Here is a 121,896-nt window from a genome sequence, read left to right on the forward strand (position 1 = left end):
ATTTAGAAGTTTGTTATTTTGTAAATGTGCTTGAATAACACTTATGTTTATATACTCTATCCTCTTGACTGAATTATAAAGAAACTTAGAATCCAAACCTGAGCGCTGTTCCTTTTGAAACTCTTGCCTCCCCTCACCCTCCCAGTGCCTGGCATTGTGTTCTGCATAAGAGGATCACTCAATAAGTGCCAGGGACGGGATGGGCAAGGGTTAGCCTACACGGGCGAAAAGTGGACATGAGAAATGCTGTGCAGGCAGGTCATTGAAATAGGTTCCTGGCTTTGCATCGGGGTGAGGCTGATTCTAGGGCTTGGGTCAGAGAAACAAGGTACCTGGTATTTATTGTCTTAATTTCATTAGGCTCCATTCCAAGAGGCATTTTTCCCAACTCAGTCAATTATGTTTAATGGCCCCATGTTAAGTGTAAGACATCTTCAAATCAAGAAGCAGAGAAGAAAATTAAGTATCCCTAAGGTCCTTTTAAATTTATTGAAAACTTTCTGCCCCGACCAGTGTGGCTCAGTGGGTTGGAGCATTGTCCTGTAAACCAAAATTTCGCAGGCTTGATTGATTCCTGGTCAAGGGTACGTGTCTGGGTTGTGGGTTCAGTCTCCCAGTTGGGGTACATATGAGAGGCAACCGATCAAAGCTTCTCACACTGATATTTCTCTCCTTCTCTCTCTCCCTCCTTTGCCCTCATAAGCATGTCCTTGGGTGAGGATAATGAATAAATAGATAGATAAATAAATAAATAACTAGCAAACTTGCGATTTCTAAGGTAAACTGCATTTCTTTAGTAGAAATTAGTTAATGTTTAGCTCTAATTTATCTTCACTTTTTTTTTCCTTACAACCTCCCTTCCATCTCCCATCGGAATCAATCAGTAGTTAAAACAAAACCAAACAAACACAAAAACCTTGGTTTTTTAATTTCAGGTGATCAGAACTCTAAAAGACCCATCGGCATGAATGAAAGCAGGTCCGTGTGTGAGTTTATTCTGAGTGTGTCCCTGGCCATTGTGTGGCAGGTGGTGTGCACCCAGGGACTCTTCCCTGGGCTGTTCTGTGACTCCGGTGCGCTGTGGAATGAGTATCTTGGGTGAGGGGGACACGGCCGGTCGGGAGGGCAGCCTCACGGCAGTGATTCTTTCATGCACTTGACCCACATTCATGTGATTTTTGTATAGTGAGCTGTCTTAAGGTGGAAGTTCCGGAAGAAGAAACACTCCAGTAATTAAGAACAATGCAAAGCTATCCCACTGCTTAAAACAATGCAGTGTGTGAAATGAGGCATGTTCCTAAACGCAACATGAGGGGAAAGTACTCTAATTCTTAGTTCTTACGCCTCACCTACGTAAAAATGTTAGGATGTTACATAGTAAGTGAAGGAAAATTCACTCCTAAAATCGCTGAAATTAAATTTTAAACACTAAAATCATGAAAGCTGTCACAGACCTTAGAGCTACAAGCAGACAGGATTTGGCTTTCTTTGACTACATGAGCTTGACTAAGGAACTACGGAGTGAGCACTTTTATTGGAATACTTTAGAGGTCACTGCATTTAGATCCCGACACACGTGGGCATGTGAAGATACCATGTGCTCGTATTTTGGGTTCCACAGCTGACCAACAATAAAAGCACCTGTAGCACACACATGGAGGCACAGTTTCCGAGCTACAGCAGGCACACTCTGTGTCTGCCGTGTGACCGCTGACACAGGGCGAGGGCAGTTTCTAACGGTCAGCTCGGGCCGTCTGCACAAACGCCGGAGACTGGGAGGCTTTAACAACAGACATTTATGTTCTCACTGCTTTGGAGGTTGAAAAGCTAACAACAGGGTGTTGGCCGATTTGGTTTCTGGTGAGAGCTCTCTTCTTGTCCTGGCAGAAAACTACTTTCTTGCTGTGTCCTCATGTGGCAGGGAGGGAGGAAGGGCAATGGGAGAGAGAAAGAGGGAGGTGGGGTTGGGAGGGGAAGAGAGAAAGAGGGAGAGAGAGAGAGAGAGAGAGAGACAAGAGAACAGGTGCTTGCTCCCTGGTGTCTCATCAGAGCACTGACCCCATCAGGCCGGGGCCCAGCTTCACGACCTCCCATAACCCTGACGATCTCCCCACAGTCCTGTCTCTGGGCCCCGTCACCCTGGGACTTAAGGCTTCAACACATGGGTTTGGGAGAGGGGCACAAACATTCAGACCCATAACAATAATTTAAAGTTTGCCTTTTTCTCTTAAAGCACTTCTGGCTCTTGGGAGTTGCCATGGTGCCCATTTCTAGAATGCATCCTTTTTTTTTTTTTTTTTTTTTTTTTGGCATTCTGCTGGTTTTTCTTTCCCAAATTTTAGCCATTTGCTTTGACCTTCGTGTTGTGATCTACTGAGAAGAATTCCTAGGAAGCACTTGTTTTCTTCTTCTGCTTGGGGAGCTAGACGGGATATTTTCCCTGACTTGCCTTGTGCAGTGATTATATTGTATTCTCGCTTTAGAGCCTGACGTTTTTTCTTTGTTAAAAGTCCGTGACGTCACAGAGGTCCCTTGCATGCGGAGTGTCCTTTCCACGACTCATTCCAGAATGAGCGATCAATGCTTCCAGTAGCACAACTGTGCGGACGCTACTAAAACAAAACAAGGGGGCCTTATGCTTGAAAAAGCTCTGACGTGCCTGTGAACTGGACAACCGAGAAGACCGTCCAGCTCTTTGAGAGAGAAAATGGTGTTCTTGTATTCAGTGACTACTCTGGTGTCAAGTTACTTCCTGCAGTGACTTTTTCCTAAAATCCGCTTGAGTCTCTATTAATTCTCGCTTTGCAAAAGCATATCCTGTGTGGTTAACAAGTGGGTAGAGTGAACACACACCAAAGATCAAAGGTGAACGTTTAGGAGAGACCAATTATGACTTCAATCAAATATGATTGGGGAAAGATTTTAAAGCCCCGGTCCTAAAACCATGGCATGTTAACACTTAAAAGCAAATTAAGGACTCTAATTACTGTCTAGTTTACTGGACAGTTTAAAAATTATCACGTGTGGCGAGAGGACTGTGCAGCTCTGCCATCAGTAAAGCTTAGTGGGCTATTAGGGGACCGTGTGTCTGGACTTGAAGGAAAATTGGACCCATCTCCCCTTCATGTGGCACTAATGCCACATAAGCCTTGTCACCACAGCATGTTTGTGGAGTTCTTGAGGGGCTTGACGTTAAAGTTTAACTTTTAAACTCTAACGATTCAGGTCAGAGCCATGGAAAAAATAACCCGTGTGCGTAACTGAAGGCAAATCGAAGTTTTCTTTCCTTCAGCTGATCTTATCTATCACAATCATTTCTACTTGTCATAGAACTCAAACTAAAAATATAATCCACATTTCTGTGTTGTGACACTTGTCCCAAACTTTATTGCTTGCTAGTTATTTCTGTGATGGCTGTGAATTATGGTTTTAAATGGTAAAAATTTAGAAAGAATTTTATGAAGACTTTATTTATGAGCAAAATATTTATTCAGAAATAGACGTCTCATCATTTCTGACATAATTACCATGTCTTTGGTGAGTCGGTTTAGTTCGGGAGGCAGTGCTGCCCAATGGTAAAGACGAAGACTCTGCAGCTCAGCTGCCCACGTTTGAGGCTCGGCTCTGCGGCCTCCTAGCTGTGAGATCTGGGGCAAAGGACTGCGCCTCCTTGTGCCTCCATCTGCTCATCTGTAAAGTGGGATGATGGTCGGAGTACCTACCTCACCGAGGTATTGCAAAGATTACATGAGTTGATCACTCAGGATGAATTGCTACCTAGAAAATTCCAAATAAACATTCGCTCTTAGGCGTAGCAGACAGGAGTGTTGGCTCTAGGAACAGACCCTCTGAGTTTAAATCCAGGCTCCACCAGCTGCTGAGTGACCTTGGACAAGTGACTTAATATTCTTGTGCCTTCATTTCTTCATCTGAAAATGGGGATAATGACAGACACAAGAGGCAAAATGCTTAGAAGAATGCCTGGCACACAGTAAGTAGGGAGTAAATACTAGCAATGGATATTCTAACCACATTAGAGACACTAAAGTGTATTCATGTCTCTTAAACATTGAAATGTGAATGGAAAATGTTATATCCTGTTTCACGAGCTTTAAGAATCACTTAAGGCCCATATTTTTAATAATATTATGGCTCCAAACACCCATCCTGCATATTTATTATAGGAATATCTTTCCTTCTCTGGTCCCCCCCCACACCCATGTCATGGTCAAGTCCAGGGACCCAGGGGCTGTTACTCAGTCTCAGGGGTCTGTTCTGATGCCTGTGCTCTGCTTTGTAAAGGCCATTGCCATTTCTGCCATTCACCCTCACGGACCCAGGTCAGGGAGGTGCTGGTACCAGCCCCCCCTTTCTAATTGGCTCAAACGACAGAGTCCTCTTCCTCACCTCCCTAAAGCACAGCTAGGGCAGACCCCAGGATCCAAGCAAGGCAGTCACAATAACAAACAGTACAATTCCTAAGGTCCTAGTTATTTAAGTTTAAATAACAGTATGATAGCAAACAGTGTAATAACAATCAATGATAACTAAAAATTCCTCCAATGCTTGGAAATTAGGCAACCAGCTTGTAAATAACCTGCAGGCCAAAGTAGAAATAGCAACAGAGATTACAAAGTATTTTGAGTTGAATAATGATAATGATATGGCATATGAAAACTCATAGGATGTAACTAAAGTGGCATTTAGATGGTCATTTAAAACATATTTTAGGGGAAAATTGCTGAAGTTCATCATCTAATATTTCATCTCATGAAGTTAGAACAGAATATCAAACTCCCAGTTGAAAGAAGAAAATAATAAAAACCAGAATCAATAACGTAGCACACAAAAAATAGAGAAAATCACAAGGTCCAAAGCTGGTAATTTGTAACAGTTAGTTAAACTGATAAAACCTAGTAAGAAAGAAAGAGAAAATACCAGTTTCAGGAATGAGTAAAGTTCCTGCCATCATTAAAAAGAGAATAAAAGTTAATTATAAATGTCTCTATGCAAATACATTTGAAACTTAGATGAAGGTGACAAATTTCTTGTGAAACACATTATTAAAACTGATTGTAGAGCCCTGGCTGGTGTGGATCAGTGGATTGAGCACAGGCCTGTGAAGCAAAGGGTCACTGGCTGGATTCCCAGTCAGGGCACATGCCTGGGTTGCAGGCCAGGTCCCCAGTGGGGGATGCATGAGAGTCAACCACACACTGATGTTTCTCTTCTTCTCTTTCTCCCTCCCTTCCCTTCTCTCTAAAAAATAAATAATAAAATCTTTTTAAAAAACTGATTTTAGAAGAAATAGAAAATTTAAATAGTTCTGTATTTATCTTAAAATTGAGTCTACTATTAAAAAGTCTTCTCTTCTTCTACCCCCCAAGGAAAAACAGGCCCAGATGGCTTCCCTGGTGAATTATTTTAATATTTAGAGATGATATAACACTTAAAATAATTATTTCAGAGAATAATAAAAGAAGGATACTTCCCAACTTGATTTGTAAAGCCAGCTTAATGTTTTTTAAAGGTTTTATTTATTTCTAGACAGAGGATGAAGGGAGGGAGAGAGGGAGAGAAACATTGATCCATCACCTCTCACACACCCCTTGCTGGGGACCTGGCCTGTAACCCAGGTATGCGCCCTGACCAGGATTCAAACCAGAATCTTTCCTTTTTTCAGACCTGCAATCAATCCACTGAGTCATACCAGCCGGGGCAAGCCAGCTTAACCAAATCCTAACAGGCATTTTTAGAAAAGGAATGTAAGAAGGCAATTTTGCTCATGTATATAGATGAAAAAAAATCCTGAATATTAATACAGTATTAGCAACTACATTTAGTGATAGATAAAAATAAAATAGCAGAACCAAGTTGGGTTTATTCCAGGAATGCAAGGTCGGTTTAGAATTTAATAATCAATATAATTCAGCACATGAACAGAATAACATATAGTATGTATAGTCGAAAAGTCACATAAACATTTCAATAGGTGCTTAAAAATCAGGACCAATTCCAACATGCATTCATAATTTTTTAAAATCTCTTATCAAATCAGGAGTACAGGGGTGGGCAAAAGTAGGTTTACATTTGTTCACATGAAAAATATGACACAAGAATACATAATAATACAAGAATAAACTCTGTGTTTCACATACACACGATTGTCAACTTACTTTTGCCTACCCCTGTATAAAGGAATCCCCTAATTTGATGTAAAGTAAATATACACAATGTACAACAAACATTATATTTAATGGTGAAAGGTTGAAGCGTTTTCCTCTGAGATCTAGAACAAGATGAAGATGTCTACAACTGTGCTGGCTGGGTAGCTCAGTGCGTTAGAGCATCGTCCCGCTGTGCCAGGGCTGAGGGTCTGATCCCTGGTCAGGCACATACAAGAAGCAACCAACGAATGCATCAGTGAGTGGGAAGACCAATCAACATTCTCTCTTCCTCTCTCCCTCCTTTCTTCTCCCGTTCTCTAAAAAGAAAAAAAAATAAACTAAAAAAAAAGATGTCTGTTATCATCATTTCTACTCAATAGTATATTAAATGTCCTAATCAGTACAAGTTGAGAAGAAAAAGAGCTAAAAGGTATTAAAAAGGAGAAGAAGAAACAAAGCGGCCACTGTGCACAGATATCGCGATTTTGTAGATGGAAAATCAGAAAGAATTTACAAACTATTGGAAATCAGCAAACTTAGCAAGGTTGTTAGAAGTAGAGATGTTACATGTAGGGAGAAGGAAGGGGTTCTGATTGCCAAGGGGTGGGATGGGGCTTTTGGGTCAGGGTAACATTCTATTTCTGGACTTGGTGGGTGATTACACAAATGTGTGCACTTTGTGATACAAACTATCGCACTACATGCCCTTGGAACTTGTGCGTTTTTTCCTGTATGCAAACGGTACTTCAGGAAAGGGTGTCTATTAGGCAAAAGCATCTTATGGGACAGGAGAGGGAATTCTGATAAATTAAAAAGTCATGTTCGGAGCCCTGGCTGGTGTAGCTCAGTGGATTGAGCACAGGCTTGTGAACCAAAGCATCACCGGTTTGGTTCCCAGTCAGGGCACATGCCTGGGTTGCAGGCCATATCCCCAGTATGGGGTGTGCGAGAGGCAACCTTACATTGATGTTTCACTCCCTCTCTTTCCCCCTCTCTTCCCCATCTCTCTAAAATAAATAAATAAAATCTTTAACAATTTTTGGTTGTTACAGTAAACAGCATTTGGGTGGGAGGGTAACGTAATTCAGCATTAATTGAAATGCATTAGATATAAACAGGAGATGCAGGCCCTTGAGTTCTGTGCTGGGACCATACCAATTTCAGCCAGAAAAAACTTTTTAAAGCTGGTATAGTAACAGCCTCCTGAAGAGTCTTGTTCAAGGGCTGTGAACTTCTCATTTTGAACAATATAATTTCCAGGCACATCTTCAAAAACAAAAAAAGAAAAGGAAACACAGTAACAACACAAAACCTGTTGCAATTTATATCTAATCAATTGAATGAGATCATGAATCTATTAGGCAATTACATGTTAGGAGAAAACTACCAATAGTAATAATTTTCATTTTGTTTAGAAAGAATTAACCCTCCCCGGCTTGTTTTAGAGTTCATTTAAAAAAAAAACCTGAAGTATAATTGATCTATACCATTAGTTTCAGGTATACATCATAATATGATATTTGTAGCTGTCACCACACATAGTTAAAAACCTTTCCTCTTGTGATGAGAACTTCTTAGCAACTTTCAAGTATGCCACACAGTATTATTAACTACAATCACTAAGCTGTTACCTGCACCCTTCCTAACAATATTTAACCATTCAGGGTCAAAACCTCAGGGCATTCTGAGTTTCCACAGTAAAGCCCTGTACCTATATGTAAACGATTACCTCTCTCCCTGACTGCAGTGGGGTGCAGCCCACATCTGCTTAGTAGAACAGCACAGTTCTTGAGATGTGCAGTGTTCTGTCCTTTCCATGGGACTGTTTTCGGTCAGGGAGGGATTGAGCTTTAACTCCTTGCTTTGGGAAATATTTTCTTTTTTATCGTCTTTGTAATAAAGTTCCAGTTTAAATTGTATGAATTACTGTATGTGTCGTTTCCTCTCCCTTTTTAAACTAGTACGCCATGGTCAAGGTGGCTGAAGTTGGGTGTGTAGGGCTGGGTGGGAAGGAAGGACTTGACCTCATGCAAGAGGAACCCTGTCTTTCTTTACCTGAGCAAGGCCACTAAAGATATCTTATCTTGTTATGCTTGGCCTTGTACCAAGGACCTAGGTGGATTCTATAAACCTCACACAAAGAATCATGTGTAGTTAGTGTCACTTGGAAGACAGGTATTATAATTCTTCTCCAGTATCACATTAATTTTCACCTAATTACAAATTCCCATTTGATAACCCAAAAACCTGGGAAGCTGGAGGTAGCTCTTCCTTTGCCCTCTTCTCCACAGTGGCCTTTATACAACATCAGAAAAGGAAACAGCACTGGACAGGGTGCCGGGAGGGTAGGCTTTCACCTTGACCTTGCTGCTTGCAAGGTCACAGGGATATAACTTCATCTCTTTGAGTCTTAGTTTTCTCAACATTACATACTCGATATCCCCTGCTTCAGAGCTATTACAGTCTGAAAAGTGTGAAACAGAATTAAGTAAGGCTGACATCATTATATCATTAGTACTCGAGGCTATCTTTAGTTTGCATTCTAAATATAAAAGATAAAGGATATAGCACAGTGGTGCTTAGGCCTGGGAAGAATACGGGGAAATGAGGTCAGAAAGACTAAGGAACGGAAAAATAAACACATGGGTATTTCTTGAAGAATGAAAAAATAGGTAAAAGTTGCAACCTTAAAAGCCCAATGCAACCTTTGAAATAATTTTTTTTCTAATTATATCACACATCTCACTCTTGATATAGTAGACATCTGTTGTCTTTTGTCTGCCTTATACCCTGCCCTCCTTGGAGCAGTGCTTTCCCCAAATCCCATGGTTTTCTGGTGGGCTGCTTCATCACACTATGAACGGCGTGTTCAGAAGTGGGATGCCCAGGGCTTTGCCAATGACCCAAACCAGGGAAATCAGCATCCTTCCTTGAAATTGTTCATCTATTTCCTGATGGGGGAAATCTGGTTTCTTTGGAGTTCTAAGTGGGATTTTTTTTTTAAAATGTGGGAGCTCTTTTGTCTGTGCCATCCACAGCTACCTACCTTCACTCTACCTTTCTATCTTTCCAGCCGTGGTTGGGCACCAAGACCGTCTTCTGAGGCATTGAATCTGTTTCTCCTCCACCTTCACACCTTTCTTCTAAGCACCGGAGGATGGAGTTTCCCAGCAGTTAAGTGCAAGTACGAGAGGGCTCTGGAATTAGCAACCCGATGCAAAAGAAAATCCCACACACTTTCACTCAAAAAAAAAAAAAAGCTCATCGAGTCTATGCAGTCAACAGCGGCATCTCCAGGTAATTAAAATACTTATTTTGTTACTGCCCGATATCTAATTAATGTTCAAATTTCCCTCATTGTCCTAGGATTTTTGTTCTAACCTTTGGTTTGTTTAAATTCTGAAACAATGGAGCAAAGTTGCGTTTTTCTTTGTAACAATTAAGCATACTGGCTAGTTACATTTTACTTCTCTTCAAAATAGGTATCTCCTTGTTGCTGTAACTCATCCCCACAAATGACAGAATTCAGAAACGAATTTAAAAAATTTTAATGTACTTTCCAAATACCAGATGAGGTTCTGGCAGTAAAATGATGGTAGGGAAGCAGGAGCAATGTTTGAAGATACCCTTGGACAAAACCCAAAAGAGCGATGACGGGCAAACACGTGTTGGTTTTGCAGCATGTGGGGTCTCCTTGCCTTTTTGGTAGCAAAAGTCCCTACTATGTGCCAATATCTAGTAAAATACTGAAAAATTATAAGGCAATGCATTCATATATTTATTTTAAATGTCTGTAGCTTCATTTTCAACAAGCTTCGTATCTTTGTCTTGTAGGCCCTCATTCATTTTTGGGACAATCAAAGACCAAATATCACCTCCTCTAGGTATAAATGAATATATTTATTTTCCTTCCACTCAAGCATGAAAGGATGAAAACATTGCTACCGACAGCCCTATAACTTTCTTCTCCCAAAGAGGAGGCGCCAAGGGGTGAAGAGTTAAAGACTTTCAGCCACGCACATCTCCACCCATCTCATGAAATAAACGAACAGTGTAAGTGACCCCCTCACTGGCTGAGCAAACTCAGCGTTTTAACAAACCCTCCGGATCCCTCTCCTCCCCAGTCGGACCATTCGCCTTCAAGTCTTCCGGAGTTAACACTGACCCCAAGCGTAGAAACCACGCATTACAGATTTCAATATTTTAGATCCGCACCATCCGTCTGTAAACAGGGGAGTTACTGGGGCCCAAACCAGGTGTGGTTCCCCACCGCCCCACCCAGTCCAGCCCCGTGTGATCATTATTCTCATTTTACTGTTAAGATCTTGAAATGGTGTGTGTTTTTAAATCTGTCACAGGAGAATCCAGTAGGTGCATCCACCAAGCTCGGGGACTGTAAAGGTTTAAAACCGCCGCCCGGGGGCTGGCGGCGGCACCCTGCCCTCGCTGTCTTTGCTGAAGATATCAGCCCCGGCCAAGTGCCCGGGTTCTGATCGCGGACAGAACGCATGATCTTTTGGCTCAGGTTCTGTGAACTGAGTCATTCTGGCACGGAAAACATTCCGTGACTCAGCAGGCCCAAAAAGGAGGATGTCAGATCCAGATAATTTCGAGTCTTTTAAAGGCAAGCTGGAGAACATAAACAACACAGTGGAAGAATTTCGCAGTGGGTGCATGCCCAGGGGAAAAATGTCATTCCATTCCCAGCCTTCCCACTTCCTTCCCTGCCCCTGCTGGACGGCTGGTTACACTTTAGTTTAGGTGCAGGGAACCTCTCCACACAACTCATTTTGATGCTGCAGCCAGGCCCTGTACTCCCCGGGGACCCGGCCAGCCCCCTGGACACCCCGGGCCCTCTCCCAGCAAAGGGCTGCAGCGGACCCCGCGCAGCAGGGGGCGTTCTGGCGGCGGCCCGCCGGGGCCAGGAGCCTGCGGGCCGCCCCCACTGTCGGGTCCCTCCAGTGTCGGCCTCCGGGCGCGGCCCCGCCGGACGCGAGGACGGACACCTGGCGGGCGGAGATCCGCGCTTCTGCGGCCCGGAAGGCCGACCCCGAGCGACTTCGCTGACGCGGCGCCGCCCTTTTAAGGCCACTTCCACAGCCCTTCCCCCAGCCTGGAGTCCTCCGGGCACCCGGGGTCGGGGACCCCAGTGCGCGGCCAGCGCGCGGAGCAAGCACCCCGCAGCCGCCCGGCCCTCCCAGCATGCACCGCCCCGCCGCCCCGCCCCTTCCCTCCAGGCCCCGCCCCCCGCTGCCCCCACCCCCGCGCCCCTCCCGGCCCCGCCCCTCCAGCCGCGCGCCGCGGGCCCGAGCGCGAGATGCTACCGCCCCCGCCGCCGCCGCGAGTCGCCCGGGCGGACGCGCAGCCCACGGCGCGCGGAGGGCGGGGGAGCAGCGACGGGGCCCGCGGGCGCTGCGGAGAAAAGGCCGGGGTTGGGCTTGTTCCTCCGCCAGACCCCACCCCACCCCGCCGACCCCACCCCCTGCTCCTTCCTCCCGGGGGCGCGCGCGCGGGCTCGCGCTCGGAAGTCAGGGGTCGGCGCGGAGTGCGAACAGTGTCCCGGGTGGGTGAGGGCGGCGCGGAGGCGGAGCGCCGGGCAGCGGTCCGCGAGCCGCACGGTCCTCCGCAGCGGCGCCCACCGGCCCCTCTCTTCCGCGCGATCCGCCGCCACCGCCCGCCCCGCGAGCCCAGCCCCTGGGCCCCGGAGCTCAGCCCTCAGAGCGGCCTCCGGGGGACGCCGCCGGGCGAGAGGAACGCGCCCTTGCCTCTGCCGTGGCCCAGCGCACGGGCGGCCGGATGAGGGGCAGCGAGCGGGCCGCGCGGACGCTGCGGCCCCGGGGGCGGCTCTGGCCGGTGCTGGCCGTGCTGGCCGCGGCGGCCGGCTGCGCCCGGGCAGCCATGGACGAGTGCGTGGACGAGGGCGGGCGACCGCAGCGCTGCATGCCCGAGTTCGTCAACGCCGCCTTCAACGTGACCGTGGTGGCCACCAACACGTGCGGAACTCCGCCCGAGGAGTACTGTGTGCAGACCGGGGTGACCGGAGTCACCAAGTCCTGTCACCTGTGCGACGCCGGGCAGCCCCACCTGCAGCACGGGGCAGCCTTCCTGACCGACTACAACAACCAGGCCGACACCACCTGGTGGCAAAGCCAGACCATGCTGGCCGGGGTGCAGTACCCCAACTCCATCAACCTCACGCTGCACCTGGGTAAGCGGTGACAGCCCTGTCCCCTGCTACTTCTCGCCGACAGCCCAGCGCCCGGGCCACCTTCAGCCCTGGCCTAGCCTGTGGGGCCCGCACAGCCGCGTGCTGGCTCTGCTCCCCGGGGTGGGCCACACGGAGACTCCCTTCTCCAACTTCTAGATCTAGCAGTTAATACCCCGCTACGGCCAAGATGCTTCCCGCCAGCATCTCTGGGTGCGCTTTTTTCCATTTTTTTCTAACTCAACCGGATTCTCGTTCCTTTGATTATTCATCATTTCGGCTTGTTTGGCCCCCCTTTTTGAAGCATGAATCAGAAACCACCCCCCCCCTTGCCTTTTTCTCTCTTGGATCAGACAGGAAGGTCCACCTTAGGCACTTTTGCTTGGTTGAAATGTCTCTCCAGGCTGGCGGGTGATTGCTGCTTGCTCTGCTGAATAAGCTAGAATCGAAAGGGTCTGAGATTAGGGAACTGGAGAGGAGCAAATGCCTGTACAGACGATACTGCTATGCGTAATTAGAGTAAATACTCACTTTTAAAGTTATTTTCTTTACAGTTCTCCAGCTGTGAAGCTCTTTAAGACCACAAAGCTATTTCACTGCTAATCCTAGTTCAGGGGAAAGAAAAGGAAGCGTCTGCACGCTCTGTAATAGCTGGGCCCGGTTTTGTCCCTGTGTAAAAAGGCTCTTCTTACTGTCTAACCTTTTGCTTTGATGCAAAGCAAGTGTCAGAACATGTATGAGTGACCTTTTAGAAGTCAGGAAAGGGATGTATAGAAAACTCATTGCTGGGAGAGGTGTATGAGAATGGACATGTTTTTCTTAAAAGTATCAAACGGCACTGCACGTCTTGATTGTTACCAGTAGCTGGTAGTGATGCAGTTCCAGGGAGGATGGAGCACAGGCCATTCCTCTGTCAAAGCAGGATAACCCTGTAGAGCAAATGACATGATTTGGGGGCCTTCGAAAGCAACTTTTTGTGGGCAGTTGGTTCTTTTGGTCCCGGTTCTTTTTCTTTCCACTGCTCTCTGGCACACTGAACTTAATGCAGGTGTCAAGATCCCAGGGAAGGACTGTGACTTACAAAAAGTGCTTTGAAAAGTGCATTGAAATGACTGTGTACGGAGTTTTAGAAAAGCAGTATTTAGCACCTTTGGTGTAATAAATACCATTTTATTTGTAGTGCAGGCAGTAGGAAGATGCAACCTTCTGAAAGTAAGTTCAGAAGGTGAAACTCTGAGACACCTGTTTCTCGGAGATGGAAGAAGGGAGCCCCGTCCCTGAGCCCCATTTTTTCAGAGGCGCTGGACACTCGTAGAGATAGCAGTGTCCTGGAACCACGTGTCTTTCTGAAGACACTGAGGGACCCCCGAGACTCCGAGATGGCTTGCTCTCCAGCTGTTTTCTCCTCAGTGTTGTATCTTTAAACGTGGCCAAGATTACTTGAGAAATTTATATCCACCTATTTTTTGTTTAAATTTTGACTTGTCAGAGTTTCTGTGTTGAATTTTTGAAGGCCCCCCAAATCCTTTTTTATCTATTCAAATGTTAAAAATGTAAAGTAAAGATACTGCCTTGATGTCTCACAGTGCCTGAGGGTCAACTGAAAATTTCTGAACAAGAGTCTCTTATCGAGGTGAAGGTGGGACTGTCCATCTTGGCCTGAGTTTTCCGCTGTGGGTGCTGTGTAGCAAAGGGTCATTTCAGGTGACTATAGACGTGGGTAGATTACTCAGTGATTACTTCTCTCTTACAAAGACAACATGGTAGGTAAGACAGTATCAGTCCAGTTGCTACTACTGAGAGGTAAGGGTATGAACTCTGGGCCTTGGTGATTAAAAGGTCAAAGGAGATTTTAGAGTTCACCTTAATTAGGACTCAAACGTGGCTTTTCACTCTAAAAATAGTATATGTTTGGACTTGTTTTTACTGCATTTTTTTTTAGTTTTTGATAATATTCTTGGAAAATGCAATTCATAAACTATGGGTTTAAAACTCCCAAGTTAAAATAAAAAGAAAAACAACAGTTACTTAAAATAGTTTCCATATGAGTATTGTGATTAACTGTGAAGACATTTACTTTAAACTTTTCAGACAGACAGTCTCTAAAAAGTTGACTGGAACTTACTGTACTTGTTCTCGGGTCAGAAATGATGTCCTGGAGGAAATTGTGAATGGTGGGAAGGGGAGGGAGGCTTGTACCTAGTAAGGTTGACATCTCAATCAGTATCTTCCCCCTTCCCCTCTGTCTCTCCCCACTTCTCTCTCCCCTTCCTCTCCCTCCCCCCTTTGTAAATGACAGGATATATGTATGCATGCGTGTTAATGATCTATAATTTATGGCAAACAGGTGAGGCTTTATGATGTTCAGCGCACGCACACTCCCAGACTCCAGTTACTCTATGGGCTCTAGCTAACTAATTATTCCCACGAATGCAAGTACCGTGACTGTTTGTGCATCTGTTAACCCTCCCCTCCAGTTCAAGTTTCACATACCCTTAAACAAGTGATGCATATTGCGTGCTGCTCCTCCAGAGCCTGTGAAACGCGAGGCGAGCAGTGTGAATGAGCTAGTTCTGGCCACCACTTTTCTAGGCTTCCTTTTAATGTTCAACTTCAAACGCAGTGAACTTTAAAATGAGCAGAGGCAGATTGCACTGAAGTTGTCACAAGAAACGTAGGTGCTTTGGCACAGACCCCTCAGTCATTTTTTAATGTAAAAGCAACAGGACATGGTGAATGAAAACAGTGAGTATAATGGCGAGTGAGTGTCTTCATCTCCAGTTGCTTGGTTGCTGTGGAGACCACCCTGCGTGATTTCTCATGTAGCCTTCCAGAAACTTCACGCACACCTGTGTGTGTGTAAAATCACAGGGCCGTTTGAGCTGGTAACTTTTCCGGGGGGAGGCGCGCTTTAACAGATGCGAGTACAAATTAGATCATTGTACAATTATCATCACTTGTACAAAAGCCAGGAAAATCAGCGTGGACTGCAAAAGCAGCCGTGTCTTGAGCAGAATGGACAGTGTTCCAGGGTGCAGGGCAGTGCGCGCGTATAAAATGAGTTCCAGTTGCTGGGGGAACCGGAACTGTGGAGAGAAATCCCAACCAGCACCCTTTTCTAAAAAGAAGTCTTTTCTTTTTATATGTATATTTTGCCTTTAACTCCTGGATCTTCTCTTCTAACTTCTGTATGGATTATTCAATGAAGGTTTGTTTGGCTTTTGTGTTTTATGATAAGTCATAATAGGTTTCATCAGTATCAGGGGGGTAGTTGATAGTAAGACTTTAGCTGAGGATCTGCCTTTTATTAAACCGCCTTTTTAATTAACTTGATAGTCCCTGTAGAGGGACACTTGGCAGGCTGGGTCTTTATCTTGGGGGAAGGTAGCTTTCTCTCTTTCTAAAAACAGTTAGATTAAGGGAGTGCTTATAAAACCAACTCAATCAAAGTTTATGGAACTCCTAAAATTTACACCCAGACCAGATTTATTTCCAAGCTCCTCATAAGGGGTAGGAGCAAATAGTGATTAAATGATCCTCTTTTAGCTCTATCTAAATATCTTTTTTTGTGTGTGTCTAACTTAGAGCACTTGATACATAAGGATATTAAAAATTTATTCTGTGTGGTCCTCTGAGTGTATATTTCGCATGAAACAAATAGCAATTTTCTTTCCCCAGGAAAATCTTTGCATGGTAGGCTCTGACTGTGTGAGGGAAAATAGTTCACTCTGGTGACTTCACTGTGGTATTTGTGCACCCCGGGGGGACACTGTTTTCGTTTGTCTCACAAAGGCCTGATTTACACTTTGCAGGTTTCAACTTGAGAGGCTGAACAGCTCTTCTTAATGGCCAGGGGTTGTTGAACACAGTTTTATAAAGCTGTTGTTTTCCGGTTCTGCCATTCACTGCTGTTTCTGTAAATGCCTTCTCTGTGTTTCTAAAATATTCAGCCAAACAATGTACCCGTTAGGGGAGAAGTTGGATCTCCAGTGTAAGGCGCCCCCTCCCTCCCAGTAATTTTGTCATTGGCCACATTTGTGGGAGGGATAGTGCTTGACTATTTCAACTCTAAATCCTTTTAGGAAGTAGGATATGCCTGCTGCTGTGCGCTCCTTCGCCCTGTGCACACATTCTCATGTTACTGCCAAAGATTCTGCAAACATTTTTTTAAATACCCACTAAGTACACAGCACAGCACCCACAGGAGGGTGTAGAAGATCGAAGCCCTCGCCTTAAGAAGTTTATACTCTGTTAGATGGAATCTTTATATCCAGTTGTAATGCCATTACAATAATAAATCAGGGGTGCCTCTGTAATACTTCAGTTTACAAAAACCTCCGGAGTCTCACTGATTAGATTTTTGCAACTCAGTGCAGGCACGGATGAGGCCCCTGAGGTAGCGATTTGCCAAAAGTCTCCTTAGAGAGGTGGATTTCAACTCCCTGCTGGGTTGTCTAACCCGTGGCCCTCAGGCCACATGTGGCCCAGGGTGGCTAGGAATTCTGCCCAACACAAAATTGGAAATGTACTTCAAAACCTTTGTTTTCCTTGCTCATCAGTTTTTGTTTGTGTTGGTATATTAATGTGTGGCCCAAGACAACTCTTCTTCTTCCAGTGTGGCCCAGAGATGCCGGAAGGTTGGACACCGCTGGAAAAGGGACTAGCCCCTGAAACTCTTAGCTTCTCTAACAAATCTCTCAAAAGAATAAGTTTATTCCAGGGCAACTTGAACATACAAGTTCATGTGCACACTGATTAGATACCAGGCTGCCTTGGTTTTCCTCCTAGTACCTCTCTGGTCCTTTTCACTTGTTTCTGGAAGCCTCGGCCCCCCCCCCCGCCCCGCCCCTCCATGCCGCTCACCATCCCTGTTCATCCCAGGGCTTCATGTATCATTTGCAAATCGGTAAATTCTAAATTTGTATCTCCAGGCCAGCCATCTCTTTCTCTCAACCTAAGGATGTGCTGGACACAGTCAGTTTGGGATGTCCAGACACCATGTCCACAACTATATTCATCCTTCATCCTCTTTTGAGTCTTAGCCAACTCAAAGCAGCATCTTAATGAACAAGCACTAATGTTTACCTGTGAGGGTCATGATGAATCTTCTGCCAAGTCTATGAAAGATAACCATGCTTGACAGGCTCTCATCGGTAAAGATTACTGTGTTCGGTGACCAGATAGGCTTCTCTGGTGGGAGGTGGGTCCGTTCTGGCCACCTGTATCTCCACCCTACCTTTCCCACCCAGCCTTGCTCCCATCTGCCCAAGACTCCACTCTGGCCTCCCGTATCCAGCCACTGTAGCTCTCGAGTGCTTCTCTTAGTCTCCGCCTGACTGTAGCACCCCATCAAATTTCGCCTGGATTACTGCTGCAGATTCCGGATTAACTGCCTCCAGGTTTGTCCTGGTATTCGGACAGCAGCTACACTTCAGACTGAGAGATGGTCCCGAAATGCAAGTCTGATGGTACGACTTCCCAGCTGAAAATTGTGTAATGGTTCTTCAAGCCTGGAGGATAAAGTCTAGACTCCTTGGAGTGGCATCCAAGGCACTTTAGGACCTTCTTAATCACTAGGCTTAAGTTTTGAACTTTTGATGCTCAAAAGGCTGCTTCTTTGGTTTGCAACACTTCTTCCTGGTGCCGCCACCTTCAGGAATCCTTCCCCAGTTTCTTTCTCTCTCTCGCCCCTTTCCATTCTGTGCTCTGGGCCTGGATGCGGCCTTCCACTCGGTCTCTCTGTCTCCATGAGGTCTTTGAAGGCAGGATCAGAGCTAAGTCCTCTTTTCACTTCAGTGCAGCATAATTAACATTAATTGATTAATTGCTGGCTAGGAATAAGGGATTAACCTGCTCCTTATCTCAAATGATCAGTTTTAAAGGGTCAAGTTTCAGGTTGCCCCTCTGGTGCCCTGCCTGCCTGAGCTGCCTGTGCTAAGACTCATAAAGGGACCCGCTGGGGTTTGAGAGGGACCCCCTTTCCTGGGAATTGATCAAGTTAGACGTTTGCTCGTGCGGGCTTACATTGACAGCCCACTAAACGGGGTCACCAGAAGACTCGTTTATAGCAACGTCCCTGAGGTTTTAGAGAGTACTGTGCCAGACTGTGGTGACACTAATTAAGTATGTCTGCTTTTCTTTCCATGGGTCCTTCCCAGGGGCCCAGCCTAAAATAACTGGGCCCAGTCAGCCTGGTGCCCTGGGCAGCTACATATTCATGAAATAGAATAAAGCAGACTTATCTCTTCCCAAGACAATGGCCCTCTCAGATCTCTGGTGGGAGGAGAACCTTGCGGCCCGGCTGGGAGATGAATTAGGGGATTTACACGACTCCTTTCAAACTCCAGGAGTTACAGTCCCCCGGCTTCCTTCTTTCCTCTGTGTTTCCAGCTGTGTGGCCGCTTCCTGTGGGAGTGAAGGCACCATTGGATTTTTGTTACATCCTCTTCCTCGGATTAAATCTTCTTTGGATTATGTAATTCTTTGTTATTTCATCTTCCTTATGTTTTTATTTATTTGTTCTTTTATTATAGAATGAAAATTGTCTGCATTTACCCCCACCACCACTCCCCCCTCCCCCACCCTCCCTGCTCGCACACCCTCTTGGTTTTGTCCGTGTGCACCTTCTTTATGTTTGGAAAGTTCCTGGAAACACTAATCCAGAATCAGCCTCCCGCACTTTACAAATGGTCTTGTACAGACTTCGCTGCAGGAAGATAAGTCACAGTGTGTGTGGAGGTGTCTGCCTGCCAGTCAGAACGATTGCCCACGGCAGTGACCAGAGAGGCACCCGCTGCTGGCGTTGTCAGAGTCACCGTTCAAGGCCAGTGTCTCCTCCTCTCTAGTTCTAACCGCGTGTTCTCTCTCTGCACTTGGGCGGAGGCTGCACGGCCATACGATTATGTGCAGATTCAGAACGATGCGGTGCTTTTAACGTGTGCGCACTTTATCGCATGCAAATGAATCTGCAGAATAAAAACTGAAGAAAGCAACCGTAATACAAAGTAGGTGATGTCATTTTTTTATGTATGTGTGTGGTTTTGGCGTAAAATAGGAGGGCCCAGAACCTGAGGTTTAATCATCTGAGATGTGGTTTTTTTTACTGTCTTTCTACTTGCTATCAGCAGTGGCTGGCATTCCTAGGTGTTAACTAACATTTGTTGAGTGAATGGGCAAATAAAGTGAACCAGCTGTTTTCAGTTGAGATGCCGGCTGGTTTTGATGCGAGTACTCGCAGAGCGCTTTCAGAAGAGCAGGCAGGCAAAGTCAGGGAGTGGAGTGTAGGAAGAGCTCTTTTCTCACCTACCTTTAAGCAGGTAATGGTTTTGTTTGATGCTTTGTGGTTTACAACGATAAGATGGTTAAGTCTGTGGTTTTTTCCTGCCGGTAGAGAATTCTCAGAGAATGTCGTCTGTGGGTGGTGTGTGCTTGGTACACAGTGCCTGCTTTTTGTACGACTTGTTTTAATTTCTATGGTGAAAACTAAAATTACTTGTAACTAATGCGAAGACCTCATTTTCTTGCCTTTGACGTATTCTACGGACATGGTGGCCTTTTCTCATGGAGCTAGTAAGTCTGAAGCTTGAATTGTGTGGCTTTCTGAGAGAAGTTTTGTGAAATTTTGTGAAGTATTTACGACTAAGTGAAAAGAACTGCCCACTCAGAATGGGATGAGCTCAATGGAGTAGGATTCTGACTGGTTAGTGGACAATGGTCTTATGTAAATAAGGCAGCTGGTGAGAAAAATTTTCATTGATGCCCATTGTGATATGGAATGCAGGGGTAACAATAGATGTTGAAACATTATATCCTCCAGTAATTTGTAATGTGTTTGAGGAGATGAGACAAACACATTCATGTACAGGAAATCAATGGGACAAGATAAGCACAGCAAAAACAATTCAGCTGAAACTTTCGGGCGTGCAGAGGGAATGCAAAGCGCTTTGAATGGAGCGTGTGGATTGAAGTTAGCCAGGAAAAGCCTCTTGGGTCTTGAAGAAAAGACCCCAGTGGACACAAATGGAGGACTTTCCAGGAAAGGCAAGTTGTTGGAATAAAGACGTACAAGTAACCAGATAATGGCGAAGGCGTGATTTGTTTTCCACCGAGTGGTGGAGACTGGTGGGATGGGTTCTGGGGAGATGGGGGATTTTAAGTAGGTGACAGAAGAAAGTAAATTACCCTCCACTGAGTGTCTCCCGGTTACCTCTCTGAGTCCTTCACAGCGATCTTCATAGCTGCTGATGTGTTCCCTATGGAATAATGTAAGCTGATCGTGACCTCTCTGAGGTCAGACAGGCTGAGTTTAGGTTGGAATCCAGACCCGGCGTGGAGAGATTTTGCTCCTGCTACTCTGCTGTGTCAGAACAGACCTCGTAGGTGATAGGGAGCTATAGGAGGACCTTTAACTGGGGACTGAAATGAACTTCAAAGCAAGGAGCTGTGCCTGGTTTCTCTGGCAGAGCTCTCTCTGCTTGAGGAGATCTGGATTGAGGCTGCTGCTTTTAAAAAGGGCTTCGCACTTTGTTGGCAATGGAAGAATTTTAGGTTTGGGGGACTAATACTAATATTGTACTATCTAGCTGTTAATGCATGTAGGATTTTCTAAGGAATTTATTGAATTTCAGAATGAGATCCTGGAGTTTGTCAGTGTCTTCTGACAGGAAAGTGAATTGCTGACCCCATTTCCTGAAGGGTGATCGGGGGAGTGCCGCCTTATCTCCCCCCCGCCCGCACCCAGGACCCCTTCCGCCTGTGGAGGATTGCTGAATTGCGCTCAGCCGCTTACCTTATCTGACACCCAGGAAGATAAAGCAGCCAGGTCCATCTCCCAGTGCTGTTTTGTTTCCCCTATGCTCCAAGAAAATTCTGACTCTCACATGGTTGCTTTTTTTCTTGTTTGCGTTTGCTGACTGAATAGGTCTAATAAGCTTTTGATTATTGATTGGCCAGTAACTACTGTTGTGCTAGGAGGTTTCTTTGTCCCTGTTGGAAGTGACTCCCTTTGCTTTGATTACTGTATAAGTTACTTTGTAAACTTCTAACTCTATCTAATCTAATCTATCTATTTGTTATTTAATGTAGACCTCCTTAGTCTCCCTGAGTATCACTGAGAGAAGGTTCAATCAGAGGACTCTCAGATACATTTAAAAAAGTGTGTTTGTTTGTGTGTGTTTCTTTGTATCTGAAGAACAGGATCATGTTCCCACTTAGATTTTGTGCTTTGGGCTGCCTCCCTACTATAGACCATCTGCATTTTATAAATGCAAGTTGACTGATTAAATTTTAGGTGTGTCTGAATCACAGTTCTGCTTTCTTCATAGTCTTGCGTAGTACACATTGCATTCCTGTGATTTCATCACATCCTAGCAAGCAGTGATCTTCAAATGTGCACGCTCAGTCTCCTTTCTGATGGGGAGATCGGGTGGGGCGGCACCCATTGCTGCATTTGAGGGATGAGTGTTCGTTTTAAAAGTGCCCCCCTTTTTTATTGCCAGTGGTAAAATATAGATAGAAGCATAAGTATTTTCTTGGGGCTTTTTCATCAGCTCTCTTCAAAAAGAATATAAAAGTGCTAACTATAGAGCTTTAAACCACATGGGTTTGAACCGTGTGGGTCCACTCACGTGTGGACTTTTTGTCAACATACAGTTGACCCTTCGTATCTGCAGTTGTACATCCTTGGACTCAACCAACCACAGATCAAAAATGGTATTTTTGACTCATGGTTGGGAATCCAGGGATGGGAACCTGTAGAGGCTGAGGGCCAGCTGTGTGCATTGGTCTAGGCCACTGCATATGGGGGACTTGAACGTACAAGTATTTAGGTATCTGTGGAGGGATCCTGGAACCAATCCCCCTGTGCCCACCAGATACTGAGGGATGGTTGTCGTTTGGTTTTGGGGGAAGCAAAAGTCATACACAGGTTTTCAACCATGCAGGGGTTCGCACCCTAACCCCCCTATTGTTCAAGGGTCAACTGTATTTCCAAGAGAGAAGCTCCCCGTGTTTGAAAAGGGGCAGTGACGGCTTGACGGAAAAGAGTGGAGCAGTTTGTCTTTGAGCCTCCCACTCACGGGCAGGGGGGAGAGGCAGCTGCCTTGGCTCCTGCCTTTCCTACACCTGAGCCAGGCGCTGCTGTCCTCCCCCGTGGTTTCTGCTGGTCGTGAGCCCTGCTCTGTCTGGACTGAAGACCTCTCCCGTTCTGGTGTCACTGAGTTTTCCGGTAGAGACGAACACCCTGGAATTTCCATTGGCACCGTGTGTTGTTTTGGGAGGTGGGAAGAAACAAGGGGCTGAGGGTGAAGATTATGAGGGGAGGGGGCAGTTGGAGGCCTCTGAACAGAGCAGTTGTTACTTTATTGCCTTGGCCACGTGACTGCCTGACTCTTCGTGGGAAGAGTCGTGTTCTGTGGGGTTGAGTGTCTCGGGTGAACTTTTAGAGTGGCCCTGTATATTGTTTTGCATTCGTAGTATTTTAGATAAATTCATGGAATAGAGAGTCTGTTGAAGACTGAATTTCTAGAACTGCACTGCAGATTACGAAAGTTTGCAGGAACATCTGTAATGCAGCTGTGATAGAATTTGTTTACTTTACGGGGATTGCTTCAGAGGCTCAAACTGGCTTCTTTGCAGCAGTTTTCAGCGTGTTTGCCGCACGCGGAGAAGTCAGTCAGCATCGACTCCTGGTGGAGTTCGAGTCATTCAGTTTTGTGGTCATTCTGAGATTTTGGTTTTAAACTAATGCCCACTTGAAAGCTTTCACATCCTGGCACAAGTCACGGACGGTGGAAGCAGGATATCGGAACCAGGATATCAGAAGTCAGGCTCATTCTGGAAATTAATGTATTTTCCAGCTGTTCGGAGGCTTGTTTTCTGTGCTACTTTTCGTGTGTCCTCGTGTGTGTATCTCTGTGTTTTTATAGGAACGCCCCTTGGGAAGGGAGGATCTGCTTTTTGGATTGGGAAACCAAATAGGTGTTATTTATTTATTTTTGCAGAGACTTTTGAGCTGGTATTGCCATTTCTGTGACAGATCCATGGGGGGGCTGCTGGGAAGGGCGGTGTTGGGGGAAACTCCGTGGCAGTCACTAAAAACAGACGCGTTCACATCTCCGGTGATTTTCAATAATGAAACAGGCTGCTCAGGCTCTGAATCAGCAGCCTTTTAACCATGGCTGACTGCGTGGACCTTGCTTTTGAAATTCACAGCAGTGCCTCCGTCCCTGCTGTCTCTTGTCCATCCTGCTAACACACAGCTGTTTTGTTCATGCATCACTTTGTGTCCAGCTGCCCGGCTGCTTCCTTGGGTCCCTTTTATGGTGAATAATGGACACATGGGAGCTTGAACACCCAAGTGTGTGGTTATTCAAACAGGAAGTCTCAAGGAAGCACAGTAACCTCCTCCCAGGGACAAAAGATGGCACGGGAAAGGCCGGGAGTGATTCGAGGCCTGGTCCCTCTGCAGGGAAGCGGCTGACAGTTCCCGAGATTCAGACATCCTGCAGTTTCAAAATGGGATCGTGTCTTGGGGATGTGTTTCATTTTTTAAAAAGTGTGTGGAGTCCTCCACCCTAATCCATAAAGTAGAAATGGAGGTGAAAAAAGTCACGGGGAAGCCCTACCTGTGCCTGGATTATAGGAAAGGTGCAAACTCTTGTTTACTCCGGTAGCAGTGAGGCTGTGCCCAGGAGCGAGAAAGGGGTGGGGCTCTGCAGGGGCCTCCTAGAGCTGGTGGGGTGGGGTCGAAGGGTTGTCGAGCACCCGAGGAGTATAAGATGAGGGAGAAAGTGGGTTCCACTGAACAGAAAGAGCATGCATTCTGGTGGGAGAGCAAGAATGTGTTTACCCACAAAATGTGAAGCACCGGAGAGAAGGATGAAAACCCCATGTGATCGCAAAGCAGATCTGATCGCAGCTGATCAAGATAGATGGCTTCTCAGAAAACTTTATCTGGCGACTTTGTAGATTCCTACCAACTTTGAGATTCTTTGATTATGTGATAGAGGACTTGTTAGAACGAGTCACATAAACCTTGATTTTAGATTTAAAAGTGAAAAATTAAACCTGTAGGTAAAAGGTAAAGCTCCGGGTTAACAGCAAACAGTTCATGTTATGCAGGAAGGGCCAGTGATTTTCAACCTTTTTCCTCTCGTGGCGCACAGAAACCTACTGCTTAAATTCTGTGACACACCAAAAAAATGCATTCTATTTTTTGCCAATCTGACAAAAAATAGGTATAATTTTTATTCATTCACACCCAACAGGTACTGTGTTGGCTTTTTGTAATTTTTTAACAGGACAATCTCAGGGAAGAGAGGTCAGTGCCCCGACTAAAGAGTCAGGTATCCCATGGACTAAGTACTCTTGCTGCACACCAGTTGAACTTACCGAAGCAAGGTGACGCAAATACTAAAGAAAAGAATTCAGTCTGGGCTTAGTTAATGGGAGCAACAGTGTTCAAACGAAAGGGGCGCCGGTGATGTTCACCGTGTGCTTGAAGCCCGGCCCCCAGTCCCAGCGCCAGTAAACGCGCTCACCCCCCCATGGGGGCTGCGTCTGCTCTTGATTCTTTCTCTTTTCTCTTTGTTCGTTTGGTGGCCTCCTCCTCGTCCGTCAGAGCCCATGGCGAACTTCAGCTCCAGGAAGATTTTGGTGGTTGCTCATCCCTCCTGGCCCTCCACAGCACCTGCCATGATGTTGCTCGATATTCGTGAATTCATTCATTTCTGAAAGTCCGCACAGCAAACATAGTGCATTATGCATACTGTGATGTAAGTGGTGCTAGATTGTATCGTTTTCTCTGTTTCTGCTGTAAGACTGAGTTCATTGAGAACAGATTGAATGGATTGATTCATCTAACAAATATTTATTGAGTACCTGTTATGTAAAAGGCACCACAAATGGCCAGAGACCAGGGTAGGAGACCTAAAGCTTAACTTCGGAGTGAAAAACATACAGTTCTGAGGGCCTGACCGTGGGAGGGTTTTCTTTGCTTTCTTATTTCTGTTGGCTTTAGTATCCCTAGTGTACAGCATGATACCTTTTACATAGATGCTCAAAAGTTTGTTGAGTGAATTAATCCTATTTCTGTGGGGCTATGGCCACAGAATGCAGATGGAGGTGAGAAAGGGCCCATGTGTTTAGATGTTCCCCAGGTGGGGTTTGCCATTTCATAGGGTCATCGAAATTAGGCAGGTGGGATGGGCTGGCTCGTGAATGGCGTGGCATCCTCCTGCCACCCTTAGGTAGAGATCGGCCACAGCAGCAAAGAGCCCCAACGATGAAGCAGTTAGAAAAGCAGCCATGTTTGTTGCTCTTCTGTGGGGTGGTGCCCAGGTGGGTGGGCAGGTGGGTAGCTCCACCCACACAGATGTTCTGGGACCAGACTCCTCTCGTCTTCACGCTCTGCCACCCCTGAGGCTGCAGTTCTTCCCTGGGCGGTGGAAGCTGGGCGACAGGCACCTCTGAGTTCCAAATGGGAAGATACCGATAAGGAGTGTGTGCTCTATTCTTAGGACTGAGACCCGAAAGTGGCGTATCATTGCATCATCGGCCCCTGGAGAGCACTTGGTCACCGGCCGCTCATGTACGCAGTGGAGGCTGTGCCCAGCCACAAGTGCGTTGTGGTGGCAGAGGAGGAGAATGATTTCGGCGGGTGGCTGTGGCGTGCCAGTGCTCCCGCTCTGGTGACGTACTTGCCAGTTTCGTGATACAGAATCCTGCCTCTCCCCAGGTCTGGTCTTCCTGGAGCACCTTCTTCCACAGGCTCCCATCCTGCTGTTCACAGTTTTAGCGATTGGATGTAGAAAAAACGAGCAGAGTCTGTGGACGCTCCCACCCTAGGTCTCCGGGAGAAGAGGCTGTGAAAAGAAGGGGTGCATGCTTACCCTGCTTTCCTCGGCGCCCAGCCTCTGCTCTCCGCCCTCGCAGATTCATTTGTTCCGAGACTTGACCGGGTTTCGTTCCCCCATCCCCTCTTGGCACCGAGACCGCGTACTTCACACTCGCTGCTCCATGCCAGGTCCGGTTCGGAGGAGCCCCTCCCAGGTGGGATCCTGACGGAGTTGATGGTCCCGGTCCTGTTTGCATTCCGCTGGGGTGGATGAGTCAGAGCTGTGGTGAAGGCCAGATGTGTTCTAGATGGAGAATCCCAAGTGCGAGAAAACAGTGCCTGTTGCTTGCACCACTTACTGGTCACTCGAACGGACAGTCTTGTTCTGGAATCATTTTTAATGTGTATTTACCTTTGCCTTGGATGTGAGTTCATGGAGGGCAGGAACTGTGTTTAAACGAAGTGGGTCAGCAACTGAGAGCTAGGTACTTGGCCTCGGGAACCATGGCAAATTTGGTAAAATAGGTGTGCGTGCAGAACGCCGCAGTAGCAGTGGTGCCCCACGGCGCACGCTTCCCTATTCCTGCAGCGAGGCGTGTCCCCACTTCAGGCTGATTAAAGGTCACTAGTGCCTCACTCTGGTTTACATTGTGCTTTGTCGTCAAGTGTCAGGAGAACCCTCTGCTGTTGAAAACCTTCTGAATTTTGATACACAGATCGAGGGTCGTGGGCTTGTCGTACTTACGTAAGTTATAGCACCTCTTCAGTTAGCGATTTTAGAGCGACTAAAGACTGTCTCAACTTTGGGTACCCAGTAGGCATTCGACAGCTTGGTTACTATCTAATGAGATGAATAAAGCCCCATGAATAGGAACTTTTATTTCATCAAGAGGATGCATGTTAATAGATATAGTTTAAGAATTTCAGTGGATGGGTTGTTAAATTATGGTAAGAATATTCAGAAGTGCAAGTAGAGTACTGTGTAAATGTTTAAGAGGAGCAGGTAGTGGCTGGATTCTAACAAAAATACCTATTCTAAGGAAAAAAAAGCATTTCTTTGCCTCATTTTTTTGTTTTCATTTGATTGTTTCTTGTAAAAATGTAATTTCATCGCCAATATCAGTGCGTGCTTTTGTTGGGAACCGGACTGCGCTGCAGCCATTCGTCCGAGATAACTTGAATGGGAAGTTGATTCGGGTATTCTCGGCCTCGGAAGCAGGTCACGTCAGTGGTGTCTGGGGCCTTACTCCGTCCTCACTTTATACGTCTCCCTGCCTGCCTGTCTCAGCTTCGATTTTCTTTCTGTCCAGTTATTTCACATTAGTGACCAGTGTCTGGAGGAATCTTTTTGAAAAAAATCATGCAGGTTGAGATGAGTGTATAAATGGTTATTTTAATAAATGATTGCGTTTGCCTGCAGAGTTCTCTGAGCTTGATTTTTGCTTTCTAAAAGATTGTCGTCTCCTTGGATTACTGTTATTTTTTCTCAATCAAACTCATTGTTTTTATTTGCTCAGAGTCCTTTGCCATCACTCTTTGCCTAACATATGTCATATGCTCTAGGCTTTATCCCTCCAGGTTTTTTTTTTGGGGGGGGGGGAGGAATTTGCCCTCTCTGTAAATCCTTTTCAACAGTCTGGGAGCACAGCTACAACGGGGCTTATCGTACCACTCATTGGCCACTTGAGAGCACGCTGTCTTGTTCTGGAATCTTTTCCATGTGCATTCACTCATACGAGTTCACTGAGGACAGGAAGTATAATTTAAACCACTGGGTCAGCAACTTGGAGCTCGGTGCCTGACTTGGGAAATTATAGGCATTAGAATATTCTTGGGTTGCCTGGATGAATCAGAAAACTCAATTCTAAACTGATAGGGAAGCACAGGGCTAAATTTAACAATTAAATGTGTCCCGAAGGTGGCTTTGGAAGAATGTTTGAAGAGGTGTGTTCACTAACCTCTGGAGAAAGGCCACAGTGCTGTTTTTTCAAAGTTTAAGCCATCACCCTCACTGTGGACAGCGATACTGGAAGACCTGCCTGTTTGTTCTGACGGATTTTCTTTTAGGAACAGGAAAAGAGCTGAAACCAACTGTAACATTGTTTCTTTTTAAGAAGCCTCCTCTTCCTTCCCAGGATCCACAAGGCCAAGTTAAATACCTTTCTTTTTTTAGGAGAGCAGACTTTCTCAGACCCAGACATGGAGAGTTTCTGTTTCACTAAGTACAAAGCCCTGTAAAGTAGGTGTTTAAATTCCTCCTTCTTGTCGTTTGCAAGTTGTCACAATGTCACACTTTCCTTATAAATCCTTAACACTGACGGCCTGCAAACCCAGGGATGATTCCTGTGGAAGGAAGTCTGTTGTCTCCTGGGCTGATGGGTCGCCCCTGCTCACCAGTGACACACGACTCATCTCTGGAGGTTGTTTTGGTGTGTGTTTTTTGAAATACGGTATGTGGATTACTGTGAAATGTTGCTCTGTATTTACAGGTAAATACAAGATAAAAGAGGTAATTGTATTGTATGTGCAACAGGTTGTCAGTCTCCGTGCGCAGAAACCGGAGTAGAAGTGGAAACTTCTCTCTGAAGTGGACGAGTAACTGTGGGGCCCTCCTTCCACCCTCATATCCCCCACCCCAGGTTTTGTGTCTTCTCCCCTCGCGTGAGAAAGAAGATCGTTTTCTCATCCCTGGCGGGTATGTTGCTTGTCTTTGAATTTGTAAAGGTGGTTTGCAACTTGCTCTTGTCACTCGGTACATTTCTAACAAGTAGTTGTAATTCATCCATTTGCATCCCGTGTAGGGTTCTGTTAAGTGATTATAGCACAGGTAATTTACTGGTTGTCGTGCTGATAGACTTTATGTTGTTGTTAGTACAATAATGTTTGTGAGCATTCTCACATGTCTCCTGATGCTTGTGTGTGAGAGTCTTTAACTGGGTTGCTGGGTCATAATAAGTATTTTCCGTCTTATGAGATTATGCAAATGTCTTCCAGAGAGGATGTACCTGCTGAATGCTCACCAGCAGTGTGGACAGCCATCGATCCCCATGTGGTGGTGTTCGAATTCTTAAATTTTGGCCACTTGATGGTGTGAAATGATATCTCAGCGGTTTAAGTTTCTTTTCACGTGTTTATTGGTCTTTCATGTTTTTTTTCCTGTAAATTGTCTCATGTTTTTTCTCTTAGTAAGTCTTAGTATTCTTTATGTATTTTGTATACTAATCCTCTGTCAGTGACATGTTGTCTGTATCTTCTACCAGTGTGTGATTTATCCTTTTTATATTCTTTATCGCATTTTTGCGGCAGAATGTCTTAATTTTGACATGATCAAATGTATCAGTATTTTCTCTGGCACTTAGCCTTTTTGTGTGTCTCATATATTTTCTTCCAAGGGTCTTCTAAAGGTTTAAGATTTGCCTTTCACAGTCGATTGTGTGTTGTCTTCCTCTCCTCGGGAAATCCCTTTCTAAACCCTCCTGGTCTGCTGATTTCCTGGCCGTCTCTGCGTCTCAGCTCTTCCCTGTGGATTTTAGAATCTGGTCATCAAGCTGTTCAGTAACATCTGTTTGGATCTTGGTGGAAATTACAGCGGCGCTGTATGTCCATTTGTGTTGAAGCAACATCTTCACAATATTGAGTCTTTCTATCCATGAACATGGATAGAAAGTGTAATTTGAGGCCTTCTTTAATCAATTCCAGTAATGTTTTATAATTCCCTCCTTATAAGCTTTGGCCTTTTCCTGTGTCCAAGAACACATTTTATTTTTTGCTATTTTGTGCAATTTTTTTCCTAAAATTACATTTTTCTATCTCTTGGTTGCTGGCACATAAAAATGTAACTGGTTTTTGTGTTTTGCTTTATAATCACTTGCTTTAGTTCTCTTATTAATTCTGATTATTCGTGTTTAGAATCTCTTGGGTTTTAGATAGTCATCTGTAGATAATTACAGTTTTGTTTCTTCTTACCAGTCCTTAACTCTTTTTATTTATTTTTTCTTTTCTTTGTTGATTAGAACAATATACAAAATTTCTGTTCAAACATTCTCCTTAAATACTGTGAATTCACAAAGCTTTGCTAATTTGAGAGAGGAGAGATGTTTTTATTTTAGGTTGCATTTCTTTTGTCATTGTTGAGGCTACTTTCTTATCCTGTGGCGTAATATTTATTTCTGTAAGCTACCTCACTTCCTTTTTTTGTAGAGATGTGATAGCAATACAAGAAATATTTTTTAGCATAGTTCCCAACTTTTTGGCTATTAAACCACCTTAAGGAATGTTTTAGGCGCAGGTTTCAATGGATTGAAGTAGCTCTAAAATAGTAACCTTAGTAAATACACGGTATTCACCTCCCTGGTAAAATTAGTGACCAGATTCATTTGCTGTCCATTTGACATGGTAAGTGGTAATCTAGAAAATGAAAACATTGCTACTTACAAACTTCACTGAGGACTTGATTAATACATTTGTTTCCCTAAAACACAAAGCCGACTGTCCCAGTCACTGGTACACGGGCCTGGGCTGTATTTTGACTTCATTACTGAACCACTCGTGATCGCAGAGTTTGATGAATGAGCTGTTTCAGGGCCACCTTCTTGGTTTCCTATCATGAACGTGGGTCATAGACTTTAAACTCTTCCTTCCTCTTCTCTTTAAAACTTAATACACTCTGAAGCCTTTATTCATATCTGAGAAGTGGATTGAACTTAAAGGCCTCAGAGCAAAGAATGGTGTATCTGTGTGACTCTTTAGAAAGATTGTCTTCTACAAGGTAAAATTTGATACATGTGAAGAGTTTTAGGTTCTTGGGATAGATAAACCCCACAGAAGTGGTTCTCAAAGGAGTGTGCTAATGTCCTCTTAGGGACGTTTGTGGGGGGGTTGTCACGGGGAGGGGAGAGGAAGCAGTGCCACACAACAAATCGCCCTGATCCCGCCCATCTCCGGGATTTCTCGGGGGACATCTGTGCTATTAAAAACCCAATGATAAATATCTGAGCCTAGAATATAACTGTGTCTTCATACATAAACACAGAGGTTTTATAACATAATTTTATTAGACATAATTTCTCATGAGTACGAGTAGCATGTCCGTAAATATTTTTGAGCTGAGCAAGAGCTCAGACTACGAAAATCACTGCACCCCCATCCCGAGTTGCCCCCCCCCCCCGTGGTGCTCCAGGGGCCCGTCCAGCACACACACAGCTCACTCCGCCTCTCTGGCGCTCACACTCAGAGCGACTCTGTGCGTGCATTGCACATCTTAGCCTCTTTTCTGAAACGCCATGCGTAAAAGCAAAGAGTTGCTGGCGTTCCATCGAAATTTTGAAATTTGCCTTCACAGCCTTCCCTACACAGGAATGGTGGTAGCGTGTCTACCCTGCCAACATTTATTTTTTCTTATGGAGCAATCACATCACGAAACTGAAGTGCATGTTTTGCCAGGAAGCGGGCTGGTGCAGTTGGCAGAGGTGGAGCATTCTTCCTCCCGGTCTCCGCTGCGAGGGTCTGCACTCTGCCCCGACGTGTTACAGCTCCCGGTGGAGGCAGTGCTGCCTTCACCCGACAGCGCACGGCTGCTCCGCCCTGCCGTCCCTCCCGACACCAACCTGCGCGGCGGTGCTCACCTGTGTGTCTGCCCTTCTGCGAGTCTTGTGCAGAACGGCATCTAATCCTTTTCTCGAAATTCAGACCTACTCGTTAGAATTAGGTAGGTACAGGTTTCCTACGGGTTTGTTATCTTCTACTGTAGTGACCCCCAAGCCTTTATCGATTGTTTTCTTTTAATTCTGCTTTATACCGTAGTTAGGGCTACACATACACACACACATGCACCCACACTTGGAAGTTATATGTATTTTAGATTACATAACTTAGGGATTTTGTTTGGGGACAGTAAAGTGGAGGGATTACAAAATATTTATTAGGAAAAGGGGCAGGAGTCTGGTGGGTTTGAGCCTCATTCTGCAGCGACTCACCCTCCCCTAGGTGGTCTGCTGCTCCCTGCCTGGGGTCCTCCCCCCACCATCCCCACCCCTGTCCGTTGTCATGGAAGCCAAGGCCGTCTTTCTAAAATGTCAGGTGTCACTTCCCCAAGTGCTACCTTGTATTAACTTTCTGGTTAACATTTGTTCGTGTGGAAAGTAATCCAATGATTAATTAATAACAGAAGAATAAACTCTGTGTCTCAAACTGTACACCTACTTCTGCCCCGCCTGGTACAGTGTCTCACCAACTGGACGCCTGGCCAGCAGGGGCTGGGTCTTAAATTTCTTTGTATCTCCACCATTAACATCTTTCTTTACAACTCGAGTCTGCTCCGGAAGGATTTGCTGGTACCGCTACCTGCCTTTCTCCTGTTATAGTGGAAAGTTGGAGAACGTTCTCCACATTTCCTTGCAGCTCTCCCTGGGCACCGCTGCTTTTTGAGTGAGTGTCTGTGGGGAGCAGCACCTAGTGTTTCCGTGGTGGCCGCCGCGCTCCCCGCCCTGGATGGAGAGAAGACGCCCAGAAATGGAGGGGGCTTGACCCCAGGCTGATTGTAGTTGTGGTGTTAGGGGAAGATGTGGCAAAGGCATTTAAAAATGCTTTACTTTTCAAAAATGTGTTTAACTGTAATAAAGAAGTCTTGGCTTCAACTTTATATAAAAAGGCTATGTGACCATTATATTGTTGACTTTTGTTTCGATGGCTGTTTTCTCCGAGGTGGAGTTTGATTCATTGTGTGAATTTTTCTGTTAATTTCCTGGCATATTTTTGGTTTTGTTTTCTGGTGAGGGAAATCGTTTCTTTTGTCTCTAAACGTGCCCTTCCATTCTTCCCAAGTTATTGAAAAGTCGTTCTGGACCCTCTGTCTTCTGTGTGAGCCGTGTCAGTGACCCAGCCCGGGTGCGATGGGACGAGGTTGGGCAGTATCTCCAGTCAGTGTCGCGGGCGGCACCTTACGCGTGTTTCTGCGTGTCTTCCACATTCAGTGTCCTTGCCTGTGGACTCAGCATCCCAGTACTGGGAGTACAGTTCCCAGTCAAGGTGGCGGTGTCTGCGAGCTGATCTTTACCCATCAAACTTCAAAGTTGCTATTGATCAGACCAGAGCGGAGGGTTTTATCACCTGTTCACTCTCCTCATGGACTTTATAGTACATTGTTTAATCTTCTCTTAAAAGAGGTTTTTGTTTACATGCATAGATTTTCCCCACCCCTTGTTAGAAATGCAGATTATGACTGCCTTGTGATATTGTAAACAGAGCTGTGATGTATTTATTTGCCTAATTCAATGTGTCTCACTGGCGTTGAGTTCAAACACATGAGTGTTTGGAAGGCCTAGGTGTTCCGGCCTCAAACTCTGAGGAGCAGAGTCGGAGTATACCTGTTGTTCTGGAATTTCGGCTGTTCTCTGCTCCTCTTAATGCGAGGTCGTCAAATGAATTTTTCCTCACCAGAGTTTTTAAACGTCCAGTATTCAGTAATCGGCAAATCTCGGCTGCCTAGGGTACAGCGCCGGTTTGGCTGTTACAGTGGGTACAGACGGCCACCAGTGCTCTGACTCTCTGCCCTTGGCCGGGGACCGCTGTGACCCGCACGGGTAGCAGATGGGATGACAGGCCGGGTCCAGGCTTCTGCCTTGGTCTCCCGGAGCGTCACGTAGAAGTCCGACTGCCCTGCGGCCACCAAGCCTGAGAGGACGTGGGCAGGCTCTCTGGTGGGTATTCCCACTGTGTCCAGCCTCCCACCCATCCCCACCAGGGCGCCACGTGTGACCACCCAGCTGCCAGATAAATACCACCAAGTGACTTCAGTCGACAGCGTGCGGAGCGCAACAGTCACCCACCTGAGCTTGTCCCAAATTCCTGACTCTCAAAATCATGACACATAAAAAGGGTTGTTGCCTTAAGCCTCTGGGCCCTGAAGTCGCCCGCCAGGCATCAGGAGACAGAGGGAGCAGTTGCCCAGTCTCTGGGGAGTTGCTGGGTCGAAGGGCCTAAGCTTTCCTTCCTCAGGGAGATCAGCCTTTCCTCCTCCTCCTCGGAACAGGGCTGGAAAAGAACCTGTGGACGCCCTCGCACAGAGATTGCACTTCTTGGCTCCAGCTGGAGCGCAGCGGGAAGGGAGCCAGGGCTTTCCCGAGGCTGTGCATTTTTGCGTGAGAACGAAGCTCAGCTGAAGCTTCAGACCGAGTTGCCGCCACTGGGGTCTCAGTCTGAGAACAGGCTCTTCCCTGGTCAGCATCTCTCTGTGTCTGCCCAGTGGGAGGCCAGCGCAGGGACCCGCCTTCGAGCCGGTCTCCAGGAGAGCGTCCATGTGGGTAGCAGCAACAAAACAAGCTGCGTTGGGAATCTTGGTGTCCGTAGCTTCCTGCCATTCCCCCGACCAATAAGCTTCCCTCTCATGGCCTGCTAAGGAAAACATATTGCCCCAGGGTGCCATTCAGGGCCCTCCGGTCTGCGGGGCCCAGCACCGAACCTTTCGCCTCGTCTCCCACCGTGTCCCCGCAGGAGTCCCCCCTAGCTACCTGCCCAGCTTTGTGTGGCACTCATGGCCTTTTCTGGATGTTCTCCTGCTTCAGAGGCACCCCACTGTCCCCCTCATCCCGTCTCTCCCAGACGCTGCTGGTGGGCACTCTGTTCATACTCAAAGGCAGATTCCAGAGGCTTTCACTTCTTTATTCTTCCTGCTCGTGTCCCACCCTCTCCCTCAGCCTGAGCACAGTCCTCGCGGCTTCTGTGGGTGCTGGCCACCTGCCCCTTGGTAAGTTATAAACAGTATGAGGACAGAGAAGACTCATTTATAATACAGCAGAGTGTGCATTGGGTTATTTGCAGTAGGTGACAAACCTTTTCTCTGTTTGCATTTTCCTCTCTTACTCCAAGAAACCATTTGCGAGTTCTCTAGAGGTCAGTGGCTGGAACGTTCGGAGTTGTTGTCTTGAGAGCACGTGGGTTTCCTTACGGAACCACGAGCGAGTGAGGCAGGAGGCTTGCGCCGGGTTTGCTCCCTTCCTCCGAGCGTTGGCTGCTCTGCAACTGTTTCCTGCTCAGGGAAGGACACTTTGGGATGTACGTTTGGGTTTACGGTACAGGAATCTGCGAGTCAGATTGCTTGTTGGGCTTTAGAGTGCGTTAAATGTAAAAGCTGGACACATTTGCCTTAAAAATTGACTTCCTCGTCCCTGTTTGGTGGTCAGATCAGTCTCCCCAGGTATCTTCGATGGTAGCCTGTTAAGCGAAATACATTTTCCATTCCTGCCTCGTTCGCACATATAACTGAAACAGGTTTCTCAAAACCTTTCACACCATTATTTCATCTATTGTACTGAGATATTTTCTATTCTAAGGGTATTGTTTTTTTGTTTTTAAGTTAAAAATGCTTCCTTTATTACAGAAAGCCAGTAAAGCTTCTTTTTTTAAATTTTTTAGTTATTTTTCAAGTACAGTTTTCTGTTTCTTTCTCCCAGCCCACCCCTCCCCCATGCACCCCACCTCCCTCCCACTTCCACCCCCCTTAGTTATTGTCCCTGTGTCCTTCACACTTGTTCCTCTAAATCCCTCTCATTTTCCCCTTAAATTCCCTCCCCTCTCCCCTCTGGTCACTGTCCCCCTGTTCTCTATTTCAGTGTATTTGTTTTTATTTTGCTTGCTTGTCTGTTTTATTGTTTAGCTTCCTGTTAAAGGTGAGATCATATGGTATTCATCTTTCAGCACCTGGCCTATTTCACTCAGCATAATGCTTTCCAGTTCCATCCATGTTGTTGCAAAGGGTAGTAGTTCCTTCTTTCTCTCTGCAGCATAGAATTCTATTGTGTATATGTACCACAATTTTTTGATCCATTCATTTACTGACGGGCACCTAGATTACTTCTATCTCTTGGCTATTGTAAATTGTGCTGCTATGAACATTGTGGTGCATAGGTTCTTTGATATTGATGTTTTAGGATTCTTAGGATATAATCCCAGCAGTGGAATTGCTGGATCAAAAGGCAGGTCGATTTTTATTTTTCCGAGAAAATTCCATACTGTTTTCCATAATGGTTGTACCGGTCTGCAGTATTGTTTTTAATGCTGGTCTTGACCTAACTTTTGTTTTTTTCATTTCAAACTAGTGTATTGTTTGTTTTTAAAATGCTGAGATAATCAATGCTTGAATAGTAAGGGTCTGATACTGAGGCTCATCAGCTTCCCTGAGGAAGTGAATGTTTTTAAAGATCCCGCTGTGATGGATCCTATCATAAAGAACTCGTAGAATTCAAAACCCGCCTCACACGAGCACCCGCCCTCACTGAGCCTGGTGACTGTGGTGTTCAGCGGACAGGCATCCCGTCTTTCAAGCCTGATTTGTGCTGTCTTTATTTTTGGGATGTCTTCACTGCCCATCCCCCCCGCCCAGCTCATCGGTCTTGCCCTCCCTCCTGGACTCGTTAGTGCCACTTTTAAAGGCGCCTCACAGACCTCAGAAGTCGTGGCACGGGCACACCCACTTTACAGAAGAAGAAACTGAGATCCAGGAAAGTAGTGATTGCCTAAGATCAGGTTTCCCGCTTCTAGGCTATCCTCTCTCCGCTACTCTGTGCGCCATCTCAGTTTCCCAGCTGCTTTTAAAAACAACCAAAAAGCCAGGGTAGGAGGGTATGTACGTAGACCTGTGCCTCCTGGGACAGAGGCCCGCCTCCAGGTGTGCATCCTGCTCCCAGTCTGTGCACCTGTTTTATTTAGTTGGTAGGTACAATATTCAAGTCATTCTGTCTCATTTAAAATTGCACCATAAGCATGAATAAGGATACATTATGAAGCACCTGCTGTGTGCAAAGCTTTGAGGCCTGTGAGCTTTGTAAGACACTCTGTACCTTTGGAGAGCTCACAGCCTGCTGGGCTGTTAGGAAGCTGTGAGGATGAAGAGGATTCTGAAGCAGGCCTGAATATTCTTGAACTTGCTAAGTTGTTTTTTCACAAGACAGAGAGAGAGACACAGGCCAGTGCTCACTGAGTTCTCTCCGCTTCCCCAGGAGAAGGTGTTTGGTGGTGGCAGGTGTGGGTCAGAGCCCCCGTGGCTTCCACTGCATAGCTCTCAGGGCACTGCCAGGCACTCGATGTGGTCAGTGCGCATTTCTTACCCCTCGTTAGCTGCCTTGGACGGGTGAGCGCGCTTCAGGATACAGGCCGATACCCAGTTTGACTAGGTTGCCCATCTCCCTGGAAACTTCCTGGATCATCCCAAACCATATAGAAATTTATTTAAATATTTTTAACAGCTTTTCAACTGTTCCCTAAGCTGGCGGGGTTGAGAAGTTGAAAACATATGTATATATCACCCTCATTTAGTCTGTGTTTAAGTTTTTCTTTGTTTCTTCTGCATAGAGAGTCCTACCTCAGTGTTACATACTGATATTTTTATATGCATTTGGACACCTAAAAAGTAACTAGGTCATAATTGAAAGTCACCTTTAGGGTTTGCTCTAGTTTAGCAAATATTAGCAGACTTCATCTCCTTCCAAATAAAAACCATCAGTTTATGTCATCGAGTATATTTGACCATCCTAAAAAGAGGTGTTCTGTCATTCTGACACGGGAGGGCATTTATTTATTTTTGTCTCCGATGTAGCTTTCCAAAACTTCGTCACTGTTGGCAGCTTCAGCTATCCTAAATTTAGTCAGTTCTTGGAAATATACTTAGAGACACAATTTAAAGGTGTTGTCTCAAGCTTGCTGATTGTGTGGTTGAGTGAATGCGAGTTTATGTCCATTGTATTTTATACCGACATCATAGGGGTATTGGGGGTAACTGAATTTTACAATGCTCTGCAGTTTTTTACATCTTTTATGTCTTTCTTGAAATGAGGACAGTACTCTTTCCTGTGGTGAACAGTCCTCTGGTTATTTTAGTTTGCTTGGCTGATGTAAATTTAAGTCTGGTCTTGTCTCTTCTCTGCATTTATTATAATAGATATAATAGATAACAGTGAGCTATATTGTGGGTTTTTTGTTCCCAGAAAACACTCATTGAAAAAAAAGAAGGATGGATTTGGTGATTTGAGAGTTTGGTGTGTAAATGAATCATTGGAAAACACATCTTAAAGAGTTTGGGGTGAAGTTTTGCAGTTCTTACATATCTTTTCCATTTTCCTGTAACATTTTCTTATGTCTCAATATGTCAGTATTTTCTTTTTATTTATATTAAGGTTTCTTGTTAACCAAATTATCACCTAAGACTGTTTATATAGACTTGAAGTGCTTTTTTTTTTTTAATGTCTCGGGTGTGGGTGTTCTAAGTACCTCCCAGAAAACCTCCAGGAATTTTTGCCCACCTACTTGGTTTCCCTGGAGGGTGAAAGGAGGTGATTAATGAAGGAGAAAAAAAAAACCCTCACAAAAAAGCTACTAACAAAGAAAAGACTTACATGTTTATTAAAGATAAAACCCATCAGCTCCAATCTCAGCAGCCAAGGGCTCGTCAAGTAACGTAGTAGCTATAAATGGTTCTGTTTTTATAACACATAACATTTTCTTTCCTTGGAATTAGGTCTCAAAAGATTTTCTCGAGAGATAGGTGCAGCGGGACAGGATCTGTTTTGTTCTGTGTCTCCATTGAGGGGAAGTTTAAGGTAGGTGATTGCCCCCGTCACGTTCCCTGCAGCTTATTGCCCACCTGCGACTTTTCTTGGCATCGCCCGGTAGTTAAGTGACCTCTACAAGGTCAGGCCTCTACAAGCAAAGCCTCCTGCCTGGGGAAGGAAGGCAGTTTTAGAATAAGAAACTTGTCCACAGGTGCGCGGGGGATGATTTTGTTAACTCGGGCTTGGCTTTCTGGTTTGAGAGATGCTCTGCTTAAATAAAGGTTGATGGATGGACTACTCGTAAGATCTGTCACAGTGGACCCTGGCATCCCAGTCTCAGCCCAGTGGCCCTGTTACACACCAGCATGTGTGGTTCATATCAACCCCACGTGTGCAGTAGGAGACAGTGAAGTGATCTGAGGGACCACCTGGTCTGATTCTTCCTTTTTAGGCAAGGAAAGGAGCCAGGGCGAATGACCCGCCCAGGGTCAGTCAGCAACAAGTGTGTGGCAGCCCTGGGCAGAGGACCCAGGCCCTGCAGCAGTCGGCAGGGTGGTGAACAGAGGACACGTAGGTGTGAAATGGAGAGAGGAGAGGCGGGTGCATGCAGTTCAGGGTTGCGTTCCGTGTGGCAGAGAGGATGCAGACCACGGACTCCTGGGTTAGGTTTGAATGGCATCAACCGCTGATAAGCTGTGTGATACTTGGGCAAGAAACTTGAGTGTTCTGGTTCTGAGCTCCTTTCTCTTAGAGGTGTTGTAGGGAGTCAATAAGATGGTGGTACAAGGAGTCCGGGGCAGTGCATGGGACAGCAGTGTCCCAGGGTGGCCACTAGTGTTCCGGGAGTTCAGGCACAAGGAGAGAAGTGTGAGCGGTGCGGTAGTGGGGGGAGTTACATACATGAACGAAGAGCTTTGTTAGGAGAAATGGGCTCACGTGATTATGGAGGCTGAGCACTCCTAAGACCTGCTACCTGCTGGGATTCCGGTCTGATCCAGAGGCCTCAGACCCCGGAGCCAGTGCTGTTAACCCCAGTCTAGGGGCAGGAGGAGACACGTCGCAGCTCACGCAGACAGACAGGAAGGAACAAGCGGTGAGTCCTTCCTTCCTCTGCCTTTTGCTCCGCAGGCCTCAGTGGATCAGATGATGCCCACCCGTCCTGGGGGGCACTTCTGTCAGTACGTTAGTGAGTCCACCAGTTCAGATGGTGGCGTCATCTGGAAACACCCTCACAGACGCTCTCAGGAGTAGCATTTACCCTGAGCCCCAATTGGTCCAGACAAGCAGACACAAAGTCACCCACCCCGAGGAGGCTCTATTGATGTGGAAGGCAGTGGTTTTGGAGCAGGCCCTTAAAAACCTCACATCTGATCATCTCCCTGTCGAAAACTCATCCTTGGCTCCTCATCTCGTGTCTAGAAGTTCAAGTCTATGTGAATGTGCTTTCTAGCTCTGCCTCTTGTACTTTGTCATGCCGACTCTCTGGCAGCCCCTGAAACATGGTGTGCACTGTCATTGTTTTTAAGTGGTTGTCCCTTTGTCCTGGCCCGCCACTCCCCGTTAGTCATCCTTCAAGACTTCATTCACATTCCGTTTCTCGAACCCAGGTTTCCTCATCTCTCCTACCTTCCTTTATGGTGAGTCACTACTTCCATTGCTTTTCCATAGTAGCCTGTACACAGTGTTACAGCAGTGACTAAACTGTGTCCTAATGATATGCGTCCATGTCTGACTCACTAAATAATCATTACGTTCCCTGAGGTCAAGGACCAGGCTTAGTCATCTTTGTATCCATGGCAGCAGATCGGTGCCAGACCTATAGTAGATTCTCATTAGATGCTTGCGTGAATGAATGAAAACGTAAACTACCATAATTAGCGGTTATCCTCAGTTGATAGAATAGCCTGAGCAAAAATGAGGATGGAAAACTAGCATTATTTTGATGGGAAGCATGAGACAGTTTAATTGGAAAGAAGGATTTGTGTTGAGAAGAGGGCTCGTGGAAACGAAAAGATACAGTCACTTCATTTGGAAGATTTTAACACGAGGCAGAAGAATTGAGATGTCTGACGGAAGGGGGCCGTTTTAGGGTTTTCGTCAGAGGAGTGTGGCTGCACAGTAGAATTACGGGAAAATTCTTCCAGGGGCGGGATGGTTTGGAATGAGGAGAAGTTTGGATCCTGGAATACTAGTTGAATTATTGTAGCAAATGTGAGTTAACGAGGGCTGGGAAAGGCAAGAGGAGAGACTTGGTAAACAACGAACCTCAAAACCCTGGCAGACTGGTTCACTTTTAGATTTCTCACATTTTGGTTTGCCAAGGTGTTATTTTTTTCTTTCCCTCTTCCCTTCAAAAGGAAAGTCCTTTCTATTTGGGTCTTTGGCATTAGCGACTAAAAACTCCACCTAAATCTGAAACTCTACATTCTTGAGTTTTCAGAGGAACCAATGTTTTTTTCTGTAATAACTCTTGTCTTTAGGCTTTAAAAATTTTTTTTTAAATTTGTATTTATTTCAGTCTAGGCTCATCTCTGCTGGGCTGTAGGCCCAGAAGGAAGCTCGGGAAATAATTTGTCTGTTCCTTCATCATCTACAAGATGTTCCTATAGTCTTCTTATTACAGCACGGCTTCTGGACACTTTGTCATCACTGTTGTTGACAGTAACAGCTGGAAAACAGCGCCTGAACCTTTCTTTCTTTTTTTAAAGTGTTGGTGTCTTTTAAGTTTTATGTTTGAAATATTTCTGTAAGGTCTTTTTTTAGGGGATTATGAAAAATGCCAACAGGAATTCTAATCAGAAGTCAGTTTTGTTCTGTGAACTTGTACACTGAAAAAGAAATGATCTAACTGATAAACTTCTGTCTCCCCACTTCATTTGCTGTTGAGGCAGACACACCCAGGCCTTAAGGAAGAAGGGCAGGCGAGCGAGCGTGGGTGCCTGCCCCGCCCCAGCCCGGGGCTTCACAGACTGTGCTGAATGCTCCCAAGACCTGGTAGAGTAAATGTCGCTAATGCAGTTTACTAAGGAAATTCGGCTTTGGGCAGTTAAATGCGGTCACCGTGCATGACTGGGAAGTGGTAGAGAAGGAAGGCCCATCTTTTTTAATATGCCCAGCTGACCCTGAACACGGGCAAACTTTCTTAGTAATAGGACCCTTTATCCAATGAGATCGAATCCTGACACCAGAGGGTGGACGAGGAAAGTGTTGTCATTTACCGCGATTTGAATTAGGAAACTAAATTTTATGTTGAGAGTTATGTTTCCGTCTTTAGTCTGTTTCATCTTTAACTTATTCTGATATGTATTTAGTTTGCAAAGTAAGCATTCGAAGTCACATGGATAATTAATTCTAATAGCTTTTTTTGCTGCATCAATATTATTATTGTTTTTTTTTTGTCAGAAAGTGTTAAGAATTACTATGTGGACCTTTATTTTATTTTTGAAGATTTTATTTATTTATCTTTAGAGGAGAGGGAAGAGAGGAAGAGAGGGAGAGAAACATCAGTGTGCTGCTGCTTCTCATGCGCCCCAAAACCCAGGCATGGGCCCCAACCTGGAATCGAACCAGCAACCCATTGGTGCACAGGCCAGTGCTCAGTCCACTGAGCCACACCAGCCAGGGCAGTCCGTGGATCTTTAAACTGATAGCTTCTTCAGTAGTGTGCCTGGCAGTGTCAGAAAACTTGAAGGAGAAATAGTGGGCATTTTGTTTTCAAGTTGAGTCACCAATGGTATCTAGTGATGTTCACATTACTTATCAGTTCAGTTCTCTGCAGGGAGGGCCCGGGGTGTTGGTGACGCCTCCATACCCAGTCTCGTTGCTCACTGCCTGGTGGAAAGTGGCTTTCCAATAGACCTTGTAACACTCTGAGATGTTCGCGGGCACTTCAAGCCTGTCAGCTCCAAGCCTGTCAGCTTTTCACTCACAGTTTCAGAGTAGTCACATTGATTTTGCTTTGCTCGTGGAGTGCAAACTAACTCTTACCTGCAGTCAGTCCTTAGCGTAGTGAGATTGATGCTTGTTCGGCAGGCTGGCAAGTTGTTTAACGCAGACACATTTCATTTCAGAGAGAGTTAATTCATGGAATTTATCAGCCGAAAAGGGATTTTTACAGGTCTCATTAGAAATGCCCAAATCAGCACACTCTGTGGAGCAAATGGCAAGCTGAACTATGGAGAAAAGTTGGAATTGCTGGGGGTGAGTTTAGACGCCCCAGAAAAGGAGCATTTCCCCGGTGGCGTGGTGAGACCGGCAGCTCCGGTGGCTGGCGGTGGCTGTTGGGAGGACGCCGGCGTCTGGTGCTTACTGATGACCACTCGGACCGGGCTTAGCGTTTGCTTTCCAGGGGGCCCTGCTCCTCCGAGGTCTCTTCTGTCACCGCTTTAAACTGGGCAGTGTGATGACCTGTCCACCTTCCTTATATTTTTTCTGTGGAAATGTGTTACAAAACCAAGCAAGACAGAGACAACGTCTATCTCATAAAATTCAGTTGTTATAAAGAGTTTAGCCGATTTCAGCCATGGAATAAACTTGTCATAGGCAGAGGATGTTCATGCTTGGAATCTCCCCTGGGTGGGATTCTAAAATAATGCTGTTGATTTTATTTCCGTCATGGCATGGTCATCCATCAAACTGGATGCTGAATTTTTTTCTTACTCCTCCTCCTCCCTCTTTGTCTTCTATTTTTGGATAATGTTCGCCTCTCGCATAGCTCATTTCTGTCATACGGTAATGTACTTGGAATGATAAAGTTCTTAAGTTTTTATTGTCAAGTCGTAACTGTAAAAGACAGTGAGATTTAAAGAAGTAAAATAAGAAAAGAGGAAGAACCTGAAACTTTATATCAGTTTGAAGTATTATGAAACAAAGTGGATAAACATCTTTATTATTGTACAGCCGACTCTCCCGCTGTGGCAGGTGCAGGGGCCCCGGGTAGGCAGGCGACTTCGGGCTTCCCTGGGTTCTGAGTGTGGCGCACAGGGCAGTGACCGTGCGCCCTAAAAATCCTACAGCAGCGGACAAGCCCGAAAAGGAATTCCTGTGAAGGCAGAGCAGAACTATAACCAGCCTAATTAAAGGCACACGTGTAAAACTTCAAATGCACCACGGAGGCGGAGGAGAGTTTTTTCAGTGTTTGCTCGAAAACAAATTGACTTGTCTGCACGCGTGAGTGCATTTGGTGGTTAAAATTATGTATGTAATACATCTCAGTGCACGTATAAGGCAGAGTTCTCCAGAGAGACAGAACCAGCTGGAGGTAGATACACATGCACATACACAAACATGTCAATCACATGTGTGTGCATAAATCAATTTATAGTAAGTACATATATACATAAATATCTCCCCCCCATATGTATTCTTATTTTAGGGAGTTGACTTACATGTTTGCGGGGACTGGCAAGCTTGAACAAATCTATAGGGCAGGCTAGCAGGCTGGAAATCCAGTTAAGAGTTTGTGTTACAGTCTTGAATCCAAAAGCTAGAAACTCAGCCAGAATTTATATGATGTAGTTTGGAGGCAAAATTCCTACTTCTTTAGGGAGCTGGAGTCTTTGTTCTTAAGGCCTTCAACTGATGGAGGAGGCCCTTCCTTGTTAAGGAGGGTAACCTGCGTTACAGTCTACTGATATAAATATTAGTTGCATCTAAAAATTCCCTCCACAGCAACACCGGGGTGGTGCTTGACCAGCCAGCTGGATACCATAGACTAGCCGGATGACACGTGAAATGAACCATCCCCGTGTGTATCTTCTTCTTTTTTTTTTTTTAAGATTGTATTTCTTTACTTTTAGAGAGAGGGGGAGGGAGGGAGAAAAGGAGGGAGAGAAATATCGATGTGCAAGAGAAACATCGATCATTGCCTCTCATCTGTGCCCTGATGGGGGCAGACCCGCAACCCAGGCATGTGCCCTGACCAAGAACCAAACGTGCGAGTGACCCTCCACTTTACAGGGTGACACCCAGCCCACTGAGCCACACTGGCCAGGGCCACAGGGTGTATCTTTAATAGTAAGCTTTAAAACGTTGTAAATGTGTTAAAGTTTAAGTCTTGTTCACTGTGAGTACTTCTTTGGAAGCCCGCACTCTGACAAGGTTTGGAAGCACTTGACTCTGAGCGGCAGCATGGTGAGAGCTAGGGGTCAGAGCTGGGCAGCCTGGGTTCAAATCCCAGTTCTGCCATTTATTATTTGTGTGACATGGTCAAGTTTCTTAAACTTGAGTTTTGGTTTTCTCAGGTATAAAATAAGGTGTTACTTCATCAGACAACTTTGATAATTAGAGGAGAGAATGCTCATAAAACTCCCAGTATAGTGATGGGCATACAGTCCATGATAACTTATTGTTATTATTGTGATGATCACTACAGACTCACATTTGCATTGCATTTTAAAGTTTTAAATTTCCCTTTATATCCTGTACACGGTAGCCTTATACCCAAGTGTCCTGTTGAGTGTACTGTTGGTATCACTTTTGAGGAAAATGGAATAAAAATCTGGTATCTTTTAATTTTATCATTCTCTTTTTTTAAAAAATAAAGAATATTATAATTGAACAAACAAAAAGAGAGAGTGACCTATAAAAGATTTCCCATAATTACATCTGCTGCTTCTCAAAAGAAACCTTATAGGCAAGAAGGGGTTGGACAGAAGTAGTCAAAGTCATGAAAGGCAAGGACCTACGTCCAAGATTGCTCTATCCAGCAAAGCTTTTATTTAGAATGAAAGGGCAGATAAAGTGCTTCCAGGATAAGGTCAAGTTAAAGGAGTTCACCATCACCGAGCCCTTATTACAGAAAATGTTAAAGGGACTTATCTAAGAAAAAGATCAAAACTACAAACAGTAAAATGACAACAAACTCACAACTATCAACAACTGAACCTAAGAAAGCAAAAACAAACTAAACAACTAGAACATGGAAGGTTCTCAGTAGGGAGGGGGAGGGGAGAGAATGGGGGAAAAGGCAGAGAATAAGTAGCATAAATGGAAGGTACAAAAGAGGAGGAGGTTAAGAATAGTATAGGAAATGGAGAAGCCAAAGAACTTATATGTACCACCCATGGACATGAACTAAGTGGGGAGGGAATGGTGGTGGGAGGGGGCTACAGGGTGGAGGGGAGAAAGGGGAGGAATAAACATGGGACCATGTAATAAGATAATTAATAAAATATACTTAAGAAAGATAAGTGACACGGTGATCTTAACGTGTCGTATGTTGATTATCTGAGGCATTCTTAGGATGTGCTACAGAGCGTGGGACAGTAAGTTTTGTTTATTGCATCTTTTAGTTATATAATTTTTCTGAAGTCATAGGTTACATTTAAGTAAATTCTAGGAGTGCATCTGAAACTTAATTTTTTGTTTTGATAACTAGTGTTCATTGCCTAGAAAATCTTTAAAGCAGGTACTCTTAGAGATTTCACACTGAAGACCTTGTTTAACTATTGCTGACTTACTGAACAGTTCTGGGATTTTCCTCAGAATTCAGAATTAGTCTTTTGATCTATAAAGTTTTTTATTTTGCTTGGAATGCTTTTTTTGGTAAGTGCATTTTTTGAGTCGTGAAAGCATGCTCCTTCCGATTTTGACAGAACAATCGGGGTGCTTCCTCCTAAAGGTGGCCGCAGGGTCCCAAAATGTGTTCTGTCAACTTCCTGTTGCTGGTGTCCCATGCCGAGTGCTCCGTGGCTCATCCACATTGACCCTGGTGTTAATGGTGCAGGGAGTATCGTGACAGCAGAGAGGACTTTGGAAGGATCTGTTATTGGGGTTTCACATGGGTGATAAAATGAATGGGAAAGAGAAACAACTATTTATTGTGACTTATTGAACTTGAGACTACATGAATCTTTACACCACCTTGTTGGTTAGGTGGTACCATCATCATCTCTAAAGTTCAGAGCAGTGGAATGTTGTATCCAAGGTCAGACAGCATTTAAATGGGAAACCCTGGAGGTGAAGCCCGGTTATCCAGTGCTGGTGTCTGCATTCCCCCTGGACAGGCCTCAGACAAACCCTCACTATTTGCAGATGCAAAGGCAGGAGGGAGCTGTTGGAACAACAGTTGTTCAGTCTTGGGGAGAGGTGCAAGAGAGGAAGAGGTCGGGCCCTGCTGGTGCTGTGGTTAGGACAGACAGTGTGTCCCTGAGCACAGTATTTGCATGAAGCATGCTGTTGGACACCTTCCCCACCAGCATAAGCAAGAGGTAGCCCCAGACACCTCAGCAACCAGGGGGAGGCTCATGACTTTGACCTGGTCTTGGTCCCCTTCTCCGTGGAGCTCGGCCTGTGCCAAGAGGAGAAACAGGGGAGTAGAGAAGAAAATGCATGAGACTAGAAAGGGCCGTCACCTGTCTCCAAGAGCTTATGATTAGGAGGACCCTTGAAGTCACCAAGTGCAGTCTCCCAGTGGGTGCAGGAACCCCCTGCGGCACGCCCACAAGGGTCGCTGCAGCTTTGCTCAGACAGATCCAGGGCCGGGAAGGCGTGAGTGCGATTCACCAGGAGCACCCCCCACTTTTACATTATGCTTTTGTCTCAGCACATCCACAAAACAGATTCCCAAAGGGAGACCGTGATCAAAAGCAATGTCCATTTTACATTCTGACAACTACTACCAATTGTGCACCTGTGTGCAAAGCACGCAGCAGCACTGCAGACTTATGCAAAAATAAGCGCGTGGCTCAAATAAGGGAAGGGCTTTCTTGTAGTTAAAAACATCCCGCAGCAGATCGGACTGCCCGAGTCCACAGGAGCATGTAAGCGTTCCAGAACAGCCTGGACAGTCAGGATGCTGGTGACGGCTCCACAGCATCGGGTAGGGGCCAGAGGATCTGAGGTCTGAGGGACATCCCCAGTGTCAGGGCCTCCACACGGGGGCTCATCTGGCCTGAGCCCTTCCTTCCGCGGGCAGTGTGTCCCCCATCAGCCCAGGGGAGCAGCCCGGGAGCCTCAGGCCCCGCCTCCGAGAGTCTCTGCGAAACCTTATCCCTAGGCTCTGCCTGGCCTCTGCCTCCAGCACAGCTGTGCCCATCCTGTCACAAGCTGGCACGCCAAGGGTACTGCCGTGAGCCTCCACTGGTGGTCTCAGGAAGAACACCAGGTCTCCCCAGGGTGCAAACAGTTCTGCATCAGGGGGCATAACTATGGATAAAAGAGGGTCCGTGACCAGCTTCAAGGGGAGCTGTTCTCACCCAAGACCATAGACTGACAACTTTACAAACTTAAATGGGAGCAACCTGGTCAACTTCAAGTTCCTTTCTGACTTGAGTCCCCTTCCCTGGATGTGGCCATCATGTTTGGCGCTGACCACACAGCTGACAGTCAGTGGTGCCGGCGGCATGACATCAGATGTTGTGAGGTCAGGGCTGGTGTACGCGATGCCCACAGGGACCACTTGCACACTGCTGTGCACATCGGTCACTTTTGCTGATCTGGATGAAGTCGCTCTCAAACAGGCATGCTCTTGAACAGGGTGATCTCGCCCTTTCACGGATGTCACTGTGGCATCCCTGTGGGGCCACGTGGCTGCTCTGGGCGCTGCCCCGACACGGAGTCTCATTGCTGCCTGTGTTCCTTGTTCATTAAGACCACTGCGAGTCCCCCCCCTGAACCTCTGCCTCAGGCTGAACCACGGCCCCCCACGGGGGCTACCTTTAGGCTTTTGCTGGCCATCGTGACCTGCAGTCAGCTGTCACACGTAGCACTGTGCCCTCAGCCCCACAGCTGCCCCCACAGGAAGGGACAGCGTTGTGCTGCACACAGCCACCCCACGAGGGCGCAGAGAGGACCAGATTCTCCTGTGTGTGCCGTGCGAAACACAGGTGCGTGTCCTCAAGGTCCTGGTTTCCACAGGCAGCAACCAGCAGTCATGGGAAAATGATCTTTTATTAATCTAGGAAGGTGATTCTAGTAGGTGGCAAACCCTTAAGACTTTATAAGAACTGAATGTAGTTTTGAGCTTTTGCTTGTTTTCTTTTATCGTTATCCCAGGGTATCTGTGAAACATGACCTTCAGTCACCAGGTTGGAAGTTAAGGATGTGGGTGTATTTTTGACAAGGAAGACTTTTCTGAGAATCTCCTCATCCTTCGTCCTCAAACCCGCTGAGTTCTAGGTGTCTGTCAACTGCTTTCTCCGGAGTTTACTTACTGGGCTGCTTCATTTTCTCCCCCCTGGAAATACTGAGTTTGCTATTGGTTGCCTACCAGAGAACAAATAACTAAACTGCATTGAGTGTGTGGAGTTAGATTGAAATTAATACGTTTTGCAAGATCATTTCTTCTTTTACGTTTCAATAAAATGCTTGTATCTCAGAAAAAGAAGTCTCAGTGAATACGTTTGCTCAGTTTCTTGTTAGGATGTTTTTCAAGACTATTTCAGCATTTCGGGTATTGACCTGTGGTGAGAAGTGGCACCCAAGCGCACAGAGACAGAGGGTAGGTTAAGGTGGGCAGGAGGTGGGGAGAAGGGAGTGGGGAGGAGCCGCCAGTGGGTCTGGGTTTCTTTTTGGGGCGATGAAGGCTTTGGAATTGGACACTGGTGATGGTTGCACAGCCTTGTGAATGTACTAAAACTCACCGAATTATATACTAAAAATGGGTGAATTTTGCAGTGTGTAAATTATGTATCAATGAAAAGAAGACTAGTGTTCTCGGAGAGCACACCAGATCTATTGTACTTGGCACGCTAACCTAAATCTCTCAGTCTTTGTACATTTTTCAGTTTTTACAGTAAGTGTTGAGTTAATTCCGTTACGGTGTCCAGGGGATGGAGAAGGAGAAGGTGGAGAGGGCCTGCCGGGCAGACGGAGGCGTGCGGGCAAAGGCACCGCGTCTGTCAAGAGAATGACCCACTCGAGTAGCTTTAAGTACTTTGGGATGTCCCGTTGCCCGGCACGGAGTAGACTGCTCATAAGCAACTACTCAGAACGATCGAGTGTGTGGACGGATGGGCGACTGTGCAGGATCGCGGGGTGTGTGCAGAAGCAGGGAAGGGACAGGTGGGCTTGGCCGTGGAAATCTTTGTGCCCCGTGTTCAGGAGCTTTTTTAAGTCCACAGTGCACTGGGAAATGATCGGAAGATCTGAACAAAGGGATGAAATGACCAGATTCATGTTTTATGAAATGTGGGTGATTTTATTGCCTAATAAATCGTCCTTCCATAGCCTTCCCACGAGGCACATGCAGAGTCACGCTATTCCATCCATGATTCAGCCCTTGTATTAGCAGATCGTCTGATCCCTGGGCCTGTGTCCTCACCTGCGAAGGAGGCAGTTGGACTTGGGAACGCTTCATTCCTTCTACCTGAGGCCCTCTGTGATTTTAGGTAAAGGGACAGTGACCAGGGCTTCTGTGGGGCTTCACAGTGGGGCTCCTCCTGCTGGGCTCTTGGGCCTGGCTCTCAGCATCACTCCGGCCTGCGGTAGAGTTCAGGGGACCAAGATGCTCCGTGGATGCTCAGGTGTTTGGGGGGTGCTTCCAGTTTGGGGGTGACGGTAACGTGTGTGTTCTTTCTCTGCCATCTGGGTCATGATCTTATGTGTGTGCCACCATTTGTATTTATTAGGACATTTCAATCTTTGGGGTAGTGAGGCAAAAGCCCCTATTAGATTTTTCTAAGTAGAATAAATGCTCTAATTAGTAATTAGTAAGTAGGGAACCCTTACTCTTTGGAGGCGGTTAGGGGACAGGAGTTTATCAATTACTGTAGATATTAGTATTGCATTTTTTGATTTGGGACGTAAGGAGAACATATGCTTCTCGTTTAGAGAATTTGGAATTACTAGTATTATTTATGAATTGGGAGTTTTTCTTGGACTTATTCAGTGGATTCTTTCTGGTTGTGATGTGTCCCCCTTGGCGAGTGTCTTCAGTTAACATGGGAAGAACCCCGTGGAAAGAATCGCCGGGCAGGCGAAAGGGCAGCTGGGAGGTGGGCCGGGTGGGCGAGGGGAGGGAGGTGCCCCCCAGATGGCGGCGGGTTGGGGGATGGAGATGTGGCCTTGTGTGTGGACGAATTCCCTGCGGTGGTCTGTGAGTGTGCGTGGGTGACATCTGTCTCACTTCCTGTCTCAGCACACCCTGCCACCTGCCGTGTCGCTATACAAAGTAACAGTGCTGTTCGATGTCGCTCCTTAGGAAATCGTGCTTTACACGTCAGGAAGCCGGTGTTTTGTTGTTGTGCCACCCAAGGCTGATGCAGGAAGTGTCTCTGGAGGCTCTAAATTTGAAAGTTGACGCGCCTGTGTGCATAGCTGTTGTCACATTAGGGAGCTGGTGATGGATGGCAGAGGGGACTTGTGCGGGTAGAGATGTTGTGTCTACACGTGGGTGGAGGAACGCGCTTTCCCTTGTGTTCTGTAGCTGTGATCCTGTGGGGTTCCTCTCTTCAGAGTTGACATTGTATCCAGATATGGCTGTAATTGAAAATAATAGTAGGGGTAGCACAGTTGGTATTTTTTTTCTAGACTCTGGGAAGACAGAGACTACACCTGCCCTGCTGTTTTGCTACACGTGTAGACTCTGTGTGGTCCGTCCTCACTATTCACAGGTTTGGTGTTTGCAGAGTTGCCTGCTCACTATGGCATCCATGGCATCTTTGCAGTTATTTGGGGACGTGTGCAGAGTGAAAAACATGAGTGTCCTGATACACACGTCAGCTGAGGTTGCAGGGGACTCTGTCTTCTTTGTTCAGTTCCCGTCCTACAAATGTGTCCTTTCTGTGGTCTGTGGAGTGTCGTCGTTTGCACATCTTTGCGCTTTTTGTTGATTTTGCTGCCTAACATGGCCCTCAAGTATCTGATGTCCTGAAGCATAAGAAGGCTTTAATGTGGGAGAAAATACACGTGCTAGATTAGCTTTGTTCAGGCATGAGTTTATAGCAATGTTGGACATGAGTTTAGTGTTAATCGACAATATATATTAAATGAGGTATCCTAGAACAGAAACACATGTAAGACAAGGTTATGTATGTATTGATCTATTGACAAAATGTGACCAGAAGCTTGCAAGAATCTAATTGTGTATTTCCCCTACGAGTAATGCTTTTGTATTTAATTCAGTGTTTGTAGCAACTTTAGGGAACGTAACCACCTAGAGTAGTGAGAATTGACTATATTTAGAGTATAAGCTTATTGTTTACTCGTGGTTCAGATATCTGAGTGAACATGGGGTACTTTTATGCTTTTTAAAAGATAAAAACTATCTTAAAAATTAAAGTGAACTGTTTAACCTGGAGCTAAGAACAAATAACACACAGGTAAAGTTTGACTTCCTGAGTCTGTTATTCGGGGGCACCATCTGTGATATTGTGAACATGGGGAGCTTCTGAATGTAGATGAAATATTGCTACAACGCATTCCAAAGGCTGTGCATGAAGTCTTGGGACAGTTAATTCATGGGGTCCTTGCAGGGTCCCCAGACAACTCTGTGCCTACCTTGGACTCCAAAGCGAACTGTGTTTTATCTCTGCTTCACCAGAGGTCCCGGGTGGAAAGCCAGGGAGCCCCTCTTTTCAGCGGTTTTCAAACACCACATTCCTTTTACAGAGACCAGGGATAAGCCCAACTTGGACACAGTGCAGTATCTTTTTTACATGTTACCAAAGAGGAGCTGCTTTTGCCTCGATAGTTCTCAGCTAGGGTTTTGGGGGTTTTTTTAGCATTGTTTTTCTGAAGGGCAAAAACATCTCAGTGCTAACAAAATAGGTAAGAATTTCTGTGTATAAATTGAAGAAAAGGCAGGAATGACAGCAATAAGCCTGGAGGGCATTTTCCCATCTGAAAGAATTAGCTGCAAATCAAAGATTTTGGCAGCCTTGCAAGGAAAAGGGGGACAGTCAAAGTTTAGGACCTATCAGAGGTAGGCAGTCTGATGACCCTCCCACACTTTGCAGCTGGTTCCCTGAAAGACTGTCATCTTCTGGGCAAAGGGACACAGAAATATACTGTTCCATGAAAAGACTTGAGTCACCTGGGCAATCCACAGGCATTCAAGCCTTGAACTTGGGTTATGGTTGAGCCCGTTTGGTGTCACTCCTAGGTGTCTGGCATAAGCAGTTGAACATCCTTTTGTAGGAAGATACTAGGTCTCAGATTAGTCGTGTGTGTGCGTGTACCTACATATTTGTGTGTATCTGTGTATTTTTAAACACAATGTCTAACACATAGTCAAAGATAACTAGGCACGTAAGAAAATAGGAGATAATGAAAAAACCAGCAAAATAACAGGCAAGAGCAGACTCCTAAATGGTTAGACACAGTCTATAAAATAACGTCTACTCAGATAAAGGACAAGTTTGAAGGTTTCTTCTGGGCATGGAAACCAACAAAGAAAATGACGTAGGTTACAAAACAGCCACACAATTTTAGAACTGAACGAATGCATTGTTGGCTTGAATTTGCTGGATGTTCTGTGTCTGTTTAAAAGTGACAGCGGCCTGTCATTTTTCTTACTCGTCCTGACCCCGTATGAATTAGTATCAAAATTATACTAGTTTTATAAGATGAGTCGAGAAGTACTCCTATTTTCTAAAAGTTTTCTAAAGAAGATTCAACTAAACTAATTATGAAATTATTTAAATCAGATGCATAGTAACATTAGGCACGTGTCTTTTATAGACTTCCAGGTTATTGCCATGAAGAATGCTCAACTCTCTCTTGTTTACGTAGTGTTTTAATGAAGGAAAACAATTCATTTCATCGTGCTCCTTATGCTCTTACTCTCTTAAGCTGTGTGAATCTGCAAGTAAGAAAAGACTGAGTATTCAGAGTCCGGGAGTGACATTTGCACGTAGGACACTCTGGCTGCTGCCTAAAAAGTGCACCCCTTCAAGTTTACCGCCCAGTGTGTGGCTCACTCTTCGGTCACGCCGACGGGGCAGACGAGTGTGAGGCCATGTGAGTAGGGCATTCCTTCAGTCTTCTCAGGGTCCGGGTTCAAAGCCAGCACTGTCGGTTGGGAAAGGCTCCCATCCACAGGGACCCCGAGGAGAGAGGGCATTTTCGGTGTGGATGTGGTTCTGCAACGATGTGCACCCCGAGAAACGATGTTCACCCTGCGCCACATGTTCTGTCAGTGAAGAGGAGGCGCAGCACTTACCCACGGAAGAGCTGAACGTTTGACTTCTCTTCCATCCTCTCCATTGTGCAGGGTTTGGACACTTTTTATTAGGAAAAGTTCTCTTTCACATTCTGATCTCACTTTATATTTTAACTCACAGTCATATTGGAGTCTGTAAGCAAAAGAATTTTGGAAATTATCTGTTCAGTGCTACAAGAGTGAAAGATGAAACTTGACTTAAATATCAGGCGGCTGAATAGAAGTAATGATAATGAAAACCTCTTCCATTAATCTACCTTTGGATATACAGATTGCACTTGATCTCATTCAGTTTTTAAAAAAACTTTATTTCCTCTAAATTTCAAACACAATATTAATCCTACTGAAGTCTGAAAGAATTTTACTGAAATAAGTTTTGTCTGCTGCTTCTGTTTTTCTTGTCTCATGGAAAGTATTCTCCAAAACAGGTTGCTAAAATTACAAGTACATTTGAGCGAGAGTGAAGGGAATTTAAAACGAAGACGTGGGCTCTCAGATTATCTCAGAGTCCCTCCACAAGCGTGGGCTTTAGGGGCTCTCTGGCCCCAGGGTCTCTAAACTCTTTGGACTAGTAGTAAAATATTTCTTGGCATAGACTCATAATACATGTATATCAGTTTATTTATAAGCGATACACATATACACCGTTGTAATATATGCATTACAGGCATGACAAATGGCAAATTTAGGAGGCTAAGACTAAGTATAAACAGAGTTTCTAATTTTTTTCCCCACACGTCCCAATGGACCATCTTGGCTTCTTGGACAGCAGTGAGCTGGCCGCCCCGTCTTCCCCAGAGACAGGGAATTTACAGCCTCTGGAGTTGGCCTATTTCAGGTACGGCAGTGATTTGTATAGTACAGCGATTGGAATGAGTAGCTGCAAGGATCTGGCAGAGAGAGTTCTCCTATCCTTGGAGAGTTTTGAATTTTTTAAAAGATTTTATTAAATATTTTATTTATTTTTAGACAGAGGGCAAGGGAGGAAGAAAGGGGAGGAGAGAAACATCAGCGTGTGGTTGCCTCTCCTGGGCCCCCACCTGAAGGCCTGGCCCACAACCCAGGCATGTGCCCTGACTGGGAATCTAACCCACGACCCCAGCGACCCTTTGGTTCGCAGGCCAGCACTCAGTCCACTGAGCCAAACCAGCCCAGGCTCCTTGGAGAGTTTTTAATATTACATTTCCTTTAAAACAAATCCTCAGATTCTGAAATGTTTGGCGTGTGGCTCCCAGCTGCCTCCTGTGGGACAGGAAAGGGAAGAGGCAGGATGGTAACAGTTTCGCTTGGCGCACCGGCTCCTGTGAAACCAGCGCGTTGAGCATCCTGCTGTCTGGCCAGCCCCTGCGAGTGTTTCTGCAGCTGTCATAAGCAGTGTATCACAAAACCTCTCTCTGCCATTATACCAGGCCTTACAGCTATTACAAAGAGAACTTGCTTTCCTCGGCCAGTCCTTTCCAGCAGCAAGTCTATAAATAGGTCTCTGCAGTGGTAAGAAGGATGGAAACGAGGACGCCATTCACCCGATAAAAGGCCACGTGCTTGTCAGGCGCTCTTCCCGCTGATGCCTTCTGCTCCCTCACATTCACCTTTATCCCAAGTAAGGAAGAAGGATGTCTCGTCGAACCGAGCTTTGCCTTTTTTCTTTTGTAGCAGTAAGGAGCAAAAGAATGCTGTCGTGGGACTTTTGATGAAAAATGAGAAACACGAGAAAAAACACCTCAGTTATATTGCATTGCACCCCCGTGTCCCCCGACTCCATTCATTTGTTCATCGTGCTTTGCCACCTTGTCCGTCAGTCTAGGGGCGGTGGAGCCAAGCTGGGAGCTGGGGCGGGAAGGCCGAGGGGTTAACCTCCCTTCCCTCCTCCCTTGATCTGGGGTGGCCGAGTCCCCGCCTTCACACATCAGCCGGTCCTTTGCCCACCTCCAGGATGAGACAGGGCACCTGGGCCAGACGTCATCGGTCCCACCTCAGAGCGAGGTCCGTCTCCACTCGTTTTTCTTCGTTTTCCGCCATCTCAGTTGTGAACTGATCATGTGGACGTACGCGATCACTGGTTATTACAGCTTTGATAGAAATTTTCCCAGAAAAATCACCTGGCATTCACAACATGTGTGTGCGTGTGAGAAATCACAAAGCTTTCCTGTTAGAGACCCCAGTATGTTCCTCCCTGATGCCTGTTCTAAATAAAGAAAAATATTTTAACCACATACCCAATGAGTTAACAAAGGGCTGATTTTAGTTGTTACCTAGTGACTTGACTTTTTCACTGTAGCCTCTCGAAGTAGCCTAAAAGGCCGAGACTGGGCTTTTCATGAATTCATTTCAGTAACTGGTGTAATTAAGAGGCACTTGTGGGTTTGCTTTTTCCCTAATTTAGAGAGAACAGAAGAAAGGACCTAACAATGCGAACAGACTTAAACCCAGCTTGCCCCTCCGTTCATTTCTTCCTTCCTTCCTTCCTTCCTTCCTTCCTTCCTTCCTTCCTTCCTTCCTTCCTTCTACCACCCCCTCTTCTTTCTTTTGAAAAGCTGGTACCATTGCTAAAGTTTGGGGGAAGTGGGAATTCCTTTGAAGTACCTGGCCGAATAATTCTATAGCTTTTTTTTTTTTTTCTTCACATAGTGATCCCAGAGATAATCCGGTTGGGTCACTTTGAACCCTGCTCGCTGGTGGCTGGTGGCTGTGGACCGCCGACTCTGAGCAGGAATGCGGTCCCCTGGGTCGGCTCCTCTCCTGCCACCTCTGCTCCCAGCACTGGTGCTTGTGCGGACTCGCTCCGGCCAGTTTGCTCCCTGAGCCCTTCCCAGGTTAACTTGTTTGGGCCGTAAAATTCTCCCTTAGGTTCAACTCCAGTGTTGTGGGTTTTTTTTTCTTCACCTTTAAAAGTTGCTTCACTTTTTTGATCATTTGCTTATGTCTTTTTATGTACATTTTCCTTGATATTTTCGACATAGATTAAAATTGTGAAAGATACTGGTTCAGAAAGATGGTTCTTTTCAGGAGCTTTATCACATTTTCTTTTTTACTAGCGATGGATCCTATGAATTTTTGCATATGGAGACAAGGCATTAAGTGGGAAAATAGGTATCACATCTGAATGTTAATTGTGTTTTTAAGTATTTTTTCGTCAAAAAGCTCCAGCAATGAGATAAGATCCTCAAAGGGCCAACTCTGGAGTCCGGGTGAGAGAACTAAACCTTTAATAAATGGAGTCATTTTAGCTCATTTTTATGACACAGGTAAAGGCAACGTGGTGAGATTAAGGGGATCGTGACTTGTAATTAATGTAAGAAATCGTAATAACAAGCTTTGGTGAAGTGTAAGGGCTGCTGTAAAAAGAGAAATGAAGAGCAAACATTTTAACCGGTGTCCCATTCTCTGGGAGAGAGAGCGCTCTGATTTGGGGGCAGCTAGTCTGGCTGCCTGTACCGAGAACCGCCTCTGGACTAGAGCTGTAACCTGACAGAACTGCGGCCCGGGAACGGTCTGCTCCCGGTTGCCCCGGTTCCCTGCTTACCCAGCAACCCCTGCCGTCTGATCCGGTCGTCTGTGAGGACACGCCCTGTGCAGGATGTCTGCTCCTGCTGTTTTGACCGAATAGCTTTCATCAAAAACGAGCATGTGGTTGTTTATGGAATATAAGTCCCTTTGGCTGCACTTGGTTATTAGCACAAGTCAGTTCCCAGGAGTCTAATCAGCATTTGATGGACTGATAAATGTTATATTTCTGTGTTTGAAAAGCTGCAGATCAGATGATTTTTCTTGAAAAACTAACCAGTGTCACCCATCTTTAGGATAGATTCTGTGGAGTTCTGCCAAATAGAAACATAAATATTTTTATTACCGTTGTCCTCTTACAGTGGAGGAATATCTTACTGAGTAATGGCAGCGCCATGAACATGCAAAACCAAAAAAAGTTTTCATTGTATTGGCTGTTTTTTCCCACAGGCGATATTTAAGGGACCAAGATCATTCCCATAGTTTCTAGGTCGTAGCCTTCGTCTTCGCTTACCCATCTCCAGAGAGCACTGCAGTGAGTCGTGATAAAACGTACCCGGGCGAAGCGTGGAGTTTCTAGAGGATCCGCCCCGCCTCCCGCCATCCCAGTGTCCGGCCCTGGCCCTCCCCACGAAAGCTAAGGTCTTCCTGTTCCCTCCTTCCTTCGACCGTAGCCTTGGCACCCAGGAGCCTGGAGAAGGCTCCTGACCGTACTAGGAGTCATGGGTTAATAAGTGAGATTTTCTGGGGATCAGAGATTTTATTTCTCCCTGTTTTGTTTTTTTTCCAAATTCAGTTGCTAGTATGTTAAATCTCAACCATTAAAGTTTGATGCTGGTGTTTTTCATACTGCAATTTAAGTAGAGAAATTTATGTTGCTCACTGGTGTAATTTTATTAGCGTTATTTATGTTGTTAGATGGGCAGAATTTTATTTTTTAACACAGTTTTTGCCTTGGCTCACTTGGTCTTCAGCCGGCCTCTGGACAACTTTTTGACAGTACAAATGGTCTACGATTTTAATACTTTTGGATGCAAACTGCTTTTGAAAGGATATGGCAATGTTTATTTGGCTTCTAAAATAAGACTTTTAAGTGAAATTTAGTAATGCTATTTTTTTTTAATTAATGGACTTTATTTTTAGAGCCGTTTTAGGTTAGCAGCAAAATGAGCGGAAAGTAAAGTGCAGAGATTTTTCCATGTATTCCTCACCCCACCCCCACCAGCCCGAGCACACACGGCCTCGCCCACTGTCAGCGTTCTGGGCCAAGCGGTGCGTTCGTCGTGGTCGATGGAACAGCATCGGCACATCCATGCCCATCAGAGTTTCTGCACAGTCTGCACTAGGGCCCATCCACTCTTGGCGTTGTGCATTCTGTGGGGTTGCTCAGTGTTTAATGCCATCTGAGCGCCATGACACTATCACGCAGGACAGTTTTCCTGCTCTAAACGGCCTCTGAATAAACGGCCCCATTTATTCAGCCCTCCCTTCTCCCAAATTCTTGGCAGCTATTGACCTTTTGACCGTCATTGTGGTTTCTTCCAGAATGTCGTATAGTTGGAGTCGTACGATCTGTAGCCTTTTCACATGGGCTTATCTCACTTAGTAGTAGGCATGTAAGGTTTCGCCGTGTCCTTCGGTGGTCTGATAGCTCATTTCTTTTTATTATCGAACGGTGTTTCATTGTCTGGATGTACCGCAGTTTGTTTATTAATTTACCTGTTGAAGGACATCTTAGTTACTTCCAAGTTTTGGCAATTATGAATAAAGCTGCTACAAATATCCATGTGCAGGTGTTTGTGTGGAAATGAGTTTCACTTCATTTAGTGTTGAACACTGAGGAGTGTGATTACTGGGTCACATGATAAGAGTGGGTTCAATTTCATAAGAAACTACCACACTGTCTTTCAAGTGACTGTGCTCCCGCTAACAGTGAATGAGCGTAGTAATGCTTTTTAATCCTAAAGAGATTGGTATGCTGAATGTAGCTGTGATGACTGCCTTGTGAGGATGTCACTTGGCAAACGACTGTGCCGTTTGAAGGGTGGGGGTGGGTAACGTGTGCACGAACATGCCGGTGCCTAAGAAGGGGAGGGGAAGGACAAGGACTTCACATCATCTTCAGCTTTACAAATTACCGCTGGCCCTCCAGAGACTTCGGGTTACATTTCGGAATCGCTGCTGGAACTACAGTCGTGTGCTAATGTGATTACAGTACCGTTGCCTCCGTTCCACTAGTGTGGGTGAACGAATCTGGCATTTTCGGCGTGTGCCTGGACCTCTAAAGATGGCATCTTTCGGGGGTCTATTAGGGTCAGGGCCAAATGAATTCTGGTGCTGGGAGTTGGAGGAGAACTGTGACCTTGGACAGGGCTCTTTAGAGTCAGGGTAGTTTCCTGGTGGTTTCCCCAGCTGGAGCCTTGATGGGGGACAGTGTCATCATTTGTCCTGTTGGTGACATGTGGAGCAAGGGCTCTCTGGCCTTGGATGGCACAGCTCATGCACAGTCAGATGCTCAAATGCCCGCATGCCAGCTGTCCAGGCTATCAATTCTTCCAACGTTTTCGGCTTTCACAGTGACCCATGTGGGTGGGAGGACTTCAGAGGAGGCCAAGAAAGGTGACCACTTTTGGATGGGTGCACAGCAAGTGAGAGGAAGCCAAGATTTTTTCCCTCTCTGTGTTGTTCTGCTACCATTAAAGGCACCTTCCATACTACGTTTTCTCCTGAGCTCTGTGCTGGTGTTCTTTCATTGTTGGTGACGATTGATCTGGTGTTCTTTCATTGTGTCAGTGTAGGTGACGATTGATCTGCCTCTAAAGCTGGCTCTTCTTTTAAAGTCAGGATAAACTGGGAGGGGACAGAAGAGTCCGAAGCAGGGGATCCTTCCACTCAGGTGACTTGTGGCTTCTGTGTGGGAACACGCAGGGATAGTACCAGGACCAGTGGCTGGCCTGCCACCCACGTGCTACCAGACCTGTGTCGGGTGGTCAGGGATGGACACTGGTGTGGGTGCCGTCGTGTCCCTCAGTGAAGAGTTCTCGCAGAGACTCCCCCAGGGGGCTGCCACCTTGTTCCTTTTGTGTTACAATAACATGTTTACTGAGTGTGTTAAAGGCAACCGCGAAGATTAAGCTACTTCTTATTTTCCCATTTAGAAGATTTTTAAAAACAGGTTTTTGCCAACTTGATGATGTAAAAACTTTAGGGATCTAGGCAAAATAATCAGAGGTCTGTTTAAAATAATTAATTTTATGTGTTTCAATAAAATAAAACATCAGGGTTGTGTTCCACATTCTTACATCTTATGGCACCATCTTATCCTGATTCTGTACCTACGTCTGTGACATTGGTGATGGTTCCAGTCACTTTGAAGCCATCGGCAGTTTTTCACATCATATTACGGTCACTCATTTCCATGAATAAATTGTTTACTTTTAAAATGTGTATGAGATGACTATCAGGGAAATTTGAACTTAAGCCATGACACCGATTCATGTAACATCAGTATATACCTTTTCCGTTGTTTTCTGTTCGGGACCATCACAATATAGCCACCAACTCTGCTGTCCTGTAAAGCGTCCTTGAAAAGGCTTATTATTTATAGTGTTCAGCACTTTTACTTTCAAAGCCATATGGTTAGTTTCTTTGCCTCTTGAAAAACAAAAAAAAAACCCCTTCTATCCCGAATTCTTTATAAACTTCCAAAACTTGCATTGTTTGAGGTCATTTCAAGCTAATTTGATTTCCCCACAGTAATCTCTGGTCTAAAATAAGGTAATTGGGAGACGTACAAAGAACTGGAATACAAAGCAATCCTCCCTTTTGTGAGAGGAGAATTTAGGGGAGAATTCTTTTATTTTTTCCCAGGCCTGTGTGGCGTTAGAATCAGTCTCTGCCCAGTACATTCATTTAAGTTCTCTGTGGCTTCCTTTTTAAAATCCCATCGTTGGGAGTGACCAGCCAGGCATTTTACTCAGGGTGATATTCTTAAAATTCATACACTGAAATCTCTGGAAAGGCACTGAAAGAAAATGCAGGGGAGGGTGTATATTATATTGATTGGTCTATGGTGCCCCAAACGCCCACTGTGTTTTATCAGTTACTCAGAAGAAGAAATCTCAATGTATGCATAAGTGCTTTGTAAAAGTTCAGGAAGCCATCTGTGTGGGATCCGCCCGCCCCGTTTTTGCCTTTGCCAAACCTGAGCCCGTCCTCCTCTGCATGGCGCTTTGATTTGGGTTTCCACTGGACCGGGAGCTTTTGGAAGGCAGAGAACACACCCTTACATGTTCTGTTCTGGCGGACATTCAGAACATGCTTGGAAAGTAATTCAGACAGTTGGTGCCACTACGAAATGTTTATAAACTTGCTTTATCAGTTCTAGAGATACGGAAAACCAATGAAAATTGATTTACGCTCATACTCTCCTTTAGTCCTTGTTTTCTCCCACTTTTTCCCATTCTCACACGCCCTTCATTTTTCACACTAATATTTTTCTTCTTCAGTTTTGACTGGACACTTAAGAACTTGAAATGTTTTGACCCTTAGCATGTGCCCACTTAGTCTGGCCTTTTAAAAGAGTTCTAAAAAGATTTGGAAACATTACTAAGCATAAGCAGGCAGGTTAAAAAAATGTAATGCCCATATCTATTTTAAAATACAGACAGGCCCTGGCTGGTGGCTCAGTTGGCTGGAGCATCATCCCGTACGCCAAAATGGGTGGCAGGTTCCGTCCCCAGTCCGCCAGGATGCATATTGGAGGCAACTGATGGGTCAGTGTTTCACTTTCTCCCCCTTCCTCTCTCTTTGAAATCAATAAAAACATACCCTTAGGTGAGGATTTAATTTTTTTAATTAAAGTGCAAAGACAGGCCTGTTTCATGGTAAACAACGCATTCATATGATGTGGTGGTCTTGCCATTTTATTGGTATGGAAAGAAGGAAAGTGGGGAGAAATCTAGGGAAGGCTCCTTGACTATGGGGGGTGGGGGGCAATCGCCGTGAGCACAATCACCATAAGCTGTGTGCTCCAGCGCTGCGTGGCAATTCTAATCCGCCTACGAGCGGAGGTCAATGGGGCCTTTGTTCCAAGCTCCAGGAAGAATGTGGGAGCCAAGCAGTGGTGGGAACGCAGTTTAGTTCCACGGCTGTGTGGACTGGGCTGGTTTTCAAAGGGCTCCAGACATTTACTTTTACTGGTGAGAGACAAAAGAGTAGAAAATCCATTTATTTTCTTGCTGCTGAAGAACTTACTGGAACACATCGCGTGCTGTTGGTTCCTGTGGCTGGATGCAGACAGAGATGTTCGGTTACTTGTTTAGAGCCTAGAGGTCAAACAGCTTCATCTTTGGTGCAGATAGAAACCAAAAGGCATCTTTTCCTCATCCAAAGATGAAGCAACCATTTGAGAACCTTGAGATCAGTCATTAGAAAAGTTTTACCCTTAAAAATGGAACTTTTAATTTCTGCTGTACTTTCTGGATTACTCAGTGTAAGCTCACTGGCAGCTGGCAATGTCGGACTTGACCCGGCACAAAATATTGGAAGAGCGTTGTGTGGGTTCAGAAAATTGCTTAAGTCCTGATAGAACTGAAGGTAATTAGAGACCAGCTGATATTTTGTGCCTCTGATGTCATTTGTCTTTGCGAAGTCAGGTCCTATGCCATTTCTCTGGAATGTACTTACAAGAAAAAGGGTTTCGGATCTAGGGAGGGAGGCATCCTTACAAATGTCACTGACACATCAGACTGCAGAGTCAAGCTTCTTGGAATTGGATTTTAAAGCTCATTTTGTCAGAACTGCTTTATGGACGAGAACATCAATACACAATCGCTCCTCACTCCCTCGTTTAGCTCTGCTCTCACTTTGTGTTTTAATCAGTTGCGTCTTCCGTAATAGATCAGATGGAATGATTTTAGGACGAGGGTTGACCAGTTTTATTTGTGTATCTTCAATGCTTAACCTGACGGACATGCAGTACATTTTAGCCTATTGCTGCAAAACGAATCAGTCAGTGAATGAACACACCAGAGTTACCTCGGTCCCTATCTTTGTCCTATATGGTTGCTGCTCATCTTTAAAAGGCACCAACAAAAATGTACCTCAAAGAAAAGGGACAGCAGGAGACAATTACTTTACTTTGCTCATTACTGTCTCTCATATGAATGTGTGGGGGGTGGTGGTGGGAGGGTATAAACAAAAGATGTAAACAATGAGTGAGATAATTCCAGGTACCGATAATTCAGTTAAAAAAGTGCCCTGAGCATGAGGCACGGAGCGTTGAGTTTCTCAGTAAATACCTAGATGTCTTCTCTTTAGTAGAAGCCTTACCCTGCCCCCAGCTCCGGGCATCAGTCCATCCTTGCTGCTGCCCTGAATGCATGGCAGGCTCCTGGTTGAAGGGCTTTGGAACCAGAACTGCTAAACAGAACTTCTTTGGAAGGATGAGGTCAGGCAGGGTTGGTAGCTCCTGGCCCTCCCAGGGATGCCATTCTGATGAATGGGATTTTTGCCTTTTAGCTTTTGGAAGGGTTTTTTTTTCTTTGATCTTGTTGAAGGCTGCCACTTACAAAGGCTCCTTTTTCAATTGCTCTGTTTTTAAAATAATTAGAAGAAGATCTTAAAAGCTATCACCTTAAACTCTGTCAGTTTCCAGAAAACACTGTTTTGTCGTAGAATTCTGACTGTGGTATGTAGCAGGCTATTCACCCTACGGTAAACAAACGTTTACTGGTCACCTGTGTGGTGTCCAGAGCCAGTGCTGGAGAGACTGCAGGACAGTGCTTTCTGACTGTGGGTCAACAACTGCCTAGTCATAAAAGCCTTGTAGCGAGCTCTGACTAATAATTCTAACAACTGAAAGGGGCACTAGAGTAGAAGATCAGATTGGGTCATGCTGTTGCGTTGTTTTATCAAACCTGAGTTCCAGTTGTGTGTGTGTGTGTGTGTGTGTGTGTGCACGCGCACACATGTGTGTTTGGGGTTACAAGGTAAAGTTTCTTTCTTACTGTGTGTCATGCTCGGAAAAGCTTGAAAAATACTATTTTAGAGAATATCCGAAAAATGCAGATAGGTTTCTTGCTTTTGGATAAGTTAAACTCTTGTAGGGGAAAAGAAACTTGCACAAAGCAGTAAAAACTCAAATGTGGAATTCGGGTAGTATGCGCTGTGCGTGCAGAAGAGTTCAGAGGACGACACCAGGGACTGTGGCACCTCAACTAAACCTGGACGGCTGGGCGGGGCTTGGGAGGAGTGAAGGCTAGAGAACGGCTTGGAAGTGAGACGTGGGATGTGGCTAAAAAGATGGCGAGACTGGAGCAGAGGTTCAGGTTATGTCGAGTGTTCTGGGATCTGGTCTGGAGGTGGGACGTGGAGCATGGTATTTCAGAGTGTGAACACCCCACAATCCCACGCCCGGGGGGGTTTGCACAAATCGGGTGGCCTGCACAGGTTTGTACACTGGGGCGTGTGGGCGTGTGGGCTCAGAGACTATTTTCCAACTCCTTCCTGACTCCTCTTCAGTTGTAGAGCTCCTATGGGAGTTTCTTCTAGGTGGGTGTTGGATGCCGAGTCTCTGGCATCAGATCAGACAGAGCTAGGAAGGACTTTGGCTGCTGTCCAGAATGTAAATAGAAAGGTAGAGCGAGTCCCATTGTGGTGCCTTGGAAGCCCTCCCGCGGGCAAGAGCTGCCTCCCTGTCTGTTTGAAATATGGAGAAGGATGGACTCAGAGAATGTTCCTTCTGATATCACCGCTAAATGTTTGCTCTCAGTGGAGAAGGAAAAAGCAGATAAGAGAGGCCCCTGGTTTTGAAGTGCTGGGAACCTGACCGACCTGCTTGAAAGATGCCATACAAATAATTTGTCATGATCTTCTCTTTGCCCTCAATATCCCCTCACTGGATGGGGTATGTATATAAGTTATAAAACAGTTTTGGGAGCGATCACGAAACTTGCTCCTCTCTGAAAAGGGACGTTGAAACTTTTTGCTATTTTCCTTTTTTGAAAAATAAAAACCTCCTTTACTAATTTAAAACAACCAAGTTTCTGAAGCTTAATGTACATTAAAGGGAAAGTGACTTAACTAAAGAAAAGGTGGCTTTAAACATGACTAATTAGAAAAAGTGTATGTAAACACAACTATTTTATCTGTAACAATAAATACATTGATCCTTTCGATTGACTAATGGCTGGAAGTTTTGATTGTTGTAGTGGTGATCAGATGTTCTAAACTGAGGCTGTACTAGAGGGTATTCAGTGTTTAATGAGAGTCCTTAGGAGGAAGACCACGCAGCCCCTTTCCTCTGGGCGTGCAGGATGGCTTACAGATAACGGGGAGATCACAGACCTCTCAGCTCTTTGGCGGGGGCATGATTTAATCAGCACTGGGCCAGCAAGTGCAGGCGCAGCCCGCGAGAGGCGGAGGCATGCAGAGGGCACAGACTCTGGCTTCTAAAACATACTGTGGTAGCGTGAGCACTTCTGTCCCTCTGCACAGAGGGTGGATGAATGAAAAATGCCAAAGAGGCTGTGTTCGTTTATACTTATCTCATGACATAAGGCATCTGCTCACAATCAGTCGCTTGTGGACAGAGTGACAGTTGGCAACGTAGTCTTGATGCAAAACGTCCCTCCGCCGAGAAGAGCAGGAGCACAAGGCGGCCTGTGTGGGGGACTGAATGCCTTCTGGCCCCGGGGACAAGGGAGGGAGGTTCTCTCTCTCGAGGAGATCTGAGTGCCGTCTTGCATTTTCCACTTTGTGGGTGGTGTTCAGCATGTCATTCTTCCTGCTACCCCAGTTTCCAAGCGCTGTTTGAATTGATTCATCGGGCTCCTTCCTTTCACTGCTGTTACTGGTTAATGGGCAGGGTGAGAGGCGCACCACTGGAAAAACAGTGTGACTTGATTCAAGTGTCATTTTCCTTGTCTTTCTGCTTGCCGGCTTCATTTTTGTGGGCCGTATAAGAGCTAAAAGTTAAGATGACAGATTTGATTTTGGAAATGAATTGAATCTCCATCCATTCACCTTTTAACTGCTAATCTTTCTGCCTCTTCACTTACTTCTCTTCTGCAGGGCATACAATTTTAAAATTTGGGCCGAGAAAACCAGAAAATTTCCTCCACTGTTACAAAAGAATGTGGAAAAAGGAAGCATGCTCAGGAATTTTGCAAGATTTATAACAATTCAAATATGCTCGGTACCTAGAATTACCTATTATTTCATAGGTGCAGTTCGTCAGCCTTAGATTCAAAACCGTCAACGGTGTGTCCAAAGGCTCGAATCCGGAAGGAGACACACCCAGGGACCTCAAAGGATTTCTAACACGAAAAATAAAAGGCCACCCTATAGGTCCGGTGTGAAAGTTGTGAGAGAAGTTAAAACCCAGACTATCAAGTCCGGCCTTTTATTCTTCTGATTTTTTAATCAATGTCAGTCTTCCCTCCTCTTTTCCCTCCCCCGGCTCTCACCCTCGGCTTCTGCCTCGCCCGCTCTCTAATATCAGTATGAACGTCTGGTACTTTGCTCTTAAGCCTGTATGTATATATTTCTAAAATGCATACCTGGAATTTCTTTTCTAAAAAGTAAATATTTCTACATCGGTCTTTAACCCGCAGCCCGTAGCGCCCTCCCAGAAAATGCCAACGCTCCCGACACAGACGGATTAAGCAAGTCTCGGCTTCCAGACAAAGGAGAAAAAGTGCTTTCTTATCTTTTTGAGAGTGCCGAAGCAGAAGTTAACTCTTTGCTCCCAGATTAGCCCCTTGCCATTGAGAATTGCTGTTTGTCTGGTGTCGTTTTATTAAATACCAGTCATCGTTGGGAGGAGGTAGGAAGGACAGGAGCCAGAAGGGACCGAGAATCATGACCATTGGCAGCTTGAAAAGAGTGGTAGCACCATGAACATCTCCAGCAGCAGGCGCGTTTTCCCAAGATCAAACATATATTTCTACTTGTGTGGGAAATAGAGCCTCGAGGATTCAAGTTGAATGACAGACGAAACTGGCATGGAGAAGATTGGTGGAGAGTTTGGGTTCAGTTGGCGCAGTCACCCCGAGCCTTCTTGGGTATGGTGCGATGTGGAGTTTAACATCTGTATGTGTCTTAAAGAAGATGAACTGCTGTTATCCAGGGTCACTGCTCTGGCCCGTGCAGTTAACACTTGCAATAAATTTTACCTTGAGCTCCACGGCATGTGACAGTCAAAGTCGCCATCCGTGAGTGCCTCGGTTCCTTCTGCAGTGAAAGCGGCACCAGCCTCAGAAGCCTTTTCCTACTCGAATCTTCAAAGGGCGAGAAGCAGTGTGGAGAGTTTACAGTAGGGCAGTATTTCTCAAATGCACACAAAAATCACCTGGAGTGCTTTTTGAAACACAGATTTGGGGAGCTCCTTCAGACACTTCTGGGGGATCAGGCGCAGCCGTTTGCATTTCTTTCCGAAGCCCTCCACGTGGTCCTAATAGCCATGCTGTATGTAACCTTACCTTGGGCAGCATTATGAGAACCAGGGTAGCAGGGAAGCCCTGACCTGGGCTGGTCTACTGGACAGGTGCCCTGCAGTGCCTGCGGGTTTTGAGCTGTTTTGGTACCAGATAACTATTCAATCCAGATACTTAAGTAATCCTGTTAATTCCTTTATTTTTGTTAATTCTGTTATTACTTTTTTTTTTTGAAGGAGGTCTTTGGGAAGGCTCTCTAAAAGAACTTCATCCTGGACCAGAGTGGGTCTCTTGTACCCCCTGTAATCCATCCACGCTGCCAGAGAAGACGCCCGCTGTCCGGTGCTGCACTGAATCTCCCTGCCAGTGAAACACGTGCTCTCTTCCCACCTTTAGAAGCTGTTTCTCCTTGAACTCCCTCTTCTCCCCTCCATCCACCATCTCATTTCTTTGTAGCAAAATTACTAGCAAAGATGATTTTGTTAGCAGTCTCCAATCTCTGCCTTCATCCCCGCAAAGCCCTCCCAAACATTCTCTGGCTTTGACCCCTGTCATTCTACCCAGCCAGTTGTCAGGTAACCTCCAGGCTGTTAAATGCAGCGGCCAGTGCTCACTCCTCATCTTTGTCAACCTTTTGGGAGACTTTGACTCAGTCGATCATTCTCTCCTAGAAAAAAATCTTAACACTTGGCTTCTAGAATTCAACTCTGTTGACTCTCTTTCTGCTTTAGTGGCTGCTCCTCTTGAGTCTCCTTTGCCGAGTATTCCTCTCTTGCCCCCTCCCAATCTCTAAAAGTTGGCATGTCTCAAGACCCAGCTCGGGACCCCTCCCTCACTGGCGTCCCTCCCCTAGGTGTTTTCATCTAGCCCCGCAGCCTTTGGTTCTGTCTGAATGCTGATGGCTTCCAGACTTCCTTCTCCTCCTTGGACCTCTCCCTGAAATGCAGACTTCATCGCCTACTCCACATCCCCACTTGGAAGTTTCATGAGCATCTCAAACGGAAAATGTCCAGAGTTGAATTCCCAGTTTGCGCTCGCTCCATCCCCACTCCCATTCCTCCTGTGTTCTTCACTATCTCAGCAAACGGCAGCTGCTTCTTTCTAGTTGCTTACGGAACAGCTTACACCTTACATCCATCCATCAGTAACAGTGGTTTTCTTTACCCTCAAAATATGGCTGGAATCTGATCACCGCTCCCGGCTTCTGCCCTGGACCAAGCTACCTTTATCTCGTGTCTGGATGGTTGCAAAAGACCCCTGACCAGCCTTCTTGTCTCTAGGCTCCTGTGTCATCTTTTATGAATAAAGCAACCAGAGCAATCCTTTAAAAATACGAGTCAGATCATGTTACTGCCTTGTACAGAATCCTCTAGTGGGTGTTCATCTCATTCAGAGTAGAAGCCAGTCTTACAGGGGCCCGTAAGGCCTATGGGATGGGCAGGCCCTGCTCCCCTCAGCTGCTCTGACCTTATCCTAGTACATTCTGCGCCCTCTCCCCCTCCCCGCCCTGTCACCTTCCCTGGAACTTGCCCGCAGGCTCCTGCCTCGTGGTGTTTGCATTTGTCCTTGCTGGAATGCTCTTCTTCCAGATGTGTTTCACTTCTTCCTGGTTTTTCTCAGATGTCCTTGTCTACCCCAGGCCATCCCTGGGGACACTGTATTGAATGGCATTCCTGCCCCTTGGTTTCCATCCCCACTTTGCTCTTCACCAGGTCATTTCTCATGTGACACAAAATTTTTGGTTTTGATTTTGCTTTCTATCCATCCCTTCCCCTCCTCCATTCCCCCTGTACCCTAAGCCCTACGACGTTGGGACCTTGCTTGTGTGATTCTCTACTGTAGCCCCGGTGCCTAGAACAGTGCCATAGTAGGTGTTCAATAAATATTTGTTGAATGAATGAAAAAAATTGGACTCGGAACTATCAAGACTAGTTATGGCTGTTAACCTTGCTTGACTTAATGGGTGGCTGTGGTAAGAAATTAAGCAGTTGTGAAAGCTGAGAAAGACATTTTGGTATTTAAGATATTTTATGGTATTTGTAGTGAGAAGATCTAGGGAAGTAAGGGGCCAGGTCTATTAGGAATGAAAGAAACTGGAGAGTAAAAGGCATCCTAAGCAAAGTGAAGACTAGTCTAAATAGCATGTCATGGCGAACTTTGGCTTAAATGTACTTAACACATAAATAAAAGCACACTATCGTTCAGCTCTCTGGGACTGTGCGTGTGTGTGGATGGGAAGGTTTTTTAGAATTCACCTTAATCTGTTATTGCACCATTATATATAAGAATGTCTTTTTTCCCAGTAAGATTTTCTCACTATTTTACGTTGTCTACTTTTCTACGGTGGATGAAGATCCACACACAGCCAGTTCTCGATCGTATATGGATGTTGCAAAAGACATAGCTTCCCATAAAATTGTAGTGTCTCTTCTTACAGCCAAACAGTTTTCCATTTTTTAAAGTATGTGTTATAATTTTGCAGCTTATATTCGATTGCCTCTTTCTTTCTATAGTGTATTGCCTTGGAGTTGTAATTGACTTCTTTGCTTCATTCAGGGGACTCCACTGTACCCCGCCTGTCAGTCAGTTCCCTGTTCTGCAGAGCGGGTTTCGTGCCTCAGCTCGGCCGAGTGGGGGTGCTGGCTTCATTCCTTTCACTCCGCTCACGGACCTCAGGCAGGCTCGTGACCCACTGGCCCGAATCAGGGCTGCTAGTGAGTCTTGGACACATGAGGTCTGGGCTGAGAAGGTGTGTGCCCTGTCCTGAGCGTGGCATTTCATTTGGAAATCTTGTCTCTTCTGGTGAAGGATTCAGGTAAAATGACAGAGGTCTACAAATGAGGATAAACTTATTGTATGTTTTGATAGTGGACAGTATCTGTAGCCTCCAACAGTAATATCCACCTATTTGAAATCACTCTGCGGGAGTGTTCGATGTTCTGGCATGTAGTTAAGAATTCACTCTGTTCCATGAGCTGTCTGATGATCTTATATTGAAGTAGTGTGTTAACCCAAATCAATTTTGACCCTTCGGTTTGCTGAAGAGTAGGTGGCATTTCTGGATGCTGCATGTGGGCGATAAAAGCAGAGAGATTTTATGTTTTGAGATTTGTATCACGCTGCCCTGGGCTACCGCCATGTCCTTCCCCAGCGATAGCACCAACTGGGAGTTTTGAGAAATGAGGGTCGAACTGTCTTCTTGGGCTTAACTTTAAATTTGGTGCTTTACGGAAACATCCAGTTTCCCTAAGAGGTTATGGGTTTGTCCTCCCGACATCATGCCAATGTACTGCCCTTACATCCTTTGTCATTGCCATGCTGTTATCTTCATAGTCTGTGGTTTAAACAGCATTCCAATGGTTCTCTTCACCGTGCTTTCTCTACCTGCTCTGTTATAGCTCAGGGGGCGGCTTGGGATTGAAATGCTCCATTTGCCAACACTGGAGCATCTTAGCGTGTCTTTCTGTCACAACAGTGACAGGTGTGACAGGAAGTGCTTACTGTATGTGTTCAGGAAGTGCGAGCCATTGAATCCTTTTGTTTATTCATTGTGGGTGCTTTCTCAAATTGTAAATTCCATTGTATTTGTTTTAAAAAAATTCATTTAAAAATGACTATTTTGTACCAAACTATAAAGGCTACTTATCCTCATTCGTAAGTTGTGCCGATTTAGACATATTTCCTATGGGATTGTGCCCTCGTACTGTTGGCATTTCACTGATTGGGAGAGAGGCCATGATAAAGGGGATGGACAAGGGAAGGGACCGGGAGACGAACTTTTCAAAAACAAGCGATTTTGAAGATGAGTTTTAGGCAGCAGTCACCAGCCTTTTAACAGGCAACTAGGACTGAGTTTTCCGGCCGTTGGGATGACCCCCTGTGTCCAGATTGCTGCGTGCGCTTGGCCGTTCCCTCCCTGCCCGCCCATCTGTGTCTACTTAAGGATCCCACACTCCGCATGAACTTGGCCCTTGGTCATCTTCATTGGCGAGGCTGTGTTTGGACGATCTGCCTGCCGGGGTGAAGCGACAACAGCTGGAACACAGCTGTGCACGTCGTCCTGGGAACTCTTCCTCAGCCAGCAGCTACGCTCAGAGTGGAAAACGGTTCCGAGTGGTTGCTGTGGGTGACTACTGTGTGTGTTAGTTGTTTGGAGGATCCCATTCCGCAGGCTAGACATCTGTCGTCTCCAGTGGACTCTGCGTACTACGACCTTATTAAGGTTGTTATATTCCGAAGATCACATCTGACTGCAAGGAAAACGGTCATCTTTCGATTCTAGGGAGTTTGCCCTTAGGAGCGACAGGGATTCAGCGACGCCTCGTTTCAGACTTCAGAATGAAATCACTTTCTTTGTCTAATTCAGGCCCCTGAAGGGCATTTTGAAGTTTTGTGAAATTCTGGATGGCCACTGTCGTTCATTACTTCATTGTGAAGAGGGCGATTTTACAAGAAACTCATGGAATTCTCCTGAGCTACACACAACAGAGAACCATTTATGTTCCCCAGAAGTCAGTCCTTGAATGCAGTTCTAAGACAGGAAGGGTTTCTTCCCGACTCAGCAATTAGAAATACTTCACCACGTGGGAGGCTTAAGCGGAATTCTTTGGCTTGGCCCCGTGTGAACAAAGGCTGATTCTCGTTGTTCTGGCGGCCCCTTCCCCTTCTCTCATTCCCTCACCAGCATGAATTCAGAGCAGGAAGTATTAGTTAATTTTGTGTGCTTCCTTCTAAACATCTGCACTTGAGGCTTTTTGTTTATGGGAGGAATGTGGCGGGGGTGGGGGAAGGCAGTAGAACGTTCGGAAGCTAAACATTTTCTTGAGGGTGTGGGTGTCCGGGGTCAGTCTCCATGCACGTGGGTGCGAGGGGAGGGGGTACAAGAGGTCCTGGCTGTGCCGTTGCTGGAATTCCTTCCAGACGCGCACTTACTGATTTTCTTCACTGTTTGCGTGGCCTCTCTACCTGTCTGCTGTGACACATCTCAGTGTGAAGGTAGTAAGGTGGCTGCCAGTGACGGGGTATCAGGAGACCGGGCCCTGTTTCCTACCCATCTGCCATTTAACGAGGTCTTCGTGCTTTGTCCGCTGTGAAATGAGGACGGACAAGGAGCCAGGAAGGGCAGTGTGGCAAGAGAGCACAGCTGGATCTGTTGAATGGGGTAAAAAGCAGCCCCTAGCTTTCCAGTTCTTTGTTATCTGTGGTCGCAGGTAATTCTGGGTAGCACAGAGAACTAAGCCTTGACTCTTCTGCCTTATTTTCTCTATTTGCTTCCATATTTATTCAGAATCGGTTCCAAATTTCCTGAAGTAACTTTAGTCCCCTTATTTTGTCCCTCCGTGGTACCCGTAAAGGGGGTACCACGTGCAGCTATAGGTAATCACGCCCGCACAAAGGTGTCCATGTGAAGTCATAACCTCCCTCCCTCTTCTGTGGTCTTGTCTGCCCAGCAAGCCTTCTTCGTCTCTAGTCGGCTTTCTTTGCGAGTCTGTCCAGTGGCTTCTAGGAACTTTCTACACTCTCTTCAAATATCCCCTGCCAAACATGCCCCAGCCCCTGAGCAGACGCCCTTGATTTTCAATGCCTGGAAATAAAAGATCATCGGTTAGGATCCTTTCAACTCCCATCCCGTAAAACCCGCAAGGTTGCTTGCGTTGGCACCCGGGTGGGAAACAAGGGCGAGAGTTCCCTCCTGCCTGCAGGCGGTCTGGTCTGTGCAGGGCACTCAGGCCTGCTCCTGCGTCCCTGCCCCGACTCAGTCCGTCTTCCCCTCTCTGCAGACTCAGTACAGCAGCAGGCAATGCAGTCTCTTATCTCCCATCTGAACGTCCCTGAAAGAAAGAGAAACATCTTCTCTTGAGCCTACACCTCTGTCAGCTGTCATCCTGTCCTTGTTCTCCTTCCCCTTCCCTTTAGCCGGATGTCATCGCAGGTTGACCACACTCACTGTGTCCCTTTTCCCCCTATTTTCTACCGTTCATGCTCCATGTCACCCATCTTGTCCCTGCCCATGGGACCCCTTCCACCAAGTGCAGCAGTGACCTTTGAGGCCTGAAGACAGTGGACGCTTCTCAGTCACCTTGCTTGACTCTCTGAGCAGATGGTGGCCCATTATGTCCTTAAAAGTGTCCTCTTGGCGTCTGTGACATTTACACTCTTTCACTTGTCCTTCTCCCTCTAGTTTCACAGTTTCCTCTGTGTCTCGCCTTCCACCTGTGCTTCACATGGTGATGCTCCTCTGTGTAACCTCGAAAGTCTTCTCGCTTAACACACTGGCCTCCGTGGTCTCGACCAGCCCGAGTCTTCATTATCTGTCTACGTACGAATGAATTCCACACCTATTCATGTAACTCAGACATCTCTCTTGAACCTCCAGACCACGCACATCCAACTCCCTGCTAGATGTCTCCTCTTGTCTGGGGGACCCGCAGACCCCTCAAAACCAGTGTGTCCAAAATTGAACTCATCCCCCCATGCTGCCCTCCGCCCCTGCCTCCAGTCCTGCTTCACCTCCTCTGTTCTCTGTTTCAGTGGGCGTTACTGCTTTTCACCGAGTTGGTTTTAAATTAGAAAACTAAGTGCTATTTTTAATCCTCCCACCTTATGCAATGAGTAAAAGAAGATTTGACCGTGCCACAGAATGTCAACAGGGTCAAAGCAGAGGAGGCTTTCAGAAGGGCGCCAGCTCCCCGTCACCCCCCATCAGTTGCCAAGTTGCTGTTGATGTCTGCTGCTTACATCTCACTCACATCCATTCCCGCCGTCCCTACTCCTAGTTCAATCAGTGTCATCTCTCCAGGATCACTGCCACCTCTTAGTGACTGTTCCCCCGACCCTTAGTCCTGTCCCCTCCATCCTAGGCCCCACACAGTGGCCAGAGTGATCTTTCTAAAAGTCAAACCAGGTCATGTATTTCCTGACACAAATCCCCCAGTGGCTTGCCATTGTCCGTAAACCGAAGCTGCTCTTTAGCACGGGTTCTGGCCTGGCCTGTTCTTCCTGCTTAGCTCACCTCCAGCTGCTCCCTCCAGTTCTGGCCATACTCCCCCACTGCGATTCCTGCGGTGACCACTCCTCTGCCCTCTGGGTTTTCACACACGCCCTTGCGTCTGCCTGGACAATTGATCCCCGTTGGCTTAACTGGCTCCTCTGCATTCCTCGGGTCTTGGATTTAGATGTCATATCCTTTAAAAAAAAAAACAACAAAAAACCACTGCTTGACCTCACAAATCTGGATTGTGACTTTCCTCCATGCCCCCAAAACATGATGCACTGCCCCTGTCATAGCACCCATCACATGGAGTCACAGTGGTCTGGCCACCACTGGCCTGCTCGCGACTCAGCGGGCAGTGCACGTGGCTACCTCGTGGTGAGTGCACTGATTGCCACAGTGGCTTTTCCTCCTCCAACTGTGGCCACAGGTTGGGATGAGAAAGGCAGCTCTGAAGAAGAGGCTTGGGGAGGGAAGGCCAGCACCAGCAAGCTGGGCTGCATCCAAGTTCAGTGCTAGCCAAGTTGCTTCGCCAGAGGTGCCAGCAGTGAGAGTGACCACTGCTGTCCATTTCTTTCAGGGTGTGGCTTTGTGCTGCAGCTGTTGGTCTGGAACCCAGGACACCTTGTTGCATTTTACCTTCTCTCCTTTGACCCAAGTTCCTGCAGGTTGGGTTGCTAAACAGATGTCAGAAATGCAGACAGAGGAAGTAGAAAAGTGAGAACGATCTGTAATCTAGAGATGGGTGAACGCGCCCTTGGACGTCCCAAGCCACCTGCTCCTGAGAAATGCTGAGTTGTTTTGCCATTTTAGAATGTCTTAGATAAGTCTCTGGAATGTCCTAGGTACTGTATTATAACCTCGCTCTCATTCAAAGGTGACTTGACATTTTTTGCATAGTAAAGAGACAGGTTAAATTTGCGTTCTTTTAACAGGAGTGTTGTAAACTGTGTTTCCATGGCCTGTGTCCGGGCGAAATGTTGTACCTCCTCCCAGGTAGAAGATCGAGGCTGGACTAACGCCCTCTGACACTGTACCTGACAGTCCCTGGAACGGCCAGGCCCTGTGGGTGCACATGTCCAGGATCCTAGGTCAGGGGTTTTCTTCTAAACTCTATTGTGTTAATGCCTTGTATCTGTGTAGAGTTTTACAATTAACCAAATACATACAAGGTCTTTGTCTGACCTCATAACTACTCTTTGAAGCAGGTGGCTCAGGGAATAGCGTCCTCATTTTTACAGAGGGGAACAGGGAAGCAGAAACCACACAGCTGGTCAAACCACACAGCTGGTCACTGAGTGGGGGCAGGACCCGAACTTGGGTCTCACAGTACCCAGTGCTGTGTTCTTCCCACCACGCCGCATGCCTTTGTGTGTTTCATGTATGTGAGGGACAGGTAATTAAGGCTCTCTTTTAGGATCAGGACCAGTTGACAAACAGTCAGATATGGCTCATCGCAGCAGTTTTATTGTAAGTAGTTGGATCGAAGAACAGATCCTAGACACCCAGCTTGCACGGACTTCCTGCTCTTACCCGGTGCCTCCTCTTCCCCCTCCACCTCCTTGCCCCCCCTGAACTCACCCACTAAGTCTCAGATCCGTACTGGGACAGCAGCAGGCCTTCCCCGCATGGAGGCAGAGGTGCCGTCTCGCATTGAGGAGCGCAGGAGGGAAGACGGACTCTGATAGGCAGCTGGAGAGAGAGCTGAGCAGTTTCCAGGCTGTCCGTGAGCGTCACCCCCCCCCCCCCCCCCGGGAATGAGTGGGTACAAGGAAGTGAGAGACGGGCAGGAGTCCGTCCTTAGCACTTCAGGGTGCAGGAGCTCCTCTCCTGGGGGCTGCGTAGGGGAGGATTCGGGTGGGTCTTCTCTTGCAGTTAATTCACTCGGACAGTACAAGGACCCTTGATGTCTAACACATCCTGTCCCTGAAAGTGTGTAGCAGGGGACTGAGCGTGTCGTCATTGTGCCCAACAAATACTTGTTGGCCAAATTGTGAGCTTCACTCTAGCACAGAGGTAGCAGAGTACAGACAATGTCTGAGGTAGAAAGACCCAGCGTATGGATGAATGGTGATGGAAACTAGTTGCACATGACCTCTTTTACCCACCTGAAGGCACGCTGGCTGGCTGGCTGGCAGGCAGCCACAGCGCCCTGGCTGTCAGACCTTGCTCTGGCAGCCGCCGCGAGCTGCTGACCTGGTGCCGGGTGACTCTTCTCCCCGAGGGTTGGCAGGCCCCTGACTCCTCCCTTTGTCGCCCTTCGCGATCGGAGCTCACCGCTCACGTATCGTCTTTTGAACATGTTGAAACACAGCTTCTGGAAGCCACTGTTCCCCGTTTTTCTTTCTGTTTCCCTGTCTTTGTTCAGCCACTGGGAGAACCTTTTCCATCTTTTCTGCTCTGCTCCTCACCCCATGTCTCAGTCACTGTCCTTCTCCCTGTCCCAGATTTCTCTTTCTCAGCCTGGTAGAACCGTAGCATCATAGTGGTCATGATATTCTTCCTGCATCAAGAAGCAGTGTTGCAGTTAATAAGGAATACGTTTTAAAATTTTTTGAAAGTACCCAGAATACCCATTTAGAAAGTCAAAAAACGTTTTCTATCTTTTAATAAGCTTTTGCTGAGGCACCAACATTAAGAATAAATGTGCTTTTTTAAATTCAGTTTTATTTTTAATCGTGTAAATACAGTATTAATATATGCAACAGTTTTCATGGCAAACAACCTACGTCAAAAGTAGGCTTTTATTGGCTAACTTAGAACTGAACTCATCATTTCTGTGCACGCCTCCAGGTGTAGAATAGCCGATGGGGCACAGCCAGTGTGTCGTGTGTTCTGGAACCTTCTTAGCCTAATGTGCACGGGGTGGTTTGTACACTCTTTCTCTGTCGAGAACCAAACCACACTAGGAAGAGAAGGAATTTCTTGGCTTCACACCTGACGTGAGAACTTTGATGTGCTTGTCCCACAGGAAAAGCTTTTGATATCACGTATGTGCGCCTCAAGTTCCACACCAGCCGGCCGGAGAGCTTCGCCATCTACAAGCGCACGCGGGGGGACGGGCCCTGGACCCCCTACCAGTACTACAGTGGCTCCTGCCAGAACACCTACTTCAAGGCCAACCGCGGCTTCATCAGGACGGGGGAGGACGAGCAGCAGGCCTTGTGCACAGACGAGTTCAGCGACATTTCGCCTCTCACCGGGGGCAACGTGGCCTTCTCCACCCTGGAAGGGAGACCCAGCGCCTACAACTTTGACAACAGCCCCGTGCTGCAGGTAGGCGTCCAGAGGTTGGCTTTGGAGCCGGCTGGCTCTTCAGGTACGGGAAGAGGAAGACTGTGATAATGGGGACCTTGTGGTCCCACCTCTAAGGTCGGGGGTACAGGTGGAGTCTACCCCAGCAAGACAGATGGCTGGACTCTATTTTGCCTTCCCGTGCACCCTCACTACTCGAAGGAAAGCAGTTTTGTTCCCGTTCCGAAGTTCGTGTCTGTTCTTATCTTCTCATCCACTTGCAGATATGTCCTGGGCTATATATACACTTTAAAAAGTTGGACAGTTTTAACTTTTTTGTGTTTGTACTTAAAGTGGAAACAGTTTGCTTCTGACCTTCTGAAAAGGGTATTTGAACGAATCTACCCAGTTTTTTTGCATCCTTTCTTATCTCTTCTTTGATTGGACAAAATAAAAAAGCTTTGGGTTGGCCCAAAAGTCATATGGGTTTTTTCCATAAAATAAAAGACACATATTTCATTTTCACCAATAACTTTAGTGTTTTGGATATTTTGAGTATGTTAGCTCTCTCCCCACAGTATAATATTGATTGTTCTCAATTAATGTCTCGATTTGATCGCTGTCAACCTCAGCTGGTCTACCCGTCTGTGGAGAGCATTGTCCAGTGAGAAATCTCCAGCAAACCACTTCTGACATGTTTGATCAGTCACAGCATCTTCTCCATACACTGTACAAATCTTTTTTTTTTTTTTTGCATTTCAGTTACATTTTTCTCTTTCTTAAAATAATAAGCATAATATGCCAAAAACGTTGCGTATATTCTTCCCTCTTCACTATTAAAATGGCTGTACAAAAATTCGCCAGTCTTGGAAGTTCTTTTTAAATGCATGCTGATATGACAGCTGTCACAATGCAGTCTAACAGAATTGTTTCGAACAAAGTTAAAGACAGCTAAGGGCTACTAGAGCGTCTCCATTTTATAGAAATAACCAAATGAACTTTTTGGCCACCCCCATATTTTATTAGCAAGAGGGAACAATGGAAACAGGACAGTTAAGAATGCCACCCCCTTTATTATTGTGCAAGGGAATTCTGACCAGGTTTTTCTGGCACTGTCATCAATCACGAAAACTCATCTCCTGAAGGCACTGGAGTTTGTGACAAGATAAAAATTTGGGTACCCCGGTCTAGTGCTCAAGCCTTATCATAGAAACTGTTCCCTATTTAGCAATATGAGGAGTCTTTCTGTATTGCTTAGATTTCTGTTAATTTTTTTATATCATGGAGAGACTGGTGAGCCTCACACTGTACTCAGTACATTAAGCCAGAATTGGAGACACTTCTGTCATGTGGCGTAAAGTAACCCCCAAACGGGGGCGTCCTGTATTCATCGACTGAAACAAGAAATACTGGATGTGGGTTTGCAAACGCCATGTGCATTTTATGAAAAGCTGTTGTGATTTCGCAGTAGGGAATGCCCCACTTGGGGGAGGGGCTTCACGCTTTTGTCTCTTCTCATTCTTTCTCTCTGGGACTTAGGATGTTCAAGACTCTTTTTCTGGTTTGGTTGTATTGTCTTGGACGGTGGCCAGAGATGAGCATATATTTCTCTGTGAGTCCCGTTCTTCTCTCCCATTGTATTTCTGTAAGCTGCTGTCTGGGAGATTATAAATCTTGATTCTGGTGAGCTCTGAGGTTACAGTGAGCAATGAATACGTTTGCAGTGGTCTTTCAGGAAAGTGTTCCTTGTGTCGGCAATAAGAGGCGTTCAAAGTAAAGGGTAGGAAGAAGAGCCGACTTTGGTAGGTGCAAGATCAGGGGTCTGCGTGCCTGGGAGAGAAGGGATCTGCACAGACTCTTTAAGTTGGTCCCGCAAACATTGGCTTCGCTTCTTCCCGCACAGACTACTGTTTTACTCCCCTGGAGAGGCAGCCGCATAGGCAGTGGGAAAAAGCGGTGGCGTTACTCTGTGACTGGTTTGCCGGCAGCTCTGCTAACTCTGTGCCTTGTTGGCCTGTCTCGAAGCTGTTTCCCCAGCGCTGGGGATTCTGGTGTTTGCTGCTCTTGTTCCACAGGAGCTCACGAGGCTCACTCAACGCAGCAAAAGTGCTGTGCACACCTGCCGCGGGTTTGTTCGGTGGGTGGTGTTAGGCAGAAACGTTAATTGCGTGGCTCTGGATGGCAGAGCTCTGGCTCCGAGATCCAGTTGCCAGTGGGGTTGAGCCGATTTGCCTTTCAGCTGATCTGACAGTGAGGAGAGAGAAGCCAAGTGTCCTTCCCTCCTCTGTCCCTGTGCTGCCCGCTGGAAGCTGTGGTCTTCTGTCTGGGAGAGGAGACCCCTCCTCGTTTCACTCTGTATGAGTATTACTGAGCATGCACTGATTTAGAATGGTACTGTGATCAGCAGTTACTACAGCACTTAACCGTAATGTGCCACAATGCTACAAGCAGTGTTCTAAGCCCCTTAGATATATTAGGGTTCTTTTAAAGAATTTATTTATTTTTAGAGAGAGTGGAAGGGAGGGAGAAAGGGAGGGAAACATCGATAGGTTGCTTCTCGAATGTACCCCAACTGGGGACCGAACCCACAATCTAGGCATGTACCTGGATCAGGAATCAAACTGATGAACTTTCGCTTTGCAGGATGAAGCCCACCCCACTGAACCACACCAGTCCAGGCAATGTATTAGATAAATTAACTCAATTAACTCTCACGACAACTCTGTAAGGTGGACGCTTTTATTATCTCCATTTCACAGATGAGCAATCAGAGAACCCAGAAAGGATAAAATCACCTGCCCCAAACCAAACAGCTGTAAGTGGCCAAACTGGGGTTCAGAACTAGAAAGTCTGCTCTCTGGAAGGACCCCACTGTGAAGGAACAGACAGACAGCTTAGACTCAGCCCTGAGAAGCTGTCACTCGGGAGCGCTGCGATAAAGGGGGAGGCTGTAGGAGGCACAGTAAGCGTGAAATGCAGAGACAGGTTTCGCTATTTACATCACAGACGCAAAGGTTCCCAACCTTGTGGCCACGAGTGGGAGTTGTTATTGGAGTTCCAAGTTTGGGTGGACTCATCATCTCTTCTCCTCTAATTCTACTTGGAGGCCTCGTGGGGAAGAGCCTTTCTGAGCGCCCTGTGTTGCCCTGTCTGCCAGGTGTTTGGCGCGGTTTGAGCGCTGGCTCCTAGTCGGGTGTGCCTCCCGTTGCACGGGAGCCTTCCCGGAGCACAGACGCCCCGGCTCTGCACTAGCTGGATACGCCTGCAGAGGGGATTCCCAGATGGGTTCCCAGGAGGGGCCGGAAGTGGAAGTGGTGTCTTTGGGTGGGTGTACGTCACCCACTACTCCAAACGGAAGCCTTTTAAACAGCCACAAGCTGTTATTCCTTGCTCATTCTGTGCAGCCCTGGGCTTGCTCCTGGCAGGTGAGCTCGGAGCTGGGTTTCTCAATCCCTGTCCCTTACATCCTCTAGGAGGCCCGACGAGGCTTCTGCACGGGACGGTGGGATGATTCCAAGAGGACAGGTCCCAATATCAAGCCTCTGCTGGTGTCACATTTGCTAACGTCCCCTCAGCTAACGCAGATCACACGCCCAGGCCCGGCCTCCGCGTGGAACAGGGCTACGCAGGGTGTGGGCGCTGGCAATCACGATTGCTTGGCGTTGGTATCATAACAGCCTACCACAGATGTAAACATCTGACTAACATGTCCTCAGTGAAAGGGCATTTATTATAAGGGCTTCAATCTCCTAAAATCTTGGGAAAACTGTAGCCTCCCTCCTTACCCTTGGCCATCATGGTGCATCTACCACGTGGCTCAGTTGTGGTTTCTTCAGATTCGTTCATTTGCTCAGCAGATGTTATTTGAGCACCTCCTACGCCAGAGAAGCTGCAGTGAGCAGAACAAAAGCTTCCTGCTTGCGTGGGGCTTACAGTTTGCTGGTGATGGCAGCAGAAGCAGACGATAGAGATAAGTAGGGGAGGGAAATAGGGAGCAGTTCTAAATACGGTAGCCAGGGGAGGCCTCACGGAAAAGTGGCACTGCGGGGGAGATCCAGACAAGGCCAACCCTGATTGGTCTGGGCCACTGTGATGTCTCTTCCAGATCTGTCATAGTGGATCGGGTGTGGAGGGGGGGAGAGATGGTACCCAATGGGCAGGAGGAGACAATGACCAGCGTGTCTTGCACGAGTGTGGCATCACGTGGGCTGTGTGCTCCCATCTCTTACTGGGTCTGGGGTGCGGATACAGGCTGGGGAGAAGGGCACGTGTATCGAGGGCCTGGTGCATGCCAGGCATTGAGAAGTATGTTTCATTTAAGCCTCACAACAGCCTGTGAAGAGACTGGTTTTATTCCTGCTTGGGGGACTCTGAGCAGTAAAGTAACAACAAAGATCAAAAAAAGGAAGAGTCAAGAAAGAAAAAATTGTTAAGAAATCAAAGGAACCCTTGAGGATTACAACAGATGCCATGCTGGAAGAGGGCATGAGTCAAACGCCACATGAACTATTTAGAAAACATTGTCGCGTTCATGCCTCTTATCTTCAGCCCCTGATTTTTCTGATTTGTGTTTGTTTCTTGACAGGAATGGGTAACAGCCACTGACATCAGAGTGACTCTCAATCGCCTGAACACCTTTGGAGATGAAGTGTTCAACGACCCCAAAGTTCTCAAGTCCTATTATTATGCAATCTCTGATTTCGCCGTAGGTGGTAGGTAAGTACGCTGTTAAGAACTTTGAAAGTGATTGGGGCTTTGGTTGAGAAGTGAATGCAGCAACTGTTTACAGTTATATTAATAATGTTGATAGAACTCATTATCATGGAAACAAAGTACATAATTAGGTACTCTAAAACCTTTCTCAAATCAACAGTGAATTCTCACTGACAATTTAAATACAAAGTTCTTTAATAGGCACTGTGAAGCTGTCAGGGAAGTGCAAGACTGACATGCACCTATCCGAGAAGAACTTGACCTTCCAGGATCCTACAAATGACTGGGCAGGCAGTGTATGAACATGGGAAAAATTAAACACTGGCCTAGTCCCATGTGTTAGATGACAAGAGGCCATATGCCTGAGGACACCACAGAACTGGCAGGCTAGAGGAGCAGGTGGACTGTCAGTTGGGTCTGGAGGGACAGGTGGGATTTGGGTGAGTGGGGAGGACATCTGGGTTGAGTACAGGAGGGTGGGCATGTTGTGGACAGAAGTTTAGAGTTGGGAGAGTGTAAACCTACTTGACTTAAGGAAAAGCTCTTACATGAACTTGTAGAGCTATGAACCAGAGAGGGAATTTGGTAGCCAGAGACCTCCCACAGCAGGAGAGAATCTTGGACTTGCATCCCCTGTATTAAACTATGAGGCCTCAGGGGTGGAAACATCATTTTTGTACGTGGCGTTCCTGGTGTGGATGGATGCTCAAAGTGGATGGAAGATGCTACCATGAGAAGTGATGTCGTTTTTTGCAGATGGGCTTGATATCAAAACAGTGGATTAGAAAGGTTACTGTGGGCATGTATGTAAGAGCAGAGTGTGCGTGATATTCTGGCTCCAATGCTGTGTGAGCGAGGAGGTGGGGGACATCAGGGTGGTAACCTTAGAATGGAGAGGGACATTTAGATGCATTGTGTTGTGAAGGAGGAATCACCAGGATGTAGTCAAAGGTGACCAACCGTAAGGGTTAGTGAGCAGGATAACGGTGTTTCTGTTACCAAAATAGATGAAGAAGATGAGCCGATTCGGGGAGGTCATGAGTTTGGTTGTAAACATGTGAAATTTAGACATAAACATCTAACTCTGTACAGCAGTTCAGGAGTGTGGAAGAGGCATGAGAGCTGGAGATGTCTATCTGTGACTCATCCCTGTCGTGCTGTCAACATTTCGGAAGTGTTTGGGTGTATTTTTAAGTGGTAGTTGGAGCTCTGGAACCAATTGCTGTCCTCAAGGAAGCAAGTGAGGGAAACTTCAGTGTGCCAGAGCACACGCTAGTGCACTCACCGGGCTTACTCATGGGGATGTCCACGAGACCTCCGTTGGTGGTTTCACCTGCAGCCAGGGGCTCCCTCAGGGGTCCTTACCCCAGACCACTCGTGGGGATAGCCGGCTGCCAGAGACCCATCTGGTAGCAGGGAATCCAGTGGTTCTTGGCTACCTTCAGATCAGAATACTTTAAAAATCATTATGGCAGATAATTGCTGACCTAATTATTTACCCGTTATGTGCCCACACAACGCTGGGCACATAAATTAAGCAAATTCTTGATCCTTGCAGTAACCTTATGAAATAAACATCATCATCGTCCATGTTTTACAGCTAAGTCGCAGGGCAGGGCTCGAAAACCAGGCTGCCTGGCTTCCGAATCCAGGTTCTTTTTAACCAGTACGCTTGGCTGCTTTTTGACACACACACACACTTGACCTCAGGAAGCGATTCTGCAGACGTCCTCAGATACTGTCAGGGCTCTCTTCTCATGCCTGGTTTATGCCCCGTCCCCTGTGAAGTAGACCTGCCTTTGTTGTTCCCTGTTTAATTTTTCCTCACACCCGAAAGCGCAGGCAGCCCTTACTTGATCTTGCTCAGTCCCTCGGTTTCCAGTTGCGAATCTCGAGCACTCGCTGAGGTTGTTGTGAGTTCCCTGTGTGCGTCCTTCTCCTGCATCCATTTCTAGGACTTTGGAGCAGTTTCCTATTTCTGAGCGTGTCTTCCCTCTGCAGGTGCAAATGTAACGGCCACGCCAGCGAGTGTGTGAAGAATGAGTTTGACAAGCTGGTGTGCAGTTGCAAGCATAACACGTACGGAGTGGACTGCGAGAAGTGCCTCCCTTTCTTCAACGACCGGCCGTGGAGGCGGGCGACCGCCGAGAGCGCCAGCGAGTGCCTGCGTGAGTGCCCGCGGCGTGGGCCCGCCCGGTTACCCTAAGAACTTCCAGAGGTGGAAGAGGGCACGGGTGACTTCCTCCTCTGTCCCCTTGAAAGGAAAACTCTGAAAGGCAGTGCTCTCCCCGTGATTTGAGGACATAGGGCAGTCAGCCGCATGCCAGAGGCACGTCATAGAGGAGGGCGGTTGGCCATAAACATGAACTGTGCTGGTCGCATACTTCCTTCCTGAACACACAGCAGGATGGGCGCTAATCTGCAAGGCCTGGCGCTTTGCTCAGGTCCAGATACTGGGCCACTGTAGCCTGCTCTCACGTAACGGTTTTTCTAGTTTTTTTCCTTGTTGCCTTTTAAAATATTCATCTTTTTATAATGCTCATTGACTCTAGAGCCAAGGTTGTTGATTCACATGTGTCCACCGCAGTGAGTTCTAGACCGAGACTACCCTTCAGAAGCTTATTTGTCAAAATTATTTTTCCTGAATCTCACTAAAGGGCACAATGGGGAGAATTTTTTTACTCCTCTCATGCAGAGATGGGTGGCTTTGGGAAGAAAAGTAGAAACTCGTGTTCCGAGGACAGGGTGAGCTGGAAAAGATAACACACTGTTTATTCCTTCAGTGTCTTTGTTTATTCCAAACAGATAGAGGAAGGAATCTCAGGAGAAAGAAACTACGAAAACATGTGATTTTGACTTGCCAAGGTCTTAAGAAATTTTAAAACAGCTGTTAATTTTTTTATGTCTGTAATATGATAAATATTCCTTATCATATTCTCTTGGGAATAAAGGGAATTAGAAAGAAGACACTCTGAACTGCTCTTAAGAAATTTTAAAACAGCTGTAATTTTTTATGTCTGTAATATGATAAATATTCCTTATCATATTCTCTTGGTAATAAAGGGAATTAGAAAGAAGACACTCTGAACTTGCAGGAATTGCTGGCAGAAACCTTGAGAAAGAATTGATATCTTGACTTACGATTATTTCCATTAGCTGCCCTGAGCAGATTTTCTTATTCATCTTTTCTTTCCTTTAACTAATCCCAGACTTGCAGATGGATTTTATAGCCTCCTCCAGCATTCCTAAGCAGTTGCTCGAGCCGCTTTAATTCTTTCACTGACCCTTAACATCCAGTATTGGAAGCTACATAGCAGAGGCTGGCAAAAGAAAGAAGGAAATACTCCTAAGATGTGCCATCTAAATAAATGTACACATGTGTTTGCAAAGCATTCTCTTTAACGATGCGGTCATATTTAGAGGCTGTCCAGGAACATTATGGAAACACCAAAGGCACTCTGTCCCCACTTACCACTAGCAAATGAGCTGACTATGCTAGCTGACAGACTGATGAGGAGCGGAGTCAGTTTGCTTTCCTCTCTGTCCCTTCGGCACTGTGACCCCTCAGAGAATGAAGTTTCTGGAGGTTGTGACGGGACTCCAGTATTTTCCAGGTTCTCAAGCTGCAGAAGAGAAAATGACAGCTGCCTTCTCTCCTACCAGCTGCCGCTGAGGGAGCCGCAGCTTGTGCTGTAGCTATGGGTTGGAACAATGGGGACCAGGAATGTTCTGGCTCATGGTCTCCAAGCACCAGACTCTTTCAGTGGGTGGGTGGTTGGGTGATGGTGGGATAATTTGGGGAGAATTGAGGGGAAAGAAGTAGCAACCAAAGAAGGGAAAGGAAGGTATAGAAGTTACTTAACAGCTCTAAGTTTATTGCCAATGATTCAAGTTTACACAAAATTTTAAGGGTAATACCATAAAAGAACTGATTGTGAATGATGGAAGAAAAGAAAAAGAAAATACGTGTATTCAGATATTTTAAAACAACAACTTCCTGATCTCTCAGAAATCAAGTAAAGCTTTACTTTTAGTGCTCAAGATACCACCTGTACTTTGGACAGAGTCAGTCATTCTGAGAATATCATCTGACTATAAATAGGATAAAGTGTTTCTGTGACTACAGATACTTGGTCTTCAAATATGGTTGTGCCCTGTAGGGGCACCGTTGGTTACATCACAGATGACGCAGTTGGCACTGTGGCTGGCTCCCCAGTGGATGGACAGACCTGCTGGGTCCCCGTTAATTCTGCTCACATCTGCACAGGCACTTGATTTTAATGCACGTGTCTCAGGTTAGCCCAGTCTGGACGTGCACATAATCTCTCATTTGAAAGTTAGTATCTTACCGTATTTGAATCATCTGTGGCCTGAAATGTTAAGGTGGATTGAAGCCTGCCTACACACTGGCACCTTGTTCTTGGAGTTGGGATAAGGATGAAGGATAAAGATTCAGAAAAACTGTGATTCGACTTGGCTTTTACTTGAGTACAAACAGTGGCTGGGAGATGCCTTGTATGGTAGTGCTGTCTTCGGTAAGGATGAGCATTTCCTAGCATGCTGATAACCTGGCTCTCTAAGGCTCATATTGACATATTGTTTTTCTTTTCTTTCTCTTTTTAATGAACAGCGCATCTGGTAGCCAACATAGAGAGACGGGGGGAAGGGAGGGAGAAAGAGAGGAAGACAAATACCAGTCGGTTGCTTCTCATAAATGCCCCAACAGGGAACTGAACCCACAGCCTTACCCATGTGCTCCCTGACCAGGCATTGAACCGGCAACCTTTTGCTTTGCGGGATGAGGCCTGACCAACCCAGCTACACCGGTCAGGGCTCTGGTGTTCTTCTTCTTCCAACACCACCCGTCACAGAGATGTGGGAAATTACGATTTGGGGTGTTTTGTTTTGTTTTGTTTTGTGTCTTGTAAAAACACTATTTGCATAGGGACACGAGTGTCAGTTAACTCATGTTTGCCCGACAGCCTGTAACTGCAATGGCCGAGCGCAGGAATGCTACTTTGACCCTGAACTCTACCGTTCCACCGGCCACGGTGGCCACTGCACCAACTGCCAGGATAACACCGACGGCCCCAACTGTGAGCGGTGCCGGGAGAATTTCTTCCGCCTTGGGAGCACGGAGGCCTGCGCCCCGTGCTACTGCAGTCCAGTGGGTAAGTGACGGGCAGGGTCTGCTTCGGCCTGACGGGGTGAAAGGTGGCAGGGGGTGGGGGAGCATCCCCTTCATTATCTCTGGATAATAGAGCGGCCTCCTAGGCAATTGCACAGGCTCAGTATGGAAGTGTGGACATTACCATGATATGTAAATGATTCAGGATCTGCCTGCACCCCCACCTCCACTCTCTTGAATCCCATTGTCGGACTTTCAGATGGTTTTCTGGTGTGTATAAAACTGGGGTTGGCCTGAGTAATGGTTTGGAAAGAATTAGCAGCCAGACCTTAGAGAACTATTTGAACTCGACTGTAAAATGTTAGCTGCTCCGTGAGTTCTTCCTTGTTAATGACTTTGTTTAGTCTGAAATCCTTAGTGTGCTGAACTTTTTTCATGTTATTGTATATTCATAGCTGTCACGTGCTCTTAGGCCATTCTGTTCCTTCAGGAGTTTGACCTTTGTATTTGGTGTTCGTGCTGGCACAGACTTCAATTCTGGGCATGACCCTCAAGGAGCTGTGCTTTCTCACGGGGAAGGAACAGGCTCTACATGTCTAGTTTACCACTGGGTGTGGGGTGACCTGTTAGTGTTTTCAGCCTTGACCAGTAGGGTGTGCGTCTGGAAAGGTGAAGTGGGGTGGCGTAAGGAGGTCTGATTTTGAGAGAATTCTGATTAAAAATGTGATCTTTGTTCTCAGTTACCATCTGGAGATCACATGTTGGTTTTCCGGCATTGTCTTTAGTTACCGATTGTCTTTCTTTGACATATTAATGTTGCTTCCCCATCCAGTGGCTGAGATGCCTTTTAAATTGCAGGTTCCCTCAGCACGCAGTGTGACAGCTACGGCCGATGCAGCTGTAAGCCAGGAGTGATGGGCGACAAGTGTGACCGCTGCCAGCCTGGATTCCATTCTCTCACTGAGGCAGGATGCAGGTGAGACTTTTTCAGAACCGAAACGAGGGGGCAGAATCTAAAGGTAGCCCCCTTCATAATAAAAGGTCCTGTGGCTTATCTGCAGCAATGTAAACATTTTCTCCCAAAATAATTGTCGGCCAGATTCAAGACTCCTGGCTATAATCATGATCCAGGGTTCTTTGTACAGACATGAAGCAGAGTTTGAATATGTAAATGTGATGGGCATCCTTGATTGAAACCGGGTCTAAATCCAAAAATGACACTAATACTCGTTTGGCTGGATTATGTTTTTCCTTTAAAAAGAAAAGTATTAACATGTAAAGCCAGAGGTTGACTGTAAGCGTGCCGTGTCTTCCCTCCTGTCCCTCCCTCTCACGTCGCCCCGTCCGTTTTCCATGCATCAGGCCGTGCGCGTGCGACCCTTCCGGCAGCACGGACGAGTGTAACATCGAAACAGGAAGGTGTGTGTGCAAAGACAACGTGGAAGGCTTCAACTGTGAGAGGTAGCTCGTTCTTTCTCGCCCTGGATTGTGTCTTCACTGTTACCCTGTTTCAGGGTACCAAAAAAATAACACCTGGTGGGACCTTAATCTTTTTCAGATGCAAACCTGGATTTTTTAACCTGGAATCATCAAATCCCAGGGGGTGCACACCCTGCTTTTGCTTCGGGCATTCTTCTGTCTGCACAAACGCCGTCGGCTACAGCGTCTACTCTATAAGCTCTACCTTTCAGATTGGTAACGTGGACCTTCCACCCCCTAGGAGTGTGTGACTAGACTTAGGCCATTAAAAAAAAAAATCGGTAACTCTCTGAGGATTTTTTGAGGGTGGCAACACTTCTCTAATGAACGTCATTTTTCTTATTTGGCTTTTTTGGTTTGTTTTTAATCATCCTGTGTAATTTTTTTTTTGTGGTTAGTCATTGTTTTTTAAGTTTTTAATGTTTCAATTACAGTTGGCAGACAATATCCTATTTGTTTTGGGTGTGTAGCACAGTGATTGGACCTTAATGAATCTGGTGCCTCTCTGTCACCACCCATGGTTATTACAGTGTTATTGACTGTATTTCCTGTGCTGCACTTTATGAAGACATACGTGTGGTTTTTTTTAATTTACCATAGTCAAATGTTACCTAAAGTAAAGCCAAAGGTAAATGGAAAGGTACAGCGTGTACAGGTGCTGTTGTGGGATTCGCGTATTCAGAAGCTTTCACTGATGCCCTTCTCTGCACTCTCTGTACTTCCGTGGCACTCAGAGGAGGTGAGTCCAGGGTCTTTCCCACGTAACGGTGCTTGCGTTCCCTTCCTCTGCTTGCAGACGAGGATGGGTGGCGTGCAGAGCAGAGGGACGGCTCCGAAGCGTCACTGGACTGGTCCTCCGAGAGGCAAGACATCGCCGTCATCTCAGACAGCTACTTTCCTAGGTACTTCATCGCCCCTGGTAAGTGAGGCTGGTGAATAGTCTTGCAGGGGAAGGGGGGGGGGCGTGCTCCTCCGGAGTCTCATCCTCACGTTCCTGCCCCATGTGTCTGCGTTCCAGCCAAGTTCTTGGGCAAGCAGGTGTTCAGTTACGGGCAGAACCTCTCCTTCTCCTTCCGGGTGGACAGACGAGACACGCGCCTCTCTGCAGAAGACTTGGTGCTCGAGGGGGCTGGCCTGAGAGTGTCCGTGCCCTTGATTGCGCAGGGCAACTCCTACCCAAGCGAGACCACTGTGAAATACGTCTTCCGGTAAGACCTCGTCACTGTACAGTCTGACTTGGCCAGAATTACAGAAGTGGTTTCTTTACCCGAGCTTATCAGGCCTCAAAGTGGATGCTGAAAAAAAACTTCAGGGTTCTGAGGGGGTCTTTGTAAAAGGGAGCCTTCCCCCTGTTCTCCTACACCCTTGCCGACTGCACTGTCAAACCAACAAGACTGGTGTCTGACTCACTCAAACTGTCGGAGTGTTGTGTTGTTGGTGGCCTAAATGAGTAAGAAGTGCTTTCTTGGACCCCAGATTTGTCCTTACAGAAGTGAATGTGGCCTCCCCTTTCTTTCCAGGCTCCATGAAGCAACAGATTACCCTTGGAGGCCTACTCTTACTGCCTTTGAATTTCAGAAGCTCCTTAACAACTTGACCTCTATCAAGATCCGTGGGACATATAGTGAAAGGAGTAAGTTACGATATGAGTGAGGAGAGCTGATTAACAAGATGATTGGGTAGAAGGAGTTGTATTAAGCAAAAGGGTATCTCTAAAGTCCTAATTCTATAACACCGATGCTAAAGAAGTGGTATAAACCACCGCATTGTACATGAATTATGTATAAAAAATGTACTTTTTTAACAACTCCTAAGAACCTGGAGAAAACTTGTTCAGATTAGGAAATACTATTGTTTTATCATGGATAAGCCTATTGTGGTTGATTATATGTAAATAGATTGTTCTATTTCAGAAATTAAATTCAGAAAATTTCTGAATATAATTTTACTGACTCACAGGTCTTCACCTTTATTTATTTTTATTTATTGCTCTGTAATCATCAGGCCTCTTAACCACCAGCTAAATTATGAAAAAGGGTAAGTTACTGAATGAACATTTACTATAATTTTAGATAAACAAAGCTGTTTTAAGTATGCTTTTACATTTTCTTCCTGTCAATTTTTTATTATAATGAAGCCCTTTCTGGGGAGAGGCAGACCTGGGGCGGTGGGGTCAGAGCGGCCTTGGGAGCGGCATCGGCAGCTGGGAGGTGTTGGTTTCTTTTTTAATTGAGGTGTGATGGACAGACACCACTATATGAGTTTCGGGTGTACAACATAATGACTTGATATTTGTATATATTGTGAAATAATGGCCACAATAAGTATAGGTAACCTCCATCACCGTACGTAGCTGCATAATTTTTCCCCTTGTGATAAGAACTTTCCTTCCCCTTGTGATGAGAACAGTTACTCTCAGCAACTTCCAAATAGGCGGTATTAACCGTAGTTGCCACATTGTGCTGCACATCCCCACGATTGATTTATTTTATACCTGGAAGTTTGTAAACCACCAATCTCTGTTCTCCATAGCTATGAGTTAAGTGTTTTTTTGCTTTATTTTTAAAGATTCCATGTATACGTGAGATCTTAGGGGTTCTGCTTGCTCTGTCTGACTTACTTCACTTAGCATCATGCCCGCAAGGCCTTGGACGTGCCGGTTTCTCAGATGCCTGCGTTGACTACCCAGATGAAAACGTCTTATAGGCACAGTAGTTAGAAATACGGATCTGAAGCTTAGGACTGGAGATCTAGAATTAAAAGATTGTCAATATATGGGCAGTAGTTTTTAAACTTGGAAACTTGGAAGAGAGAAGAGAACATGCAATTCTGGAAACAGTTATTTAAGGACCATGCCCTGAGCCACCAGAGAGAAAAAGAATTTTAAGGAGGAGAAACAATTAACAAGTTTAAGGAGATAACCCCACTGGGTTTTGGATTGGGTGACTAAGGAGCCGCTGGCTGGGGTGGGGATGGGGGTTGTTTGTTTAGGAAGTGTTGAAACTACAGTGCTTTGATAAGTGATTTGAAGGCCGAGAAGTAAGGACTGTTCTTTCAAGAAGTTTGGCTACAAGGGAAGGGAAAGAGATGGATTATTTAGGGACAAGATAGAAGGAGGAATACTTTTAGGATGGAGAGACTTAAGAATGTGTAGCATTGGAAGAATATTAGCCCATGGAAATGTCTCTCATGATCTAATTGTTGGGAAAACCCACAAACATATTAAAAGTTAACTAAGTTCAAGGCAGTAGTAGGAGAGATGTCCTTCAACCTCAGGTTATCAGGTTCTAAGAATATATAAGCAGCAAATGATACGTGATAACATAGGGAAGTACACTTGAACGATAGGCCGCCAGAGACAGGAGTGGGGTGGAAGTGAACGGGAAATGTCACGGAATAGGAGTGATCCAGGCCTGCCACCTACATGGTGCGCTCCTGCTGTGGGGTTGGAAGAACCATTGGTCTAAGGCAGCATAAGGCTGCTTCTATGTTTTATTTTTTCTGGAGATTGGAAAGTGTGGGGGTGACTTTTCGTGCAAGTCCCCCCGACCACCATGGATGAAAGTAAACACTACCAAGACATGATCTGCTTGGGGAGGAGAGGTGGCCAATCCCTGAAAAGGGAAGGGCCTCGAGCCCCTTCCTCCAGGGATTTTTATTGGGTTGTAATACACAGGAATACGGGCGGCAAGGAACAAACAGTAGATAACATTTCAAAGAAATCTGAGGGCTTAGTCTGAGTCAGTCAGTCAGGAAGGGAGTTTACAGAAACTTTAGGGTTCCTGCTTGGACCCTTATCATATGAATGAAAGCATTCTTAGCAGAGCAGGTTTCACAAGTTTTTTAGGAATTCTTTGTGATCCCAGATTTTTCCCTGGGATCCCCTCTAGCAAGGCAAGGAGCTGCATCTCTTTCCATCAGGTTTTCAGGCTTAAGTGGATTAGAGCCAGGAAGTGCTTCTCCCTGAGGACGCGGAGACTCGGGCTGTGTCACATAGCCAGGAGGCAAGGGTCCATTGCTCCCTCTTTGTTGCAGCCTTCCCCTCCCCAGTCCTTCCATGAAGGACTCCCAAGTGGCTTAGGTTTATTCTTGCTGTGAGGAGTCTTACCCATCATCAACACTGACCATGCTTTGGGGGCAGGGCGAGTAAGTTGAGGCAGCGTTTGCTACCAAAGACAAGCTTTTGTCTCTTGTGACTTGCATTCCTGAGGTCGCTCACTCATCCTTAGCCATGGGAGGTAGTTACAATTCCTGAAACCAGGCAGGGTGGTCCACAACAGGAAAGCACTGTGATACATGATGATTATAATTGCTTTGGAAGAACTGCATACTCTCTGAAGTAGCCCTGAGTATTAGAGCTCGTTTGCTTATTGTTGCTGTTCAGTGCAGGGCAAAAAAATATAATTGAGTGGTACTTGTTGACAGGTGCTTTGCCTGCTTTCTTATCCTTGAACTCTGTGATGAGTGTCTGCTTTTGTCACAAAAGAACAAAAACACTGCTTTGTGACTACAGACTGAAACTCTTCTTGTCCTCTGTGTTCTTGCTCTTACATCTCATCTCGCCCCAGATTATGGTCCAATTGATGCTTTTCATTGCTAATATTGGTGATTGGGAAAACTGTAAAATCCACCAATCCTGGGGGAATGTGTGTGTGTGTGTGAAAACCTAAGTTTGCTATACTGTCATTCATACATATCGCCAGCCACCACATGATTGCTCTGAAGGCTATTTTCCGCTTATCTTCTCCAATAAATGAATGTACTAGTGGTTGATTATCTCTGAAATTTGGGGTCTGGTTGCTCTTTAATGGTACTGACTTTTCGCGAGCCTTTGGAAAACAGAAGCAGTTTCAGGGATTCTCTTTCCCACACGACACACAGGTGCTGGATATTTGGATGATGTCACCCTGGCAAGTGCTCGCCCTGGACCTGGGGTCCCCGCAACCTGGGTGGAGACCTGCACCTGCCCCGTGGGGTACGGAGGGCAGTTTTGTGAGTCGTGCCTCCCGGGTTACCGAAGAGAAACTCCGAGTCTCGGGCCGTACAGTCCGTGTGTGCTTTGTACCTGCAACGGACACAGTGAGACCTGTGACCCCGAGATGGGTAAGTGATAAGTGGGGGCTTCTCCTTGGGGGCCGCTAGGCCTGAGTGCTCTGTAGCAGGTGGGGAGGCAATGCTCATTGTCCTATCGGCCTGTCATCTCACGCCCGCTCTCCACGTAGGTGTTTGTCACTGCAGAGACAATACAGCGGGCCCCCACTGTGAGAAGTGCAGTGATGGCTACTACGGAGACTCGACGGCGGGCACCTCCTCCGACTGCCAGCCCTGTCCGTGTCCTGGGGGCTCCAGCTGTGCCGTCGTCCCTAAGACTCAGGAGGTGGTGTGCACCAACTGCCCCACTGGCACCACTGGTGAGTCTGCCCCTCCCATCGGCTCGCAGGGTTCTGTCCTCCAAAGACATCTTGGGAGAACGGCTTTGGGGGCATCCAAATTTTTGTTTGTTTGTTTGTTTGGCTTAATCATTGCAATTTTCCTTGTAGGCCAAGTATTACAGAACACAGGTTTATTATAGATTTACCAAATGCATATCAGGTTCTTTTAATAGCTAACATATTTATGACCAGGTACTTCCCTGCTTCATGAGTCCTCACGACCCTGGGAGGTGGGTTCTGCTGCCCCCACTTTCCAGCTAAGAAAACTGAGGCACAGAGGTGGGCAGTTACGTGGCCAAGCCCACGTGCGGGCCAGTCGTGGGAGTAGCCAGCGTTTGAACCCAGGCACGACAGTCCCCAGGCCACCACAGTGCACTCTCCCTCACGGGGTGAGAGCTCAGACTTGGCTTGTACTTTTGTGGGGCTGTTATCCTGGGCGTCTCGATGTAAGGTGGTAATGAAAAAATGTGTTTACATTCTTTCTCAGAATAGTTTTTCCAGAGTATCAGAGCCCATCACGTGCAGTTGGGAAAATGCATTATTGTGTCTGTGTGTGTGTGTGTGTGTGTGTGTGTGTGTGTGTGTGTGTGTGTTAGGCCAGTGTTTCCATTCTCTGAGTTTCTTTCTTTTTGATAAGAACACAGAATTAGATCTTTCCCAGCTACTCAAGGAGCTGCCCCCCGGCCGCCCGGGGCTGGCCGACCCAGGAGACAGAGGTTCACTGGTGCAGTCTGACTTTTTCCATCGACTTCAGCTTTCACTCCCGGGGAGATTCTGGCTGGGCTTCTGATACAGCCCTTGACTACATCACAAACCTTTTGTTCCAGCGATGTTGCTACAGAGTGTAAAAATAAGTGAAAAAAACACAAAACACCAAGCTAGTAATCTCTATCTCTTGTGTTCCACCCAAACATTCTTTGTTCATTGGGCAGCATCCAAACACGCCATTGTCCTTCCACCGACCCCTCCCGAGCATGGGGCATTGCAACACAGAGACTGGGTCATTTGCTTAAGGCAGTTGCGAAAATAAGGAGAGGACATTAGTCTAGAATTTCATATTTCCGACTCTTTTTGGCCCTTTTTTCATTTTAAACAAGCCCGACAGTCTTGCACAGAGACTGCTCTGGCCCCGTCCCCACCCCTCCCACCCCCACCCCACCCCCGGCTCACATGCACAGCTCCACCCGTCCTGGGCTTCTTGTCCTCCCGCCACCGAGCCACTGACCGACGGCCAGCCTCTGTGGCCTGCCCTGTACCGTTCTCTTTCAGAGTGCCTTCCCCACTCTCTCCATCCACACCTCCCTTTCCTTGGCCAACTCCTGCTTCTTCTGTGGGGTTGGGTTGAAACATCACTTTCCCAAGAAGGCTTTCTCATGGACCCTCCCTACGCTCCTACCCAGGTTCTTAGGGCCCTTCAAGTGGCTGCCACAGCAGCTAGTGAGTGTCCCACTTACAGCAGCTATTCTCGGAAGGGCTTCATGCGACGTTTGTGGTAGGTCCCCTTACTCACTTTGTTATTTCACTAGACAGATGGCGATTGCAGGATGAAACAGTTAAGCACAGTGGGGCCATTCTCACATCTATACAAAATAATACCAATGGTAGATTGAGACTCTTTTGGAGGGATGCTTCATGGAGAGATGGCGTATAATGTAGGAGGCCTTGGGAAATGTTATAAACCTGTTGGTCACGAATCAGATGTTTCTTACACAAAGCCTGTGAAATATATTTGGTTTATTAGTTACCACCTGGCTTGAAGAGAATGGTCTATAGCAGTTCTTGAGGATGTGAATTAGGGCGTAGATATCCATAAAAACAGCATGCTGTAAAATACACTCTTATTGTTCCCTTGTCATGCTTTATGTCTTGCATAGCAGTCTTTAACCATTTGATATTTTTATATGTGTTTGTTTATTGTCTGTCTTCCCCTCCTACTCTTCCACCCCCACTTAAGTTCTCTGAAAGCAGAAACCTGTAACTGTTTTACACACTTTTGATTCCCTAACGCTCAGAATAGTGTTCGGCATACGCGTTTGTTTCATGAATACGAATACTTATTGACTAAAGGAATAGAGATTGCAGAGACAAGGTGAGATTTCTCCATTTAGAAAACTTCAAGAATGTAAATAACTTGATAGTCACTGAGATCTAAAACATGGTTTTTTACATTTAATGTTAAAAACTTTGAGGTAAGTTAATAACAATCTTTTTTCAACCACTTTTTGAGCGCATGGTGTTGGGAATATAAAAACGACTAAGGGATGGTCCCGACTTTTCAGGGGCTCAGAGAGTGTGGAGGGAAGCAGGGATGATCGAGTACAGTGTGGTTAGTTCACACAGAGGGGTGCACACAGCATGCGAAAGGGGGTGAGAGGGCAAGGAGAACGAAGGCCCAAAGGCGTTATAACCCGTGCAGGGCTGTACAAGCTGTACAGCCAGGGCCTTAGCCCACGTCCTAGACGCGAAGGCAAGAGGGTGCACAAGCTCTAGCTGCCAGGAGATAGTTTGGAGTGAGAGCCTTTCATACCCTCCCATGTAGCTGTGTTTTAGGTTTTTTAACCAGATTTTTAAAATTAAGTATTATTCAGAACAGGTTTCGGGACATTTTAAATGGGGGTACTATCTAGAATAGCTAAATTATCTGACAAAAAAGCAGAACTAAAATGCTGTCCTCATGCTGATCTGGACAGGGATCTTGGGTGAGGGTCTGGTGACTGTTTACAGCAGAGACGAGCAGGCCCCTGCTTCCTCTCCCCTCGCAGCATCTTACTTCCCCACTGCCACCCCCGTGCCGCCCCAGCCACATTTTCTGGTTGCCGGTGGCCGACTGCAGTGGTCAGTTCCAGCCCTCATCTGACCCAGCCTCTGCAACACTGGCCACTACGGACTGCTTGACTTGCTCCAGACCTTTTCTTCTCTCACCTTTTTCGACACTTCCCTCCCCTGGGTTTCCTCCTACCTCTCCTTTTGCGTCTCCTGTCACATCTGATTCTCAACCTAAGGCTTTCACGTCGACTTGATGATGCTTCCCCATAGCCGAGCAGACCCCATCTTCAGGCCTCGAAGCCTCTCTGTGCTGCAAGCTGCCAAATCTGCCCCTCAGCCCCGACTTCCCCCTCCTGAGCGCCGGCCGCCCACTCGCCAGCTCCACGTGGGTGGTGGGCTGGAAGCCTTCTGCGCACCCCTCCTGTCCACTCGTCATCTGTGCCCACTCCGACGAGACCTGCACACACTGAATCAGCCGGCAGCCTCCCTGGCGAGGGCAGAGAGTTCATTCCAGGCTCCCTCTCTGCAGGGTCCTCGTGGTTTGGTGACCTTAACCCAGGCTCTCAGCTCCTGGCAGACGGCCTTCTCCAAACAGTCCTTTCCAGTCCAGTTAGACACTGTTGGGTACCGGTCCTGGTGCCCTCCCCCCACCAGCCCTGTGGCTACTGTCGCAAATGCTCCACCCTCCTGCCCTCCCCTGCGATCTGTGGATAGTATCTCTACTAAACGCTCCTCAAGTCTTGCTAATCTGAATGCGCCGATTCTTTTCTGCCGTGATCTTGATTCAGGTGGTAAAGGAATCTCAGGTTTCAGCAAATTCAAGCTTAAATCTTTGATTTGCTCTTTTTCCTCTGTCAGCCCTGTTCCATCCCCAGTCTCGTTCATCTCAGTAAAAACACTACCACCCACCTAGCTGTTCAAGCCCAAACCCTAGGCATCGCCTTCTTCTTTCATTTCCCAGAAGTGACCAGCCAGCAACTGCGACTGGTCCCACTTCAAGTCTGACCACTTTTCGCTCCTTCCACTGCCACCGCCGGGTCCGCACCCAACTCTGCTTCACTGAGTACTGAGCGTAGTACCGTGCAGAGGGCCCTGGACTCTGGCTCTGTCCCCCTCACTGTCTGTCAGCTGTCGGGTTGTGGGCAAGTTCCTTAACCTCTGTCCCCATAGCTGTGACAGAGCGGGCGGCAAACGACCGTCTCCAGGTCCCCTGGTAGAATGCTCAGAGCCTGCTAGTTGACGCTGCTCCAGCAGGATTAACATAAGCCTTCCAGTTTTTAAAAGACTCATCCTCTGTACCCTGCTGTATGGGACGGCCATCATAGCAAGACTCACTTTTCATCTTTCTTGACATCAACACAAATGAACATGTGTGAACGTGCCGTCCGTTGGGCCGGAGCCCGGCTCACTCACACAGAACTTCCAGCGTGTGGCTTCAGGTGACCCTCACAACCGTTGGCGTGAAGTGGGCCAACCAGGCGCCACTTTCCAATAAGGAAACAGAGCCGTGCCCCGGGTCACGCTGGGGTTTGGCACCGCGCCAGGACTCTCCTAGGCTGGTGTCCTGTGCGCTGGGCCACGTGGCCTCCCAGCTGATGGTCACACTAGGCTGCTTGCCTGTCACCATGGTCATCCGTGAGCAGACTTCCTGGTAACCAGCAGCACCAGAAGTCCCCAAGGCCTCCCTTTCCCAACACCAGGTTGTCCCATTCCCAGGTAAAAGGTGCGAGCTCTGTGACGACGGCTACTTCGGAGACCCGCTGGGGAGACACGGCCCCGTGCGGCTCTGCCGCCTGTGCCAGTGCAACGACAACATCGACCCCAACGCGGTCGGGAACTGCAACCGCCTGACGGGGGAGTGCCTGAAGTGCATCTACAACACCGCCGGCTTCTACTGCGACCGCTGCAAGGACGGCTTCTTCGGGAACCCGCGGGCTCCCAACCCAGCGGACAAGTGCAAAGGTGACCTGCCGCCCGCCAGGGTCTGTCACAGCCGCGCTCTCTCTCTGAGAACGTGCCGTGTGGTCTCTTTAAATACTTACAGTCCTTTGGTCTGTAACAGCCCTGCCCAGTGAAACAGGTGCGCAGGACTTAGGTCACTTGAATTTTTCTAGTAGAGACATGGAAATGAAGAGAACCAGGTGAAATTAATTTTAATGATCTATCGTATTTAACCTCCTATGTCTGACATCGTCATTTCAACAAGCAGCCAGGAATACGTTATTGAGGTGCATGTCTCCCCGCCCTGCCCCCCACCAAGTCTTCAGGGTCCAGCATGTGTTTCCCTCCTCAGCGCCGCTCAGGGCAGCCGCACTTCAAGTGCTCAGTAGCGACAGGCGACCGATGGCTGCTGCATCGGACAACACAAGTCCAAAGAGCCTGTTTGAGTGGTTTGCATTTCAGTATTTCTCCCAGGTGATTCGCCTCCTTCTCTGTCTTGTCTCCCGCCTTAGCCTGCAGCTGCAACCCCTATGGGACCACACGGCAGCAGGGCACCTGCAACCCCATAACTGGGCAGTGCGAGTGTCTGCCTCACGTCACCGGCCGGGACTGCGGTGCATGCGAGCCCGGGTTCTACCACCTGCACAGCGGGAAAGGCTGTGAGAGGTGAGACAGCGGGCGCCCTTGGTAGAAGCAGCCTGTCCTTTCCTTATCGGAAGAGGTGCATTTTTCCAAGTTATACCATTGGCTTGGCTTTGTCCGGGAATCACTGGAGTGCCTTGTAGAGAAGCTAGGCGCCCACGGAGGCAATGCCTAGCAGTTGGGATTAAGCTAATGGGAGGAAAGAGTGAAATATAGTGGCCCCAGCTATGTTAGAATCATCTGAGCAACATTTTTTAAAAAATGCACAGCCCTGGCTGGTGTGGCTCAGTGGATTGAGCACTGGCCTGCGAAGCAAGGGGTTGCTGGTTCGATTCCCAGTCAGGGCACATGCCTGTGTTGCAGGCCAGGTCCCCCACTTGGGGGCGTATAAAGGGCAACCACACACTGATGTTTTTCTCCATCTCTTTCTCCCTCTCATTCTCTAAAATTAGATAAAATACTTTTGAAAACGAAAAAAAAAATACGCAAATTATAAGGTCCTTTCAGAGATGCTTAGAATCAGACCTCCCAGAGTGGCGCGTGGGGAATTCTGGTTTGCACAGTGCCTGGCCGGTGCCTCTGCGGTGCCAGCTTGGAGAGCCACAGGTGGTGGGTTACACAGACAGTGCTGTTTAAACACTGTAAAAAGTGTTTGTGTGTAAAGTTAGGAAAAGAGGAACTTCTGAGTAGAACTCCTGGAGATCACCTGAACCCAGGGGGGCCAGCAGCCCATAACATTGTTTTCTATCACCAGTTATGTCAGTCCTGTGCTGAAAGGGGGGAGAAAAGTTTGCTTAAAATCCGTTTTTCTTACCTGTCATGTTCATTCCAGGTGTGACTGCCATGCTCTGGGCTCCACCAACGGACAGTGTGACGTCCACACTGGCCAGTGTGAGTGCCAGCCCGGCATCACCGGCCAGCACTGCGAGCGCTGCGAGGTCAACCACTTCGGCTTCGGACCCGAAGGCTGCAAACGTAAGGGCCGGTGCTGGCGCGGAGCCCCAGGCTCCCGTGACTGCAGACGGAGCCACAGATAGGTCCCGAAGGGACGCAGACAGCCTCAGGCCACAGGGCTGGCAGCCGGGCTGTCCCGAAATCATCGCTGATGCTGGATTTGCTGAGTAGTACCCTTTTCTACAACTCTGGGAGCTGAGAGCTGCCGCCATTTCTTTGCAGCCTCCTTATTTACGTCGTCTTTTATAGTGTTTCTGGTTCTTCCTTCTGTCAGCTTTTTATTTTCCCAAAGAAAAGCCTGCCTTTGATTGCCTAGCTTTTCTACTGCGCTTGGTAAAACTTTTTATTGATCGCATTCTTAGTGCAGATAATGAAACAGGGAGAGACTCTGCTCAGGACATGTTTGTCGACTCGCTGGCTGCAGTTGCTGGCTGCTTCCCACCCTCGGGGCTCTTTTGGGGCGGTTACATGTAAACAGCTGCTGCTCCCTGGCACACACACGTGCCTGGAATTAGGCCTCAGAACAGCTCCGGGCTTTGCTCTCTGAATTCCTTCACTTCTCCCGTGGAACATAGCATAAGTCATTGACTCAGTTCAGAGAACAAAGTAAGTAGGCAAACTATAAACTAATATAAAATAAGCATTAGCGTTTGGGCTTTCTAGTTCCTTAGTAAGAGAAATAATGTTAAACAGCAGAAGGATGGATTCCTGAAGTGCGCAAAAGGCACTGACTTGTTTCATAGACTGATGTCTGTGATTATTAGTAACGTGAAATGTAACCCTCCCTCCAAAGGATGCACATTTTATTTTAAAATTTACTTTTGCTGCAAAAATTTTTGTATTCTTAGCTAAGCAGATTTAACCACTAAAATTCTTGTAAATCACCCTTTTTTTTTTTTAAAGTCTGCTTACACAGATCGTTCAGTGAGCTTACTGGTGGCCTGAGTTAAAAGAAAACGTTCTCTTCCTCCTTTCCCGAATTACGTCCTCTTTTCCCTTCCTCCTGCAGCCTGTGACTGTCACCCTGAGGGCTCCCTGTCACTTCAGTGCAAAGACAACGGCCGCTGTGAATGCCGAGAGGGCTTTGTGGGAAGTCGCTGTGACCAGTGCGAAGAGAACTATTTCTACAACCGGTCTTGGCCCGGCTGCCAGGAATGTCCAGCGTGTTACCGGCTGGTAAAGGATAAGGTGAGCTGTCGACAGTGCGGACATTCATTCGTTTAATAGTGCAGACATTGAATGGCCTGTCCCTGTGTCCCAAGTTCTGTAGAAATCACGGTGGACGAGGTAGACACAGTCCCTGTTCTCGGGGATGCGTGTGCAGATGCCTGTCAGAGAGCCGGGTGGAGGTATCAGGACAGTAATCTGAAATGCAAGGGAGAGGTCAGAACTGGAGGGTCATCGCACGTAGTGTTCAAAGTCAAAGGAATGAAGCAGAGCATCGGGAATATAGTCAGTACGGCAGTAACTATGCACAGTGCCTGCTGGGTACGGAAATATTGGGGGGACCACTTTGTAAAGTACGTGACTGTCTAAGCACTCTGCCGTGCACCTGAAACTCATACAAAATAATACTGAATGTAAACTCTCATTGAAAAATGAAATTAAAAAATAGAGATGAAAATGAAGTCCATGGAATGGGCTCGACAGTTTTTTCTTCGAAGCCAGAGGAGTCAAGACCAACTACCGTGCCGTCTGTGTGCACATGGGCATGCGTGGAGTGTCCACACCGCATTTTGTCGAGCGCCTCTGAGTGTCCTTCCTGCAGGAAGTGCCACTGAGTTCCTCAGGGACACTCGTGTGGCCCACCTTTTCCTTTTCTCCCTTCCTTATGTTTAGGTTGCAGACCACCGGGTCAAACTGCAGGAATTAGAGGATCTCGTCGCGAACCTCGGAGCTGGGGGTGAGGTGGTGACGGACAAAGCCTTTGAGGACCGACTGAAGGAAGCAGAGAGGGAGGTGACGGCGCTCCTTCGCGAGGCCCAGGAAGCCAAAGGTACACAGGACCCGGCCGTGGGCGGCTTCCTGGAGGCAAGCCAGGCATTAGAGGTCGCTCCTAACTCAGGGTGGATTAGTGTGGTTCTAGAAACTTCTTTCTCGGTTTTTCAACTACACTTACAGGCTATGAGCTATTTTTTAAACAGTATGTGAAAATACAAGAAGTCATCCACTTAATGTTTTAAGAAACAGTAAACAAAAAATTCTCCCATAAAAATAGAATTAGATGGTAAAATTCCAACTGTTTCATAAATTGTCTTAAAGTGTTCCAAGTAGTTTTTTAAAATCATTGAAGGTGTGTATCATTTTAAGGAGAAAATTTGAACATCGATTTTCTGTTGGTCTAGTGAGTAAGAATTCCCATTAGGCTCTGCTCTGTTCTTTAGAAAGGACTCTCATAAGAAAATTGTGGTCTTCCTGTATTGACAGAACAGCTAACTAAATGTGTGACACTTAGTGTTTGCAAAAGTAAAGATTAGAAAGTAGCGCCTGCTTGTGAAATTTTCTGTTTACTATAGAGCAAACACATGTGCTAGTGTATACAGAAGTATGTATTTTTATATACTGCATGCGCATGTAATATCATTTGTGATTTGGTACAATCTCTGTGCCTCTGTACATTACCCAGTGAGACTGACGACAGGCAGAAGAGGGGTTGACTTAAGATTTAGAAAAGAGTTTATTTTAAAATACTTCATTGACTTTAAAAGAAACAGTTCTGAAACTTCGAAAGTAAAGAAAGGTTAAACAATGTACTTGCTTTTTAAGTCCCTTTAGACTTTGATTTTTATTTCTTATTCTCCGACTTAAGCTTTTCCCTATATTTGGAGAGGTCCTTTCCCACATTTATGGAGTGCCTGTCGTGTGCCAGGCACTGCTAAAAAATCAGTGGTCAAAAGATGAGTGAGACATTGTTGCTTCTGTCAAGGTGCTCACTCACCGTGCGGCTGAGGTCACTTTGATTTGGGGCATTCCATCGCTGAGACACAGTGTCCCCAGGCACTCAGGGTAAATGCACTAACATTAGCTCACAGTTGGACCATGTGGTGGACTCCCCTGCTGAGTGTACGAATTTGTGTCCACTTGGGATTGGAGAAGTTTTCCTGTTAAAATACAGGTCAACAAAAACGAAACACATTGCTGATTTCTTGTTGTAAACATCTCTAATATCTAGAGTTTTGATTTATAAAATTATTAACACAGAGAAGTCATTGGGAATGTCTCCTTTTGGCCAGCTTAATTTTATGTGAGAATCCAGAATGTGTCCTATGAGGTAAATCTTTAAAAACTGAAGTATAAAAGAAGAAGGCAATAGCTCATGTCCACTGTAGGTGTTTGTCTTGTTTTGATTGTAACATTTGGAGTATTAAGCATACATTAAGAGGAATTAAATGTTTCCTGTTCTTTATAAACAAAAGCGGTTTTAGGATATCCATTCCCCAGCAACAGTGGGTGACACATGTTTTACCCTTAATGCATTGTTTTGTAACAACAACTTCCCCTCTGTCCTGCCATATGTGTTAAAGGATTGAATGTAGGGTTATTGTTCTGAAGTGCCAATCAATCCGCCTGGGAGGTGGGGTTTGCACACAGCTCTGGCGGCAGCAGCACCAACACATGCGAGTGATGGGGGGGCGGGCAAGAAAGGGGGGCCACCCAGCACTGCCCCTCATCTAAGGTCCTGTCTCAGTGCAGCCCCAGCTGTGTCTAGCTCCCTTAGGCCGCAGTGCCCACCTCCCTCTTCTGCCAAGCCAATGTCTCTGTTGGACACGGGCTCTGGTAGGACATGGCCATCATATTCCTCTTGAGCCACCTGAAAAGTGGGGGACGAAATGAGTAGCTGCCTCTGAGAGCTCTGGGAGTATCATAGCAAGGCTGGGGTTAAAATCCACTCCCACTTAGGCCTTATTCCTGGAGTTCCTGGCTGACCTTCCTGCTTGGATCCAAACGAGCCAAAAATAAAAATACCTCTGCAGCGATTTATGTTTTCAGACTGTCCCTAGGTAGTCATTTGTAGTTTCCACATTGTGTTCATTCTGCAGCTTTAAGAGGCGATTATATGGTGCCGTTGGGTCCTATAGTGAGCGATGTGGAATTGGAAGGCTTTTGAAGTGATTCTACCGGTTGGGTTATCTGTTCTCTCATCAGAGTCTTTGTTGCTCTGAAGAACTGTGCACAGAGACTGATTCTGTTACATTCTTGAAGATCTAGCAGGGGTGTCTGGCCTTTTGGCGTCTCTGGGCCACATGGGAAGAACAGGAGCTGCCGTGGGCAACACATTAAATACATTGAGACACGTAATCACAAAAAAAAAAAAATCCCACCACGTTTTAAGTAAATTTGTGATTTTGTGTCGGGCCACATTCCTAGCCATCCTGAGCGTACGCAGCCTGAGGGCTGCAGATTGGTACCCTGGGGGGAAGGGGCTTCCATAACTTCGCTGGCTGCTTGCGCCTCCTAAATTAAATGATTTCCCGTGGCTTCAGCTTGTTTTTATCTCTTGTATTTTCTTTAAAATCCTTAGCTTAGGCAAGACTTGTTTAAGTAAGACTCTAAAGCAGGGCCACTGGGGTGGAGTTACGTAAAAGGTGTGCAGTAGACCAACTCTGCACATGGATTTTGTCGGCCCTGCTTACAAGTTGCTGTCCTCCAAACCTGTAATTTGTCTTTATTGATCTTAACTTTGACCTCTCCTCTTTTATACATTCCTTGGAACATTTAGATGCCAACACTGAGCCTCATGCTGGCAATATGAGCTGGTCAGTTTTGAATAGGACTTACCTATTGGTTCCTGAATATGAATAGAGCTTCAAGAATGTAACAGAATCAATCTCTGTGCACAGTTCTTTAGAGCAACAAAGACTCTGATGAGAGAACAGATAACCCAACCGGTAGAATCATTTCAAAAGCCTTCCAATTCCACATCGCTCACTACAGGACCCAACGGCACCATATAATCGCCTCTCATGATGTGAGAATTTTAAAAATGACAGAATTATATCTGCAGGGGCTTATATTTATCTTTTGACTTACCAGGACCTGGGTATGAGGCTTCAGTTGAATGGGCTGAATTAATCAAGCACAATTTGAAGAACTATTCAAAAGCAGAAATCGGTTTTTTACACAAATATGCCAGCAGTAGGCAGTGACAGCAGGAGTCTGTTTAGTTTAAAACAAAAAAACAAAAAATGAATTTAACTTGCCACAATTCACCATCCGAATCTACTTGTTTCTTAGTTTAAAAAAAAGTCCGACTCCCAGGCCCAGGGGTGCTTTTAACAGTGTTTCTATGATGAACTCTGACATGTGCTAGGCTATGAAAACCTTCTCTTCATCAGACACCTCTTAGGAGTCTTCTCTTTGCCAGTTACTGTGTGAAACTGGGGCTATTACAGTGATGAGCATGAAAGACGAGCTTACCCTGGCTGGTGTAGCTCAGTGGATTGAGCGCAGGCCTGCGAACCAAAGGATCGAGGTTCAATTCCCAGTCGGGGCACATGCCTGGGTTGCAGGCCAGTTCTCAGCAGGGGATGCACGAGAGGCAACCATACATTGATGTTTCTCTCCCTATCTCCATTCCTTCCCCATTAAAGATAAATAAATAAAATCTTTTTTAAAAAAAGAAAGACGAGCTCATGGTCAAGTGTGAGACAGCAGACAGCATGATGAATGTAACTGGACACTGTGTGACCGGTCGTCCCACTCTACTGACAGGCTTAGGGGAGACTTGTCAGAAAGGGTGGAGTGTTTGCTCGGATTCCCTGGGAGGTGATGTGCCCCGCTCGCCCTGCAGGTAATCTGTGCCCCTTCTTCTGCTTTGCCATTGCAGATGTGGACCAGAACTTGTTGGATCGCCTCCAGCGAGTGAATAACACCTTATCCAGCCAAATTAGCCGTTTACAGAATATCCGGAATACCATCGAAGAGACTGGAAACTTGGCTGAACAAGCACGTGCCCGGGTAGAAAGCACAGAGCAGTTGATTGAAATCGCGTCTAGGGAACTTGAGAAAGCCAAGGTTGCCGTTGCCAATGTGGTGAGTGATCGTGAGGCTCCAAGGTGGGGGTGAGGGCGGGGACAGGGGCAACCCTTGGTAATTGGCAGGAGGCATGGTGGGGTGCTCCTTCAGCTAAATTGACTCCTTGTGTCCTTTTGTTTGTTTCTAAGCTTGGAACGAGAAAGCCACATTGCTCATAGCAGTCATGCAGTTGTTATTGGGAACTGGATGAAAACCAGAGGGTCCTTTCTCTAGCTCTCTTCTTTCTATAGCACTATGCAATTTTAGCTTCTTTTACCCCTTACTGAAGATAGAAGTCATAAACTGCAGTCAGGGATGCTGAGGTTGAAGATCTCTGAAATCAAGAAGAGGCGTTCTTTTTGCTAAATGATACTATAAAAATTTAGTTTTGAGAACTTGCTTGATTGACGTTAAATAATCCAGTGCTTTAAAACCAGTGCTTTGTTTATTCCCTCTTCAGTCAATCACTCAGCCAGAGTCTACGGGAGACCCAAACAACATGACCCTTTTGGCAGAAGAGGCTCGAAAGCTGGCCGAGCGGTAATCTCCGGATCCCTGTTTAACGGCTTTTCCTGCGCTGGGGCGGTGCCCTCCCACCCTGGGCCCACGAGGCAGACCCTTTCCCATAACCTACTCCTGCAAAGCTTGCTCTCTACTATGAGATGCCGTCAGCTATGCTTTTTCTTCCCTTTAATTTGAAATTAGGATATTTACCTTGAACATTCGAGTTTGATGACTTGAAGGGAAATTATATTTGCACATCTGAAAAAAACACATAACATTTTTAGATGTTTAATTTTAAAACCTTAAAGTTAATAGGTAATTAAGAAGCTCAATAGAATTTAGTTATTTAAAAATTTTTTCAACTTTTAATAAAAATGTTTGATTTTCAATAGAAAAGATTTACTAAGCCATAGCACATGTGCAAATCAGCCAAAGAAAACAGACTATTTCACTCTTGATTTTTAAAAAAAGTTAAGTGCCATGTAATTTCTTAACATTTTAAATTATAGAGGGCATCAAGTTAAATTTTTTTCTAATGAAATTGCTAGAATGTAAGCTTCATGAGGCATTTCTGTGCTTTATTCATTGCCAAAGTCCTAAATGCCCGAAACAGTGCCTGGCACACGGTAAGCACTCGGCGAGTGTGCGCTGACTGCGTTGCGGAGCAGCCTGGCGGCCTCATGGGTGTGCAGGGAGGGCGTGAAGAAGCCTGATGTGGGACTCTCAGCCTCCGTGTCGGGAGCAGTTACATTGGCATCTTGCTTAAACCTGAGCTCTCTTTCTGTGATGTGTGACTGTGTGAGCTGTGCGGTGCAGTTCACGGGACACTCGTGGCTTCACGGCTGGGTTTTCCGATTACAAGGAGACAGCTGAGAATGGGATGGAAGGCTCCCAAGCGAGTTAGGCTCTTGGAGATGAGTTCATTTCAGGGCAGTTCGTACATGGATCTGGAGGGAAAGTCTGTCATCCCCGAAGGGGGGCTACTTAGTGCAGTGTGGAAATGTAATATGAAATTTTACAGCTAAAAAACCTCAGTGGTTATGCAGCTAAAATGCATAATTTGCCTGGAGTGCCTGTTGATATGTTTTTGCCGTTTGGGGTTGAGTTGCTTTTCCGGGCCAGTGATTGGGTTGCCTGTGAGAAACCCGAATAGTCAAAGCTGTTTCAAGACTCTGTAGTAACGGAACCAGAGTCGTGACTAAACAGGCTCAGTCTGGGATTTGTGTTTATGAGTAGTCACGGGAATTGTTGCTATCATACATGGTTTCATATATATGAATTACCCCTAAACAATTATAAGTGAATTTTTGAAGAGATGTAAGCACTTGCTCCTTTAAATTTTATACCATTAATTTCCTGGGAAAATACTATGTTTCTCAAATTACAGAGTGCTATTTACACACTCAGGCCCCCTGAAGTGATTACAGAATTCCAAGTTTATAAGATTTTCTGGTACCTGTAGTTATATATATGCATTAGTATACGGACATGTAACAATAAGGTTACCGTTACCTAAGTTCTGCTTCTTTCCCTATCAGATGGTTCTGTTTCACAGGCCATTTTCCCTTCTGTGTTATTCAGCCATAAGCAGGAAGCTGATGACATCGTACGAGTGGCAAACACAGCCAGTGACACATCCACTGAGGCATACAATCTGCTTTTGAGGACGCTGGCGGGAGAAAATCAGACAGCGCTGGAGATCGAGGAGCTTAATAGAAAGTGAGTGAAATTGAAAAGTGGCCGAGAGGCACTCGGTTGTTCTTGTAAAGTAACACCGGTTCGGTGAGAAATTCATGGCTGGCGCGTTCAGGGCATGTGTTCTTGAAGCAAGAGTTCTTTTGTTAATCATGCGTTTCAGATGGTTTCATAATTAGAGCAGGGGATGGAGAGCGATGAAGATTTTATTTGATCCAGTTACTTGGACTGCAGAAAATGGTAACAAGACTAGTCACGATTACTTAAAATTGTACATAAATGGAAATAGAAGAGAAAAAGAATCATGACAGAGAAAATTTACTTGAGCGGTAAATATTGAAAGTGTGTCCAAAATGTGAGAAGCATAAGGTAAATCCTGGGTTATGAATAGAAGAGATGAGATGAAATACTAATTTCAGCTACGTCAGTATTAGGCAGTAGCATTTTAATGTGGCATTTCCTTTGAGCTTTTGGAAATACTGTCACAGTGATTTCAACTAAAATGAATCCAGTTAATACTGAGATGCCAACAACAACCGAGTTTTTCACCAAACCCCATCTCGAACTGCTCAGGTACGAACAGGCGAAGAACATCTCGCAGGATCTAGAGAAGCAAGCCTCCCGGGTGCACGAGGAAGCCAAGAGGGCAGGGGACAAAGCGGTGGAGATCTACGCCAGCGTGTCCCAGCTGACGCCCGTGGACTCGGAGGCCCTGGAGGTATGGGCTTGGCACCCTGCTTGCACAGGGCTTTGGTTGTCGCTGCTGTCAACCCCTGCAGTCCCCCTCCCCGAGCCCCCCCAACACACACACACAGTCGGGGTTAGAGCTGTTCTGCCTGCCCTGCACCGGCCCCAGGGACCTGCCACTGCAGCCCACCCACTGACGGTCAAGTGCTGTTTCAGATACACAATAGAACTGATGGGAGTAGAGAGTCCTGTGCTTATAAGCATTAAAAAGCAAAGACTACTGTAGTGATATGAGTGGTCCCTGCTGAGTTTTTTATCTATGTCCAGATTATAATACATTTGCATTCATTAAAGTAGAGTATACCTGGACCATTAACTTCTAGGCACCATCTGGTGAGAATGAGAGAGAAATAAAAGAGAATGGTTTAAATGGGAAAAAAATATATATATGTATGTATGTATGTATGTATGTATGTATGTATGTATCAGCATGCTCTGGGCCAGGTAAAACATTGTGTGATTAGTAAAATATACCATCAAATATTTTATTTCACCTGTACTCCAATCATGAATCCTCTTACCAGGCTCTGGATAAATGGTGTATTTCAACACTAAACTTGAGACTTACTATAAGTCTCACCTCTTACATCCAAGGCGTTGACTTGATTTTTGCCATAAAGGTTTAGGCCTCTTTCGATATTTACATATGTATGATTTGACCAACACACGGTAGGCAGAGCTCATTAGTGAGGATAAAAACCAGACCAGTGAGCTGCATTATGGGAAAGGTAGGTGTGGAAATTGACTGGAAAGAGATACAAGGGAATTTCCTGGGGTGGAAATATTCTGTATCTTGATTGGGGTGTTGGTGACAGGTGAATGTATTTGTCTAGATTCATCAGACTAGGTGTTGTGCTTGTCGCCGTGTGTAAAGTGTACGTCACTTTTTACAATGAGGTGCATATCTTGACCAATGCTGTTCTTTTAAAAATACCTATTGAGGAATGAGTATTGTTGAGTTACTAAGCCTGCCTTCTCATCCATCTGTTTTATCTTAAATGTAATGATCTTCTTTGCTTTTCACAGAACGAGGCAAATAAAATAAAGAAGGAAGCTGAGGACCTGGACCGTCTGATTGACCAGAAATTGAAAGATTATGAGGACCTCAGAGACGACATGAGGGAGAAGGAATATGAAGTGAAGAAACTTCTGGAGAGCGGAAAGGTCGAACAGCAGGTTGGTTTGATTGGCAGGGTGCTCCATTGCTTGGGGCAAAATTGGAAACCGTCACGTGTTAGCTGTGTCCAGAATGCTACCCGAGTTGCAGAGGCGGCAAACCACGAGGCATTTAGAGGGGGCCTTATGCGGGACGCCCAGGCCAGTCTCAGGCTGGTGGCCTGGTGGCGTGATCAGTCAGGAGAGAGGTGGTTAGCCCTGGCCAGGCTGTCCTCTGATCTGCCCCATCTTCGCAGACTGCCGACCAACTGCTTGCTCGAGCTGACGCTGCCAAGGCTCTTGCGGAAGAAGCTGCCAAAAGGGGAAGAAACACATTACAAGAAGCCAATGACATTCTCAACAACCTGAAAGGTATGAGAGGGTCAAATAAAGGGCCCCTTTGTATACTTCCTCCACAAGGGCAAGTTCCTTTTTTTTTTCTTCGCTTTCTTTTTTTACAAAAAATGTTACTGTATTTTTTCCATTACCATTTAGTCCCCTTTAGTCTCTGATCATACACAATATGAAAGGTTATATAGCCATTGCCCATTATTGGCAGGAGAATACATTCCAGGACTCCTAGTGGATGCTTAAAGCCATGGATAGTATCCATACCTATGATAAACTTTATAAATCAGGCACAGTAGTAGATTAACAGCAATGACTAATCATGAAATAGAACAATGTGTGATAATAAGAGGAATGCAATCTCTCTCAAAATCTTATTGAAGCATATATATACTATATGGGTACAGCACACTATCTTAAAAGTGATGAATTGTTTCCGGAATTCCCTATTTAACATTTGTGGACTGTGGTTGACCACGGATAACTGAAACTGTGGAAGGCAAAACCACAGATGGGGGGACCATTGGTGGTGGACATAATACATCCCATGTATCTGTCATCCACATTCAACAGTTAGGATTTTTACTGCGCTTGCTTCATCCCCCAACACCCAGCTCACGTTGTCGGTGAAGTATTTCAGAGAAGAATCCCCGAGCTCATGCCATCTCACCCCTGCGTACCTCGTAAGGAGAAAAGAAATTCTCTTGTGGGATAACACGCATAACCCAGCTGTGCCTATTGGCTGACCTCTTCTGGTGAATTTGCCTTCAGTTTTCTCTGCCAATTACATTTCAGTCTTTGTGTCTTCTTTTATCGCCCAGGTAAAAAGGAAATGTTATGAACTCACCATGTAGCCCTGGACTTGTCTCTGATAAAGTAGCCACAGGATCTGTAAATGTGGGTGAATGTAGGGTCCTGGGCTCAGTGGGCTAGAGTTGGAATCCCCGTCCCTGTCTTCCTGGGACTCCTTGGGGAAATTATCTGCCTCTTCGATCCTCAGTTTTCTCATGTGTAAAAATGATACAGTGCCTGCATCATAGGCTGACAGAGCTCTTCACTCAGCACCGAACACATAGTGAACACAGGTAAACTGCAGTTTCTAACATTGGTTCAAGGGTAGTGACGGCGTGGTCAGACCCTGCATGAAAGTAAACTTTCAGGTAGGAACTTGCTTTCCAGGATCAGGTGTTCATTCCTGTGACTCTGCCATGTAGAACTGTGTGCTCTGTTCTTCGGAGACCTCAGTCCCTGCTCTTTCTCATTTTTCTCCCCTGACTATCATGGTTTGTAACATAAAATCCAGTGGCAGCTCCCCGAAAGGACCCCTTTGAGCTTGTCGAGAACTTGGTTCAAATGCATTTCTTGAACTTGTTTCAGACTTTGATAGGAGAGTGAATGATAACAAGACCGCTGCAGAGGAAGCGCTAAAGAGAATCCCTGCCATCAACCAGACCATAATTGAAGCCAACGAAAAGACGAGGGAGGCACAGCTGGCCCTGGGCAACGCAGCCGCGGATGCCACCGAGGCCAAGAACAAGGCCCACGAGGCGGAGAGGATCGCCAGCGCGGTCCAGAAGGTGTGCACGGGCCTCTTCCCCAAACAAAGGCTTTGCTCATGGATTTCTCCGTTCGTTTTCTGGTTTCTTTCAGACCCCTAAGAGCCATTTTAATCTTTTCCTTGACTTCAGTCCAGTGATCTTAAACAGACCGTGTTTCCCCCCCGCCCCCAGGCATTGGAGTAGGGACCACACTGCCCAAGGAGGCAGAATCATCGAAAGGGTCTTCGACTCCAAAATTCCTGCTGGTTCAGGGGCAGCGTCCGAGCTGTGAGGAAGTGGATGGCTTCGGGGACCGGTGGAGCCCCTCCCACAAAAAATTAGACTCTTTTTAAATGAACATAGTTCTTTGACTTGGACAGCTGGCATCTTTTCCTCAATCTTGTATAGAGTGTTGAGTCAGTGCAACTTTCAAGCCGCTCATTCAAGCATGGTGCTGTGTCTAAGCCCCGCTTGCTGAGAATTTCTGTGGCTTCCTCGACCCTTTGTAAAGAACACTCGGCTTTTTCCCTACATGCAGGCCAGTCTGTTTATTTTACTGAAAGGAGAGATTGGTGCTGGTTTTAAAATTACGTACTTGAGAATCACACTTTTTTCTTTAAGTTTCTTTGAAATGGTCCGTTTCTGATTGTATCGTATAAAGTACTCATATTTCAGAATCACAGTCTTTGGTACATACTGCTAAGTAGAACAAGACCCGCTTTAAATTTCGAATTCATCCAAGCGAGTCTGACCAGTATGATGTGGTGGGAAATGTACCTCTTTCGAATGTCGAGCATTTGCCAGCTGTGTGACCACAGCTAGAAATGGAAGTCACAGAACATGAACTTTTCAGGGTTAAGAAGAGACAAAAATAAGTTATAACATACATCAACATACAGTGTAGATTACTGCCCTGTTCTATTGAGCCGCTGGACAGATTAAGGAAAGGGAAAGCTTTTCAAACCGTTACCTATTCTGTGCCTAGAATGCTACCAGCACCAAGGCGGAAGCGGAGAGGACTTTTGCAGAAGTCACCGACCTGGACAACGAGGTGAACGATATGCTGAAGCAGCTCCAGGAAGCGGAAAAGGAGCTGAAGCGGAAGCAAGACGAGGCTGACCAGGATATGATGATGGCAGGGATGGTAAGCGGGGCGACACCCTTGCCCACGGGCAGGACGTGGAGGGTGTTTCATAAACAAGGAGTCTCTTTCATGGGGACTCCTGTTTTTCATTGTGTTTTATAGTCAAGAGCTGGGTTAGTAACTTACATAGAAGACAAAGAATTTGGACCTCCTGCCAGGTTCTTGCAAAACGGTCCTGTCCCAAAGCTGCTCTCAGTTAAAATTGAAACATTGTTTTGCACATCTGAGGTTTGGGGATGTTGAAGAGCAGGCATTTATATTTTTGAATGGGTGATTCACAGAGAGTAGAAAATCAGAAAGGAACTAAGAAGGATGCAATGAAAAGTTAATTTCCTTCCTGCTGTTGTTCTCCCAGCTAACTTGCTCCCTAGAGCCAGAGATCAGTTTCTTGTGTTAGAAGACATTTTTGAAGCTGACAGAATATCCCAGGTTTGCCCTGACCAGGGTGGCGCAGTTGTTTGGGGGTTGTCCCAGAAAGCGAGACGTTGCTAATTCGATCCCTGGTTAGGGCATGTGCTAAAAGACAGGCCTTCTTCTGTGGGTCATTTTCACCTTGGGATGGGGAGGAGAAATACCAGCCAGTTATTATAGGTAAAGAAGACTTTCTGGAAGTGATAACAGGAAGCATGCCTGTGCAAACACCCTATTTTATTATGCTTTTTTTTCCTGGATTATCCTCATTTCCTTACCAAGGTGTGGCTCAAGTGGAAATTCCCACATAGTAAAAATACATATTTCTCGTATTTGCTGATGGTCTCTGGGTTGCATCTGTAATCTGGCAGCAGAAACATTCGTTTTAGAGCCTAGTGAAAGAAGAAAGCTATGTTCTTCATAAGCTTCCAAAAAAGGTAGAGGCTCAATTCAAAGGGTAGAAGGAAGGTTCCTTTTTGTTCCTTTTGGTAAATAACCTCTAAGGGGCACAAAGCATCGTCACACACTCTATCCCGTCTGTGTTTTTCTCAGTCCTGGACGGCCTGAGTTGGGCCAGTGTTGTTTGAGTCTGTAACAGGGTTTGTTTAGTTTTTTTAGCAAAAGAGCGCAGGCTCGAGGTTGTTGCTGGGCGAGGGTGGCAGGGCGAGGGTGGCAGGGCCAGCGTGGCCGTGCTGTGCCCGTCCTGGCGGGGTCCTCGCGTGCCCAGAAAAGCCGGAGAGGCTCCGTAGGGGCGCCTGGCTGTGCTCCGAACAGAGGTTAAGCATTGACTTGGGAAGGGCTTTACCCCCTTGCTTTCTTTTTCTGTTTAAAATTTTGACACTATTCCTATCCCAAAGTGTTGCATCGCCTTGACCCCAAAACTAGGAAAAACAATTACGCGGCAGGGAGCCCGAAGCCGCCCGTTTGGGTCCCGACTGGGTTTGTTTTTGAGAGCATCTGCGTTCTGATGTTTAGACACTTCCCCTTCCCTGGCCGTCGCCTGCGACTCACACACAAGTGTATTTATTCAGGTTTCGTGGAATTTTCCCAAATATATTTACCTTGGGCCTATTCTTAAAACGTAAATTGTTCTGTCCCAGTGTGTGTGTCTGTGTGCACACCTGCACACGCAGATCAGGGACACAGTTGTAGAGGAGTGTCATGTGATTATAAAGGTTCTCTGAGAGTAGGGCATTTCCCTTTCTTTATTATTATTTTCAATCCTCACCCAAGTATATGTTGATTGATTTTAGAGAGGGAGGAAGGGGGAAGAAGAGAAACGTTGATGTGTGAGACATCCACCAGTGGCCTCCCGTACACGCCCCCAACTGGGGCTCGAACCTGCAACCTTTTGGTGTTCAGGATGATGTTCCAACCAACTGAGCCACCTGACCAGGACTCAGAATAGGACATTTTCAATAATCAAGTCCCAAGGAGTGTGCTAAAGGACATATTTGGGGTCTGAAACATAGTTCTTATGCTCATTCTTTAAAAATAACTTGTTTCTGCTTGATGGGTTTTATTACCAATACACCTCCATGTATTCTTGAGTGAGATGAGATAAAAGGAGATCATTTTGAACTTCGAAATACAAACACAGCTAATGTATACGTAACAAGGGCCTATTCATGAGTGTTATATGAATTAAAAGTAACAACATCCTCAACATGAAGATATGACCTGCCCCCCTGCCGTCCCCCCGCCCCCCACACAAAAAGAAGACCTAAGTGAGAGACTGTGGCTTTATGAGTGAGGGGAAAGCGACTGCATTCGTTGGCTCTGTGGGAAGGTGTTTCAGGAAGATGAAAACAGACCATCAGGACCGTGTGCATCATCTGTGGTTCCCCCATACAGGCCTCGCAGGCCGCGCAGGAAGCCGAGATCAACGCCAGGAAGGCCAAGAACTCCGTTACCAGCCTCCTCAACCTCGTTAATGACCTCTTGGAGCAGCTGGGTGAGTGGCCACGGAGTCCTTTTAGGCCTCCTCCGATTCTGTGTACTGCTCTTGGGATCTGATCTAGTTGACTCCAAATAGATACTGTATAGAAGGTGAGTGTTGTGTGAATTGAATCCTGACGTTACGCTGTATTAACTCAAGAAGGACTTACGCAGTCCTTCCGTGGAATCGGACCTCGTATTGCAGTCTGACTGTGGTCCAGGGACTCACAAAATTTTGGAGATGGGCTGCTGGTAAGGGCGGCCCATTTCTGGTCGAGGTTTATGATGCAGCTTGATTATTCTTGTCACATCCTGCCGACAGAGTGTCTTTAAAGGGTTTCTGCAATGGGATAAAAGAACACTTTGAACAGGTTAGGACTTCGCTGCCTGAAATTCTCATTTGCCAGTCAAAGGATGATCTGATGACTTGATTAATAGTTATATACCAAGAGAAAGAAAAGGCTTGATTTGTCTAGGAAACGCTCTTTTAATCCAGTTTGATAGGGAGCAGGCGTCACTATAAGACAGAAGTATTTCGCTACCAGCCTTCATTATAAAGTGGGAACACTCCAGTCAGTTCGCCTTTGAGGCTGGGCAGCATCCATTAATTTCCTAGCCTGTAAAGTTTGGTCAGTGTTTCTTTTGGGGGATCTGTCGCACATTTCAAGAATAATGAATTAGGTGCTGGCAGATGGGTTTTAAATGACAGCAAGGTAAAGGAGGTCACTTTTCCTGACAGAAGGAGCTGGATTGAAAGTTCGTCAGACTTGGGCTGGAACCTTTGCTTTGTTGTGTATAAGCTGTGTGAGCTTGGGCAGATTACTGAGCATCCGAGAGTCACTTTTTAAAAGATTTTATGTATTTATTTTTAGAGAGTGGAAGGGAGGGTGAAAGAGAGGTAGAGAAACGTCAGTGTGTGGTTGCCTCTCACATGCCCCCAACCAATGGCCCACACCCCAGGCATATGCCCTGACTGGGAATCCAAGCAGCGACCCTTTGGTTTGCAGGCTGGCACTCAGTCCACTGAGCCACACCAGCCAGGGCTTTCTTGCGCATTTTAAAATGAAGCTTCGCCAAAATGACTTCAGCATTATAACCCTGGCCATTTTCCACAGGAGGGCTCCTAACAGGGTCTACCTCTTGGAGGCAGGACCTGACTCCCAGAACCAGCCCAGCTTCCCCAGAGTCTGCACACTGTGGGCTTCGGGTTCTAGCACACAAGCTTTTGTGTACATTAGATGGCTCTAAAATGACACACAGATTACGTATATGAACATGAAAAAGGCATTGTATGTCACCAGATGACCTTCAAAACCACAAATGAGGTTTAAGGTCTAAAACACGGTAGGCATGTATTTAGAAAACATGTCACAAAAGCCATTTCTCAGAAGAGAACAGCCAGCCCAACAGTCATTCCCTGTTCGTGCCATTCCTGCCGGCATAGGCCAGCGTCGGTGCCTGGTTGGCATTGCGTACGCCCTTAATGAACGAGAACAATCCACGTCTGCAGGCTGCCTCGCCACAGTGGCGGCTGTGGGCTTTATACAAAGGGGAGTGGGTGTCAGAGGAGCGAAGTTACAATCCTCACTGAACGCACCTGTTCTCTTCTGTGTCCTCTCTGACTCTACAGGGCAGCTGGACACGGTGGACTTGAACAAGCTCAATGAGATCGAAGGCACCCTGAACAAAGCCAAAGAGGAAATGAAAGTCAGCGATCTAGACAGGAAAGTGTCCGACCTGGAGAACGAAGCCAGGAAGCAGGAAGCCGCCATCATGGACTACAACAGAGACATCGAGGAGATCTTGAAGGACATCCGCAACCTGGAGGACATCAGGAAGACCTTGCCGTCCGGCTGCTTCAACACCCCGTCCATCGAGAAGCCCTAGGAGTGTCTTCCTTCTGGGCTGGAAGGAGCGCTCCCCGCCCGGGAGCCCTCGTGAGGCCAGATGGTGCCTTAACACAGAGATTACATTTTCAGACCCCCGCTTCTCTGCTGCTCTCTACCACTGTCCTTCTGAACCAGGAAAAGTCACAAAGTTTAAAGAGAAGCAAATTAAAAACATCGTGAATCGGGAACAAAGGGTTTTATCTAATAAAGTCTCTCTTCCACCTAACGGCGCTCCCTCACCCACACTCCCCCATCCGAGTCACGTAAGGGCGTGGCTTCCTGCGTTGTTGGTCAGTGGCATAAGCACTTCGTGGGAACCACTGTCTGCCGGGGCTGAGCAAGTAGCCCTCCCTTGCTCACTGGCACCAACCGAACCTCCTCAGTCTCAGTACTCGTGTTTCTATGAAGGAAACGTTTGGCTGCTCATGGTGGCATTGAGGTGGCCAGCGTATGGAGTCCATAGCTAAAGAAAAGGCCTCTCCGTCTCCCACCCCGCCTCCTCTTAAGCAAAAATAACTAAAACATCCTGTGCCAAAAGTATCGCTCCTTTAGAATGTCGAGAGCCATCACCGGTTGTTGTAGCCACTTTGAGTGTAGGCCACTGAGCCATCCACGGGTAAGGAGGCAATTATTTATGACAGTCTCCGGAAGAGCGTGAGACTGCAGAAGTAGGCCCAGCATCGTCTTCTATGGCAGTAATCGACCAGGGAGATCAACTTCTTGCCGGTCTATGGGCAGCCGATAATTGAAATCTGGATGGGCAACTAGTACTCGCCAACAGACATCTTTTGGTATTTCAGTCAGTGGAATTTATGCAGAAGAAATAGGGATATGATAACCACTAAAGTTTTCCTCTCGAAATCTGATTCTTAGAGCTTTGTTAGTAGGTTAGGATGGGAACTAGTCTTGTTATCTGGCGGAGAACAGCAGTTGGTCCCTAAGATCCTGACAAACAGAACAAAAGGAAAACAAGCCCCCGTTCTTTTCTGGCAAATGGATGAAACGTAGGTGCGACTTTTATCATTGGGATCCCGTGTGTCCATTTTCCTTCTATTGGGAAGAGATGAAACCTTTGACCCTTAACCTCAGTTTTCTTCTGACATCCCCACCTTCTAGAATCCCCCCAAAACACAGGGTTTGCCAAATCCAGGTGGCAGATAACTTGCACTCAGTAGCTCACGCAGCTGCCAACACGAACTAGTTCCTGCACTTTGTGGTTCACACCCACTCTGACCCTTCCCTCTGACGTGTCGAGGGAAGACCCTGACACTGAGTTTCCTAGTGGGCTTCTCAACTTCTGATCCGCAGCTCTGTGGTTTTCTTTTAAGATCACAGTGTGACAATTCCCTGCCACACGATTTCTCCATCCTCCTTCCAACCTGCCTTTGAGATTCATATATAGCCTTTAACACTATGCAACTTTGTACTTTGCATAGCGGGGGAAAGAAACTATTATCTGACACACTGGTGCTATTAATTATTTCAAATTTATATTTTTGTGTGAATGTTTTTTTTGTTTATCATGATTATAGAGTAAGGAATTTATGTAAATATACGTGCTCCTCTTTCTAGAATGGCACTGTCTGTGCACGTCACTCTTCCTCTTCCCCAGCACGATGTGTCTGGTTACCTCCTCCCCTTCTGTCTGCAGTTCTTCGGATTGCGCCTGTTCCCCGCTGCTGTGCCCTTCACCTTGTGTTTGCAGCGGGCCCGTTCTCCAGCATTAACATCAGCCTTTGTTCCTCCACACACAGCCCGTGTCCAAAAACAAAAACCTAGACCCCCTATGCCACTGTGGCCCTGGTGACCCTAACGACAGTGTGACGTTGTGCTTCGTGCCTGCTCCAGAGCAGAAGTGCTGGGCTGTGGGGGCATGGTGGGCTGAGGACATTGTGCAGAAGGGTGTCTCCCACATCGGGGCGGCTCCAGCCAGGCATGGGCTAGCAAGGCCCTTTCTGCGGTGGTTTGGGCCTGGTGGGTCAGTTCTGTGAGAGACTGCATGATTACCTAGAGCGAGTGGCATCAGGGATGGTGCTACAGGTGGAGGGAGAGCCGTGCAGCTCAGTTCTGCCCTTTCCCATCTGCCCTCGAGCCCCAGAGCGAACTTCATATGCCTTCACCTGTCAGACCCCGAGCTTTCTCTTGCTTCTCTCAGGTCTCTTCCACTAGCCCGGGAGGCGCGGCTTGCTCTTGCCAACTTGTCACATCGGCGTTTCCTAGCTAGTTCCTCTTGTCAAGTGCCGTTTCCTACCAGACACTGTGGTCAAGGTCACAGGGAAAGGACTGAAGAGAGACTGCTAGGGTAGTTTTCCATCTAGCCTATGGGTCAGGTTCACTCCAGTAAGTCTTAGGCCGTGGTGAAATTTTTAGAATATGTTGGCTTTGGGGGTTTTCTTTCTTCTTTTTCTTGTTTGGCTTTTCTCCTCCATTTGTGTGGTGTATTTTTAAACAGAATTTTATTTTTAAATGAAAGTTCTTTATAAGATGATACCTTGACTACACTTCTGCAATATAACCATTGTTTTATTGTACGGGTCCAGTGACCTGTATTTTACGTTAATACAGTTGACAGGGTGGCCGCGGCGGACTGCTGGGTGTCACGGGCACCCACAGCCGCTCCCTGGGGATGTGCTTTTTAAAAATTCCACCTGTGGCCCTTTGACATGTGCCTTTTTGCTTAAGCTGTTTGGCTTCATTTCTACAGTCTTGCTCTCCAGGATGGTGAATGAAATGCAACACTTGGCATTTTTTATGTTTAAAAAAACCAGTATTTTATTTATAATAAAATCTGAATATTTGTAACCCTTCATATGTGGTGTGGTTTGAGTACTGGGGGACACAAGATATTTTAAGAGGTCTCATGAAGGTAAACCACTCGTTTTCTTTGGGTTGCCTTTTCTGCTGAGCACGATCCCATGGGGATGTGTGAAATTTTCGTCTTTGCCCCTTCTCAGACTGGGGTGTTTTGGTATAGCCCAGAGGTTGGCACATATTTATTTGAGATTTTGCAGGCAGTACAGTATCTGTTACAATGCCCTGCTACTGTAGGAGAAGCAGATGTGGACAGCCTGTGACCAAAAACGTGTGGCTGTGTCCTTATGAGACTTTTCCCAACACAGGCCATGAGCCTGCCGGCTGTAGCTTACTGCCTAGTACGATCTTAAAGCTTGATGGGTGACCACTGAGGACCATTTTTAACTCATTTGGGCTTCCTAAATTAGTAACCACGTGAAAAAAGTTTTCACCTTTTAAATACACACGTCATAGCTAAAGGCGGTCGCTTCAGATGAGAAACTCTCAGACATATAAAGGGATAAAAAGAGAAGGTGAGCCCTGGCTGGCATAGCTCAGTGGATTGAGCACGGGCCTGCGAACTAGAGGATGATGGTTCGATTCCCAGTCAGGGCACATGTCTGGGTTGCAGGCTAGTTCCCAGCA

The 121,896-nt window shown here is 46.4% G+C and overlaps 1 protein-coding gene across 1 annotated transcript; it reads left to right on the top strand.

The window, feature by feature from the left end:
* The first annotated feature begins 11,511 nt into the window (after positions 1 to 11,511).
* LAMC1 (laminin subunit gamma 1) lies at positions 11,512 to 121,267 on the top strand. Its single transcript, XM_037145668.2, has 28 exons — positions 11,512 to 12,375; positions 77,757 to 78,061; positions 82,605 to 82,735; positions 84,734 to 84,900; positions 87,715 to 87,903; positions 88,719 to 88,836; positions 89,223 to 89,321; positions 89,419 to 89,555; positions 90,136 to 90,258; positions 90,358 to 90,547; positions 90,860 to 90,972; positions 94,221 to 94,442; positions 94,562 to 94,750; positions 99,254 to 99,499; positions 99,991 to 100,144; positions 100,953 to 101,095; positions 102,084 to 102,262; positions 102,914 to 103,070; positions 106,902 to 107,107; positions 107,550 to 107,629; positions 109,175 to 109,312; positions 109,862 to 110,006; positions 111,062 to 111,211; positions 111,448 to 111,562; positions 112,916 to 113,115; positions 114,062 to 114,220; positions 116,486 to 116,585; positions 118,200 to 121,267. The coding sequence occupies exons 1-28, from the start codon at positions 11,964 to 11,966 to the stop codon at positions 118,454 to 118,456; spliced, it is 4,824 nt and encodes a 1,607-aa protein (XP_037001563.2). The 5' UTR covers positions 11,512 to 11,963; the 3' UTR covers positions 118,457 to 121,267.
* The last annotated feature ends 629 nt before the right edge of the window (positions 121,268 to 121,896 follow it).

Source organism: Artibeus jamaicensis, unplaced genomic scaffold (genome assembly GCF_021234435.1).
Source record: "Artibeus jamaicensis isolate MK-2021 breed Jamaican fruit bat unplaced genomic scaffold, CSHL_Jam_final contig_327, whole genome shotgun sequence".
In the NCBI taxonomy this organism is placed as follows: Eukaryota; Metazoa; Chordata; class Mammalia; order Chiroptera; family Phyllostomidae; genus Artibeus; species Artibeus jamaicensis.

Bases quoted from the DNA above. Each gene is read 5' to 3' on its own strand.
- LAMC1 (XM_037145668.2), top strand. From the start codon at position 11,964: ATGAGGGGCAGCGAGCGGGCCGCGCGGACGCTGCGGCCCCGGGGGCGG. The intron at 111,212-111,447 runs GTTGGTTTGATT...CCATCTTCGCAG, and splicing joins GCGGAAAGGTCGAACAGCAG to ACTGCCGACCAACTGCTTGC. The intron at 116,586-118,199 runs GTGAGTGGCCAC...CTGACTCTACAG, and splicing joins TGACCTCTTGGAGCAGCTGG to GGCAGCTGGACACGGTGGAC.